This window comes from Typopeltis vanoorti, chromosome 7 (assembly GCF_054136105.1).
Source record: "Typopeltis vanoorti isolate ZY-2024b chromosome 7, IOZ_Tvanoo_1.0, whole genome shotgun sequence".
Classification (NCBI taxonomy): Eukaryota; Metazoa; Arthropoda; class Arachnida; order Uropygi; family Thelyphonidae; genus Typopeltis; species Typopeltis vanoorti.
This window is the reverse complement of record NC_143555.1, coordinates 18,543,146-18,687,324: the sequence shown is the minus strand read 5'-3', so window position 1 is coordinate 18,687,324 and position 144,179 is coordinate 18,543,146. Positions and strand designations below refer to the sequence as shown.

General features: G+C 35.6%; 1 protein-coding gene across 1 annotated transcript; it reads left to right on the top strand.

Moving 5' to 3' along the window:
• The first annotated feature begins 36,199 nt into the window (after positions 1-36,199).
• On the top strand, positions 36,200-122,823 carry LOC150104522 (potassium voltage-gated channel protein eag-like). Its single transcript, XM_090395572.1, has 12 exons — positions 36,200-36,278; positions 87,865-88,098; positions 96,308-96,436; positions 100,845-100,847; positions 101,452-101,576; positions 101,720-102,115; positions 103,097-103,099; positions 106,746-107,172; positions 114,071-114,270; positions 117,353-117,605; positions 119,597-119,793; positions 121,744-122,823. The coding sequence occupies exons 1-12, from the start codon at positions 36,200-36,202 to the stop codon at positions 122,821-122,823; spliced, it is 3,126 nt and encodes a 1,041-aa protein (XP_090251698.1).
• Positions 122,824-144,179: the final 21,356 nt, after the last annotated feature.

Sequence of the window (144,179 nt, the reverse complement as noted above, 5' to 3'; positions counted from 1 at the left end):
GATGACCTCTGGTTTTCCCCGATCTCCCACTATTTTCTGTAGAACTTCTCCAGCATCGATCCTATAACAACCACTTAAAAACTTGTAGGTCTCTATCATATCTCCCCCTCTTCCTCCTGTCCACCAAACTCTGCAAATTGCATCTTCTCAATCTTTCCTCATACTCGACCTCATACCCCAGAGGTCACAAACTACCTTAGTCACCTTTGGACCCTTTCCAACATCTCTTCATCTTTCTGAAAACCAGGTGACCAAATCTGGGCACAATAGTCCATGTGTTGCCTAATCAAAGTCTTATGCAATGGAACAAGAATCTCCATACTTCTACAAGTCAGTGTCCTCTGCATCATTCCCATAAGCCTTTGTGTTGTCTTCACAATTTTGGATATGTGTCCCCTAAATTTCAGATCCTTATCCACTATCACCCCTGGATCTCTCATTTCTTCCACCTCCAATAATATATCCTCACCAAGCATAAATTCTGCATCCCAATTTTGTTTTCCAAATTTTAAAACCTTACATTTTGCAGCATTGAACTCGCATTTCCATGCCCAATCACTCAATTTATTCAAGTCTTCTTGCAATCCCACAACATCTTTAGTACTCTTCATGGTTCATCCCGACTTTTCATCATCTGCAAACAACTGAATATCTCCATCCAAATCTTCACCTATATCATTAATATACAAGTTAAATAGTAATGGCCATAAAACAGACCCCTGAGGCACTCCACTAGTGACGTTCCTTTTCCTGGATATCGCTCCCCCATACACAACTTGTTGATACCTATCAGATAGCCAGTCTCCAATCCAATGCACTAATCTAATATCCAACCCCATCTGCTCTAATTTGACTATCAATTTATCATGAGGTACTCTATCAAAAGCCTTCGCAAAATCTAAGTATATCACTGTATATCCCTCTCCTCTGTACAAGGAAGCAGTCACTTTATTGTAATAAGTAAGTAGATTACTGAAACATGACCTCCCTTTAGCAAATCCAAGCTGGTCCATCAAAGATAATACCACTGTTGTTAACCCAATTCTGGATCCTAGTTTTCACAAGCTTCTCCAACAACTTAACCGCAACACCAGATACACAGATATGCATATAATTTGATGCTTGAGTTTGATCACCTCCTTTATGAAGTGGCACAATCTTGCCCTCCTTAGGAACTCAACCGAGTGCAAGACTCATATTAAAAATTATGTCATTGCAGGTGTCAACCATGGCACATTCCTTTAGAATATGTGGTGATATATTATCAAGTCCCACAGCCTTATTGGCATCTAGTTTACTCAACTCCCCATACACCTCTTGCTCACTTACAGTGAGTCTCTCCTCCCCATCATCTACTGCTCTCAATCTCTCCACGAAGTCACATTCACAAGATTGAAAGACCTTTATGAACTGTTCATTAAGTATCTGCACCACACATTCTGCAACAGCTGTCTTTATACCATTTTCTCCTTTCATTGTCATCCTTCCATCATCATTCATTCTTTTGCTGGCTACATATCAAAAGAACTCCTTAGGATTCTTTTTTGGCTTCATTACCCAACTGCTGTTCATACCTCTCTTTTTACGTACCCTCACCAACCAAGTCACCCTCCCTGGTTGGTGTTTGTAGACCCTCATGGAATTGGTTATTTCCACTTCTCTTATGCTGCCTCCACAATGTCCTTTTTCTCTGTATCACATGCTTAAGCTCTTTATTTATCCATCTCACACCTACTTTATTTAACTTTCTCACCCTTGGAATACATTTAGACATTGCATCTACTAGATAGTTTTTGAAAATCCCCCAGCTGCATTGATCTCTTGTCCAGCTAACTCCTCATTCCATGTCACACCCACAAGCTGTCTCCTGAGCTCTTCATAATCACCCCCTTGTAGTTCCACATATACCCCTTTCTCACAGAGGTCCTCACACTGCTGGCAACCACCTAGGTAATCACTTCATGGTCACTCTCACCAATTGGTGGATGATTTGACATCTCATTTATAATTACATCCTCTGATGAGATGATCAAATCCAAACCCTCAATCCTCGTGTGCCCTCTGTTACATACTGTCTGAGGTAGTTATCCCTGAAGAACTCAAGAAACTCATCTTTATTTCTAGTTGCTATCTCATCATTCCATTCTATATTGCCATAATTAAAATCACCCATATGATCACCATTTTCTTATTTGCTTGGCTATTTGATTATACATTTCATTATCACTGCCATCCACATTACCTGGTCTATAACAACATTTAACCAAGCATTTGATTCCATTGTCCTCTATATCACACCATACTGCCTCAAAACCACTGGCTTCAAAACAAATTTATGTTTACTTTTGATTCTTTGTTCTATGCTTGACTTCCATTAAATCAACATCCTGATATAAAGTAAACAGCAAAAAATTGCACATAAATTGCAATAAAAATTGTGCAGAAGGGCAGTAGCAGATTGGAAGTTTCTGATTATAGGCAAGTTTGTGTTTCGTCAGTAGTTGTTAAGATCTTGGAGAAATTAGTGAGGGACCATATACAGTGTTGGGCAGATGAGGGTAATGTTATCTGTTAGAGTCAACATGGATATGTTAAGGAGCGCTCTTGCTTTAGCAATATGATTGCCTTTTATAATAAAGTGACAAGGGAAGTTGATGAGGGAAAGGCATATACTGCTTTTTTTTGGATTTTGCATAGGCATTTGACAGGGTGCCATATGATAAGCTGATATTTAAGTAGAGTGAGAGTGGGTTTAGATGTTGAGTTAGTCAACTGGATACAGGATTGGCTCTGATAGGTATCAGAGAGTTGTGTATGGTGGGGCAATATCAAGGAGGCAGAAGGTTACAAGTGGGGTCCTACAAGTCTTAGTACTGGGACCTAATTGTTTAACTTTATATCAATGAAATTGTCAGTGGATTGCAGGGGGGATATTAGAGGATTTGAATAAACTGGACAGATGGGCAAATTAATGGGGATTTCACTTTAATGCAGCAAAATGTAAAGTCTACAAGTTTGGGATTCATAGATGGGAGGCTGCATACTCTGTTGGAAGAGCTGTACTGGAGAAAGTAGGGGAGGCATGAGATCTGTGATAATTGGGGTGACGATTGATAGAAACCTGAAATTCAGTGAACATATTGCAAAGGTGGATTGCTGCAATACTGAGAAGGATGCTGACCTGCAGAAATAAAAGAGTTCTCGTTACATCGTATAAAGCCTTGATCAGACAACACTTGGACTATTATTCTCAAATTTGGTCCCCAGGATTTGAAGGGGATAAATTAACTGTGGAAAGGTTACAGAGGTGGATAACAAAGATGATTTCAGGACTGTACAATCTTAGTTATGAGCACAGGCTGAGGGAATGTGGACTGCAGAGTTTGGTAGATAGGTAGTTATAGGGTTGACACGGGAGAGTTGGGAGTTCTTTCGCTTGGTGGAACAGGGGAAAGAAGCGAGTACAATGGGTCATCCATGGAAATCATGAAAGGAAGCTGTGAGCAAGGAGGTGAGTAATGGTTTCTTTGCATGGAGGGTGGTTGAACTGTGGAATGCATTGCCTGATAGAGTGGTGTGTGAGGAAGAACGGTCAATGAGTTCAAAGAGTGGTATGATAGACTTTGTATTTCCTAGAAAGGACTTCCCATGATGAGTCTTTTGACTACATGGAGGCCTGAATAATAATAATAATTGATTATTATTATTATTATTCAGGGTGGTTTGAGAAGTTCTCGGCCTCAACCATAGATGGCAACACTACGGCAAGAGATATTTTTTTTCAAGTTGATACATCTGTCATAAGCATCCATGTGAAATTGCAAGTCATTTTATCAAGTAATTTGTTTTATACAGCTCTCTGAAGCAAAAGTGTTGTCTGTATCCCTTGAAATGGATAAAATTGAGTATCGTGTGGTTATAAAATTCTTTGTAAAGAAGGTTTAACAGCAAAAGAAATAAATTTGAAATTCATAAAAATTTATGGGCAATCTTCTCCTTCGTTTTCAATAATTAAGAAATGTGCTGCCAAGTTTAAACGTGGCCATACCAGCCTTGAAGATGATCCATGTGAAGGATATTCAAAATGTGTAGCAACACCAGAAATCATTGATGAAGTGCACAATATGGTATTGGATGACCAGCGAGTCAAAGTGCATGGAATCACTAAGACTATACACAATTCAAAAGAATGTGTAGGATATATTTTGCATGAAGAATTGCATATGAAAAAGCTTTGCGCAAGATGCTGCGCTTGTTCACTGCAGATAAAAAATGCATTGACATGAAAATCTCTGAACAGTGCTTGGAGTGTTTTAACAAGAATAAAACAGATTTTGTCTGTCGATTTATTACTATGGATGAGACTTGGATTCACCATTGCACACCAGAATCCAAACAGCAGTCAAAACAGTAGACAGAAGCCAGTTGTTCAGTGCCAAAGAAGACAAAGTTCTGTTCCATCAGCAGGAAAGGTCATGGCATTGGTGTTTTGGGATGCTAAAGGCATTTTGTTTATTATCTTGAAAAGGGTAAAACAATAACCGGGGAATATTATTCCGATATTTTAACCAGACAAGACAAAAAAATTCGTGAGAAAAGACTCGGTTTGCAGAAGAAAAACATCATCTTTCATCAGGACAATGCACCTGTCCACAAAGGTGTTTTGGCTATGGGAAAATGAAGGGATCTGCACCATGAATTGTTGGAACATCCACCCTATTCCCCAGATTTGGTTCTCTCTGACTTCTATCTCTTCCCAAAACTAAAACTCTTCCTTGCTGGTCAGCATTTTTCTTTGAATCGAGTGGTGATTGCAGCTGTGGATGGGTATTTTGCAGATCTTACTGAGAACCACTACAGGGGTGGGATAATGGCACTGGAGCATCGCTGGAATAAATGTATTAGTCTTAATGGAGATTATGTTTGAAAAAAAAAAAAATTTTGAAATTATAAATTCGTTTTTTTATTCTTAGGCCGAGAACTTTTCAGACCACCCTCGTAGTTTGTTTATTGCTTTGTGTTGGGGAGTTACTGCTTTTTCTCTAATGCAAATTGATATATCATGAGAAGAGCTGTGGCAATCTGAATTGAAGTTAGCAATTCTACATGCCTAACTACTTGCATATTGAGTCATGTTCAGTATGTAAGTAGTTATGCATGAAGTTCATTCACTCTTATGATTTTATCATTTTCTTAGGCTAGAGTAAAATATTTATGAAAACACAAACATAATTTCTTGTCGAGTATAATGTACTGGTATAATTCTTTTAGTTTCTTGACATGATGTATTCATTAATATGTGTCATAATATCACTAATATAAATCCTGTAACTATTGAGTTTTAAACAAATCAAAACTTAACTAGATGAAAATTCTTTCTCTTTCCAGTTAAAAGCAAACAAAAGCCTGAATATAATAAACAAAGGATAAAAGGGAAAATTATCATATTGGAACCGAAAAGTCCATGTAAGCAAGTAATTTATTTTTAAAAATAGGACATGTTGTTAGCATTGCTGTTATTATTACAGTACACCTCCATAAAGTCTGAAGACTCAGCATCCTCTCTTATTATTATTATTAAGAGAGCATGCTGTGTAAGTAGACGAGTGAACACATGCTGATATCACTGCTCCTGCTTTTATAGTTTTAAATGTGGTTTTAATTTAGAAGTGTTGCAAGGTAATTCTGCATGTCATGCTGAAGACAGATGAATAATTCATTGAAATCGGCTAAGTAGAATCCAAATTTTGTATGCTTGAAAGTCTTAGACAAGAGGACTGTGATCACCAACAAGTGAAGAACAAAGGACGTCAGCATTTTAACACATGCTACAGTTTCTCAGGGAAGAAAAGTCCAAAGGTCACCGAGACATCGAAAGTCACTAATCAAAATGTCCTGTAACAAGCATATCAAGCCGTTAAGCGACAAAGGGGAGATCGCATTGCTCTGTCTGCAATCAAAGACCATGCTAACAGTGCTCTGGGATCTCGGAAACCATGTGCATGTGAAAGCACAGGGATCTGCGAAACATACCGAATGGAGCTATCCACATTGCCGTGAGAAAATGAAGTACAAAGAACAGACACCAAGCAAAAGCAACGGCTCACATCAGCGTAAGTCCCTTCCTATTCCTAAGATTACAGATAACTTAGATTCGTTCAAACTCATGGTTAAAGACTTGCTTAATACACACACATGGAACAAATTAATAAAAACTTAAAGGAGTATGAACATTACACACAGTACAATAATGAGATAATTGAAGAAATGCTAGAAACAGTGCCAGACAAAAACGAAATTAACAGTAGCGATAGAAGTACAAGAAAACCTCAAGTGCGAAAATGAAGAATTGAAGAAAGAAGTAAATGCCCTCAAATGCCAAAGTGAGCACATACTACAAAAAGAATGAAAAAAATAACTTCAAATAGAGGGAATACTAAAAGAAAACCCAGAAGATTTAAGTGAAGATTTTAGCACTATAGTGCAACTGATTGGCATTCGAATCACAACCACAGACATCACCTCTGTTAACTGAGGCTCACAAAAAAAAAAGAAAGACTGTCGCCAATCATCTCTCGTTTTACCAGCAGAAGTCTGAGAGATGACAGTATTCTAGCAGGAAGCAAGAAAGCCGACAACATCGTCCTAACTGACAAGAAACTCCCAACTCCAATCTATATATCTGAACACTGAACTCCATACTTTAAAAATCTTTTATACCAGACAAGGAAAACAAAAACAGAGAAAAACTGCAAGTTCCTGTGGATTAAGGATTCATAGATATTTATGAGACAGAATGAAAATGCTCGAGTTTATATAATTGCAAGAGAATCCACGTAACAATCACGTGTCTGTAGCTGGTATAAATTGGAGGAATATGCTCTCAAGTCAGTGCAGCTGTGTCCAGGTGAAACAGCTGCAAGAAGGGAACTGATGGAGTTTGAAAGAGGTGTAATAGGATGCCATGTTGCAGGCCTATCTCTGTGGCAAATTGTTGCAACTTGGACCATCCCAGGTCAATAATCAATTATTACATCATACTGAGATGGAACTATGATGTTATAAATAGTGGATGACTCACCACACTCACTGAACATCACTATAAGGTGCTACAAAGAATAATATGTAAGAACTTCTATTTGGCGGCCAGTATGTTGAATACAGAGTTCTGCAATGACTGGGACATGATTTTTCATGGTTGGACCATGGATATCATGGAAAATCATCAATAAATATGCAACCACCACATTACCTGAAGCAGCATGCTGCATCATCTTCAGTGGTGCAAAGAGTGTGTACAGTAGAATGTGGAAGCTTGGGAAGCTATGATATGGGGTGATGAATCACACTATACCCTCTACCAAGCAGATGGGTGTGACAGATGCTTGGTGAATGTCTTTTATCGGAGTGTGTAACCTCCAGCTACGAAATTCAGAGGTGGCAGTGTGATCCTGTTTTTCCTGATTTGACCTTGGACCTCTGTTTGCTGTGCCTCAATGCAGTGCTTCCTACTTTGTGCATTTCTATGGAACTGACCATTGTTTCTTTCAGCAAGACAATGCACTGTGTCATATGGCTACTGCTTAACCGTGTGGTGATGCCACTGATTTGTGACATCACCACACTTGACTGGCCTCCACAAAGCCCTGATCTCAACTCTGTTAAACATCTGTGAGATGAACTGGGGCATCAGGTGAGGTCAAAGGATGTCTGCCCCATAACAGTCCAGGACTTCATTACATGCCTACAAGAAGAACGTCCAGTGATTACTATTGTATACTTGTGGAAAATATGCCCCATAGAATTGCTGCAATTGTACCAGCAAAAGGAGGTCCTACATCTTATTAAGGTGGATGCCCTGCCTGTGTTTTCTCATATTATGGTGTCTGTTGATTTCTTTTCAAACAGTATATAGAAGATTTTGAACCTATTGGTAGAATTTTTAAGAAGTTGGGAGAGAGAGACATTATCATCTGAAAGTTGCATCATATATAAGGAATTGGAACTGCAGTTTATTGCCAGAATCCTTAGATATTGGGATTTAGGAGTTAATTATCTGTCAGATGATTGACTCCTATGTTCCAACACCCAAGAATTCTTCAACAGACCACAGGGTTCCATTCCGTTATATCTCTGAACTCATTGGTAGAATTTTGAAGGAGTTTCACCTTGCTCCCACATATTTTCCTTTCAACAAAATTTCTCATCTGTTACCATCTACTAAAGACAAAGCTGTTTTCCATGATCCCTTGTGAATGTAATTTGACATACAGTTCTTATTTATAGCAAATCTGCTAGGAAAACCATTTTGCATTGTTTGAGAAAACACTTTCTCACATAATAAAATACACTATAAAACCCAACATCAGACTGAAATAGAAGGAAAACTGAAGCTAGTGCTTGGGTCTGAGTTACAGAGAGAATATATGATTAAGAATAAGGAAGAAATCAAAAAAAGACGAAATATGTTTGTTAAAGGAAGTTATGAAAGTTGAGTGATAAAAGAAGCATCCTATGAAATCGCTTTAGCACTGGCCAAAAAATGGAAGTCTTTCTCTGATGGAGAAGAAATTGTTAAGCCTTGTCTCCAAATCTTTCAAAAGGAAAGTAGATGAAATTGCTCTGTCTAAGCAAACAGTTACAAGACACATTGAAGAACTCTCTCATGATGTATCTGTCATGTCATCTATCAATATATCATGTCTATATTAAAGGTTGGTCGATTGGTAGAGTCTCTGCTACTAATGGCTCATGCAAAAAGTTAAGCAAATTTGAGCGTGGTTAGTAGTTGGAAGAGGTTCAATCGTTTGATGCTGTTGGCACACTCTCCCTCAATGAGTCTTTGGACTCCCTGGAGGTGTCACATAATAATAATAATAATAATATGTCTATATTTTAACATTTTACAGTGCATTTTAAAGGGTACAACAGTTGTATAGCATATCTGAACTTGTACATGAAAAAATTAGTGCACAGAATGTAAAAGATTGGCCACCCCTTGGATAAGATAATATGGGTTCCCTGTGAGACCAAACCTAGTCCATTTACAAGCCATTTTGAGCATCCAATAAAGATTATTGTCTCACACTGGACAACAAAAATCATCTGCCATCTAAATACTTTCACAAACATCCATGTCACAGAGGAATTTGAATTCATACCACATTGGGTGGAGACAGAGATTCTATCTGCTTGCCTATCACACCAGCAATCACAGAGGAATTTGAATTCATATCACATTGGGTGATATAAATTCTCATGTACGCTCTGTTTTGCCATGCTCCTAAAAAAAAAAAACAACAGTAATTTCATTGTTATTGCTTCCAGCAATGTCTTTTATATTTTCAAAATACAAACATAATTATCACTAGTGATTTTGAAAATGCAGAAGACATTGTGTTGGAAGTAATAACAATGAAATTACTGTTTTTGTTGTTGTTTTGTTTTTTAGGAGCAGGGCATAACAGAGGGTACATGAAATCAAGAATCTTGGATTATATTATAACATCAAAGCATTTTATTGTAAATAGAAAATGAGGTGCCAAATCTGCTTCCAGCCGATGAAAGTGATCAAAAGGTACTTATTAAGTAGAGGGTACAAGTCAGCCATTGTGAAAACTGTTACTTTAGGAATAGTGAAGAAATAATTTAACCATAGCAGCATTTGAACATATACCATTGTTAGAAGGATAAAGATGCTAGATGTAAAATGGATGAATAGTGTGATTAAGCAAGCAATCTGGGGAAAAAAAATTATGGATGCCATATAAACTGCAAACAATAATCATTTGCATGAGAAGACATTTTGTAAGGACAGAAAAAGGCATAGAAAAAAGGCATAAGCATATCAAAGGCATAAGGCCTTTGATGTATTGCCTTGTGACAAGTTAGAATTTAAATAAGTAAAAATGATCACTATTTAGTATTCAGCAGATATCGGCAAGTTATGTTTTGTGTTTGAAAGTATTCCAGAAAATAATGTAACTGGTGGTATGCTACAGAATTATTTAAGCACCAGAGTTGGGTATTACATTATATTGTATTATTATGATAATGAAAGAAGATGATAGGGAGTATGTAATTGTTTGCAGATGATACAAAGTTAGAGAGTGCTGCAGGAAATGAAGCTGTTGTCTCTTTTCATAAGTTAAACAGAATGTCTCTAGCTAAAGAGTGGGCTGCTCTTTTAATGTTGCCATGCATAAGGTTTTACAATTTGTAGTTAATTGGTGAAATGCATTAAAGAAGTGGAAGAGATAAGAATCCCAAGAGAAATAGTGAACAGGGAGCTGAAATTCAGAGAGCTCCTTGCAGAATTGTAAGGACACCACAACAGATTGTGGTATAGATGAGGAGAATATTGTGAAACAAATACTGTAAAAATACAGTATTTGTTTCACTGTATAAGGCCATAATTGGGATGTTTATACCAGTGTATGCAGATTTAGATTTTTGATAATGAAGAGATTCTAGAAAGAGTCCTGTCATGACTCTGGAATGCTGCTTATGAGGATAAATTAAACAAATATCTGCAAAATCTGTTGTATAAAAAGAAGAAAAGTAATATAACAGAGATCTGTAAACTGGTGAGAGAATTTGTACTAGATTGATATAGAAGAGATTATTCATAGAGAGAAGAAAGAGAAAGAAAATCGGTTGCCATCTTATCATTTATGTAGAGGGAGTGAGCAGGTTTTTTTGCCTGAAGAATGGTTGTAATGCAGTGACAGTATATGGTGAGTGCAGAAATAGTGAATAAGTCTAGAGCATAGGTTCCCAAAGTGGGTGGTACCTCCCCCCCCCCCAGTGGGCGCTGAAGCCTTCTAGGGGCTATAGTGGGATCAGAAGCATTTGGGGGCATTCAGGTGGTCTAGGGGTCGGTGGCTCTTTATAGAGGAAATTATTATTATTATTATTATTCAGGCCTCCATGGAGTCAAAAGACTCATCCTGGGAGGTCCTTCCTAAGAACATAAAGTCTGTCAAGACTCATTGAGGGGAGGTCCCCCCCCCCAAGAAACACAAAGTCTATCATACCACTCTTTAAACTCATTGACCGTTCTCGCTCCCACCACTCCATCAGGCAATGCATTCCACGGTTCAACCACCCCCCACGCAAAGAAACCACTCCTCACCCTCTTGCTCACAGTTTCCTTTCGTAACTTCCAGGGATGGCCTCTTGTCATCACTCCTTCCCACTGTTCAACCAAGCGAAAGAACTCCCCAGTGTCAACCCTTTAACCACCTCTCAACAGTTTAAAAGTCTCAATCATATCACCTCTCCTTGTTCTATTCACCAAACTCTGCAGTCCACATTCCCTCAGCCGATTCTCATAACTATCCTTGTACAGTCCTGAAACCATCTTTGTTATCCATCTTTATATCCTTTCCACAGTTAATTTATCCCCTTCAAATCCTGGGGACCAAATCTGAGAACAATTGTCCAAGTGTGGTATGATCAGAGTCTTATACAACGGAATGATAACTGTTTTATCTCTGCAGGTCAGTAACCTTCTCATAATTGCAGCAATCCTCTGTGTTACCTTCACCACCTTTGCAATATGTCCCCTAAACTTCAGGTTTCTATCAATCATCGACTCCAGATCTCTTGTCTCCCCTACTTCGTCCAGTATCACTCCTCCCATAGAGTATGCAGCATCCCATCGATGATTCCCAAACCTCAAGACCTTACATTTTGCTGCATTAAACCGATACCCCCCTTCATTTGCCCATTATCTAGCTTATTTAAATCCTCTTGCAGGGCTACCACATCTGCACTATTACTAATAATCCTTCCCAGCTTTGCATCATCTGCAAACAACTGAATATCCCCTTGCAATCCACTGACAGTGTCACTGATATAAAGATTAAACAATATAGGTCCTAGTACTGAGCCCTGTGGGACCCCACTTATAACCCTCTACCTCCTTGAAACTGCTCCACCATACACAACTCTCTGATACCTATCAGACAGCCAATCCTGAATCCAGTTGACCAATCTGACATCCAGACCCATGTGCTGCAATTTAAATATCAGCTTATCATGTGGTACCCTGTCAAATGCCTTCGCTAAGTCTAAGAAAATTGCAGTATATGCCTTTCCCTCATCTAATGTTCTTGTAACTTTATTATAAAAGGCTAGCATATTGCTAAAACAAGAGCGCCTTTTCACAAATCCATGTTGACTCTCACAGAGAACATTACCCTTATCTGCCCAATGCTGTATATGGTCCTTCACTACTTTCTCCAAGATCTTAACAGCTACTGATGACACACAGACTGGCCTATAATTAGACACTTCCAGTCTGTTACCACCCTTATGCAATGGCACTATCTTACCTTCCTTCCATTCCCTGGGCACCTTTGCTGAAGCCAGACTTTCATTGAAAAGCCAGGTTAAAGGCACTGTCAGTTCCCTAGCACATTCTCTCAAAACTCGTGGTGAAATACCATCAAGTCCCAAAGCTTTACTGAGATCCAGAGTACTCAGTATCTGAAACACACTCTCCTCCTGTACCTCTAAACCTCGAACCAGCCTTATCCCTCTAGCATTAAAACTGACTCCTCTAGGATGAAATACTCCAATAAAGTGTTCATTGAACAATTCCACTATGTCCTCTGCATCAGTCACTCTATTCCCATTTTTATCCCACAATATCATTCTTTCATAGTCATTTCTCCTCCTACTGACCACATATCTAAAAAATTCCCTAGGATTTTCTTTGAATCTTAGGGCTAATCTTCTCTCACTTCCAGTCTCGTCTTCCTTACCATACTAGTCACTCTTCAGGCCTGTGTCTTATACTCTTCATGCATCTTCTCTTCACCTGTCTCCTTATATCTCTTCCACAGCCTCATTTTCGCATGCAATTCCTGTTTAATATTGTTTGTCATCCACTTTACTCCAGATTGTGTCCTCTTGTCCACTCGTGGTATACAACTTACCATTGCTGCTAACAAATATTCTTTCACAATTTCCCACACACTAATGATATTCTGGCCTTCCAATTCCTCCCTCCATGAAACCTCCCGAAGTTGACGTCTAAGACTATTATAATCACCTGCATTATAATTCCACATAAGTTATCGTCTCTTGGATACTCCTGCATATCTATTCATTTTCCAAGTCAAAACCATATGGTCACTCTCTCCAACTGGTGGGAGAGATGTCAACTCAGTTATTATCAACTCTTCTGATGCTATAACCAAATCCAAAACTCTTGAACCTCTTGTTCAAATTAATAATTAATATTTAAAAATTAATTATTTTCGTGATTTTGCGATTAGATAATCATTTAAAATTTAAATATTGAATTTTAATTCATCTTATGCCTGTCTTACATGATCAATTTTTTTATCAATTTTCTATTTCAATTATTTAATCATTTGAAAATTTACCATGTCAGATAGAAATAGATGTCAATTTTCTATGTCAATGAGAAAATTGAACATGTAACTTCTATTTTTTATATACTTAAAAAATGTATTCATTTTTTGCTATTGTAAAAATTGATCGATCGTGCCATACAAGCTTTAGTCTATCCATGCAGCAAATGAGTCTTAACTAGTAGTATGTTGGTTAACTATTACGTAGGTAATTCACTCAATTCAGCATGTTTTGACAAGAATATGGGTGCTTGCAGTGACTTGTTCACAGCACGAGTACGATGCTATCTCAAACAAGTCAATGCATGCAAGTCGATTTGGGCTAGATTTCAAATCTATAAATACCAGTGGTTTAGGAATTAGTTTCATTATTTTTTGTGTGCTTTGCCAACAATCATCAGTCGAAAGTGTGATAGATAAGTGGAGTCATACAAAGTGTAAATGAAATCTTTTATTTTGTGAATATTTTTGCTAATTTTATTACTTCATTATGTCTGAATATGAGAAGAAATATCGACAGTATTTGAAATATGGTTTTATTCAAACTGTTATAATGGGGGGGCATTACAAAATTTATGTCTTGCAAAGTGGGCGATGGCCTGAAAAAGTTTGGCAACCTATGGTCTAGAGCAGTGCTTCCCAAACTTCTGGATGTCAGGGCCCCCTTTATAAAAATTAAAATATTTCATGCTCCCCCTTCATAAAAAAATCTTAATTGAGACATATTATTATAATATTTATTGTATTTATATTCAGTACTAATTTATAATTTATATCCAAAAATATATGCAGCGAATATTGTAAAAATCAAATGCAAATATTACATTTTTAGCATCTTACATACACATTTGACATGGCACATTATCTCAGATTTTTATATAGATAGATATATTGTTATTGTATATTTGTATAAAGAAATGTATAAAGAAAGAATTAAAAACATAAAAGAAGTTTAATAACAATTTAATGTGATGGATGTGTTTCAATACTGCTACACACAAATAGTCAATATCAGGTGAAATATTTGAAATGGCTATTCTTAGATTTCTTTCCAATTCTTCCATTGATAAGCAGGACCTATGTTTATTTTTAATTATCAATAACGATGAAAATGCTGTTTCACAAAGATATGTAGATGCGAAAGGAATTAACATATTTAAGGCTGCTTTTGCTAATGAAGAACATTATTTTTGTCGTCAAATCCAAAATTCAGATAAATCACTGTTAAGAAATTCTGATTCAAGGGCTGAATCTGCTCTCATATCAATTAGTTCTTCTTGGGATGACCATGGAAGATTGCTAAATTGTAGAGAAGGAGCAAATGGTATTCTTATCCAATCATATTGTTTATCTTCATTCGAATTAGGAAAATATTTTTTGAAAAAAAAACATAGAATTTGTGAGGTGGTTAATTATTATCCTTTTATTTTCTGTTGATAGTAAAATATTATTTTCTTTAACATATTTATGAAGAGAAGTAAACATTTCCATTTTATTATCCTTAAAACTTTTAACCATGCAGAAAGTTTACTTTGAAATGCTTGCAATTTAATGTTTAGTATTAATATATTGGTGCTTTTTCCTTGTAGAGAAAGATTCAATTCATTAACTTTTTCGAAAAAATCCGAGATAAGAAATGAAACACAACCAATTTTGATCACAAAACTGAGATGCTAACATGGGATTCTTATCAAGAAGAAAAATTCGTAGTTCATCTTTCAATATTAAAACTCGTTTTAGAACTTTTCCATGGGACAACCACCTTACTTGTGTGTGATATAAAAGAGTGTCATAATTGGAATCCATCTCTTGGCATAAAATACGAAACAGTCTTGAATTAGTAGCATTACTTTTTATATAATTAACTACAGTAGAAACTTCTGATAACACTTTACTCAGCGATTCTTCCATTTGTCGAAATGCTAAGTTTTCTCTATGGATAAGTCAATGAACATGTCTTGCATTCGGATAAACTCTTTTTACTTTTGCTACAAAACCTAGAATTCTCCCTGTCATGGCTGCGCCACCATCAGTGCAAATCCCGATGCACTTTTGCCAATCAAGTTCATATTCTTTAAAAAAATTATTCACTTTTTCAAATATATCTTTTCCTTTGGTTTTACTGGAAAGATTTCTGCAAAACAGTAGATCTTCATGAATTTGAAAATTATAGAGGCATCTAACAAAAACCATTAAATTAGCATCCTTTGTATTATCCGTAGATTCATCAAGCTGAATGGCAAATGCATTACTAAGTTTGATTCGTGAAATTTATGTAGACATGATATTATCGGCAATGCAATCTATTCTTTAAAAGCTTTAAAAGCATCTAACAATAACCATTAAATTAGCATCTTTTGTATTATCCGTAGATTCATCAAGCTGAATGGCAAATGCATTACTTAGTTTGATTCGTGAAATTTATGTAGACATGATATTATCGGCAATGCAATCTATTCTTTTAATTGTGTTATTAGACACCGGAATTTTTTTTAAAGGTTCTGATATTTCGGAACCATAGATAGTTTTGCAAATTTTTATTGCTGCTGGTAAGACGAGGTCTTCACCAATTGTAAGAGGTTTCTTTGTTTTTGCAATTAACAAAGCAATTTCGAAAGATACTTTTACTAATTTGTCATTCAGTTTAGCATGCTTTGAAAAACATTTAGTTTGTCATTTTAATTCTTCAGCCTTTCTTTGAAAAAACTCAATTGTCTTACTCTTATATTCCCCACGAACAGTATCTAAACGGCGACAAAGTTTTCCGGGTTGCATGCAATCATTTGATAACTGTTTACAGCAGATTACACACATAGGTTTGTTTGGATTATTATATGATGGTACAAACCCATATTTCAAAAAAGAAGGATCGTATTTTCGAATTTTTTCATGCAACATTTTTTGCATCTTACCATTTGGTGCTGAAGACGACGCAGACTGTTCTGGTAAAATATGAAATACTGACATTTTTTTTGAGTCTGTTTCTGCTTTTTCTGATTGTTTGCTGGATTTTTTTTTTGATTTTTTTTTATCAGCCACTTATCCATCTCAGGGTTAAATTTTTAACGTAGAATAGATCAAATAATAGCACCACTTACCGATACTGGCACACCACAGCATGAAATTAGTGAATATTACCTGAATAAGGGAATCCCCAGACCAGGAACATTTTTCTCTTTTGTGACTTTTCTCCCTTTACAGTAATTAAGCTTAACGCGAAACAGATAGCAAAGGCAGGTTATTAAAACATGGATATAATTGGTGTGGTATTAACAAAAGATCGCGTGACCGAAAGATAAAATCATAGCTGACAATTCAGTTGAAATGCTAACTCTCTTCAACTGAATTCCGTATGTGAAACTGCCATAACATTCACTATATATATATATTTCTTAGTTTTAACACGTTCAGTTGAATTTTATTGCTGCCTTGCAAAATAGAACTCACACACATCTAATTAATAATAATAGTTTTTAGTTAGATATTGTGTTTGTCCATGCAACATATGATTTTGTTTCAGTCTATATAGCATAGTTTCTGTACGAGGGGACATATGATTCATTAATTAGTGTGTTTTTATCCCAGTTGTCTCTAATTGCACTATTTGTTGAGAAATATATTACACAGAGTCCTCATACCTTAATCACTGGCATAATAAAAGTACTTGTTTTTATTGCTTCTGCAGTATAGTGGCTGTTAGGGAGGGCTTGTTGTTTACCACTGCAAGCGAGTTACTATCTCCCCACATGAACTTGTTTAAGATTTTTTTCATGTGTGAAGTATATGCGAAACTTTTATTGGTAACAGAAAACTAGCTCGGATGACAGTGATAATATAAAACGAGTTTTGATATGTATATAAAGTCAACATCAACAGTCCCTGATTACGAACGCGTGATGAAAGGGACAGGAAGATTTGGAGCTTCCCTGGAGAGCATTCGAAGTAAATACAATTAACCACTGCTTTGAAATGAAACTTATATGAATAAGCATGCATTTACTAATATTCATTAAGCACTGAAATACGCAGGAAGCAAAGTTTGTGAACCACCACCAATGTGTGAATTTTTCTATTAAAATATAAAAAATAATAAAAGTTAAACATGTTTCTTTTAAGATAAGAAAAATCTACTTAGTCTTAAAACATTTTAAATTTGTTTTCATTATTTCACGGCCCCCAAGGGGGCCATGGCCCATAGTTTGGGAAGCACTGGTCTAGAGTATAGCTGGCCTTTTGTCAATGATATTTGATATAGATTGACAGGGTATATTCAGCTATTTGCTGAATATACCCTATCATATTGGTGCCAATATGAAGTCCCTTCAATTTAAATAGACTTTAATCTTGGATGAATAAGCAGAGGTGTCACTTGCATCCTTAAATTTGGCATCTGGGAGTGACAATTGATTGAAGCCTGGAGTTCAGACCTCTATAAATCATCATTCACCAGATTTCAAATTGCAAATGTTATGAAGACATTATATTATGATGAGGATGTTGAAATATTGTTAACATTATCAGAAGATTTTTATTATTGAAATCAATGCATTTATTTTGCTAAATATATTTTCATGTATCAGCACCATGGATTTTAATCAAGATTTCACTAAAATAACCCTAGAAAACTTAGCCTAAATTAAAGCAATCTGTGGAAACCTGACATAAAAGAATAAAGCTGAATCTTGCCTAATTTTTCCCAGAGTGATTCATTAAGAGTACCCTAACACAACATAAAGTAATAAAAAGCATAATAAAAAAAGTGGAGCTGACAGAAGAAACAGAGAAATACTAGGGTGACATGTTTGGTGTTAGTGAGACAAAGAACTAAAACAGGTGAGATCCAGCTAAATAATAAATATAGGAATTTATATCAGGCAATAGTAATCAGGAAAATGGGAAGAGCACAGAGATTAACTTCTTGATTGGCAGGCACTTTCAAGTAAATTTATGTGGGCAAATTTCAAAACAGGGAACTGGATAATGAAACTTATTTGTGCCTGTAGTCCCACAGAAGGAAGACAAATAGGAAGTTTTAGTCATTAGAAAAACCAGCTGACAAAAAAGTGGAAAAGCTGGTCCTTGTTGATCTAATAAAGAGTAGAGTAAGAAATGTTCTGAGAAATTTGTAGAGAAGGAAATGTATTAATAATAATAATATTGAGTGCCTGATGGATTTCTGTTCAGGACATGAACTAGTAATCATTAACACCATCTTTTAACATGAAGTGAAATTCACATGGTGAGAAGACATAAGAAGAAAGTCTCATTGCCTATAGTATTATTGATAGCAATATCATCACACTGATTCAGAATATAAGGATCAGGAGATTTTAAATTGAAAGTGATCATTTAATTACAAGAATGATAAAAATGACCTTCATATTGAACAGAAAAATATCTAAGGAATTTTTAAAAAGAATTAAAGTTGAGCATGTTTTACAGGTGAGCTTTAGAGGATTAGACTCAACTACATAAATATTATTCAAGAAAAAATGAATGTTCAAAAACAAGAACAAAACCTTGGAGTCTCAATGACAAAATCTTAACATTGATTGATTCAGCTCTGAAGGCATATGGCAAATGTGTCTGCATGAATAGAAAAATCAGAACTTGGTGGACACAATAAGTTAAAGAGGTAGTCCTGGAAAAGAAAGAATGCATGTGAAAAGTTTCTATCTAGTAAGTAGGCAATTGTCCTAAGAGAATACAGAGAAAATGTAAGAGTAGCTAAACAAAAGTCACGGAAAGACTTGTGGAAAAATATAGAAAATAAATATCAGGCAGGTGGTAAAATGTTCTGGAGGCTATTGAAAAAAGTTTTTCAATAGTTTTTCAATAGAAAAAAACTGAAACTAAATGTATTCCAGATATCTGGAGTAATTATTTGAAAAGACTATTAAATGAAACAAGAAGTGACAGAATAGTGGAATGCTATCTGAAGTATAGTACAGGTATCCCTTGATTAACTTGATTAATTAATCCCTTAATGTTATTGCGTATATCAAAATCACTTTAATCAAATATAATAATCAATGGTAAAAACAATTCGTCCATGATCGATTACTGTATTAATAATTCGTTTTATATGGTACTCATTTAGGAAAGATAAAAAAATGAATGCAGTGTAAATATTTACTAAATGCTTGTACTTACATTAGTTACTGCAATTTTTTATCAAAAAAAAGTTATCAAGAGTCGTTTGAACAGTTTTAGTTTTATTTCCTATCAGCATAAATTCTACGATAACAAGCAAAATTATTCTCTAGACCTTGGCAAACAAGCATTCTTCGATTAACATCTGGATCCATATCCATTACTGGCTGCTTAAGTGATTCTAAACTGTGAAATATTCCATGCAGTTTTTTGATTGTTATCTCCTTTGGAATGTCATCTTCACATTCCATTTTTCATTGTCTTCATATCTTCATAATTCAGAAGAAAGGTCAGAAGGCAATTTCAGGTGATTGGAGTAGAGTCTCTTAGTTGCCATATATATATATATATATGTCTTGCATCACTTGCAGGCGCAAACTTGACATATATATATATAAAGGGAAATCAAACTGAATACAAAAATTACAGAGGAATTTCTCTACTAATGAGAAATATAACTGCACTTAAATTTTGTAGATCTATTATTATTATTATTATTATTATCCAGGCTTCCATGGAGTCAGAAGACTCATCGTGGATCATTTTTAGGAGACACAAAGTTTATCATACCACTCCTTGAACTCATTGACCATTCTTGCTCTAACCACTCTCTCAGGCAATGCATTCCTTGATTCAACCACATTCCACGTGAAAAAACTACTCCTCACTCTCTTGCTCACCGCTTCCTTTCGTAACTTCCTGGGATGGCCCCTCGTCATCGCTCCTTCTTGCCATTCCACCAAGTGAAAGAATTCCCCGATGTCTACCCTGTAACTGCCACTCAACAGTTTAAAAGTCTCAATCATATCACCTCTTCTTCTTCTATCCACCAAACTCTGCAGTCCACATTCCCTCAGTCGATCCACGTAACTGACATTGCACAGTCCTGAAACCATCTTTGTTATCTGCCTCTGCACCCTTTTCACAGTTAATTTATTACCTTCAAATCCTGGGAACCAAATCTGAGAACAATAGTCTAATGTGGTCTGATCAGGGTCTTATACAACAGAATGATAACTATTTTATCTCTGCAGGTCAGTATCCCTCTCAGTATTACAGCAATCCTCTGGGTTACCTTCACCATCTTTGCAATATACTCCCTGAATTTCAGTTTTCTATCAATCATCATCTCCAGATCTCTTGTCTCCCCCTACTTCCTCCAGTATAGATCCTACAATCTAGTATGCATCCTCCCATCAATGGATCCCAAACTTCAGGACTTTACATTTTGCTGCATTAAATCGACACCCGAATTCATTTACCCATCTGTCTAGTTTATTCAAATTCTCTTGCAGGGCTGCCACATCCACACTATTACCGATAACCCTTCTCAGGTTCACATCATCTGCATATCCTCTTGCAATCCATTGACAATGTCATTTATATAAAGATTGAACAATACAGGTCCCAGTACTGAGCCCTGTGGAACCACACTTGTAACCTTCTGCTTCCTTGATATTTCCCCACCATATACAACTCTCTGATACCTCTCAGACAGCCAATCCTGAATCCATTTGACTAACCCGACATTTAAACTCATCTGCTGCAACTTAAATATCAGCTTATCATGTGGCACCCTGTCAAACGCCTTTGCAAAATCCAAAAAAAATGGCAGTATATGCCTTTCCCTCATCAACTGCTCTTGTCACTTTATTATAAAAGGCAATCATATTACTAAAGCAAGAGCACCCCTTAACAAATACATGTTGATTCTCACAGGTAACATTACCCTCAGCTGTATATAGTCCCTCACTAATTTCTCCAAGACCTCAACAACTGCTGATGACACACAAACTGGCCTATAATTAGACACTTCCAGTCTGCTACCGCCCTTGTGCAGCGGCACTATCTTACCTTTTTCCACTCCTTGGGTACCTTTTCCACAGCCAGCCTTTTATTGAAGAGCCAGGTCAATGGAGTTGTCAGTTCTTTAGAACATTCTCTCAAAACCTGTGGTGAAATACCATCTAGTTCCACAGCTTTACTGGTATCCAGAGTAATCAGTATTTGGATTACTCTCTCCTCTTGCACCTCTAAACCCTGAACCTGCCCTATCCCTCTAGTATTAAAACCTTCTTCTCCAGGATGAAATACTCCAATAAAGTGCTCATTGGTAAATTCCACTATGTCTTCTGCATCAGTCGCTCTGTTCCCATTTTTATCCTGCAGTGTCATTCTTTTACAATCATTTCTCCTCCTACTGGACATATAGCTAAAAAATTCCCTAGGATTTTCTTTGGATCTTAGTGCTAATCTCTTCTCATATTCCAGTTTTGTCTTCATCACCATACTGGTCACTCTCCTGGCCTGCATCTTATATTCTTCGTGTATCTGCCCTCCACCCCTCTCTTGATCTCTCTTCCATAATCTCTTTCAACTGCAGTTCCATGTTTGATATTGTTTGTCATCCACTTTACACCAAATTGTGTCCTCTTCTTCACTCGTGGAATACAGCTTACTATTGCTGCTAACAAATATTCCTTCAAAATTTCCCAAGCACTAGTGATATCCTGGCTTTCCAATTCTGCCCTCCATGGAACTGGCCCTAGTTGATACCTAAGACTATTATAATCACCTGGCTTATAATTCCACATACATTCCCTTTTCTTTGATACACCTGCATGTTTATTCATCTTCCAAGTCAAAACCACATGATCACTCTCTCTCTCTCCAACTGGTGGGAGAGATGTTATCTCACTAATTATCAGTTCTTCTGATAATTAGTGACCAATTAATGACCAAATCCAGAACTCTTGAACCTCTTGTTCTCTCTATTACATGTTGCCTAAGACATTTATCCCTCAAGAATTCTAGAAATTCCATCCCCTTATTACTGCATACATTTTCCTCTTCCCAGCTTATAATGCTGTAGTTAAAATTCTCATAACAATTATTCTTCAATTTGACTAATCAATTAAAGAATTATGTTTAAGTGATAAGTCAGAAGTTAAAATGGAAGGAAATACAGGAAGATGGTTTGATGTAAAATCAGGTGTAAGATGAGGTTGCACTCTATCTCCCCTCTTACTCGTCACTTATATAGGTCACATTATGAAAGTGGCTCTAAACATGATAACAGACTTGAAGATATCAAACTCAGCTCTTTGTTTTATCCAGATGATGTCATGCTCCTAAATAAATTCAGTACAGGTCTCCAGGATTCCTTAACTAAACTATATAACAGTGATAACACATTTAGTATGAAAATCAGTCAAGAAAAAGATCAAAACTATTAAAATAGACAGGAACATGTAAAACTTCATTTGCATTCTCAATGGGAAACTATAAAACAAGTAAAATATTTCAGCTATTTAGGCACTGTTGATAGTAAAGTAAATATAAAATCAACAATAGAAAATGCTTAAGCAGTTATAGTGGGGAGTAAGTGAATAAATTTATATGGAATAAGGGAGAAATTAGCCAAAACACTAAACTAGCAATATACAAGACAATGTTCAAACCAATTTTAACCTATGAATCTAAAAGTTGTGCTAGAAAGAAAACATTTGAATGAAGACTATTCACCATGGATATTAAAGTTTTGAGAAAAATTAATGGACTGAGCAGATGGCATCGGTAGCAGAATCATATAAAAAAAAGATATTAGGAAAGAAACTTGACATTGTAAACACCCAATGAATGCATGAGTAGAGCTAATTGAAGGTATGGCCACTTAGAATAGAAGATGGAGAGCTAACAAAATAAATATTTGATGCCAAGATGGCAGGGGAAAGACTCAGAGTAAGACCTATGTAGATTGATACAATCAGAAGTCCCTGGAAGACAGAAATGTAAGATCTGACAATACTGGAGTGCTGAGTGAATTAACTTGGAGGAAAGTTAGTTCACTCAAGTGATTGGTAGTAACATAAAGTTAATCATAATGTACTTTTATAGTATACTGTACACTCCTGGATATCAAGAAATAGATTATGATGATGTCTTTTATTTTTGCAGTGCTGATTTCACTAATCAACCAATTGAAACTTTTTTTTTTTTTTTGTAACCCAAATTTCTTTGTCTGAGATTAGGAGCACTTGCCAAGGGTATTTGCCACTGGGTGCAAACTTTTATCGGATGCCCCTAATACTGCATTTTTTGCATCCAAATTAGATATTAGCTACATAAAATGTCGCCCTATCAATGTTGCTGCCTGGGTGCGGTGCACCCCTTGCACCTTCCGGTTGGTAAGGCCCTGCCTGAGATGAATACATTTCAAGATACTGAATCCAAATTTCAATCTGAAAAATTCCACCACATTTAAGGATTTATTTTATAGATATGTAAATTTTTCAGATTGAAGGAAGCTGATGGAACAAAGAAAAAAGTTAAAGAACAAACCTGAATATAAATGCATGAATAAAGAAATAAAAATATAATTCAGGAAAGTCAAAGAGAAATGGATTAAGAATAAATGCCCAGACATACAAAACCTTAATAGAAAGATCTTTACATACAGAAGCAGAGAAATGTATGTAAAGATCAGAGAAGACAAGCAAGACAAATACAGTAAATCATGCAAGTGTCATTGGAGACTCAAGAGACCATATTCTAATGGATAAAAAAGAAATCATGGAAAGATGGATTGAATACACAAGGAAATTATATGAGCAACAAAGAAATAATATTCCTGAACAGACTGATTTAGAAGGACCACCCATTTTACTTTGTGAAGTTGAAAACTCCGTCAGAAAACTAAAACCACATAAAGCTGCAGGAATAGATAATATCTTGGCAGAATTGTTGAGGGATCTCAATGAAGTTGGACTGAAATTTGTAACATATTTATGCAATAAGATATACGAGACTGGATTTCTACCCAAAGATATTAATCACTCAATTTTCTTTCCAATTCCCAAGAAAACAAAAGCTACAAGATGTGAAGAGTTCAGGACAATTAGCCTCATCAATCAAGTATCATGTCTGAAAGTTGGACTTTCAAAAGTCCTCCTATATGTTATTCTTGAAAGAAATAAAAGAAAAATAAACATAGAAATAAATGATACACAAAGTGGCTTCAAGGAAAATATAGGTAAGTATTTTCAACGTCAGAACCATCATAGAACGATATCAAGAAAAACAAACAAAACGTGTACCCCTGCTTCATAGATTACAAAAAGGCATTTGACAATGTTCAACATGAGCAATTAATTGAAATCCTTTCAAAAATAAGCATGGATGGAAAAGACATTAGGCTAATAACTAATCTTTACTGGGAACAGATTGCATATTTGAGAATAAATAGAGAGACCTCAGAAAAATTCCTAGTTCAGAAAGGTGAGACAAGGCTGTGTCTTGTCTCCAATTCTCTTTAACCCTGTACAGAGAAGAAATATTTAATAAAATTAGTAATTTCAAAGGAATCACTGTAGGGGCAGAAATATTAATAACCTAAGATATGCAGATGATACTGTTCTTCTAGCTGAAAACAAATATGATCTCAAGACTCTTATAGAGGAAACCCTCAAGTACAGCGAATAGTATGGCCTCAATTTCAACTTTAGAAAGACAAAAATCATGATAATTTCAAGAGAAAAGAAAATACCAAAAATATGCATCGATATAAAAGGAAATAAATTAGAACAGGTGCAAAAATACATATACCTCGGACACTTGATCACAGAGAAAGGCAGGACAGAAGATGAAATTAGAAAAAGGATTGAAATTGCAAGGTCAACTTTCAACAATATGAAAAATCTACTGACATCTAGAGAATTAAATATGAAAACAAGACTAAGAATCTCCAAATGTTACATATGGTCCACATTATTATACGGAGTAGAGACATGGACACTCTCCAATCTGAGTGTGAAAAAACTGGAGGCCCTTTGAAATGTGGATGCTGCAAAGAATTATGAGGATATCATGGAAAGACAAAAAAGACAAATGAAGAGGTATTAGAGATGGTGGGCATAAACAGGAGCCTGATAAAAGGGCCTCCAGTTTTTTCACACTCAGATTGGAGAGTGTCCATGTCTCTACTCCGTATAATAATGTGGGCCATATGTAACATTTGGAGATTCTTAGTCTTGTTTTCATATGTATAAAATATATACATATTTTATACATACAGAATATGTATAAAATGTATTTTATACATATTCTGAGACATAACTGCCTACAAGTGTTGAAGAAAAGAGAACGAGAGGAAGACAAACACTGGAGTGGATGAAAAATATAGAAGACTCGACCTATCTCTCATATGAGGAATGCAGCAGAGAGGCACAGAATAGGACATGGTGGAGACATGGTAGTCAATCTCCTGGAGGGAGAAGACACCTGACAGGACATTTTTCAAATATAATGCAAATGCACAATATATATCATTGTGCATTTATTGGCCCATTTGTAGCCATTGTGCTGACATGTAGAACTTGTTTCAAGATGAATGAAAGCATACACTATCCTATGAAATAAAGTATCATTCAAGTTCAGGGAGAACGAACAGTAGATTAGTGCAACAAGGAATGAGGTTTGTTACAGTCAGCGTGTTGCATATAAGAGAGCACTGCCCTAGTGAAAAGAAACAAATCATTGATAACAGAAATTGATGCAAGTTCAACAACTTATCTCAGACATTTTAAGAATGTGCTACACAGTCTTCTAATCCATTTTTCAGACAGTATGCTGAATCAATTGCTGTGACAATATTGGGATGTCCTCATTTCTTTTTTTTTTTAATATCCCATTTATGTTCTTTCTGTTTTTTTCCTTGTTGCTAGCCTCATAATATGAGATGCATTGGTGTGCACTTGGGACCACTGTTCTGAATCATATCTTATAGGGCTTTGTGAAGAATGATTAAGGTAAAAGTTATACCCGAGGATAGGATTGTAGCTTTGTAGCTATCAAACCATAATCTTATGTTGAAATGAATCTCAGTGACATAAGAGTACTTCAATTATGTTTTTATCTTGAAGCGTTTCATATCACGTAAGTATTTTGTAGAAGTGTAGGGCACACCATTAAAGTTTCAAATAGATTGCTTTTTATACCTTAATATCTTCTTGCTCAGCATCGTGATCTTAACAACCAGATTATAAACCTGCAGAATTCTAGCCTATTAATCCTGATTTGGTGCAGACAGGACAATTAGGCTGTTATAATTCTTCACCATTAATGTTTATAGAGTGAACAGCAGAGTAGGTTATACTCAATCAGCATTGACAATCTCTTTGAATGGAAAAATTATTATTATTATTACCCCAAGACCTCATGAAGTCAAAGACTCATCTGGGAGGTCCTTTTATCACACACACATCTCATCATACCGTGTCTTAAACACACTCGAACTCCTTGCAGACACCACACTCTCAGGCAAGGCATTCCAATCATTTTCACAACTCTGCACAAAAAAACATGCCTCTCACTCCCCTACTCACACCTTCTTTATACAGTTTCCAGTGATGACCTCTGGTTCTCCCCTGATTTCCCACTATTCTCTGTAGAACTTCTCCACCATTGATCTTATAACAAGCCCTTACTAACTTGTAGGTCTCTATCATATCTCCCCTCTTCCTCCTCTCCACCAGACTCTACAAATTACATCTTCTCAATCTTTCCTCATAGTCAACATTCCAGAGGTTCAGAAACTACCTTAGTCAGTTGCCTTTGGACCCTTTCCAACATCTTTTCATCCTTCTGAAAACCCGGTGACCAAAACTGGGCACAATAGTCCATGTGTGGCCTAATCAAAGCCTTATACAATGGAACAAGAATCTCCCTACTTCTACACATCAGTGTCCTCCGCATCATTCACAATTTTAGCTATGTGTCCCCTAAATTTTAGATCCTTATCCACTATCATCCCCACCAGATCTCTTATTTCCTCCAACAATATATTCTCACCAAGCATAAATTCTGCATCCCATCTTTGTTTTCCAAATTTTAAAACCTTACATTTTGCAACATTGAACTCACATCCCCATTTCCATGCCCAATCACTCAATTTATTCAAGTCTACTTGCAAGGCCACAACATCTTCACTACTCTTTATGGTTCGTCCCAACTTTGCATCATCTACAAACAACTGAATATCTCCATCCAAATCTTCACCAGTATCATTAATATACAAGTTAAACAGTAATGGCCCTAAAACAGACCCCTGAGACACTCCACTAGTGATTTTCCTTTTCCTAGATATCGCACCCCCATACACAACTTGTTGATACCTGTCAGATAGCCAATCTCCATTCCAATGCACTAATCTAATATCCAACCCCATCTGCTCTAGTTTGACTGTCAACTTATCATGAGGTACTCTATCAAAAGCCTTTGCGAAATCCGAAGTATATTACTGTGTATCCTTCTTCTCTGTCCAAGGAAGCAGTCACTTTATTGTATAAGTAGATTACTAAAACATGACCTCCCTTTTCTTGTCAGACATACAAATCTTGTCAGTTCAATTCAAATCTTGTCAGGCATACAAAGAATCTTTATAAGTCAAATAAAAAAATATATATACAAATTGGAAGAATATGCAATTTACAGGACATTCACTGCCGTTTATTTACTATTTTAGAAAGCTTTTTTTTTCTGCATTATTTTTTTTAAAAAAAACATCAGATCACACTGTAAACTGCACTGCTTACAGCACACCAATGCTGTGTTGTGGCTAGGATCAAGAGAAAATTAACCTATTGATATTCTTTTTGAAGACCTCAAGAGCTTAGTGAACACTTTGTGGTTTTATAGGTTTTGAACCAAGTTTTTAGTGAACATTTCATGCAGAAACTTCTTTCGTAGAATACAGGTATATGGAAGGAAATATGAATAATTGCAGATTTAGTGAGTTAGCAATTCACTGCAAATGGATGCTGGAACAGCTTGTTGCTTATATTATTGTAATAATAGTAAAAATGGTGGTGGTGGGGGGAATGAATGATGCCAGTTCTGCTGAAGAACGCTAATGAAAATATTTACATACACATTGCCGAAACACTCCGTCTGTGAGCTCAGTTAGTGGAACTTCTCTTCTGTACAGCATCAAGAATTTTTAGGTTTGGGGCGGACCATCTCCAATGTGAGAGCAGTGTTCCAATTTTTTTTTTTTGAAGGGGGGGGGTATTTGGGATTTCTAAAGCTAGCATCTGCACAGATAAAAAGGAACATCTTGAGAAAAAAACAATGCCAAGGTTTTTGTTTCTTTTTTGAAGCCGAGGATGCATAGAAATTATGTCAGGAAAGGATCAGCTTCACTGTCAAGCTTAAGCATTATCAAAGTCAGTTTTTTAAGAAAAAAAGACAAAATTGTGGTTTTGAAGCATTAAAGATGACAAGGTTGTCATCACCCCTATTAAAGTTTTGTATGGATATCAGTTTTAGGGATACTAGATCTTGAAGCTTGAGACATTTGAGTACTTCAGGATTTGTCATATGAGTAGAAAGAATAGCGGGTGTTGTCATCAGCAAAACTAGATTGGGTTTCACAGTGAGAGAAGGTCATTTATCTCTATGAGGAAAAGGAATGGGTGAAATAACAGAACCTTGAGGAACGATTCACATCTGTTGATCTGGAAACCAGAAACAGTAGCCTGACCATGGAAAGTAGGGGTAAAAATCTCAGATAATTTCCCACTTGGCATTGTACTGCAAAAACATACGATTTTTAATGGTTTAGGGGAGGACATTTGCACCAAAGATAAAACGTGTATGAGATTATGATGAATTGCCAAGAGAAGTCACCTGAACAGTGCACCTGGAAGAAAAAGTGGTTAAGAAAAGATATAGAATGCTGGGTGAGAAGCAATGTAGATGAATTATTTGCTTTAGGTCGTTGCTTCCTTACAGCAAATGTCAACTGATTGGGTAAAAGGGAGCCAGTTGGATTTGCATACATTAAAACACCAAAGAAGATGACTTCAGTTACTGTGGTTAAATTTCAGGAAATATCGAGTTTCAAGAATAAGAGTTCAGTTATTCTGAATTGGCTATAATTCTTTTGCTGTCTTCTGCGATAGAAACAGCATACCAATGATCAGTGGCGCACCCAGAGGGGGTGCCCTTGGCCCCCCCCCCCCCAAAGAAAAGAAAAAAACACTAGAAAAATTTCCAGAAATCTTTTCCTAATTAAAATTCATTTTTTTTATATATGTTGTGTGCTACTTATGAATTAGCGATCACTGCAGATGCTCAGTTATAGGTTGTATGCGATGTGTAGTGTGTATTCGCAAAACGTCTACTCAACTTCGGCCCCCCCCCAAGGTTAAATCCTGAGCACTCAGCCCCCTCCAAGATTAAATCCTGAGTGCACCACTGCCAATGATAGGCAATGGAGCAAGGAAATTGTAGCCACAAAAGGTCTAAAAAGGTAATTCAAGATTTCGCATCTTCTCGTAAGGAGAATCAAACTAAAAAAAGGACATATACCACCCACCCTTTTGTGAGAGGAATCATATAGTGTAGCTTGGACAGTTAAAGTAGACTATGATTATTGTAATTAATTGGAATTTAGAATTTAGTTAAGAACAGATTTGGGTGTTGGTAAAGCATGTGTGGAAGAGATTTTTTATGAAGTGTTTTAAATTTTGAAGTGATCTTTTGATGAGGGTTTCTATTTATTTTAACCGCATCAACACTATATCTGTTTGAGTTTAATGTTATGGTAGTATTGTCAGGCTGGTTGGCCGAGTGGTTAGTGTATCTGCTCTCCAGCCAAAAGGCTGTGGGTTCGAATCCTGCCGTGGGCATGGATGTTTGTGATTGTCTGTGAAAGCACTAGTGGTGGTAGTCGGCAGTAGATGGCGCTGGTGTTACATGATGAAGGTTGATGGAGTAGTGAGACGAAGAGTTGTAGAGTTGATGCCCCCCCTCGATGAGCCTTTGGACTCCCTGGAGGTGTGATATAATAATTTCAGAGGTGATGAAGAGAAAAAGAGCAAAGGAGCATAAAGTGAAAAGAGATAGATGCTTAGATAAGGTCCGTGCAGAGAGAAAGAGAAAAAGTATCCTTTTTTCCTTGCTATTTACGTGGCCTCGACTGTGTGCCCTACTGGGATAGTGCGCCAGCTGATCGAAAAGCCTTCTGTACGCTATCCGGTAGTCCACCTACGGAACTGTTTTATTGCTGAACCCTCGAAGACGGCCCTGGATCGTCACAGTATACTTGAAGATTTGATAGAAATCATAGTCTTTGCTGCAGTGGCTAGAGCTTTATCCGCCTGGGGTAATCCCTGAGTTTGCCGCCCCTCTCAATACACACCAAAAATATTACAAAAAATCAAAACGACGTATAGGGAAATAAATTAAAACACATGTTCATTTTTGAAGTAAAACTTTAATTTCAACATTCTAAAATGTTATTTTTCTTGCTTTTCTGTAAGCAAAATCGTCGAGACATTTTCGAAGTCTATTTCATACTAATGTAGGTAATTCTTAATCAATTTTATTTAGATAAACTCCTCTCACAACTAGCAACACTTATAGCAATTGTGAGGAAAATTCGCTGTAGTATTACAGTAGTTGGAACTGAATTCTCGAGACTGTATTTTAGAATTAACTGCAAAAGTTCAAAAAATGTTCAAAGTGCCGCCCCCTTCGCTTCCCTCTAGCTACGCCTCTGATTTGGCGTTTTCCTCCTACTAGAAAGGTATCTTTTTATATGGAAATACTCACCAACCCCCCTTTTTTCCCAAAAAAGGGGGGTTGGTGAGTATTTCCACATCTGGAGAAGGCAGAATTTGACGACTTGGAAAGCTGCATTGCGCATCAACGGCCAATAATCAAGAGTCATTTTCTAAAACCATAAAGAAGCATGATATCCAATGATACAAAATCTGTTTATACACGAAATGAATACAACAATTTTCAGAAATGGTATGGAGTTTTTATCCTGCTCCTGTATGAAATAAAATACTGGGGAAAAAATATATTTAAAACGTGACTTTCGTGATTGGTTGAAGACTTCTTCCAAACATTTTCAGTGAATGCATAATATAAACAATGAAACAATTTTTGTAAGTGTAGAAACCTTTATTCGATATCCAGTTTAAATGCTCGTCCCCAATCTAATCCGTGGTTCTTCAAGATGTGTGCCAAGTGCAAACTAAAGCTTGAAATAGTTTCAGAAAATTATAAACAGATCCAGAACTGATTTTGAAAGCGCCGAAAGAATGAAAATGCATCATATTGTCCTTTGTCCTTTGCAAAGACTATTGGCCATAACTTCAGACCAACCCTCTTTCGCGATTTTTTAACTCGAATGATTCTACGTATCTTTACCACTGAAAATCTCCGCTGTCTCACTTCTAATTTGTCCACTTCTTACATTAATCTGTATTGGTCTCTTGTGCCATGCTATAATCACATCATTTAATACCGCCTTCAATTTTTCGCCAGAAAGACGGAAGATTCTTTTCCACTTTAGATATCCATGCCCTCTATTTCAAATCTTTCTAAAGTAGAAGAGAAATTTATTAATAGTGAACTGGTAGGCTTCTCAGACGATCGTTTATTAGCTGAAAAATTTCCCGGAAACTTCAGCTGATAAGCGAATCAGCATTATGGATTCCACCACTGCCGATCAAGAACAAATATCTGAGTTATGCCACCTTCCTTTAGGACATGTGTTGTAGAACTTGAAGACATTTATTCTTTTTTTTTTTCTCTCTCAAATAAATGTGAGCCAGTTTCATGCTTGTGCTTGAATTTTAATTTACAGACATAATATGACATGACATAACCTTAACTGCTTCCGTCGCATTTCCAAACGACTCACAACCAGTTGCCTATCTTTGAATAAATGCCTTATAAGAGTTTGGAGTAAATCGAGTGACTGCTCTTGATATATCAAAGACATTTGAACTGGTTTGGAATAAAGATATATTGAGTAAGCTCCCATCGTTTGAGTCCTCAGACTTCTGCAGCAAGAGAAAGCTGGTAACTTAGTTGAGTTGCCAGCTTTCTCTCCAGTCAGAGGTTACATGTGATAATGGATGGAAATAAAATTTATAACTAATACCACAAGACTTTGGCTTTCACCTGCTCTGTTCCTTCTGTACGTGAACAGTCCACTCCAATTGTTGCAGACACAGACCATCATTTTGCCATGACAGTGCATTGCACCCTTCTTTCTTATTTAAAAAATTCCGATTCTACATATCGACAAAACTGCTAAAATAACTACTTCTCAACTGATAACTTTGATTACCAAGGGTTTTTTTTTTTTTTTTTTTTTTTTTTTTTGAGACAGGGACACTTTATTTTATTCCAACTGTGGACATTAGTCAAAATTTATATATATAAGATGAGATTTCTCTTCTTTGGGTAACTCTATCTTCCAACCTTTCTTAGCTTGAAGGCATCACAGTTATCATCTCTAGCATCCAATAGCAGAAAACGAAAACCTAATCCCAGAAATTAAGTTCTTATCTTCAGCTCGTTACTTTACTTATGAGTAAGTGTTAGCTCTAATACAAATCATAAATCCATTCGACCATTGTATATTGTTCTTGATCAGTGTCCTTAAAATCTCCCAAAAAATACTTAGTTTGGTACAGATGTCAAAAATTAGATTCGCTTCTCTCCAACGCACTTTATTCTCTTTCACACATACGTTAAGGTTTTGTTGTTTATATTTGCTGAAGATATTTCTACAGTGATATCTTTTAAAATTAGGATCGGGAATTCGTCATACTTTCCACTAAATCTGCTCTCTCTCTCTGAAATAATACCCTTTTTATGTGTTTTATAAAAGTTACAATATGCAGGTTTTCAAATCCAATATTAACAACGTTATTCTTTCTCTTCAACTTCCTGGTCCAATCCACGGCAGTAGCCTATTATAAGTTGCACAATTTCCCGTGTGGAATTACTATTATAAACAGCAGCATACAGGAGCTGTGCTTTAGAATTTGGTAAAAATCACTTTTTCTGAATTTCATAAATTGGTTAGATTAATGCATATAACAAAGATCATAGTGTGTCTGTTAATTTTTTTCCCTTTCGAATTGCGTACGCTTTTAGTCTCTTTGCAAGAGGTAAAATACTACATCCTTCTACTGCATAGACGTTTTCTGTAATCTGACAGAAAAGGTCTCTCATTTTTTGTTGGAGAAGCTCGAGCATGCCCTATTTAATTTTATTACAATTAGTTAATTTACATATACAGATAAATAAATAAATACTAACGTAATCGGTGGAAATTACACAGGACCACACCTGTGACAAAACCCCCAACATACCTAATGGCTGAACAAAGCAAAGGAGTGCGTCCAAATGACCCATTGTCCCTTATAAATTTGCTGAGTACTAGTTCAATCTTTTCATACTTAGCAGTTGCCAGAGTTAAAACCTGTTGAAGCCCTATTCAAAATTATATTGAATGAGGTTTTAACACCATGCTGCTTTTCCGAACTTTGCGCGTTCACGCTGACTTACAGTTTTATGTGCACATGGAGTTTGGGATCTCGGTTCCAACTGAAAGTTCCAAAATAATGGACCTGCTTGTTTTGTCCCTGTGCAATTTTTTCAAGAATGTTCGTGCATTTCCATTTATTACATTACTAAAATACCTCATAAATGTATAACTACTTCTGGTTGAAAAAAATTGAGTTCGAATCCTGTCGTGGAAATTGACATTGTTAAACTTTTTCAGCGAAAGTTCGGTTATTTATATTCAGAGGTAGGTGGGACGACTTTTGTCTGGAAACTAGGATTCTTTACCTGGCGAACATATGCAATGATATAATACAATGGTCCAATCGCATTAGCTGTATCACTGTTAAGTAAAAACTCAACCCAATACTTCTATTTTTTCTACATTGAATATTTCGATACAGTTTTCAGATCGTGTTTAGTGAAAATATCGAATGGCTTCTGTCGCAGTCACCCTGCTTTCTTCCAGACATCATTTATAGGAAGAAGTAAATGTTGCATGCGAAGGATCCGATAAGCACAGTGTCTTGCAAAAAAACCTATTTTAACCAGTTTTGCTTTTCCTCGGTTTGCATTAAAGAAGATCTTTCAGTTGACTAGTGAGTGCTTCCTATAACAGTATTAAACTTTGGTCATGAGGCCGAGATAAAAATAAATAAATAAAGCTGTTAAGAAGAACCAGAATTTTTCGTTCTTGTAAAGTTGTAGTATAACAATAATAATGCTATGTATAGCTTGAGAAAGCTCTATGATTAATGGTATTAGTATACACGTATGTACAGAAATGTCTTTCAGTAATAATATTGCATATTATTTTCAGCAATAGCTGCACTATCCAGGTATTTGCTTACGCTTGGAATCGCCGAACTTTACATAGTTTCTATATTCGGCATGAAACTCTTTGAGTTTCTTATTCGGCTAAGAAACAATATGGGATAATATCCCTTAACTTAAATAGATGTTATGTTTATAGACATATTTTGGTGACTACCACCACCACCACCACCATCATCATCATCATAAACTGGCTCTTCTATGATGATATAGATTATTGCTAACTGCATAACTTAAACGAAAGCGAACTACGTAATCAGTTAATATGCCAACTCGGCGTGTGTGCGAGAGAGAGAGAGGCGCTTGCTACAAAAGAAGTGTAACAAACGTTTTCTTCGCAGTTGAACTTCAGACAAATGAAGCGCTCCAACTTTAGAGCCGTATGATAAATATACGTCCCTTCCGTTTTGCATAAACATAATTTGATTTGTTATTAATGTAACCACAAGTTCAATAAAACATAACCGCTCGTGATGGCAACAATCCATAGCTTTGTTGCTATGGATTGTTGATAAACCATAGCAAAATAATTGAGAACTACATTAAGCCCGTTTGTAAAAACAGTGAAGTTTTGATGGGCACAGAAGCTTAACGGTTTAGCGTGAAAAATTCGAACTCAGTGGTTGAAAGGCAGGTTATTGTTTTCACTGTTACGTTGTGTAATGAACAAACTTTTTTGATCTCGTGTCATATTTATGACAGACATTTACTTATGACTGCGCTTCACAGTTTTTAGTAATAATAATTTTATTTGTAATTCTAAGTGTGTGCGCGCGCGCTAGAGAGAGGGAGCGAATCCCCTCCCCCCCTCTTTTGTGAAGATTAGGAAACGTGATGTATTGGTTAGTAAAGAAGCTGTTTCACAGGGTGATTCGGATAAGAAGAAACCCTACAGGTGAGATTCATTGCCTAAAGAACTTGTATGAACTCTATTTGGTTAACACTATTCAGGGAGGTATCACATGACTACACTAACGGAAAACTAATGCTGTTAGAGACTGCGTCAGAGACAGCCAGAACTTGGTGAGGTTGCTATGGGAACGGGCATGCGCCTAGAAGGCATTTGTTGGAGCTAGCTGAGGCAGTAAGGTGCTTAATAGTGTGTCTGAATAGTTCTGAATAGTCTTTTTTGTTTCACCTGTTCGATAGGCAGTCTGTGTATTTGTGTACGTTTATTGTCTTTATTCAATTACTTACTCTGATTTTATGTTCGTGATATAAGGAAAGGTTTTCATTTGAGATGACAGTCGCCATCCGCTATCAAACTACCATAAGTGACAAACATGACGGAGAAATCCACATTTCTAGGATATATCGCCCTGGTGGTATTTTCACACCACTTGACCGAAGCTGCTTGGGGAAGGACTAAACCATTGTAGATGGAAGTCTTTCTCTTCCCGCCGTAAGTTTTCGGCGCAACTAAGCCGGGCTTACCTTGGAAACGGAATGAGAAGATGCCAGGCGGAAGACGGGGTCTCGTTGCTCCTCAAAATACTTTTTTAGAGAATATAATCCGACGTTACAACTCATTACGTGAGTACCACACCATTCTGATCTACTCTCTTGTTAATGCATTTCTCACTTTTTAAAACGACTACCTGAGGATAGCACTAAAAATCGTTCCGAACTTCCTCCCTGGAGGTAAAGTTTCTGATGAATTATAAACCATGCAGTGTGGCGAAAAACAACCTGTGTGTGTGAGAGAGAGAGAGGGAGAGAGAAAGATCTTTTTTTCTAAAATAAGGAAAATGCATTAATTTCTTCCTTCATTACACACACGCATACAAAGTATATCAAAATAAATATATTTTGCAATTCAGATTCAAAAGCATGACGGTTTTAATTTTAGAAATATCCTAACTAGTTACAAACATTTACTCTCATAGTTGAGCATTATATGATGATTGTGGCGAGAGAGGAAGACATCTCACATAATACCTGTTGATTTTTCCATATATTACAGAATAAAATATATTTCATTTCACAAACATCATTTTCTGAGCATTCGTATAATTATGGTGAACTACACAGCAGAAAAATGTAAACAAAATTACAAAACATAACGTTACTTGTTTTTAAGCAACTATTGAAGCAAGCCTAATAAAATTGCACGTCTAGTTATAAAATGCCTACCTTTTATACACAAGATGAATACTGGTAAAACTATTATCAACATTTTAATAGATTTCGTGAATTATTTCCGTTTGAGTGTAGCCCTGATTAGTTTCATTAGCTTCCATTTAATTTAGCACTTCATGTATAATTATTGATAATTGTATCGTAGTTGTAACAAAACGTTTTCAGAAGGAGAAAAAAAAAGGGGGGGGGGGATGCTATCTGTTTTTTACTTGAGAAAAGTGGAAAAGTTAATATTTCACAAAACGGGTAAAACAATATATTTTCTTTTGATTGTATTCATATTTGTACCTGCGTTGATGTGAATCGTGAAATCACCATAAATCATTAACTGTGTTAAGCCTACTTACTTTAGAGAAATAATAATTTGCTGAAATGGAGAGGAGAAAAGAAGTGAATACGTTTCTAAAGCAACAGTTGCGGACAATTTTGCTTCGCCCATTTTCTGTATAAACTCCCATATTACTAAATGGCGTATCTCGTTCTGATATCTACCATTCTGGAAGTACAATAAGAATTCACATGTTCTGATTCCAAAACACTGACTTGTTTGTTTAATTCGGAGTATTTTTATTGACAATATTTAACAGAATTTAATAACATTTCCTGTGGTCGGATGGCATTTAAAAATTTTGTGCCTTATTTGAAGGATGGCCTCTGAAATTTGTTCACCACATTAATTTTGGTTTCGATTGAGCTATTTTTATTGCAAAAATGCCATATGTTTCGAAAGGATAGTGATAATTCCACTCTCACTGCAGGGAATTTAATGAAAGTTGGTATGTAGATCTCTAATAAAATTTGTCGAGTTAAGTTTTTGTTGCAATGACCAGTTTAGTGACAAAAATTACGCAAGAGAAAACTATATGATGCAATGCATACATCAACAATGTATCTAGATTCGGTTGTGTGGTAATATGATGCTATTATTAAAATGCAATTACAGTGAAAAACAGAATCTTTTATAATGGTCTCTGTTCATTTTCTTACCTTTTTCTCCTGTAAGATTGTCAATAAGGGTAATATATTTTCTCATTTTTACTTATTATATTGTATTTTAATGAACATTACTATTTGCTACTAATACTAAAATCCAAGGGCGAGTGGGTGTGCTATCCAGTGGCCTGATTAGCCGATAGCTAATGTATCGCCTCTGTAACCAACAGGCTGTTTATTCGAATTCTTCTGTGGCCTATGCTACAGTTGAATGTCTGCGAATATCTTTAGATGGTAGACGATGTTTATCGCCATGTGTGAGACCATCACTCCGATCACTGGAACCAGCCAATGATACATTGGCTGATTCAGAAAGGAACAAAAATTAATTGGCATTTTTATGGCGTATTAATGTAAGCTGTCAGTAAGGTGCTGGAATTGTTTAATCAACTAGATATCGTCTTTGCTCTTGAACCAATAGGCTATATATCCTACTTCTGAATAAATATGAATGTCTTATAGGTAGCAGATGAATTTCATCTTCCAGTGTGAGACTAACATCAAGCTTACTAAAGCTTGAAGCAGTTTGAAAAACACACTCTTTTGGTCCTTGGAGAAGTATTTCCGATTTAAGTAATCCTTGGCCTACAGTATCATTACATTTCAGCCTTTCGTGGGTAGGATTCACGTATAAAATAAAAAAGTATTAAAATTTCTGGTAAGGATTTTTCAATCGTCTTTTTTTTTCTTTTTTTTTTTTAATTTATTCATGAATCTTCCCTGTCAAAACTGAAGTCTAGATGTACTATTGATTTCGGTCTGTTTCTATATCCGTAATATCTTTGAATATCAGAACCAATATTCATGTAACTCTTGTATAGATATCTTGCCGAACTCTTTTACAGTATATAAAAATCGGTAAGAAAAATAATAAAAACGAATTAAGTGTAACCAGCTCTTCGAGAGGAATTTTGAATGATCTAGCAGGAGTGTAGAAGACGTGCGAAATACTTATTAAAAGTATTTCGCGAGTGTAAGTACTGCGTGAGAAGCAAGTTTTATAAGGCGTAATGAGGCGGGAGAAGTTGATATCTTAAATGATTTGGAAATTAGTAAGGTTTGCGGTATCGATGATATATCTCCTTTGGTAGTTAATCGTTCCACTCTTGGTCATCTCAGGGAATCAGAGACATTGGTAATCTTATAGGAAATTTGCAAGATTATTGCAGTTCATTAGTATAATTCATCGCATGGAGAATTAAATTCCAGTTAGTCTAATTTATATTATAGACAAGGCAATGGAGCGATCATTGGGAATCTTATTTATGTCAATGTTGAATATTCTGGATAGGTATCACTTGTTGAGTAGGACAGAACATAGTTTCATCTGTTGGATTCATTAAGGAACGATATATTATATTATTTTTCTCTATTTTTTATGAAAAACTCATGAAATAAAATACACTGCTCGATAAATTTAACAGAAAATGTTTTTCATAAATATTTATTTTTAATAGTTTCTCCCTAGGCAAATATTTCAATAGACATTCTGACATGCAAAGTCAAAGCATCAATAGAAACTACAGAAATCTATAGCTCAACAGATCGCACAAATGCTGCACAGACCTTTACTTGCTTCTTTAAGAGCAGGACACCTAGCGATGTCCTGTCACCAACTGTCTCTATTGGACTACTCAAGGAATGTATCCCATTAACAAACCACTGCAGAGCGTGTCGAAACTGTTGCCATGAACATATGATTTGGAACCCTGAAAATGTGGTGTAGTTCTGTTCTCTGAAAAGTACTTTTAGCTACAAACGGATTCTAGACTTTATTTGATCTGGAAAGAACGAGGAATGTGGTACTATCCTTCCAACAAGTGCACCCTTCTTCATGTTTTAGATAGGTATACCATAACTGCATAGTGGTATCGACAACAGATCCTCAAGACCTATATACGATTTTGTACGGGTGCGGTTTGCGCAGACTTCTTTTCATTCCTGACAGTGACACCGCCCATAGATCTCAAGTGGTGGAGTATCTTTAGACTATTGGTGTCCGACGACTGCTGTGACCAGCACGATCATCAGGCTTAAATCCGATGGAACAAGTGTGGGACGCCCTTGGACGTCGCAATTCCTACCGACAGCCACCGCCTCTGTCACTTGGTGAGCTAGTCTGCACTTATGGAAGAATGGGATTGGTTGCCACAGAATCTTATAAACACTCTTATATATGGCTCGCTGCTTTCAGGCCTATTTAGCCGTTAGAGATGCCGTACTGATGTTATATGACCATAGAACCTCTGCTATTAATGGCTCACGCAAAAAAGTTAAGCAAGTTTGAGCGCGATTGGTAGTTGGAAGGGGAACAATCGTTCGATGCTGTTGGCACACGCTCCCTCGATGAGTCCTTGGACTCCCTGGAGGTGTCAAATAATAATATTGTGTCGACGTCTGTAATGTGATCTTTTTGATAATTCTTATACACAGCTGTGTAATGTCTCTTATACCTATCCAACTTTTCTCGCAGTCTCCTCAATTTAGTTATTCTGTTGTACACCAACATACCTAATTTTGTTCAGTAGTGTAAACTATGGTAGAGCTAAGATGTGCTTTATTCAGATTGCATGAATGCATTCCACGCAACTTGCTGGTTAAAATACGACAAATAGGTATTCATGTTTACGTAACTAACTGGAAAACTGTTTCACTGATAGACGACCTATCGTGCTTAAACTGGAGCCTTCTAAGAGCTAGTTGGTTTGGCGAGAGAATATCCCTGATTCGGTGTGAGATTGTTTGTTAGTTAATATATTCATAAATGGTTGAGGTGCAAATATTAAGAGTAAAATTTCTTTCTTTGCTGATGACATGAAGTTGGGGAAAAGTGATGATGTCAGTTCTTTACAAATGACATAAAAGACTGGAAGAGAACTTAAATTGCGAACAAATGTATGTATATGAGATTTGGTAAGAAAGTAGTATTAGTTGGATATTAGGTATTAGATGAACGGACAGGTTTTAAAAAGAGTTGATGAATACGGGGATTTGAGTATTTTGGTTGACAGGGAATTTTAAAATCAAGAATCATATCGGAAAGTCGACTAGTAAATCAGAGCAGATTGTATGACTGAAAGAAAAAATTATAATACAATGCATGTATACGATCAGCTAATATAGGATTATAGTTCACCGTCAGCTTTACTCACGCAGGATTTTAATGGTGTCAAGAAAATCGAAGGTGTTGAGGGAAGATTCGTTAAGTGCTAGGACAAATTGTATTGTGGCATTTATAAGAATCGGCTTAGTTAGGTGAAATTTGTTGGTGCTATCTTATAGGAGACAGCGATTTCAAATAAAGTTTAGTTATAACAGGAGTTGCACTTTTCTGAACCGGGATCTATTGGGGGCATAATAAGAAGAGAGAACAAATATACGAAGGTTTTTCTTCTTTTTTTTTTTTTTTCCAGTGAGAGTTGACGGTTAGCAATATTATTACGAAACGAAAGGCTTAGACCATAGCTATTGATGTTGTGTAGGTTAATGAGAAAGTGTGTATTAATTATTATCTAATTTAAAATTGAACATTTTGATGTTATATGCTTGTCTATAAATATCTGTGTATGAAATAAAATAAAATATAAAAGATATGCGAAAAATTGAAGGGGGGGAGGGGTGTAAGCTGTGAGCAGGAATTCGCACACCAGCTGATGTATGGGATGGTAACTTTGTTATACGCGTTGCTTTGGTCATAGTGTTAACTGCTCACTATATGATTCACAAACTGTTCATTTTTTTTTTTTTTTTTACAGCACTGAGTTGGTTGGACATACACTGTGGCTGAGAGCGTTGGTTTTTCGCCGAGTACTCTGGTCTGGTTTTTATCTTTACAAACATAACATTGACCATAAACACATTTATTAGTAATTACATGCTGTAAAAGCATCAAATATGAATTTGGATAATTAGTGAGTAGGCATACGCCGTTGCCATCTGTCTTTATTTGAGTTTCCTAGCGGAATGCCGATAATAACTTACATGAGAAATATAGTCTCAGCACATGATTATCATAAAATAATTACAATATTTGTAATTATTTTCAGGCCTATTTTCAAATAGCATTTTGTGTAGCATTTTCAAAACTTTTAAAGCGTCTTCTAGAAATTAGAGATCATTAGAAAATGTATTTGTATTCACTGTTTAATATAACTAGTCCTTGGAAATTAGCTTTAGTATAAGTCAAGCCTGTTTTTAAGGCCTAGCTATTATATTTGCCATTATCAATAATTGATAGATCAGTTTGGCCACAGTTGCATTTCCATATTAATGAATAATGTATTAACGTGAAATATCAACCACAGATACATTTTTATTACTCTAAGAAGACATACTAAATAATGTAATATATCGTTAAAGCTTAATTATAATAACAACCTCTTTAGTTGTTGAACCCACATTTTTTATATATTTTTTTAATTTACATAATACGACTAATATGTTATGTTCTTTTTTCCCAATAAGTTGATTTAAATTCAGCTATTCTATGGCATTTCAAAAGAAGTTACTTTTGAAGATTTACTTTTGAAGTTTTATATTGCAAACGTTATTGTGTCCATGTCGTTTAGCGTAGGGATTATTATTCTTACTTAAATAAATTTTGACCATATAAAATCAACAAGAATTTCGTAATCTTTATCTGGCCGATCTCTGAGAAAAATCTGCAGTTCGCAACAGCGCTCTCAGGCTAATCAAACCCCAGTAAAACCTATTAAGACCAAACATTTCACTTTTTCAAGTCAATTAAAGCCTCTAGTAAATGTCGTAATGACGGTCTTGAGAAACGCTTAACCGGACTGGTCTAGTTGACCGAGGCCTTCGAAAGGCTTGGCTAACTATTTTTCGAAACTTCTTGTTGAAGTGTTACAGAGAAAATTATCAGTTTGCCTATTTGGCTGTAAAATATGTATCATTTTCTTGTTTATTAAATAAGTTGCAATGTCAAATAAAGCATTTTTCATAAGAATAATCTCTCTGATAATCCTTTTACTGTTTTTACTGTTTTATGTTTTTCATAAATGTGTTGTATGCTCAGTACACAAAATATCAGACATTCTTATAATATAAATGGGATTTATCAATTACATATAACTAGTCACGTACCAAGCACCAGCAATAAAGAGGTAGTAGACCAGTTTGGTATAGGCAAAGCTTGTGATCTGAGTGACTTCGAACGGAGATAACTGGCAGCATACAGGTTGTTAATAGCAGCTCCGAAACTATTAACTAGGATGGCCGCGTGTAATAGTATCTTGTATACCGAGAATAGTGTGATAAAGAGAAAACACGAAGTTAACTGGAGCGCTTAAGGTGAAAGTCAAATAACTGAGATGAGGTCCCCGCATAGCATTTTAAGGAATACGCAGAACGATTGGAGCTTCTAAAGTAATATCGAATCCTCACCATCGTGTGATGTGCCTCGTAAGTAAACGAAATTAGGACTTAGCCGATCAAACTGCCATCTGTATTGGCCTAAACCATAAACAACAATGATGATACAATTCTATGCCGGCTGGGGTGTCCCGGTTAAACAAAGGGCTCTGCCGTTTTCTTAAGGGAACCAGGCGAACAGTGAAAAGCTAACTACTGGAGCAAGCACAACGTTAGAGGAATTGAAAATAGGAGCCATCACATTAATAAGAATTATCAACGGAAATGTGGTAGTATGGCAAAATTGCTAGAAATGTACCACATGGACATAACTGGTACTGAGAGGAAGAAGATCAGAACAAGCGAATACCGCTTGTTCTGATATTCTTCCTCTGTATATTCGAGCAATAGTAATCTGAGCAAGGAAGGAGTAGAGATAGCATTCAACACCAAACATGAAGATAAACTCTCGATTGGTATGCATTTTCAAGTAGAGTTATGTGGGCAAATTTCAATAGGGGGGAATTGGACAATGAAAGGTTCTCCTACGGAAGATGTGGAGGAATTTTTCAGTCATTAGAGAAAGTAGCTGATATAAAGAAAATAGAAAACCTGGTTCCTTGTTGGAGATTTAAACAGCAATGTAGGAAATGAATATACTATGCATGTAGAAATGTTTCGGGAAAATAACATAGTCTTATTGAGTATGTTATTGTTGATAGCGATATCTTTACACTAGTTAATACAAGTGTATACAGTCGATTTGAAATTGCAGCTGATCATGACTCACTTTTAAGCAGGATAAAATTAATATCGTATTGATAAGAAAAAAATAAATATATATAAGAAAGTTTTAAAAAAATAATTAAATTCCTTTACAGGTGAAGTGAATACTCAACTATAAAAATATTCCAGAAAAACAGTTTCAAAAACTTGTTTTTCAGACTCTCTGAGTCTGAAGAACTGAAGAAATCATTGATTCATATAGAGAGGAATGTGGTGAAGTTCTTTTCATCGGGATAAAAAATGAGAATTCAATGATGGACATCAGTTAGAGACAGTCCTGGAAAAAAAGAAAGCATATCGAAAGTTCTTTGCATATAAGCCAGAAGTTGTTGTCCTGCGAGAGGACAGAGCTAAGCTTTGTACAAAAGCAAATAAAAGTCATGGGCAAACTTTGGTAAGAATATGAAATACATAGATAAAGTGGCGAACTATTTTGAAGGCTATGGAAGAAGCTTCTTAATAGAGGAAAGAGTACTATAAAAAGATTAGAGATGATAAAGATATTCTGGATGTATGGAATAATTAATGTGAAAACTTATTTAAATTATTAGAGGGATAGAACTGTAGTGGGAAATATTCATGATGAATGCAGTCGTAAGTGCAGATCAATCCTTGAAGTAGAAAAGCCATCAAAAACGAGAAATGTGAAAGGGCAGTTGGAGTAGATAATATTTATCCATAAATGCCCAATAAGGATGTATAGGAATTTTACTGTAGCTGAACTGCATAATTCAGAAGGATTGGTCAGATTCGGATGATTGAAGTACGTGGGTGGTCTGAAAGGTTCTCGGTCCAACAATGAAAAAACCAATTTATAATTTCAAAATTATTATTTATTTTTCAACATATTCTTCCTTAAGACTAATACATTTATTCCAGCGCCATTATCCCGTCCCTGTAGTGTTCCCAGTAAGATCTGCAAAATACCCCTCTACAGCTGCAATCACCTCTTGATTCGAAGAAAAACGCTGACCAGCGAGGAAGATTTTTAGTTTTGGGAAAAGAAAAATTAAGATGGAGCCAAATCTAGGGAATAGGGTGGGTGTTCCAACAATTTATAGTGCAGATCCCTTAATTTTTCCAAAACACCTTTGTGGGTAGGTACATTGTCCTGATGAAAGATGATTTTTAACCGTCTAGTCTGGTTAAAAGATCGGAATACTATTCCCCGGTTATTATTTTACCCTTTTCAAGATAATTAATAAACAAAATGCCTTTAGCATCCCAAAACACCGATGCCATGACTTTGTCTTCTTTGGCGCTGAACAACTGGCTTCTGTCCACTGTTTTGACTGCTGTTTGGATTCTGGTGTGTAATGGTGAATCCAAGTCTCATCCATAGTAAATCGACACACAAAATCAGTTTTATTCTTGTTAAAACGCTCCAAGCACTGTTCAGAGATTTTCATGCAAGTGAGGCACCCATCTTGCTCAAAGCTTTTTCATTTGCAATTCTTCATGCAAAATATATCCTACACGTTCTTTTAAAATGCCTATAATCTCAGAAATTTCATGCACTTTGACTCGCCGGTCACCCAGCAGCATATCGTGCACTTGATCAATGATTTCTGGTGTTGTTACTTTTTGGACGTCCTTCACATGGATTATCTTCAGGACTGGTACGTCCACGTTTAGACTCGGCAGCCCATTTCTTAATTGCCAAAAATGAAGGAGAAGAGTGCCCATAAACTTTTATGGACAACGAATGAATTTCTGTTGGCGTTTTAAACCTTCTTTTACAAAGATTTTTATAATCGCACGATACTGAATTTTACCCATTTCAAGGGATACACACAACACTTTTGCTTCAGACTGCTGTATAAAAAAAACTACTTGAGTGACTTGCAATGTTACATGGATGCTTATGACAGATGTACCAACTTAGAAAAAAAAAATCTTGCAGATAATGTTGCTATCTATGGTGGAGGCCGAGAACTTTTCAGACCACCCATGTAGAGCGCCTATAGAGGAAAATAAAACAATGCGAGAATTACAGAGGAATTTCCCTACCGGTGTTCCAGGTAGAGAATCTCATTAGTGAAATTTCTCTGTAATTCAGATTTATAGAAGCATACTCCAGAAGAGGCTATGAAAGGGTGTGGAAGAAAAGTGAAGAAGAACAATCTATATTCAGGAAATTCGATCACATTTTCAGTTCGTGACAAATAGTTCAAAAATTCTTGGAATATAACAAGAATCTATATTTAAGTTTTGTAGATCTGGAAAACGCATACGACAAGGTGGCAAGAGGAAATCATTTCAAAACGCTACAGTTATATGAATTAAATGATCTTTATGCAGAACAATATATAATCTATATTTATCTAGTAAGTCAGCAGTTAGACTTGAAGACAGTTCAGGCAGAGAACATGGTTTCATGTAAAACCAGATATAAGACAAAGGTGCACGCGATCTGTACTATTATTCATCATCTATATGATATTAACATAATTCTAAAATCGGATATATCAAACTTAGATCTTTGCTTTATGCAGATAACGATGTACTCTTAAATAAATCCAGTACAAGTGTCCAAGATTCCTTAACTAAATTGTGTGACAGATTTGGCCTGAAAACAGACTGGAACATGGAAAACTTCAGATGCATTCTCAATGGAGAACCTATAGAACAAAATATTTCAGCTATTTAGACACAATTTTTAGTGAAGATGGAAAATTAAATATGGAAGTGAGAAATGGAATAATCACTGGTATGGGAAAAACCAGTTGAATAAATTTATATGGAATACGAAATTACCAAAATTATCCAAAATACTAAACTACGCAGTATACAAGATAGTGTTCAAACCAATTTTAATTTATCGATGTGAAAGTTGGGTTAGAAATAATACAGTCGATCGAGTTCTAACAACTACAGGTATAAGAATTCTGAGAAAAAATTAGAAGAGTAAGCACATGGCATAACTGACATAACCATATTAAAAATGAAAATAATAGGAAGGAACCTTGTATTTTTAGAATTCAAAATAAGCAGAGTTAATCAAATTTTCATAATCACTTAAACAGAATGGGGGAGGAAATGCTACAAAAGTATATGTTTGATTCCAGCATGACAGGAAAAAGACTCCAGAGGAAGATCAATATCTAGAGCAGTGGTTCTTAACCTTTTCAAAGTCACGGAACATTTTTGATTATAAGAAAAATTTGGGGAACACCAAAAGCATTAGGGTCATAAACCTAACAATAAAAATATGCATGGACTTGCCTTTTATAAAAATGAAACTTATTTTAATGCGACGCTTGAGCTTTTCGGCTTTTGCAGATTTCAGCAATATCAGGTCCAATATGTGATATAGCTACCCTCATTTCTTTGTCTATATTAGTAAGTCTTTCACGTTTTTTTAGTTTTTATATGGGTTAATATTGAGAAACAGAGCTCACACAAATATGATGTTGAAAACTGTAACAAAATTTTGTCATAATTGTGTGTATTTAAGGAAGGAAAGTAACTTGAAATATTTTCTTCCAATATTGTTAATTGTTCTGTTATAACGGAAATAATTCCATCGACATTTTTATTCAGTGTAGCCAATTACACTTAGAACTGTGTCATGTGACATTTTTCACCGGCGGAACACTTGTAACCAGTTCGCGGAACAAAATTGTTCCGGGAACACCGATTAAGAACCCCTGATCTAGATGGATTGATGCAGTCAGAGTACCCTATACGACAGAAATATATGACAAATTGGAGTGCAGATGAGTGATGGATTAATTTCGAAAAAAAATTTTGATAGATAATTAATAATAATGTAAACAATCATGCAATACTGTGACAGTATTCCCCCTCTTCTCATTTTCTGATATGTACTAATGGTGATGATGTTTGATGACCAACTTCTGATGTAATACAGAAATATCTAATAAATCTGAAAGGCGGATGAAGGATCGACATAATCATAGAAAGTCCTGTGAACGTGCTAATTGGTCAAAACAAAAAAACACCCAATGTTCCTGAAGGGATATCAGCATAGAAATTTTACATGAAATTCCACTTCGTTATTTCATGCGGTCGAAGGAACAAGGATATGTCGAAAACAACATGAAGCCACGGAACCATCAGGCATGATTTGGAAGAGCCATGTAAAGCGGAAAAATATGGTCAGCGTTTTATTGATACCAGTACGAAAAGTGCTAAATGGCCCCGTCTACCTTGAAACGTCATTTACCCCCTTCTACCTTGAAACGTCGTTCATATTTTAGTATTTACCTTGAGCGCAACTGATTGGGTTATCCTTCCAATAGGATAACGCGCTATGTCTCCGCGCGTCATCCGGGAATGGACACTGAAACATTACTGACTTTACCATAATGGATTGCCTCTCTCAGTGATAGTGACACCGCTAGGCTGGTAAATTCGATGATGCCATAAAAACTCATCATGCCTGTTTGGAGTATGTTATGGAATGCTTCGAGAACCTCGTGTAGCCACTGCTCAGTGTATCGCAGCACTGATCCAAGAAGTTCTTGTACACCGAGTTTATTCAGTGTATATTATTCATATTAATCTATGCTGTGTTCTAAATGATATAAAATGGTCACTGGCATACCATAAAAAAAAAAAAGCGATATATTTCCACAGCACATAATATGAGATTTTCCTCGGTTATATAAAATATTTGTGCTTTTGAAGATGGATTTTCTGGCATTGCCAACACATTAATAAGAATATCTGTACCGATCCATACATTTCTGATATGTTCAAAAGTAGGAAATTATTTGTAAAAAATCATCACATGTCCTTCCTAATTTTGGAGCTCCCCCCCCCTCCACACTTTACTGAAATTGCGAATCTACAGTAGAAGATCCCGTAGCGATATCAGACAGACAATATAAGTTGCTTAGAAAGAATTTTAGTACGCTACTTTTATTTCCGATTTTCTACACTTTAGAAACAATGCTGTTACTGAAATTTTAAAATAAAACTTACTGATGAAAGAACTCATTAAACAACACAAAATTCTATTATTTTCTACTAGTATATACTCTAGTGTGCAAATACAGCAGTAGGAAATAGTGACAAAACTGCCCTTGACAGTGTATCAGTGTAATTTATTTGTTAGTTACTGGCAGAAGGGCTCTGACATCAAAGGGATTCTTCCTCCCCTCTTCCAGCTAGAGGCCAAATCTCTAAAATATGTTAGGATGATTAGAAATTGATCTCGGTTTTGTGACTTCTTTTTCTTCATGGGCCGGTGCCGTAAATCGATACTTCTTATTCTGCTATCCGAAACCAGATGGCTAAGTAACTGGTAGTCAATTTCTTTGATAAGCAGCTGTGATTTTGTGCTAGTTTTTAGTTTATTTTATAGTGTAGTTTTCTATAGTAAACTTAGAGAATCTGTAGAGAATAGTAGGAATCTATACCGGAATAGTCTGCCAGAAACATGTACTTAATCTGAAATGTGCACAGCTGAAAAGAGAATGCATATGATTGTTGGCACTGTTCGTGAAGATCGCTTTTTACTAAGGAGAGGATATTGTTATTCGATAAACGAGTGGTCTCAGAATTTGAAGAAAAGATGACGTACAGAAGAGAAGATATTTTTAGAAAAAAAATGAATGATGGAAAATACTCAGTAAAATGGGATCGTGCTTTGGTTTGTATGCAGATCTTCAGACTAAGTATTCCGAAAAGAACACATGCTGTATGATACTCTCAGTTTTTATGAGAAGTCTATGAGAGGCCGCATGCTAAAAAATACAGCCATAAGTGGATCTCATTTCGGTAATATCTTCATTAACACAAGCGTTAATGAATATTACTCCAAAATAAAAATATTTTTACTGCTACAGTAATTAATCTGAATGTTATTGGAATAGAATTAGTATGGACTCGTTTCTTCATTGTCATGTCTTCTCAAAAAATCGACACATTATATCATTGGCAGTTAGAGGATTTACAGGTAGTACCATCAAACTCAACTCGTAGTCTTTTTTTTATTTTTTATTTTTTCATTTGGACTGTGCACGATGACGTACCGAAGGGATACGATACAAGCACGAGGAATCCTTGGTCATTCACTAAATTTGAAATAACAAAACTGAAAGCTATTCTGGCAAAGCTGTTCCTAAAAAGACGAAGTACATATGGTTCAGTGTTTTCCATCACACCATTCTTATTTCAAATCTAGAATTTCAAATTCAATTATATTCTAGAAAGAATATAATAAAAAAAATCGGGTTTCAGCGATGTGCTCTGTGTGAATTATCTTTCTGTCTTTCTTTTTTTTACAACATAACTGAAAGAGTTACTAATGGTAAAGTAGCGCTTGGTTTCTATCAAGGGGCGTAATGCAGTTGAGAATGGCTGAAGTTAGTGAGAGAGCAGGATCATAAATAATTTCAGCTTCTTGGGATAACACGTTTTTAAATTGTATAATCTGTTGACCATAATCATTAAAGCCTTTCTAATTTCTTAATAAAAATTCAAATTCCTGTTCAATCCAAGGTTTTTAAAACACTTGAAGTAATCCGCGAAGAGAAATTTAACTCTTAAAAAGCATCGAGGATTTTTTTTGCCTTTCCAGTCATCACGAGTTTCAGTTTCAGCTGCGTTGTTTTTTAACTCATCTTTGCTTAAATACTGTAATATTTCTAGAAAGAATACAATAAAAAAAATCGGGTTTCATCGCAGTCAGCGCAGTGCTCTGTGCGAGTTGTCTTTCTTTCTTTCTTTTTTTTTTTTTCTGCAACAGTCACTTTATAAACTGGAATATTCTCGCATGCAGTCCTGTAAACAGTGTAATTATGTAGCTTGAAGATGGCATGCTCATTCAATGCCTGCTCAAAATTCCGTCATTTATTTACCTAGATTTTTATTATATATATATTTTTAGAAATAGTCTAACATACTAGTATCTACCAAAATTAATAGGATTGAAAATTGAATTGAAAAGAAATCTTCGGGATTATCGCTACATTATACCTCTCTGTTCTACTAAGAATGAGAGTAGTCCAAAATGCTAAGAAAATTGATGGAAACAAAGTAAATAAGATAATGAACTTAATTTCGATAAGAAGAGTAAGAAATTACTTGTCACCACTGTGCATTCTAGGTTGCAGTGTACTAGAATGATCGGAATTTTAGACTAGAGAGTCATATCGTCTAGAAAGGTTTGGGAAAATATATTTTTACTATAGTTCGTAATTGGAATGGATGATCACACCTCAGTGAGCAGTTTGTAACGGTACTTCTGTATTTTTCCATAAAAACGTTTCAAAATTTCGGCTTATGTTTTTATATATATACTAGGGGGCTCCTCCCCCCTGATGCCCACGGCGCCCAACCCCCCCCCCCCCGAGTTCTGGACTGGTAGGCCGGTTCTCTTTGAATTCTGATGACTCGAATTTTGAAAACTTGAAAGGGGTACCGCCCCCCATGGCGCCTTCAGCACCCCCCCCCCCGAGTTCCGGACTGGTAGGCTGGTTCTCCTTGAATTCTGATGACTCAAATTTTGAAGACTCGACACTGAGGCTAGCCCATGAGTTTCAAAACGTGATACGAAAACGTTACAAAAAAAGGCTTATCATTTTATATTATAGAGTAGATATATACCAGTATATATATATTTTTTTCTCCGAGGGTTTTTGCGTATTATTTTTACTCCATAATACGCAGGTAAAGTAAGAACTTATTAATACTCAGTACGTAGATCGTCTCTGTTTGTTAGATAGTAGCTCGAAAACCAGTGTTGAGATATTACTTTAAAATTATGCAATCTACCAAGACCTGTCCATAGAATGCACTCTGTCTACAGTGATCGATGGAAGCAACTTTATCCCATAAGGCTGATTTTGGTCACGTGGTTTAGGTGTGTTGTGATGCTACTGAAAGTAAACCGACCAGTCCGATGCATCTGTGATAAGGTTTTCCTCCCAGAAACCATGGGCTGTTCTTCCAATAAACACATGCTTCCTCACACTTGCAATAAAGATGCCCTATAATAGATCGTTTGCTCGTTAAATAACGAGATAGACTTTTTACAGGCGTATTATAAATGCAGTTGGGCAAAATAATATATCATCCTAACCTAGAATGTGCTCTTTCCAGTGAAATGTGCGCGTTGCGATAGCTTCATTAGTACTCACGTAGACGCCATTTGAATGAGACTCTGTTAAGTGTCTCGTGTCAAAAATTCGAAAATGGAACAGTAAGAATGACCAAGATCATACCAATTTCGAGAGAATCGTGACTGATCACGAACCGTGGGGCTTCCGATATGACTCACAAACAAAATTGCAAAGCATGGAATGGAGATCACGATGTCTCAAAGACATCAAAAAGTTCGACTGCAAAAGAAGTCTCGTGAAAACAAGGCTCATTTTTTTCCGACATTCATGGAATTGTTTTCATAAGGAATTTATACCCGAGGATCAAATGGTTAACATTCATTACTATCTTAGAGTCGTGCATAAGGTAAGTAAGAAGGGAGCAGTACCGAACAAACAGGTGGCTGTTTCTGCATTACAATGTGCCTGCACATTATGCGTTAAACGTGAAAAAGTTTTTCCTCCACGTCCATCACAGTGTGCAAACCCCGAATTTTTTTTTTTTCCAAAACTGAAAACGAAATTCAAAGGACGCCGGTTTGAGTCAAAGGAGGTTACCCAGAAGAGTATGACTGCCGAAAAACTCTATACCTTTATACGCCTACCAGAGGTGTTTCAGAAATTTGTATGAATGATGTCTTAATAAATAATTCATTTTCTTGTATTTGCTCTTTTTATACGAATTTTGTCTCGGTAATTAACGACATATAGTGTATATAATACCTGCCACTGTCTTCTGGTGAGAGAGAGAGTGATCAAGATTAAGATTAGCCTACCCAAAATCATTGGAAAAAGACGAGCAAGTAGAGGAAGAGATTGGCACATGGAATCTTGAACGTCAAAAACCTATTTTAAGTAGTTCTGCTTTACTTGTCAAGACCCAGAATTATCATACTGCGCAGAAATTTGTATTATTTTATTCTGATTTCAGCTGACCGAACAGTTTATTGATAGTATGGAAGCAACGAATTAGATACACATATGAAAAGGAAGAAGTCAAAAGCTCGTAACTGGAATGGAGGGGCACACCTCAGCGAGCTCATAACGTTGTAACCGGTTGGTATTTCTGTATTTTTCCATTTAAGGTACGATTCACTAAGAGCACAAACATCATATGGATAATTAGCTGGTGATTTTGTTGCTTTCTTTCTTTAATAGGGAGCTATTATCGAGTTCGTGTAGCAGGAAATGAGAATATTATACGAATCTTATTCTACTGGACGCATGAGGAATTTAACGAAGAATACGAGCTGTTTTGTTCATCTTTTCCTTTCCAGATAATCAGGTTATTCAGAAATGGTAGACATTATGGTTTAAAATGTGAAGTTAATAGCACTAGGGATACTTGAGTAAGAGCAGAGATTAACGAAGCTGTGTCGCAGAATAGATCCGATTTAGCATTTGAATAAAGAATCTTGAATTTCAGCTGACGTTAGTTACTGCTGATGTTTGTGAAATCCTTGTTCATTTCGGCACTGCACAGTATAACTTGATAATTTCCTGGGTTGGAAGTTCACGATTCTCAGTGTAGTTGGCGTATGCTACGCTGTCTAATGTTCTCTCAATATCAAAAGTGTAATTGCGTATTGCTTCAATATCGAACAGCACTGCTTCCGAATGTGTAGCACATCTTGATACCAGCTATAGACATAGTTTACATATTCCAGATTTACAGCACTCATGAAAAAGTAACTGTGGAGCGGGAAATAATTTTTGTTCTAACGCGTGATAACGATGTTTGTCAAGTTCCCACAATATGAAATTTGAACATTACAATAACAAATATTGCTACAATAACCTGGTTATCAATGTTTTTTTTTTGAAGAATCTACTTTTTCCAGTTCAAAACATTACTGTAGTATTCGATCTGTTTCCCAGATTTTATCGCTCTAAACCCTTTCATTGAAAAATAGAATTTGCGAATCAGTTTCTCCTAAAATAACTTTCCTTTCCAGCATCCCATAAAGCAATATCCCCCGGCTCCTCCAAATTTTAAAGAATCGACGTGTCTTTTGATTGAAGAAACCAGAATTAGAATCCCATCTATGGAATCTTTACGAAGACTTTTCAACTAAAGATTAGTTAGCCAATCTCACTGAAGCGAAAGGTTTTCTTTACATAAAACCAACCGATGCAGACACTCAGTTTACATTATGGTGCGCCTATTATAATTATAATTATCTCCATTACGTCCGAAAACTCATCGCGAGAGGCCTACGCTAACGATTATTCACATAATATTTATCATATCTCTCCTTAAACTCATTCGATGAGAACGGATTCACGACTGCCTCTGGTCATCCATTCCACTCATTCCTAACTAAGCAAAAATCTATTCCTAGCATCCCTACTAACACATTTATTCATCTTCTTTGAATGAATCTTGGTTATTTCCCTTAGTGTAGAACTCCTTTAGCAACCTATATGTTTCTGTATACTTCTTAACCCACCCACACACACACACACACCCACACACCCACACCCACACCCACCCACCCACACACACACACACACACACACACACACACACACACACACACACACACACACACACACACACGTTCAATGTATCCTCATAGGAAGAATTCCACAGACCTGTTCACTATTTGCTCTCCAACCTCTAAATCCTAAGAAACTAAGGTAACCAAATCTGTGGTGATCAATGATCAATCCATTCCTAGCATCCCTACTAACACATTTATTCATCTTCTTTGAATGAATCTTGGTTATTTCCCTTAGTGTAGAACTCCTTTAGCAACCTATATGTTTCTGTATACTTCTTAACCCACACACACACACACACACACACACACACACACACACACACACACACACACACACACACACACACGTTCAATGTATCCTCATAGGAAGAATTCCACAGACCTGTTCACTATTTGCTCTCCAACCACTAAATCCTAAGAAACTAAGGTAACCAAATCTGTGGTGATAAATGTTGCCATACTTCAAATTTTCCCAAATAGTATTTATGATATAAAAATGACTGTGAGTATGCAGCATTTAAGTCTTATGTAGATCTATGTACATCTATCTATATCTTATGTAGATCTATATTTTATACTTTTTTTTAATCTGGAATAATGTGGAATGTTCGCCTTTCATTGATACTTTAATTACCATGTTCTGAAAAAAATTTTTGCATTATCTGTTAGTAGAGATTTCTAAAAAAGTATTTTTGTCAAAGCAGTTTTGGAACGGTTAATGAGCAATTATTTATTGGCTCCCTTTTATCTTATATAAAATCGGTCTGTGTATGCAAGTAAAAACGTTCTTAGAAATGATTTGATGGAATATCTGTGAAAGTATTTATGGCCTCTAAGAGCTGATTCAGTCTGTACTAAATAAAAATGATGTACGAATGTGGAACATTTTATCTTCTAATATCGTTCAGTAGTTTAATAATCCCACTGTAAAATATGAAACATAAAAATACTTAATTCTTTATTAAGAATGTCGGAATTTTTGTACGGTATCTAGCTGTTCTTTAAAGAATTTTTAGCAGTGATTCACAAGTGCTGACAATCACACAGTTCTTTACATCACGGATTTACATATTTGCAGCGTAGTTCGAATTATGTTTCTTCCTCAAAAGAAAAAGTGTCTATTGAATTCACTTGAATTGGTTACGTTGTTTGAAATTACGAACTAAGGCTATGAGGCTAGCGTATTTATGTTCGTTAATTGCCTACATTCTTCTGGATAGTCTGATGTTTTGAGGGATGAAAAACCCGCATTTCAGGGAGGAGACACCCTATAACCTTTGTATGACATTGACTAATATTCGTTCATGAATTATCTGCTAATTAAGAATTAATTAGAAAACAAATAATAACGCAATTGAAAAATGTGTTAAGGGTTTATTTTTCCCATTTTTAAACATTTAAATCGTATATATTTTATGTGCACTTGCTATTAGGAACAGAACAGACATAGATGTTTTACACGTCTTACATTGAAGGAAATGAAGTATGTTATTCTTCATTGCTCAGTTACTTCAGTGGCTACAATAATGAAAACTTATTACGATAAGAGGAAAGAAGCAAATACTGTAATATGAAGCGTGGTGAATCAGTGCTGGGATACTGTGGCCATGGCGCTTCAGAAGGAACGACTGAATGAATGAAAGAAGAAACAAGCTATCATTTTGGTCATGTATAGTGTGTGTGTGTGTGTGTGTGTGTGTGTGTGTGTGTGTGTGTGTGTGTGTGTGTGTGTGTGTGTGTAAAGAGAGAGAGAAAGAACGAGAAATTTGATGAAATTGACTAAATATTTACTCATGTTTTTCCTGTCAAAAATTAGTAGAGGTGAGGCATGCCATTAGTTTTACAAGTAACATACTTATGTTTCACTTACAATCAGTGGCGGCTCGTGGCTTGAAATCGTGGGGGTGCTGCAACTTTCGAAATATACATACACACTGTCAGTACAGTGTATACATGTTTGGATAAAATATCAAAATTATGGTAAAAATTCAAAAAAAAAATTAAACATGAAAAAATATTGTTTATTATCGATAAAATTATACAGTTTGGTATAATTCAAAATTACTGAAAAATAAAATTCATTCTTCTTGTTTTGTTTCGAGCGAAAAAGTCAATAACTTTTTCCTTGATGTTTGTGTGAATAGTGCTCCTCAGAAATGTTTTTATTCTCTTTAATGTTGAAAAACAGCGTTCAGGCTCTGATGTAGTCATAGGAATTGTCAAGAGAATTTTATCAATACAGTAATTTCACTAAGAACACAATCTAAATTATTTTCTGTTATAAATTTTAACAAGTCAATTAATTTACAATAATCATGCATGTCGGGTCTACTGTAGAATACTCGAAGTTCAGTTTCAAGTTTTTCGCCGTTGATAATGGGATATGCTTCAGTGGTCAATTTTATTTCTTCTGTAGGCAATTTATTCTTAAAATTAGCTAATTTATCTTTGTTAAATAATTTAGAAGCTACTAAATGTTTAGTGAAATTTCCTCTATATCAACACATATGCAGTCACATACTTCCTTTGATTCAGCAGTGAGCGTCTTTGAAGGATTCTCACAGTAGATTGAATTTCTTATTGCCAAAATAGCAGTTTTAAAATTTACTATATATTCGTGTACTTTGAATACATCAATTTCACGAGATTACATTTGATTGTAAATTACTTCAACATGAGGCATTTCTGAGGTCATAATTGTCAATAACCCCAATAATGTTCTAAAATAAAAACTATAACAAATGTTATGTCTTTAATTGTAATGTCCAAATATTTAAAGAGACGGAGCAAACACAATAAACACTACGAACACTCTACTACTGCCGCAAACTGCATATAAACAACAGTGGAACTGCGCGACGGACAGTGCGCATTACGCTAATTGCTCGCATCTCACCATGACGTGCATGTGCTTCCGCGCGTAGCAATATGACACTGGTAAACACAGTGCTGCTAGCGTCCTTCGTCCTCCTCAATGCGACAATGCCCTTTGCCATAGTGCGTTACCCTGTTGCAATTGTCCATCACATGTAAATGATAAAAATGTATGGATGTAACTTAGTTGGCAGAGGTGTTCAGGCAGGTCGCACCATCAGCCCTTGCTTTATTGTTATCAAAGGAACCAAGGCATACCAGAAAAACGTGCAGCAAACCGTTATTCTTCCGACTTGCATTGTTGTGACCAAACATGATCTATTCATAACTTTAGGCTGCTTTGTTCTTGCATCTTTGAGAAATAATAGGAAACGGGATTCTATTCCTCATTGGACAACCCTTTCCAGTGTGATATTCCTTCAACACGACAAGAAGTGATAGCAATAACCACGTTGTCTTTGGACAGCCATCATACCCTCCATGGTCGTCTTCTGTTAAGTATCCAAATACCCTCCCTTCCAGTCCAAAGTTTTATTAAACAGTCATTTGACTAATTGTACTCGTCAGTTAGACTTTAAGAACCTGTTAATCTATCTGTCTCTCCTATCGATCAGCTGTTTCCAGTCACACGTCCGGCGTTGACCTAATGTTTTTGATTTATCACACATTCTCCTGGTATTCTTAAATCCTTTGCTTATAGCCTTCTGTCAGCCAAATGAGCCAGTAACACTCATGACCTGTTAGGACAAGCTTCCCAGACCCTTACTGGCTCATATCATCATTTCTCCAGTAACATTCATGATATAAATGTTAATTTTGAGGTCACAGCGTTTCAATGATTATGTAATTTTTCATACATTAAGCATTAGATTAAGACGACAACAACATTAAATGAAATAATGTGACAAAATGCTTAGAATTTAATGGTCAGTGTATGAACAACAACAACAAAATTAATGAAACGCGCGCGTGTGTGTGTGTGAGAGAGAGAGAGAGAATCATCTCGCCTATCGCTGCTGTTCGCTTAACGTCGTCATTACCCCGTTTTTTTTTCACTCCACTTAAAAAAACATTATGAAATTGTTGTTGAAGTGGTCAAGTTAAAGATGGTGAAACATTATGCGGATATTTTTTTTTTTATATAGGCAGTTAACAAAGTCGTTTTTCATGTTTGACGTGATGACGAAACGGTCCGTCTCCTCTAAAATGAACTGACTTACCCTCATTCATTCCAAATTTTAAATGGTAAATTCCATCGGATAATGTACCGGATCTTATACACTAAGGTTGCCATAGTCCGAAAGAATGAAAATCGGAGCACTACTGATTTACGATTTATTACTACATATTAAAATTTCGTATCCTTGTTACTGTATGTATACAAATTAATTTCTGTTACATTAATGCCTTTATATCTCTCCACTCATCAAATATACCTCTATATGTAACCTTGAAGACTGACAAAACTATATATATATATTCACAATTCGAAATGGAAATAATTTTCCTGAAATATACTTGCGAAGATGCACATCTCTGTTCCTTGTGCGTTTTTCTTTCCAACAAACCTTTCAGGAAATAGAAATCGTGACAAACACACAATTACAGTTTTTATATAGGTATGTGCGGAGTACGGGGGTTGTTTTTCTTCGTGAGTTAGTTTTCACTTTGTTCGTTAAAGCATAGCTAACACTTTTACAGATTTTCCTGCAGTGCATTCCCTTAGTCGACTAGTCCTTTCTATTGATTAGTTTCATCCTTATTCACTCTTCTGATTGGAACACTGGACCTCTTCTGCACGATTCCTCCTTCCTGCATGTACTTTAAACGTGAAATGTCAAATATCCAAGGGCGACAAATGTTGGATGCATTTGGTTCCCAAATTAAGACACTTGAGATGCAGTCGTGATTAAAACACAGAGAACATTTTCACTGCTTGTTATTTCAAACTGCAGACGAATTCTCAATTATTGGTAATATTTGCATTTGCTAGCACGAACAAATCGTTTGTGTAATTCTCTTAACAATGGAAAGAAGTAATTATATCAACATTCAGCATTGTTGCTGTCCATTTATTTCATATTAACAGAAGAGAGAAGATTAAAATTTTTTCCCCACAGGATAATCCAATTTACAGCGTAGCTGCTCCCTCACTCTTTCAGAAAATCGATTACGGTAGCAACCTTTGTGAAAGCTCGTTAAATGCGGAAGGGTAAGCGAATCTCCGTAGCTTAATAAGTGTCGACGATGCCCTTTCATGGGAATGACTGAGTTCGAATCCCGTATAGAAGCGAACAACTTTTTCTAAGGATTTTTTCTATTTTTCGTCTGAAGGTGAGTTAGCCGGCCGCAGGGAGGAGGCAGAGATTTTTCTTCTGGAATCTCACGCAAAACAGGCGAAGTGGAAAAAACACAATCCAGTTTAAGAGTAATCATTTTACATACTATAAAAATGAAAAGAAAGAAACGAGCCAAAAGAGATTAATCTACTAAAAGCAGAATACATACATGAAAATGATTTCAGAAAATTTCCGCTTATTATTTTCCAATATTATAATTAATAACAATTCTCTCTTCAAGATACCAAGTAATTTTATATAAACTTGGTTTTTAATCCTATTTCCCAAGTGAGCAAACAGACAAGTAAGTCAAGTTTTCGCCTGCACGTAGTGCAACTCATGGTAGTGCCACTCTAGGCAACTCGTGGTAAAGGTGGATTAAGTTCTGATCACTTTCCTTAGTATTTTTCCCTTAATGTAAAGCACATCCCCTTACGGAGATGTATGATGCTATGCATTAAAGGCAATGGTCACTACTACCATGAGTTGCCTCAGACTTGCACTACGTGCAGACACAAAGTTGACTCACTTGGGAAATAGGATTAAAAACCAAGTTTATATAAAATTAGTTGGTATCTTGAATACCCAAGTTAAAAAACTTTCTACAACAATTCTCTCTGTCAATTGTTATATGTGAATTAGCCTTCTTATGGTTCGTGGCCTTATTTTTCTTCCATAAATTGGGATTTGAATACTGTAACATACGAACTAACGGAGAATAAATGCTTTGACAAACATAGCAGGTTTTTTTATTATTATTTGTCACCTCCTGGGAGTCCAAAGACTCATCGAGGGAGAGCATCCACTCTACAACTCTGCTTCCAACACTCACAACCCACCAACTGACCGAAACTACACCAACGCCATCTACCGCCGACCACCACCACCACTATTTCCACAGACAACCACAAGCATCCATGCCTACGGCGGGATTCTGACCCGCAGCCTCTTGACTGGAGAGCGGACACGCTAACCACTCGGCCAGCCAGGCTGGCTAACTAAGGTTGTTTCAGATGTGATTAACTTTCTTTTACGACATTGATTAGATTTATATATATATATTTCGAGTTGTTTCATAAAACTTCGGGATTACTTTATTTTATTACTGGTAGTGTAACACTGGTCACACAAACCGCCTTTTCCTGAAGTAGGTTGGTTGTTGTTTCTATAAGTTTAGGATAGGTTCAGAAATGTTTGAGACTTTTTCATGTATTCTTTTATTTTCGAAAGGTTGTAATGTTCTTGATTTTCCAGATAGACGTAGTATACTTAAGTTCAGTTAATTAAATTCCTTGTTCTTTTGCTTTCTTTTCCGGGAATATCAAACTCTACGGTACTTGCACTTTCTTCAGTATTAGGATGTTAAATATGTTCATTTCTGTACCAATTTGGTCTGTCACTTCGCATTCGTCGTATAGGTTGTCTTATGTTCTTTGAAGCGAGGAGAAAACAAAGTTTGTGTTATGTAGTGTTTTCCTTTTTCCTAGTCTAGTTTTGATTCCAAGAATATTGATGAATGCTCTCCAGTTAGAATAATGTCTGGAAAGGTAGGTATATCTGAAATGGCAAGTCTTTCATATTTCCCTCTCTTGTGAAGTGATAGGTATCTGTTTGCTTTTTAATGCCTATTATTTGTTTGTTTTTGTAATTCTTTCAGTTTCTTTTATTGCTCTGTTTACTATTTTTTTTTTCTGCCTGTCTGTATAGTTAGATAGAATTCTGTTGGGATCTTTGCTTTTTTTCCTGTGAGTTTTTGGGCAGTGAAGAATGTACACCCCTCATTAAGCCTCTACTGACGCATTGCATTGAGCGGTGCTGTCTTTCTAAGAGCGCAGTTGTTTTCGTGAATAGCATTTCTTAAAAGTTCTTGGAATGTTCAGACCTTATTGTTTTTACGCTAGCATGTTTTTATTTATCTTCGCATGTTTGATATCCTCTGCATGATATCCTCCTATTTGTTTCCCTTCAGCTTTGCTGATGGGGAAGGAACTGCATGATATTTGATTACAGTCATCATTTACTTTTGATTGTGTCTATTTTTCCAGTAGAAGTTACAGTTCCGGTTTGTCATGTTTCTTTTATGTGGACGATTTTTCCCAGATGACTGAAAGAAATTCGTCATAGACTCTTTGATGGGTGGTGAGTAGCAATGTGTTATCTCCTGTTACTCGATCGTTTTGATTCTGCTTCATTTATCTTGAATCTGTAATTCTATTGCTTTTGTGTACAAAAGTACAACTGAGGAGTGCGTTCAAGTTATGTTTATTGGTGATGATGCTAATGAGACCATCGGCATGAATCAGTCGTTTATTTCCTGATGTTGTTTTTACTGGTATTTCAAGGTTTTTGATATCTGGGTTCTCCACGATCATTTTTGTTGGTAGTTCTATTTGTTTCTGTTGTCATACAAGTTGTCATTTATTCCAGTTCAGCTGGTTATATTATTATAAAGGTAATTTATCATATCTGGAAAACAGTTACATATATTGTTTTCCATATAACGAACTGTTCTGGTTAAGAGAGACATATTGCATTTGTTTTTATTTTTTTATGTGAACGATATCATTGATCAGACTGGTTTATTGAAATATATCTTCCTAGAACAGTACAGATTTGATTTGGGAAAGCATTGAATTCAGTGTTGGGCAGATTTGATTTTTCATTATTTTGTAGTCTGTGTTAATATTTTTATTAAAACACGAGGCCTCAAGCAGCTTATGTGCAACGTGTTGTCAGTCTTTGTCTTAGGGATTAGGTTTATGATCCCTTGTTTCTGTGAGATTATGAGTTTACCCTCTTCTGTTGTTTTTGTGATTCAATATCGTAACTCAAATCTACACATTTACGCTGGGTAATAAGGTATTTTCTAGTGTTTTGCAAACAATGCATGCAGTCCATCGAAGTCTGGTGCTTGTTTACAGTGAGGCAGTTGCTTTCTTTACTTATTGTTCCTTTATGTCTGTTTCTAGGATGTCTATTTGGGTTATTAATTATCTCCCTGCATTTCTCTTTGTTCAGTTGCTTTGGAGTATGCTGCTTTTTTTTTTTATAATAGGAGATGAAAATTCGCTTATTTCCATGGTTTACTGTTGTTAGATCTCGGTGCTGTATTTCTTATTTCTTATTTTTCTTTATTTTGATTCTCATTTTCTTTTTAATATGATTTCAAATGGGCTTAAAAAATTTGTTTTTTCTGCAGGTAGTTAGTTAATCTGTTATTTTGCTTTATGGTGTTCTCTGTTTTTCTTTTATTCATTGTGTTCCTTTTTAAACATATCGTTTTTGATTAGGCCAATCATTCTTGTGATATTGTAGTTCTCCGAGTCTGTTTTTTGTTTCTTATATATACCTATCTTATATATATATAAGATATAATGTAGTTTCTGCAGAACTATGAGTTGATGAGCTTTTAATCAGAGCATGAAAATAACTGATGTGGCTTAATTATTGTAAACCTGTCCGAATTCGTTAATGGATCAGCGTATGCGAATATTCTGACGCCACGCTATTGGCCGTTCGCTATACTGAAAAGAAGCTGCTGTTCTTCCTTCCGTCTCTATTGTTTTACGTCTCCTTGAAGTCGTCTTTTCTCTCCATGCAGACAGTATTATCAATAAGATGATTTTTAGTTATCGACCTGAAAGCTCGTATGCTGCAAAGACAGCAGATGTAATGCATCATCTTTCTTATTAAACAGAATATAATTCTAAATACAGTCGCTCTTTAGTCGGTAATGACAATTCCTTTTGGTTATAAAATATAAGGAAATGTATATGACTGAAGGTGAGTTAGGCAGTTGCGCGCGCACGCACACACATACAGAACTGATATAGCAGATTGTGCAGCAGATGTAGATAAGCGTCCTGTCATAATTTAATAAGGTTGAAAGGAAACCAGTTATTTGGTAGTAACCAACCTTTGAGTCTGTCACGTTTTAGAGCGAAGCGTAGTAATGAAGCAATACCTTGGTCCGCCATCCATATGATCCAACCGGACTAAACATTCAAGCCAATGAAGGTTCCGTTTTGTTCTCGTGGAATGGTAAACGATGACATTCCGCGCTGATATTCAGTCGGGCTGTGATTAGAAACATGATCGCTCGATTCACTATCCCTGAACATTGAGAAGTTGAACTTGGCTGAAATTTCCTTAGAATTCCTCATACTCCGGACCGTTAATCACAATATTAAATTGTGTAACTACTTGAATGATTGTACCAAAGTTATAAAACAACTAACTTATATAATTCAGAAATGATATTATATAAGTATTTTGAGCTGAATATTGTATTTTGAAGATATAGAAGTATTTTGAGCTGATTGTTCGAAAATTTCATGAAAAAGTTTTGTCAAAACGGAAAGAAAAAGCAGTAATTACTACGTTATCACCTGCAAAGCAGTCTGATATCGGATCAATAGTAGTCCTGTATTCGCTATCTTTCCATTCCATTGGAAAACTTCCGATTACAGTTATTGATAATCTTTAACATTCCCGCTGTAAACTATTTAAAACTTTCTTAGAAACTATGATCAGATTAATTACAGAAAGTATTATTTCTAAAAAGTCTAGAAACCATTAATTTCATCGCAAATATTCCTTGAGAGTATTAAATCATGCTTAGCGATCTTATGTTCTTCTTGCAGCCAAATTCGTGCACTAAAGTTCCACCAAAACCTCGATGATTATTCTAGAACAAAGTAGATTTTTAAATATAATAAACGAGGCTGCTCTTTTATGACACGTTTCTAATACTTGTCAACAAATTAAAAGATTTTTTTTTTTTCAGATAGGCGATGTTCATAGGTTTTTGGAATTTTTTGCATCCTGAATTAGTAATATCCCTAAAATTTTAAACTGTTGACTAATCAGTTGTTAACATTGAATGAAGGTATATCGGTAATTTAAAATGAATAAAGCATGGTTTGAACATTTTCAATGTGAATAAATTGAAAGGTTTTAAACTTATCGTGTGTTGGTATTGTTGGTGGGCTAAGGGTTAGATACTCTGAAACTGTTCCATATATCAAACATTTAAGTACTTCATGCTTATATTAAGAAGATTGGGAATCACAACGAGGGACGAAATTCATCTGTAACCTAGATATTCACAAAAATCCATGTCCACAGTAGAATTCAAACCTAATGGTTAAAGACGGTATCAACTAGGCAAACTGGGCCTGTAACACATTTCAACAACTTCGAACTATCTTATACCAAGGATCATTGTAACATAAACTCAGGTTTCTAGAATTCCTCATGCTGTTGATTATCTTTAATTTATTTTGTCACATTTAAAAGCTGTAAAACAAGCACGGATCGATTTTGTTATTTGTGTGGTTTCTTTATAAATAATACGAAGCAGCGTTCATTCGCTTAAATGATGCAACACGGTCACGTACATTTTTACCGTGTTTCCTGAACGTCTTTTAAGGAACTTAAGTATAAAGAGCTAATAAGCTTCATTTCGGCAATGAAAACATTACTTAAATTAACGGGATATTAAATCCCACATAGTTTTAAAACCGAATAAGAAACTCAAAGATTAGAATCAGAAAGTTTCTTGCCGAATATAGTAAACTATAAAGTATCGGCGACACTAGCGTTAGCCAATGCAGGTGATCCTAGTACGTAGTACAATACCGGGCAACTCGTTGCAAAGGTGGGGTAAGTTCAGATCGCTATTCTTAGGTATTTTCCATAATGTAAAAACACATTTCCTAGAAAATGTATGCTGTTATTACATTATGGAGGGAGGTCACTACCCAGACCGGTTTCAGCCTTTTTTGAGGCTTCATCAGTGAGTAGCTAGACCTAATACCAAAGTGTATAGCGAAAAGAACTTATGTACTCTGCGAACGAGTTTTCCAAACAGGTGCAACCATTAAGTTACTTAAGTATAAAGAGCTAATAAGCTTCATTTCGGCAATGAAAACATTACTTAAATTAAGTAATGGTAATTAATTAATTAATTAAGTAATGGTAAAAAGTAATTAAAAATGGCCCGGTATTGTACTACGTACTAGGATCACTTGCATTGGCTAACGCTAGTGTCGCCGATACTTTATAGTTTACTATATTCGGCAAGAAACTCTCTGATTCCAATCTTTGAATTTCTTATTCGGTTTTAAAACTATGTGGGATTTAATATACCCTTAATTTAAGTAAGGTTTTCATTGCCGAAATGAAGCTTATTAGCTCTTTATACTTAAGTAACTTAATGGTTGCACCTGTTTGGAAACCTCGTTCGCAGAGTACATAAGTTCTTTTCGCTATACACTTGGGTATTAGGTCTAGCTACTCACTGATGAAGCCTCAAAAAAGGTTGAAACCGGTGGGGGTTATTATGAGTTCGCTCCCTTAGGGTTTTTGCCTTAAGGGAGCAATTTGAGTCACCGGGGAAAGTGTTCTCCGGCACGGCCCGCTGAAGGGCTTTGTCGGTGAATGATTTTCTTCGGAATTTGAGCGGTTCTGCTCGGTGGTGGCGTGTGGGTGGAAGGCCATCACTGACTGGAGACAACGCTGAGATGGACGGTCTTTCGCCCACAATTGAGTGGCCTAGGGATCGTCCGAATTTTTAGAGACGGCTTTACTTACTCATAAGGCTGAAACCGGTCTGGGTAGTGACCTCCCTCCATAATGTAATAACAGCATACATTTCCTAGAAATGTGTTTTTACATTATGGAAAATACCTAAGAATAGCGATCTGAACTTACCCCACCTTTGCAACGAGTTGCCCGGTATTGTACTACGTACTAGGATCACTTGCATTGGCTAACGCTAGTGTCGCCGATACTTTATAGTTTACTATATTCGGCAAGAAACTCTCTGATTCCAATCTTTGAGTTTCTTATTCGGTTTTAAAACTATGTGAGATTTAATATCCCCTTAATTTAAGTAATGTTTTCATTGCCGAAATGAAGCTTATTAGCTCTTTATGCTTAAGTAACTTAATGGTTGCACCTGTTTGGAAAACTCGTTCGCAGAGTACATAAGTTCTTTTCGCTATACACTTTGGTATTAGGTCTAGCTACTCACTGATCCAGCGAATCTGAAAGAGAGCTGCATGTTCCAGTCCTGCTGCCAGAAGCTTCCAGCCTTGGTGAGAATTTTTTTTTTAGTTATAGTTATATTTTTTGTCCTTTCTTTTTGCCTGGTGCCTGCTTGTAGTCTTCCGCCTCTACGTAGTGTAGCAGGAGATTTCTGTAAACCGGAACGCTTGGCCCTCGTTTAAAGGTCTATCCACTTTTCCGGAACTTAATTCATAGTGAGATATTTTTCTTTCTTCCAAATGACTTCATTTCTGCCGCGAGTGAAGACCCTCGGTATAGAGGCAGGTGTCAACGTACCGAAGAGGACTTTAGCGAGAGCTCTCGCCAACATAGTAGGGGCACAAAAGACATCTGGTTTTACACCTTATGGAGCAGGTAGATACCAGGTAGTTGTGAAAGATATAGAAACCAGGAATAAGTTAATGGCAGGTGTAGAATGTGAAGGGAAAATGATCTATCCCTTCGTAGTAAGAAGTCTACTGAAGACACTACGAATAGAAAGGTTCCCTGTAGAATATCTCGAGGAAGGGAGTGAGATAATAAAAAAGGTTTTCTCAAAATGGGGAGACGTACGGGACATCAAAATCACCAACGATACTGACTACCCCGACTGGAAGACTGGCGAGATGACCTTCCTTATGGAGATGAAGGCCGAAGTCCCCAACTTTGTATTTCTAGGCTCTGCCAGGGTAGTAGTCAACTACCCTGGTGTAAAAAAGCAATGTTTTCGGTGCGGATCACTCGAACACCTAGGTGCAGACTGCCCCAAGAACAAATGCAGGAACTGCATGGCGGCAGGACATGCCCTAGCCCAGTGTGAGGCACCTTGCCTGAAATGTGGAAATACAACCCACAAGGTAGACGTTTGTCCCAACAGGACACAAGCAGAACGAATAGGAGGTGCTATATCGCCAACCCCAGCAACCACTCCAGTAAATAAACCTGAACCCGAAAAAAAGGACGACATTCTAGTTATAGGCAAAACAGCAGAGGAGCCTAAAACAACGGAGCAGGAAGACTCTCCAGTCATTCAACCCACAGCTATCGTGACAGTAACAACAGGAAATCAAGCCGCCACCACGAAAAACTCAGAATGGAAAATAAAGAAAAAAAAAGAAACGTAACGCAAGGAAAACTCGCATCGAGACGGAAGAGACCACAGAAGTAGAAGAAATGGAAGCCAGCAACAACACAGAAAAAAGACCAATCAGCCCTGGAGAAGGAGAAACGAAGAGAACAAAACCAGATAACACATGCCCAGAAGAAGCATCTGACTCTGAGGAAGAGGAAGAAAGGGAGATCAGAATAGAAAATCAAGAAGAGACTGAAAAATCAAGAAAAGGCAATATTACCTCAGCCGAGGAATCGGAGGAAGAATCCGTCCCCGCCGTGGACGCCCAAAGGGTTCTAATGCGTTTAATCCCAGAAGACTCCGAGGTAATCCTCCAAAGGGCAATAGACAAAATAGGAGCACCTATACTCCTCCTCACAGGTCCCGAGACCATAAGCTTAGAATGGGGAGACCTCTATATAGAAAGATTAAGTGAACTAAATCCAGCACAACTAAAAGGAATCCCTGAATTAAACGAAGAAATGGAAAGGAGTCTGTATAAAGCTCTTCACCAAATAATAAATGGCCAGGAAAAAACAGTAGCTTCTCAAATCTTACAGAAAAATACAACAAAAAAGAGTTAAGGGCAAACTAAAAACTTGTCCTCCTTTCAGGACCAACTAAATACTTAATTCTATTGTACAACTTATTGGTTTCTCTAGCTCACTAAGGAGGGGGTAGACCTGAGAACCCGGGCTGCGAAGGCTTACGTCGAGGCGGTGCAGCTCCTTGTGGGCTGCATCACTCAAGCCAGGTTCTTCCCCCAACTCTCGGTTCTCTGGTTGATAAAGTCCACCTCAATACGGATCTCGCTATCGCAGTTTTTTTTCTCTTTTTTTTTTCTTTTTCAGTTGTAAGGCATAGTTTAAGAAGAATCTAAGTTCCAAATTTTAACAAACGTTTTTCTTTTTTTTAGGGGTTACGAGATGACGTCTCCAGATACCTGGATTAATGTAACCTAAAGTTATCTTTTTCGTATAAAGTGAAGTGTAAATTTTAAGTTTTTTTTTTTTTAGAACAGGTGTAAGGAGATTATGTTTTACAGACCTTTCAGCCACAACCTCTGGGTTACACAGCTAAACAGGTTGACTGAGGCCTCTTTTTATCTCCTACTATCCTACTCTACCTTTCTTTAACTTCCCCTATTACTACCTGCTGACCCTCAGCAATCTTTATACTCCAAAGGCCGATGATGAAAGACATGAACTCCCATTCTACTCACTGATGAAGCCTCAAAAAAGCTGAAACCGGTCTGGGTAGTGACCTCCCTCCATAATGTAATAACAGCATACATTTTCTAGGAAATGTGTTTTTACATTATGGAAAATACCTAAGAATAGCGATCTGAACTTCCCCCACCTTTGCAACGAGTTGCCCGGTATTGTACTACGTACTAGGATCACTTGCATTGGCTAACACTAGTGTCGCCGATACTTTATAGTTTACTATATTCGGCAAGAAACTCTCTGATTCCAATCTTTGAGTTTCTTATTCGGTTTTAAAACTATGTGGGATTTAATATCCCCTTAATTTAAGTAGTCTTTTAAGGAAATAATTATTTAATGCAAAATATCAGCTCAGAGATGTAGAACTGATTGAATAATATCACAAGCCTGTTTTAATTTATATAAGTCGCAAAACACGTTGATTAAAGAAAATAAATGTAATGCTCCTGTAGAGTTTTCTTGTTTTTGCCGAATTTATTTATTTAGCGTATGGCATAATAAAGACACATGACATCAGAATATATAAATACATATTTGTGCAGACAATAAAAATGAGATAAGGAATGCACATATACAAATATCAGATAAAAAAAAAAGTCTAAAATTTTAAGTCTAGTTCAGATAGCCAATCAAGAGCTGAAGGATCCGCTTCAAAAAAGTCTCTCAGGTCACCAGAGTAGGCTCTTATGCTGCAGTCCTCAACAATGTGCCGGATGGTTTGGTTTATGGCCCAACAGTCGCATTGAGGTGTAGATGATCTTCCCCACTTGTGTAAGCTACCTGCGTAGATACCATGTCCTGTGCGTATCCTATTTAGGCTTTTCCATAGATGACGTGGAAGCTCAATCCCTTTCGGATTTTGGTTGGGAAGGATATGCTTGTTTAAGTCTGGTGGCGATTTTTTTCTTTCCAAGTTTCTAGCCATTTTGAATTAACATTGAAATTGTTATTTACTAGTTCTTCAGCCAGTATTAGTGGTGGCCGTCGGGATTTAAGGCGATTCATATTTATATATGGGAAGTCTTTATGTATCGGCAACAGGGGATTGCTGTTTATTTTTTTGTATTCTTTTACTAGAGCATTTTGTCTGCGCAGATTCGGTGTGGTGCAATATTGCTCAAAGTTGGAAGCCAATGTTTTACTTGTTCCACAGGTTCTCCATTCACAACACAGTTGACAGAATCATTGAAAATGTCAACTGTGTTCTGAATGGAGAACCTGTGGAACAAGTAAAACATTTCAGCTACTTAGGCACGATTTTTACTGAAGATGGTAAATTAAATATGGAAATAGACAACAGAATCAGCAAAGCTGGTATGGTGGGAAGTCAGTTGAATAAATTCATATGGAATAAGAGAGAAATTAGTCGGAACACTAAATTAGCTGTATACAAGACAGTGTTCAAACCAGTTTTATGAGAAAGATTAGAGGCGTGAACAGATGGCATCAATGGCAATATCATATTAAAAATGAGGATATTAGGAAAGAACTTGACATTGTCTGCATCAAGGAATGCGTTAGCAGAGCTAATCTCAGGTGGTATGGTCACCTAAACAGAATGGGCAAGGAAAGATTAGCAAAACAAGTGTTCTCTGCCAGGTTGGCAGGAAAACGACCCAGAGGAAGACCAAGATATAGGTGGATTGATAAGGTACAAAGTGCCTTAGACGATAGAAATATAAGATCTGATAATGTTGGAGTCTTGAGAAGTAACAGACTGATTTGGAGGAAAATTGTAGATAGGAAGTTAGTAATGATATAATTTTTTCATGTAGTACTATCATATCCTGTACGCCCCTTGTGGGTACATGGCAGGAATTTGATGATGATGATGGTTGGAAGCCAGTAGAGGAGGAGTAGATTTGACAGAACCTGTTATTGTTCTCATCGCTGCATTTATTTGTGTGTCGATTTTCTTGATATGAGGACTGTTTAGCCATACTGGTGAACAATATTCTACCGCAGAGTAGATTAAGGCCAACGTGGAGTATCGCAGTGTATTTTTGCCGGGAAAAAAAAAATTGTGTTGGATGTAAAATGAGAATAAAGTAATTCTGTTTCATTTTTCAATAAATGAAGTTTCTGCTTTTAAAGTTTTCAGTCACTTCATTGCGGCCTCAAACCCTTCCAAATTGCCCGTACACAGTATTTTCCAGTTGAATGTTCAACAGTATCGCTGAAAGCTACCTTGTGGATGGATAAGTTGATTAAAGCTTCACTAAGAGACTTATCTTTGGTAAATACGATATCAAAATTAGGCAGCAGCGTTTTCGTTTTCTTTTCCAGCTTTAGGATTTTCTTCTTAAATAATTTCCTTCTTTGAAAAAAAAAAAATCAAAAATGATAAAATCCATCTGTTTATCTCCTATTCAAAACACTCTCTTTTTACTTGCTACTTAGATAAAAAAAATACAACAAAGAAGGCCTTTTGCGAGTTTTGAAATGCCTCCATCGTTTATAAGTTTTTACTGTTCATTTTATCCATCATTTTTCTTCTGTTGCTTACACTTAGCCTTTTATCTTAAACGGAGTCGTGCGCGCGCGTGTTTATCGATTGTCTTCTCTCTCTCTCAGGTTCGTCTATGGAAAGCATTTCCATTCAGAATGTTACCGTGCTGAGTCGCCGTGTGTCCTGTCTTCTTCGACTACATCTATTGATCTCCCCTCGTGATCATTCGACCTAGACTTCACATTTGCGAATACGATTAAGCGAGTTCTCAGAAGCTGTAGTGATCATATTTTGTACATGCCTAGTTTCTCTGCGACTTAAGGAAATCCTGAGCTCTCCGTAAAATATTCCACATTTTTTTTTTTTATCTTTCTTGCTTTCAAAGAACTCCTGACTATTTAGTTTATAACAATAATGCAATTATTAAAGTTCTTATAGATTTAGAAATTTATTATACTCTATTCGTACAAAAGATGTAGTGTAATAAGATTAAAAATAATATTTCGGTATATTCTACACATATCGCATCACACTGAAATGTAGCAGGCCGCAGGAACAGTTATACCATATAAAAAAAATTAGCACTTTATCGCATTAATTTAACTATAATTAAACGTGTGATAGCGTAAGTATGCTTTTAAAAAAATATTAGTAAGTACATAATGAGACTCCCTAAGTACTTTATTTACCATCAGTATTGATTCTGTATCAAACAGTTTATGGATTTTAAAAAAAATGTATTTCTCTCGCTGTCTGAGGTTTAATTGAGAAATGATAGCAAATGTAGCGGCTGATTGGCACAAAGTCAGAAGTGGTTTGGCATGATATGTTCCGGAATATTACTATCTTCTTTTCTTTCGTATTTATTTTTAAGTACATTTTTATCCGCTACTCTTTGTAGTTGGAAATTCATATTTTCTTGTTCTTCGGCGTTTATTTTATTATTTTTTTACGGAGACAAACATGAAAGAGGCAGGGCTCCTCCATATTCAGCGAAGAACAACTGGAAATCGATCAGCAAAAGGGACTTGGGCACTTTACGAACTTTGCCAACCATATAAATATTTTTGCCTTTCTTCATAGTATTAAAAAGAATGGATTATATTATACACGTAATAACTGTAATAACACAGGCCTGAGATGGAAAAGTTGTCTGAAAAGTAATAATTGATTCTTATAGATTTTTACGTGCTGAGTTCAGAAAAAAAAGTAAAAAAATTCCATCACCCACCAATTTTACCCAATTTCTAATTTTATCGTTGTTATTAGTGGTATTTGGATTTAAATTCAGCACTTTGGTATTTATTTTAATTCTCCTTTATTTACAGCTAACTAGTTGTATAAGTGCTTTTTTGAAGTTCCTTTTTCATTCTTAACATAGGAGAGGGAGGGAGGAATGCAGATAAAAGTGCAGGTGGCTACTTTGAATCTGATTCGCCGAGATAAAGGATGACTTTCCTGTTGTCACAGGCACTTACATTTTCTTGTGTGATTCTTTAGTTGAACTTTAGTCGTGACAGTGGCCCACCTGAACTTTTTTCACAGACTAATTTAAACGACTTGGTCAGAGATTTGGGTCTTCCTAAGGAATCTGCAGAACTGCTGGGCTCGAGACTAAACGAAAAGAATTTGTTAGTCCCTGCCACTTCTTTCTCATGGTTTAGATATAGAGAAAGAGATTTTCTTCCTTACTTTTCAGAGGAAGGTGATTTAGTTTACTGTAGCGATATTCCCGGACTGATAAGCAAATTCAACGTAAAATATGAAGTCATCGATTCCTCAAAAAGAAGCCTGAAAGCTGCGCTTCTCCATAATTACAATAAGTATGTCAGGCTACCAGTAGCACATTCCGTGCATTTGAAAGAACGATACGAAAATTTAGCCTTCATTCTCAGCAAACTTAAGTACAATGATCATGGATGGAACAGTTTGCCATGATCATAAAGTCATATATATGATTTTGGGACAACAAAGAGGATACACCAGATACTCGTGCTTTTTTGTGCGAGTGGGACAGCCGAGATCGAGAACAACATTGGATCAAGAAAGAATGGCCAGAAAGAGTCACATTAGAACATGGAAGTAAAAATATGTTACACAAAACTTTGGTTGTTTGGAAAAAAATCCTTTTATCCCCGCTTCACATAAAGCTGGGATTGATGAAGTAAGGCTTTGCCGAAAGAAGGAGAGTGTTTCAAGTACATCTGTGCAAAATTTCCGGGATTATCTACAGCAAAATTGAAAGGTATTTTTATCGATCCAGACATCAGGAAACTTATGAAGAATAAACTGTTTGAAGAAAAAAATGGCAACTGTTGAAAAAGAAGAGTGGAAAGCTTTGAAAGAGGAGGTGACCAAATTTTTAGGAAATAACAAGGAACACAACTATAAAATGGTTGTGAAGACATGCTACAGATATTCAAAGATTTGGGATGCTCCATGAGCTTAAAAGTACACTTTCTCAACTCTCATTTAGACTACTTTCCCGAGAATCTGGGAACTGTCAGCGAAGAGCAAGGAGAGCAATTCCACCAAGACATCAAGGAGATGGAAAGAAGGTATCAGGGCAGGTGGAATGTCAACATGATGGCGGACTATTGCTGGATGTTGCATAGAGACGACCCGGGAAAAGAATTTCACAGAAAAAATTCAAAACGAAGCTATGAAGGGGAAAAAAAGACACTGCAACGAAATATAAAGTATGCACTAAAGATCAATCTTTAATTACTTTAATTAAAAAAATTGTTTCCAATACTTTCATTCCAAAAATGTTTACAGAAATTTTAAATACTGTTATTTTACTTAATATAATGCGTTTTAAAGCTATTTTACTGTAATATTGAGATCAATTTTGTGAAAAATCCTTACGTGATAGAGACAAATGGAAGAGATATTTGAAATCAGCGGTCAAAAATAAATCAGAAACAGTTAATGGTTTCTAGACAACTTTTCATGACTCGAATGAATTTTGCAGGCCTGTGTATTAAATAAAACGTGCATTAGCAAATCTCAGTAAGCAATTTTCAAATCTATCACTTCTAAAAATACGTAGCTTACTTTTATGTTCTATATGTGATATATTTTTCATTTTAATGCATAGATAAGGAGAACAACCTTTGTAAGAATGGTTTCTGAAATTTACCTTTGCCACGAGTTACTTCTGTTCTGTTTCTTCTGTTTCCTTTAAAACATAAAGACATTTATTCAGCTTTACATATACAGGCATGCATATGTATACGCAAACCAATTTTTAAGTTTGCACTCTTTCATTTTACAAATGGATCATTTATACTTTTAAATGAAATAAAATATCACGTGTAAAAAAGTATATAACATCAAATGACATATTTTGTAATAATAATACAATTAGGAAACATCATTTTTCATTTAAAAAAACGTGTATAGTTGAACAATGCAACTGTTAACGAACTTTTGTTAGGAAAGTATTAATTACTAAAATGGTTATCTTAAAAAAAACCTTTGAAACTCAACAGCAGTTAAAAATCTAAAAGTTGCCTTCTTGGTTAGTTGTCTCCTCAGGTGGTCTTCATAAGTAGGAAAATTGAGACCTACGCTAACAAATCTTTATGAAAGTGCAAAATGGCCCGTACTACAGTATAAGAAAACGGGGTTGGCAGTTGATCAGTAGCAGGTATATTTGCTCTTCGTTGATCTTTCTGACCTGATCTCTTCCGAGGCCGGAGCAGACCATAATAGGATAATTATTGAAACGAATGATGATGATATATATCCCACTATTGAGACAAACTGAGTCCTGTTTCTGCTATTAGTTCACTTTGTCACACTAATGGTGTCCATTTCACAATCACATTTCAGAGAGAAATAACTTTAAACTTCGAAGCAGCTATTTTCTTAATTCTGTGGATATATGCATAATCCATAACACAAGAAATTACAGAGTTGGCAGTCTTATTGTTATAACTCATCATAACGTTGTATTGTAGATTGACCAATTGGGAAAGTCTGTCGCAATGGTTTAATGTAAGGAAACAGAACTCCGAGACTTTCATGTTAAGATCATTGCCGTTCATCGAAGGATACAGTTTACGTTAGAAATACAAGATAACAATCATATTGGTCATTATATTCATGATCATCATCATCATCATCATTCCTGTTGAGATTCTGGCACGACAGTAACTCTCATCCATCAAGTTCATTCCATCAACGTTTTGTTTGACGTTGATGGTATGAACGTCAAACCGACTTCGATGAAATACCATAAGCCGGAATATCTTCTCTTGTAGAACATGCTATCATCTCTCAACATAAGCTTCTTTGGACAAGACTAACATTTATTCCTTATATGGAACGGAATGATTATACAGAGAGCTGTCACATCGCCCTTTGTTTCCCATTTGTGGCAGATAGTGTTCTTTTGACACTGCTTGTCTCCATCAATTAATGTATTTTTCGCATGTGAAAGTCTCACTCAGTCTGTATTTCAGTTTATTCTTAGTGAAGATTATCTTGATAGTAGCAAAATGTTATACTAACATCACATAAGTTATCCGGTGATTATTCTTTTCATGAAAAACGCGCGTCATTACTGAGAAATAATTGGGAAATTTATTTACATAGCCCGAATAGCGTGAAGCGCTATTTGGGCTATATAAATAAATAGACGATAGATCATTTCTCTCTGCATATCTGTATAAGGTTTGAGAAATAGAAATGTGTGTTATGAACAGTAGTTCTAGGTTCGTAATATAGAGACCATTAATGGCGTGACGATGTGCAATTAAGTGAACTAACCCTTTTTTCTTGCAAGCGTCGTCTGCTTCCACAAACAGAACTTGGATAGCATTCACAAGCATTTCTGCCATAAAATCATACCAAATCCTAACTACAGTATATCCTATGGTGTAACCGATCTTCATCAGAGAAAGGCATTCACCATGCAGGTTTTTTTGGCACAAGACTCCAACATCCCTGTTCAAAAAAAAAAAAAAAAATCATAGGTTTCGTCTCTGTTCTTTAACTTCTTTCCAATACTTGGCACTATCTTGCTCACTCTCCTTTGAGGTATCATTACAAATAGCGTGTAGTAAAGTCAATAAGTAAAAATGATTTCGCTGCTAAAAAAATTAGTTTGGATGAAATGAATACATTAAAACATTTCTTCGCAATTATTCTATTTGGCAGTAGGGTAAAGCGAACAAAAAACACTAAAATATGAATAAATTCTTGAGTAAATTGCCCAAATATCTAGAATATAGCACCAAGGATATGTAGGAGTGTCATATGTATTCACAGAACAATTCAGTTCATTAGAAACAGTAAATAAAGTTTTAAGATATTATATGTGAAAAGCGACTAACTGAGATTAGATTGAAAACTTCATTTATTAGTTTATGAGCGGGATGATTCATGCTTCATTAATATTTCTTCTTTGGTCCCAAAGTTTAGAAGGTCATTTTGTGTGGAGGTGGCTACACATAAACCAACATGCGTGAAAATATACAGCGAACTTTCTCTTGGCACGATCTGGGAGTATCAACGGAAAGAATCCTCGTACATCTGACAACTGGAACGCAGTCATAAGGCTAGATCCAGACAGATTATTTAAAAATTCTAGACAGAAAAGAGAGAGAGAACCTCCGTAGCTCAGTTAGTACAGACGAGCACTTTGGTTGGAAAGACTGGGGTTCGAATCCCGTCTAGGAACCTTATTAGATGTTTTCGATCAAATAGTGAGTTAGCCAGGCTCGTAAGTGGTGGAGGGTTTTTCGTCCCTCAAATGTCAAATGTAGTTTCGAATATCTGTACAGTGAAGTACGGGTCCACGCGTAAGTCAGAAAGGAAGGAAGACAGATGATTCTTGTAGCTATTTCCATTATATCCTCGAAAAACCTCCTCATATAAACAACAATTATTATCCACATCAATAGAAATAGAAATAGTCTTTTTGTGTGTGTATTTGTATTTTCATCGGGTTTGAGCATTCACAAAAACTATGTTCCCTTGACTGTGTCTCCATACTGAAATGAAAATTAATAATCGAAATGCATCAAGATGTTACTGTACTTCTACTAATTCTGTTTGTAGGTTAAGGTATATTTTTACAATTTACAAAAGATCGACTTCATAGTTTTTGGCATAATCATACAATTTATAAATAACTATGAATCACCACGCAGATCTCTCTCTCTCTCTCTCTCTCTCTCTCTCTCTCTCTCTCTCTCTCTCTCTCTCTCTCTCTCTCTCTCTCTCTCTCTCTCCTTTCCAGTTCCGATAATGAATTTCAATTTCTATAAATATTTTGACCATAGTAATTATAAAAGTCATAGCAGATCTTAATGTTTAGATATATTAAATAATCTTATCTATTTGTGCAGTGTGGAAGCACACACACATACGCACGTATATAAGGAACCTGAACTTGACTGTTTTTGTCTGGGAGCTCGTTACCTTACAGAAGCATTAAAAAGGTAGATTTTAGCTTGTTTCCAAATTGAAACGACAACGATAATCGAATCATTTGGGAAGTTCACTGATATATGAAATTTAATATGATAAGAGTTCATAAAGAACTTTTATCATATTAAATGTAGAATTAATTATCATGTTAGAAAAGCAGTTATCAAGTATATTAAATTTGGGTTGCTATTAGATGTTCCATGATTGACCGAAATTGTCCCTTCCTTGAAATCACTAGTATGAAAATGCGATTCTTGTAATATCCTTCTTCTTAAATACTAAAAATGATGCATCTAGTCTACCCATTACGTACGATGCGAATGATTCCGAACGAATGCTTTGAATTACAGTACGATGTGTTGTAGAAAGGGCTGTTTACTCGGTATTCCGTTTCAACTATCATTAACAATTGCGCAAGGCCTCAAACCACTAAGTGTTGTGCATTTCCTTTGCTGTACAATCAAGTTTTCATTCAAAATCAGCCATATTACAAGAAAATTTTAAGAAATTCTGTTAATATTATTAAAATTATTTTATTTCACAAAAGCAAATGGTTATTTTCCTTTGTGAAGACATGATATCTTCAATATTATGGGATTAATAGTACACCCTCTGTCCAAAAAGAAACCGAACTTTTTGAAAATAGAAACTAGTGGTGCCACCTGTTATATCTTTTTGTTGTCGAAAGCAGCAACCTTCTTTAGTGTTGTATCAACTGCTTATGACATTTGTTTCATTACAAGCCGAGTGTGACAGTTTGTTTTTACGAACGGTCGGTCGTCACGAATTCTCGCTATTAATCACTTCAAAACTTCGAGATAAAACTCACCATTGACCGTTTGGCCAGGCGGAACGAATTCTTTGTGGATAATGCCCTTGGAATCGTAGAAACAAATCGGCATGGTCTTTACTTTTGACTTCTCCAAGCGACTTTTTTTTCGGATGCTCCCTCTTCTGGTGATATCCACTCAGCACTCTGGCGCTTTGTGTTGTGCTCATACTCAAAACACCACGTTTCGTCACCAGTAACGATCGTTTCAAGGAGGTTTGAGTCCTTACGAGTGGTTTTAATGAGATCCTTGCAGTGTTCAATTTGATCAACTTAGGAACAAATCGCGAATTTAATTTACGAAGGCCCAAACTCTCGGTCAAAATGTTGTGCACAGTTGATTTTGGAATCCCCAATTCATCTTCAATCATCAATCTCACGGACCATTTCGGGTTTTCTTTGATGAAATCACGCACTTTTTGGATGTTAACTTCGTCCAGTAAAGTTTTTGGACGGCCCGGCTTTTCGTCGTCCTCAAGCGCCTCACAACCACTTTAAAATCGCTTAAACCACTCGTAAAACTTGAGTAGGGGATAAGCATTCATCACCGTATGCTTTTTGAGGCATTTGATGCGTTTCGGTAAAACCTTTACCAAGTTTAACACAAACGTCAATTGTAGCTCTCTATTTGAAACTCATTTTCCGACCGTTCGTCAAAACACACTGTCACTCTTGGCACTATAACTCGGCTTCTAATGAAACAAATGTCATAAACAGTAGACACAACACTAATGAAGGTTGCTGCTTTCGACAAAAAAAAAAAAGATACAACAGGTAGCGCCACTAGTTTCTTCTATTTTTGAAAAGTTCGGTTTCTTTTTGGACAGAGGGTGTAGAAAGTGATTTTACGTATTTATAATATTGGCAGCAGTAAGCAGAATTGCTTATTGCTGCCAGTGTTATTTGGCCCCATTCCTGGGTTGAGTATTAAATACAAGTGATCGACAGATTGTCTCTAGACATCTTGTATGCCGAGCCATTATACAGCGAAAAAGGAGCTGGAGAATTTCTACAAGTAGTGTAGACTTAGATTTTCTAATGGATCACATTTCCTCTCACAAATGCCTTTTCTTTGTTTAAATAGTTATTGAAAACAGAGGACGAATATTTGGCATATATTTCCCATTCGCGCTCATTTTATTAGGTTTTTTGTGCATGATGTTTATTAGTGACTTCGAATCGTGTTCGCTGAAATAAATACGCTAGCCTATCCCAAAAGTTATGGCACGCGTGCAAATATAAACGCATTATGTCTTTATTTATAAAAATTAACTACGTATACGCCTTTGGTAGTAATAACTGCATCAGGGCATCCTTGAAGACTTCCACTGATTTCTAATAGTTGGTATCACTGAACTCCACTCCTATTGTAATTAAGATTAGCAAGTTTCCATTGAAGCAGGTCCTTGTCCGTGCCCTCATTCTTGCATTCCATTTACAGATGCACTATCGAGTTCATGCTGATGACTAAACTGTCTAGCTACGCCTGTGTTATTTTCTTCAATCACATGTCTACAATAATTGCTTCGCGACAAGAGCGCTACAGCGTGGACAGATAAAAGAGCCGGTTCATAAATTTACCACACTGTGGTATACTCAGAATAGATAGGGCATCAGTGCAGCACTTATGAGTAATGATTCCGTGCACTACGATCTATTTCTCTAATCCGTACCACGACAAGTCCCCCCCCCCTCCCACACACACTGACTTTATTACACTGTTACATGTAAATTTAAAGAATCGTCAAGGCACCCCCCCCCCCCCCAAACGCTTTCACTGGTCTGGGAAAAGTATGACTCCTGAACCCCAAAGAACGAATATCATTTCTTCACGGCGGGCAAGATTCAGTATGCCCCAAATGGTGGGTCACGAAAGCTAAATGCCGGGTCCCCTATCTCGAAAATCTAGGTGTTTCGTTTTTGGGTTTTCTTTTCTTTTTTTTTTTTTTAGAGTTCACGAACCTCTAAAATACAAGTAAATAGCGTTTAATCGGGACTAATGAATAAATAATTTAATTAATAGAGGCGAAAAACGCGCTCCGTCCTCGTCGCCATTCCACAGTCTCTTTGTCCGCGGTAAAGTAACTCTATGAATATTCAAATCTGTTTTTTTTTTTTACCTATTGGCCATAAAAAATTTAGTGGGTTAGAAGATGAAGTATTAAAATAACCGGGCCACGGAAAAAAAAAGTTTGGGAAACCTTGCCTTAGCTCATACCAATTGACACTGTGTATTAATTGTCATTGTTGTTGTCGGCAAAAGCTTGTGAGCTATAGCCTTTCCATGAAAATTCATAGCAGGCAGACCGGGGTTTGAATCCCGTGTAGGATGCAAAGCATCGTCTCATATTTTTATAAGTCATATTTTAAGACTATTTGATTGTATCTTAAGCTCAATATCATTTGCAGACTTCGATTTCTTCAGTCCTCTGTCAGATATGGACTTGGGAATGGTTAATTTCTGCACAACAGAACTTACAAACTTTTCTCCCGAATAGAAGACAAGCACCACTGTGATACCTCTTTTAGCATGAAAAATGAAAAGACCTCCGAGGATATCCGTTATTTGTTAAAACATTTAAATGCGCAGGTTTAGCAGACTCCATTGCCATGCAGCCTAAGTCTCAGATTGGGTTGATTGGAATTACGGCAGAAGCAACTAAGGCTGTTAATTGCTTGCTCTTTTCTGTCCGATTTGTTTTACAAATAGGCCTGTTTTGTAGGATAAAAAATCCCCACGTTTCCGGAGTAAAAACTCTTCCACTTACTCTCTGGCCAATCTTTTCAAATGTTCTTCGTGCCACAGACATGTTTCGAACCCACTCTGTTTCCAATAAAAAGTAAAAAGGGCATCGTCAATACAGACCGAGATACGGAGGCTGGCATAGCATCAGGTTGGTTTGTTAGATAATATTTTTGTCATAAATGCTGATGAGGGGAAAAATTACACAGTAAAATTCTGTATAATTTATTCCGATTTATATCTCCAACACTACTTATGTTTCCGAAATTCTGTTGTTTTTTTTTTTGACAACTTTTACGCATTTTATCTGAAAACTGCAACCTGTAAATGTCTAAGCCAGTGGTCTCCAAAGTGTGGTATGCGTACCCCAGGGGATACGCGAGTCGATAGGCGGGGGTACATCAAAAAAGTTTTATATTGATAGGAAAAAAAATTAAGTAATTAATTAAAGATAAATAATATTACTTTCTTTCATCAATTAAACATATATCTAATATAGACAAAGACGGTATAAAGATCTTGTAAACTTAAATTTGCGAGTAGCGAATTTAAGTTTACAAGGGCGACTTTGCACACATAATCGTCCGTGGCAGAGCTGTCATGTTTTTTAAACTAGGGAGTAGTAAATCTCTTGCTTCTTATCATTGCCATTGTTTGTAGAGCATCCTAGTGTTGACAAGCCCAACTAGAGAATGAAAATTGCTTAGTTATCCTGCTATCTACAGATGACACCACAGTTGTATTAATTATTTGACTATTAGTAGTAAGTTTAACGATTTTTTAATATATATTGTTTCTGTGCAATTCCAACACCTTTTTGTGCTTACTTTTACGTTTACACTAGAAATAGTGAATTAATATTATCAAAATTGCTTACATTTTTTAAAAGTGTTTGATATTATCAATAGTAAATGAATTATATTTAAATTTTACAAATTAATCCTCACAAAATGGATAAATGGTTAAAAATATTTCCTCCAAAGAAATCGCGAATTGAAGATAATTATGATAGTACTTCTACATCAGACGAACAACAAGGAAAAGATAGGATTAATTATTCTATTCAAACAAGTTCGTTATCAGTCAAATTAAGTGATAAAAACATTAATCTGAAAATTAACAAAACCTTGCCCAAGAAAGTTCGAAATTATCAAGAAGACTACTTGAAATGGGGATTTACATCGACGATTTATATTTACATAATACTTATTACAATAGATTTTTGCTCAGTCAATTAGGGGTACGCACTATTTATTTTTTCTGTGTTGGGGGTACGCGATCAAATAAATTTGGAGACCACTGGAAGCAGGATATTAATAAATCACTTTTATATTCCGTCCTCGTGTCATTAAATGTAATAAGGCAAATTGAGCCTAACTGCATGTCTGGGTTGGATAACCTTTCTGAGTAGTCGTAAAAAAACATCATACTTTTCCCACTTCCAAGAAAATCAAACAACAAAAAAAAGCACAGTCACAGTTTATGATAATTATCACGCACTTAGATTTTGTGATTTAGCTTTACACAAGTAAAAGATAAACATAATTTTATGCATGCGTTTTTTTCCCGGGTAATGTGATTGTGCGTGTTTGTACCTGTCTTGATAAATGTGTGCACGTTTGCCTGTAGCTGTTGATATGTATTTGAAAAGTACTTTATATATACACAATAATCAAATTGTTAGGGTTTCCTCTTAAAACTGGGTTGGTCTTCCATTTGCAGGAAATAGACGCCTTCGGTTGGTATCTTATGAACAACCTGGTGATTATTATGTCTGACGAGATTTTAATTCTTAAAATCATCTTGTTGGAGTAATAATATAAGTAGAGTTTATCAGGTCCGAGTTCACCATTCAAACCGAATCACAAAGTGTTAAATTTGACTCAACATTTGAGGACTGGTTTCCAGGTAAGATGATGATGGTCTGCACGGAGTTGCAGATAGAACAACATTTGAGGAAATTATGTAGATCATTTTGGCATATTTATTTTAATGTCGATCACCATTTCCCCTTTATCTGTTATTTGGCGTTATTTTCCAGCGAAGTTGATAGTTACAGGACGCTTATATAAATATAGGTGTTTCTTCTTCATGCCACGTTAAATTTTGATAAAATTCTTATAACTTTCTTACTGAAATATACCGTCCGGTTTCAATTTTCATCCCTTCTGGTTCAGTTGATCAACCATATTATGCAACCGTAATATATAATGAGACTTTTTAAAAATACAAGTTCTATCATTGGTTCCGCCACCTTTCTGCTAACACTGTGTAAAACACGAAATATACAAAGTGTGGAACATGCGGCAAACATTCTATTAGTAGCTACGGCTGCTATTTTAGAGTTAATTGGAGAATTCCCCCACCCCTTCTGCAAACTGTCCCAGCTTTTGTTTACTCGTGAATCATGCTGTTTGGGTTCCGATCTCTTTTTAAGTGAAGTGCTGCAAACACCTCTGTTTTATGTGGATTGTCTAATAAAGCAGGAACGTTTCGCAATGTACGTATTATTTTTAGTGAAAAAACACTTTGTTCTTAAACAATGGCAAATCTTGTGATATTAAACAATGGCAAATCTTGTGATATTAAACAATGGCAAATCTTGTCAGTCTAGCTCAGTTGAAGTCTGTGTACTCTGTGAACAGAGCAGTTATGGAAATTTTCAATCATGTGTATATCGGAAAGGATCAAATGCGAAAGATCATGACAGCAGGTAACCCAGCTATTAATCACGAAAATATAATTATCTTCCGGATACTATTTACTCAAATACGAGATCCGAAGTTGATCGACGTGTCAGAAACAAAAGCCCTTTAAGCTGACGTGGACGCTTATTATTTTCCCTCAATCTCCTAATCGACTGGTTTTTCGCCATCCACTAAACCATCGACGGTTATTTAAATTTACATTATATGAATTTGCCCAACAGATTCACAATTAGTGTACGTTTATCGTGCACGGAGAAATATTTTCCGCGTGCACGGAAAAAAAAATTACGTGATTTTTTTTTTTTTCAATTAGGCTATTTGCAAGAGCATGAAAGGGCAAAAATCGTATCGAAATTATATTTTGCAACAACCTTTTTCAAAATGCCTAATCTTGCTCCCATTGGTCAGGTGAATTTTGGTTTCGTCATATTTATTACATCTGTTATCATAACACTTTTATATATAAATGGTTACTGTATCTGTGTGACTATTCGTTTGAATAAAATTTTCAGATTTAGATGATTCATTTTATGTTTGTACTGGACTGACTGTGATCATTCGAAATGATTTACTATTTTCTTGCTATCTGAATTAAAGAAGTTCTTGAAACACCTCAAGAAACACAAATACGCAGAAGCTGGTAAAATACAATAAAGGCAGAAACTAAAAGTGTATTTGCATTCATTGAAAAAACACACACAAAAAAAGGAAAATCCACGTCTTCTACGAATACATCTAGAGATATATTGGTAATCGATTGTCCGATTACTGCAGACTAAGTTCACCTGTCCTGCCGACACGTTTCTCATGAGCGGGTTGTTATATTATATCCACGGACATCCTTAACTAAGCGGAAACGAAAGGAGTTTTTCGATTACTTACAGGTGATTGCATTACTGATACTATGATATGCTTGGAATATTTTCCAAAACGCTTTGTTTATAGGTAAAGGTTCTATGCACGTGCGCGCGCGCGCGCGCGAGTTAGTATGACAAACATTCAGGTCCATAGTTCGTAAAACCGAATGTATATAATCGCGGCCAAATCTCACCTTTGGCTGCAATTGCAGGTGCTCCCCTATACAAAGTTCCCACTAAATGTGAATAGTTGAACACACGTAATTTGGTCCATTCTTCCACCAATGATACTCAGCTGTTATAGTAACGTTTGATATGGTGCATATTTGCTTTAAACTGGTGTAGCTTTCTGAAGATAAAGGTGCTATCTAAGGGCTCTTTGCTAGTCCCTATATAGCATCTTCTTGGGACTCTGCTAGCCCATTAGCATGTGCACTTCCATTTCCTCCAAGTATTTCATCACATTTCTCCCAGTATGACACTGTGCCTTTATCATTCCGACATTCGGTTTACATGTTCCCATGAACTACAAAAGGTTACTAATCCAAATTAGAAGAAGAATCTCTGCATCAAAGTAGCACTGCTACTGCACTAGTAAATAACAATCTCCTTACAGCCACCATAACAGAATATGCCCATCTTATCTGCGTATATTGTGATTCGCCATTCGACACTCCGGATCTGGTTTATTCACTGAAGTTTTTCCATAAAAATTGAGGCTGTGGGAATTCAATCTGTAATGCTGGTTCAACCTCAATGATTCTGGACGCTGAAACAATTTATTGAGAGAACTTACTGATGCATGAAGACACGTACAGCCCTTTTTTTGGCACTCTTCCTATCCTTTTCAGCCAGAAATAGTCAAACAGACAACACAGTTTATGTTGTATGCTTGACTGTTTCTATGATTTATTTTCAATCATTTTCCCTCTTTCAGTGACGCCTGACATATTTGATTTCGGATGTTCAAATTGTGCTGCAATTGCACGACCCAACTGACATCTAATATGATCTCCTGTAATAACACTTCCCTTCGTTTGCAGTCAGCTAATCTTATACCGATCTTATACCTAATCCTGGATGTTGAGATCTGATGTTAAATTGAATCAGAGAAGTGAAAAAGAAAGTTGTATTTTTCTGAAAATTAAAATTTCTTAAAGAAATTTGCATCGTTTTTTCTCCTTGCTCAGAGTCTATTAAACATTTTAGTAGGATTAGATTAAAGGATTTACTGCTATAGCATGAAGGCGAGTATACAGTTACTGGCGGCCGCGAAAATATTTTCTGCCAATCAGACTGATATTTTATTAACCCTGCCCTAAATACCTCATTTAGTGTGTGCACACATAAAGTTAATATACACTCTTGCAATTATTGTTTGCTTTCAGATGGGATTTATCTCTACTACGCAGCATTGGGGAAAACTTGGGGGTGACCGCATAATTTTGCAACACATCACAGTATAATACACTAATGGTTTAATATACTGTTGTTATTATTATTACCAGTAGTAGTAGATTATTTTAAATAATAATAATTTTATTATAAAACATTCTAATAATAAAATTAAAATAATTTTTAATTTTATTATTAAAGGCGAGGTTATTTTAATATTTAAAGTAACCTCGCCGGTTATTTTAAAACAATTTGTAAATTATTGTTAGAATGACTAAATCATTATTTTAATGAAATCCGGTTCATTTTTCTTGCAAGAAATTATATTACCTTGTTAAAATCAGTATCGTATTTTCCCTTCAGCCTTGTGGGGTAGCAATATGCTACTCTACCAGGGAGATGATTATGAAGCAAGGTGGGTTCCCGTTGCCTTCCTCGCCGTAAGTATTTTTTATGACTTAGCCGTGTATGTTCTCGGGACCGATTTGCCTCTTTTGAGGGATGAAAAATCCCAGTTACCGGATAAAAAATCCCGTATGAGACCGGTTAACTCACCTTTACTCGAAAGAGACCAGATAAAGGTTCCTCACGTCATGGACGGGAATCGAACCCAAGTCTTTCCAACCAAAGGGCTTCGTCTATGCCGACTGAACTAGAGGCCCCTTAAAATCGGCACACTGTTATATTCCAGGAATAGAAACAACAGCAGTTTATTGTGATCTGCAAAGCAGAAATTTTATCGCACACCAATCGCTTTTATAATGTTCTTAGAAATATCTCTGCAATTATGCGAAAAAAAAATTGTTTCGACGAAAGCTAATCTTCATATAGTGAATCAAAATTGTACATTTTTCATATATATGTATATATTTTAAACCTATTTATTTACATGAGTAGCAGAATCGAAGAAACATTGATCGTGGGTGGGTAACGAGCAGGAAGTAGAGTAGTCAAATTTGTGATAATAACCTCCTAATATAATCTCTTGCGATAGCATTTTATAAAAATATTTTTATTAGACTGAGTTATTACACTGCACAAGATGATATTATTGAAACTTATAGTACAAGAATTTGAATATATAGTTATAGTTAAATAAATATTAACTTTTAAAATTGTTCTTAGATTCAGCTATGTTGGATTTTTGTTTCACTTGTTATGCTTGAACATAAAATACTTATTAACTAATTAAATTAATTTTGCGTAAGTTGCTCTTTCATTTTTTCATTGCAGCTGACTGCAGTTTTCTATTAGCAAATGCCCAAATCGTGGACTATCCCATAGTCTACTGCTCTGAATCTTTCTGTAAAATATCGGGTTACAACAGAGCAGAGGTGATGCAAAAAAGCTGTTGTTGTAGTTTTATGTATGGGGAACTGACGGATAAAGCTACTATCGCTAAGGTAGAGCAATGCTTAGAAAATCAAGTCCAAGACCAGTTCGAAATTTTGTTGTACAAGAAAACAAGTAAGTAATGAAATTGTATAATGTTTTATAAAACAATGAGTTATGAACGGTTTTTATGAATTATTTATTAATGGGAACCCAAGAATGTTATTAATATTCACTAATAAATGCTCAATATTAATGGTCAGTGATGGCATTAACCATTTACCATTAAATAATAGTGATTTCAGTGGTGCTTCAATTAATAAAACTTTGTTATTTACGATTTTATGAACAAATGATTCATTCTCATATAATAAAATAATTAACAGCATAGCTCGGTCGGTGCCTTAATATGCTTACCCCTTAAACTCTCCCTGTAACGTATTAATATCTGTTATGCTAGTAGGTTATTATCAATTCATGATCGCAGTATATCTTTTACATTTCTGTCATCATTAAATGTGTATACTAAGGAATGTGTAATTTCCCGAGACTTCACTGAATTAATTCATTACTAATTGTAAAGTACGTTGGTATTTAACTGTAGAATGCATGTCAAGACATTTTCTTGTAGAGGACTGCTTTCAGTCTAGAAAATATCTGAGTTTGAATCCTGTCTAGGACGCGAAGAATCTGTATAAGTTTTCCAGGTGAAAGCAAATGACCACATAGTTACTATGACCTCCATGTCCTTAGTTACTTCAACCGTAATTACAAAACAGAAACAACGACGACAACATCAGTCTGAAAATTATTTTTGCAACCTACTCAGATTTTAACCTTTAGGGAGTTGCTTAGCCTACGAAGTACGATAGTCCCATATTTTATTCAGAATTTTTGTAATCATCAAAATGCAATACTTAATTGTTTAAATATTCTTTAAATAAAAGAAAGCTGCGTTTATGTGGTTTAAATGAGGTAGGGTTTCTTCCTTAATGTCCATTATTTCGTTTTAACGCCATTCAAAGTTATCATGAATACAATTCACGAATCTTAGAAAGAAGGAAGTCTGGGGAATATTATCAACTATAGCAAAGATAAGAAACAATTTAAATACGTCACAAAAATTAAAAAGAGGCAATCAAAACTGAAAGTCCAAACTCATTAAACAAGCTTTTATTATTTGAAAATTTTGATATAGATGTGTGTTTACGAGTTTTGTTTATACATTTTGTAATCAGTTATTCATTTTTCAGCCACTTTCTGGTTAGAAAAGCGATCCAAAAATAAGTCCCAAATCTAAAAGATAAGTTCATGAATAAAAAAAAAACATGATACCCAGAGAAACTTACAATGACCAATTGTGTGTGTTCTAATGTATTTATATAATTTATTATTCCATAAATTATGATATTTGCCCATAAAATAAATAGATTACTAGTTTCTTTTTTTAATTCATTTCGTTTGACCATGTGAAGCTGAAGCAAAATATCGAAAACAGTTGATATTGGGTTTCGTTGTAAAGATGTCTTAATGTGAGGATTTTTATTATCGCGGCCCTGATTCATACTTGTCCTTTAAATAAGATTGTCACAGACTGAAAATTATTAATAATAATAATAATTTGTGGCTTATATCTTGAGAGCTATTAGTTTTAGCTTAACAAATTGGACACACTTATCTACTGGACTGCAAAAACACCGTGAACAGTATCTTTGCTCAAAATTTTAATTTCTTTGGATATGCGACCTAACAATTTCCTCTCCCATCCTCTGCTGTACTGGCTGCTCATAGCCTTAGTTGCTTCGGCCGTAATTCTAACCAAACAAAAGTCTCCATTTTAAGTGGTGTTTATGCTTATATCACGAGAATTGGTCACGAAAGTTCACATACTTTTTGTTTGTTTGTTTTCTTTTTTTTTTCTTCCTTTCTTTGGCGATTTTTTTTCAAATGGTAAAGAATATCAGTATGAAAAAAAGTTACTGAATGTAATAGTATCATTGTAAAAACTGTAGTTTATATTTTTTCGTATAACTCGAAAATGAATACTGAAATCGGCTGATGTAGATAATTTTAACAGAAAAATATCTCTTTTAAACGCGGCATGTGGAATTTAAGAAATAAGATTACGAAAAGAACTAATTCTTAATAAAAACTTTCAATTGTAATGATAAATTGTAATTTATCATTACAATTTAATTACTATATTAAAAGAAAGAATTGGTTCACATTACTTTTATAGTCGCACGTGATTTCTGGAAGTGTTACGGGAAAGACGGTATCAAGAAGTTTTTCAACTCCTGACTTAAGATATTGCACAAATTCTATTGACATATGAAATGAAAGCTTCGTATTATTATATGCCATGAAAGAGAGGACACGCATGCATAATAGTAATGATGCTTTTGCGATAATTATGTAGTAAGTTCAGTTGCCGTGATAATGGACGACATCCACTATACAAGAACGCTGTTGCGAAACCCAGCTTTTATATGATGTCTCGGAGAGTTTCTTGACTTGATTTCTTTACAGCAATATAAGGCTATTTTCAGTTTATTTTCAGCAGCATTTGACAATCATATTGAAACCTCCACAAATGAATTTCAGATGGAAATTCAGACCTAAGAAATAGACTTCGCGACGTTGATCTGTATTTTCTCAACTGTGTACGTGGTAATGTGTTACACTGCTTGATAACGAATGTGCCCTATCGAAAACACATATCATCATTTCTACTATCAAAGACAGAAGATGGCAAGATAAAACTAGGAAGTAATTCAACACTGACAGACTTCGAACCTGCCTATGAACAGCTGCTTCTCAAAACAGAAGCAATACCGAGTTTCTCTTTGACATTTTTATATCAGTCATGTTAAGCAAGCTTCCTAATAATATAAACTTTTATATTTTTAATTTTAATGTTTTAAATCAGAGCCACGTGTCCATGTAGGAGAGATTTACGCCAGTGGCCTGAATTATTATGGTGCCAATGCCATTAAATTTCGTACTGCCAAATAAAAAGATGTAATTTCTAATTGCATAAAGGAAAGCATAAGGGTAAGGTCGATCTGCTTTGATCTTTGTTGCTCTTATAAATAACTTGTTTCCAGAGTCATTATTAGTGGAAAGGATCAAGGAAAGAGAAAACAAAGAAACAGGATTAAAAGAAGTGGAAATAGGGTAAAGGCTAAGAAAATTGAGGAACAAAAATGAACGATAAAAGTTATTAGTGACGGAAATCCCAGTAACTTCTTCGGAGTGAGGTCGGTAGAGGGGAGGAAAAAAGGGATTGAGAAAATTAAGCCTTTTTTAAGAAAGTTGGACAACAGAGAGAGAGAAATAGAACACACACACACACACACACACACACACACACACACACACACACACACACACACACACACACACAAATCCACAAACCTTAAACAAAAAAAAACACGAAATTTAAGTAAATAGTAAGAGGCAAGTAAATAAATGAAATCAAATCTTAATTAAGTTTGGAAGGCCTTGTAAATGTGTCTTAATGTTTTCCCTCCGTAATGTAAGGGGGAAGAGAAATATGACCTCCTTAAGTTTATGGAAAAGTGAGCGTTCTATGCGGCGTCTGCGACACATATTTTTACCAGGGATATTGATAATTAGCTTATTTCTTCTAGATTGAGAAGGGAATTTTCTGATTGATATTTTAAGGAGAGGGTGCGATCACTCTCGACTGGGCTCGTGAATCTAAAAAATGAGTACTTTAAGGTCTATCTTTTGTATACGACTTTGTAAGTGTTTACGTTGTGTGTGTGTGTGTGTGTGTGTGTGTGTGAGAGAGAGAGAGAGAGAGAGAGAGAGAGAGAGAATTCGTGTGCGCATAGTATATTTTATTTCGGTGTTTATGAAATGCTTTAAACTCGCAATTTTGGTAAGAAGTCAGTTAATTTTAAAATCAATTAGGCTAGTCGGAATTCTGCTGTGTATGTTTTTGATGAATGGAAGGCATAATATTATGTTATTATCATACATCTCCTAGACGTCAGTTTAGGGAAGATTGTCTGTTTATGGTGTTCTGAATAAAGGTGAAAAGGGAATTTGCGGGATTTTTAACGCAGATTTTCCTTTCACTTTAATTTTGTTGTAAACCTGTAGGGTGTATAGATATAGGGAGTATCTCCAAAAGTACAATTTGTAGACGTTCATGAATTGATTGCGAAACTTTTATGCACAGATGATAGTAATTGAAACGAAGGCAGTTGTCAGTCTTTGTTTATTTTGGATGTTAGGGAATAATGTTGAATCATAATTGTTGATTGCTAATTCTTTTTTAAGTTCAAGAGTAAACTTCCTGGTAAAGAAGTTGTTCAACTTAGTGAATAGTCCACTGATAGCGTGTGATTCCTAAAACAAAGGATATCATAAACGTATCTGTGATAGGAGATGATAATTCCAGGTATTGGATATATTAAGGACTATTCGTGATGCAACATATAGAGCTTGACCAACAGAAGACACCAACGACATGTTAACAACCATCGACGGACCGAAAATGTGTGTTTATAGATTTGCCCTCTGAAGGTGGTATCGTTACTATTATCTGGCAAGCGTTTCATCTTACAGTATTGTATCAAGAGTGTGATATCATTGATGGGGGAGGAGAATTCTTTCTCTTAGGATGATGCCTTAAAAAGTTTTCAGTGATCTCCACCTTAGTGTATGGCGACGCCACATCACTACTCACTAATGTGGAACTGAATAAGAGAAACATTTATGTTTCTTATTTATGCGTTCTGCTTCCGATTTGTTTGTTTTGCGGGAATGAAAAACCCGAGTTTTATTGAGAAAGATTCCCCACCACTGAATGAGACCATCTAGGTCTCCTTCACACGCACGCACGCACGCACGCACGCACGCACGCACGCACGCACACACACACACACACACACACACACACACACACAAAATGCTCTTAGAAATGTTCCTTTCTTCTTAAACACGAATATTTTGATCACAGGACCTTTGAAGGAGCCTATGAATGCATTGGTTTCTAGAATGCTGCTGTGTCATTGCAGAGTTGTTACAATTATTTTACATCCTACCACAGGAGTCTGAACCTTTTTTCTCCCTAGGACAGTGTTTCTCAAACTTCAGATATCCGCATGCCCCTTCTTAAGTTTTCATTATTACCAAGTACCCCCTTATCAAAATAATAAATAAATAAAGTATATATCATTGTAAATGTGCATTTTATTTGAATTTATATGTTCATGTAAACAGAAATATGATTTATTTTTAACAGAAAATAAAATTTATAAAGATACTATAAATTTTTACTTAATTTAAATAATTTTTCATCAATGAGAGAAGTGAAATTTCTTATGGTGGGATAAATTTTCAGCAAACTTTTGCTCTGTAGTTGTTAATTTCAATCTCAGATGGGGTTCGACATCTATAATGCGGTTCCTCTTCTTCTTCGTCTTAATATCTACAAGGGCCGAAAATCCAACTTCGCACAGATATGAATTTGGAAATGGAAAAATGAACCTTGGAGTTTTATCCGTTAATTCTGGAAATTCTTTTGTATTTGTAGCCAAATTATATAATTCCATAATATCTGAAACACATTCACTATATATTTCTTAGTTTTAACACGCTGACGACGGGGTGGTGTCAAGCAAAACAATATGTTTCTGGTACAGCATATGGTTTTGCTTGAGTCTATACAGCAGTTTCTGTTGGAGGGGAGATGTGATTCATTAGTTAGTGCCGTTTTTATCCCAGTTGTCTCTAATTGCACTATTTGTTCAGAAATATATTACACAGACTGCAAATGTCTCTGTACGTTATTCAGTGATACAATAAAACTATTTGTTTTTCTTGCATCTTCAGTATAATGACGCTGTTGGGTAGGACGTGTTGTTTACCGTAGGGAGCGACTTACTCTCGCCATGACGTGAACTTCGTGGCGATAGTAACTCGCAATTTGAGTAGGAGAATTCATACATAATATGTAATTTATTGAGAAATATGTACGTTTAAAATAATTCTGTTTTTCTTAATAATGATTCCATGCGTTAATGATGCATAGCCAAAAATTGCCACGTACCCCCTGAAGACCTTTCGCGTACCCCTAGGGGTACGTGTACCACACTTTGAGAAACACTGCCCCAGGAGGTCATCTATAAGCTCATAGGTGTTGACACCAGTACGGTCAGATGACCGTACTTGGCGCTACTTTTTTTCTGAGTCCGATGGGAATATCTCGATTATTTTTTTACACTTATTTGTAGTCATCAATGTGTTAAGTTGGAATTTAGGATTATTTCGATGTTTATTGATTTTTTAAGTTATTTTAAAGATTACTTCGAATGATTTTTTTTTTTCAGTTCAGAAATAACGTCTTGCATGGGAATGTTTCGGGGCGACAGCAAAGACCAATTCTTATTTTTAGGTGTTTATTTCTTCTTGTGATAGTTTTATAGGTTAGCTATTTCAACAGCAAAGCTGTAAATTTATGTCGGCTTTTGAGTTTTTCCAGTGAGATGCTGCAGTCTCTTAGCAGCTTTTCTCAATGTTTTTCTATGTATTTATACACCACAGAACGGTTAATTACAAACATTTTACATTTGATGGGTTCACACTAAAACTAATTACATTTCGACAACCCATCTCCCTCGCTTTTCACATTTGTTTTAAATCGTATTCAAGCATTCTTTGTTCACCGGGGGGGGGGGAATAAATACCTTTATTATCATAGTTTGTTCCTGTAGAACAGGAATGTCCAAACCCACGGCTAGCGAGCACTTTCGGACTGGGCTGCCAATTTTTATCGAATATCAATTGAGAAATCAATTGAGGAAAAAAAAGTGAAACAAAAAGCACAACGCAATATAACTGTTAACAAATGACGCAAAAATTTCGCGAATGAGAAAAAATACGATCATACCTTTTCTCTCCTTGAATTCCTGTCCATGTCTATTTTGCTTTTCAGTGTACAATTCTTTATATAATAATTGAATGTATAAATATAAGATATATTATTTTTATTATTATTATAGCGGAATATGTAATTACATAATATTCTACTGCCTTGAAAATAAGGAAAATAGAAACAAAAAGAACCCAGATCAAAGTGAACAACATAATAGTCCGTAAAGGTAATCGAGAGGAACATTGCTCAAAATAGAAAAGCATAAATAATACAAAACATTTTGCAAACCCATTTCATAAATTTAAGGGGTATACATTTTGTTCTCCATACAAGGAACATCCAAAATGATTTACAAAGAGATTCGTGTGTCTTCCTAGTCTTCGTTTCTTCACATTTTATCTATTTGCTTTTTCTTGACCCGCTTCATCCTATACTTCCTCAGTCCGAATCTATTACTACACAACAATATGATTCACTTTTGTTGAGTTTTTTTTCTATCATCACCAATAACCTATTCATCCTTTTTCTACCTTTCTTAACCTCTCGCTACGCTACTTATTTTTACCCCCCCCTCTCTCTCTCTCTCTCTCTCTCTCTCTCTCTCTCTCTCGCCTCTTTCATTGACTCTTCCCACTAACAATTACCGACCCTAGCAAAAGGTTCCTCCCTCATCTACTAAGATAAGAGCTACAGTTGAGTGACCTTTCTTGAATGTAATTCAAAGTTAAACCATATGTGATGGCACTGCTCTGAAATAGCTTCGCTATTATAATATTTAATATTTTTGCTTTTTTTTTCAAAACTTAAAATAAAAATGTAGTCAGTGAAATATAAACCATGTAGGTATATATGGAATATAGTCTGTGCAGTTTTGAACGTTTAAAATTGGCCTGGTGAGGCCTCTCAAGGCGATGAGTGCAGGTTATTAGGAAAAAGAAAGATTGCGCATCACTCCTATCAACAATTATGCGTTATTTTTCATGAAGACAGTTTATATTACCAGTAACATAAACTGTTTTCATGAATGTTCAGTCTATTGCGTATCGATCTTAGGAAAACATTTTACAGTAATTCTGTCCAAATTCCCATCAGACCTGATTATCGGAGGCCTGAGTGGGCTTGAGAAAAAGTAAAATGTTTAATGGTCAGAGTAGGGTTTTTGGATTATCTGACTTTAGTCTACCCGCGTTGCTAAACGTACAATTGGTTTATATCTTTGGTGAGTCACATAAAAAGGCTGTTTTAGAATTGTGAAAGGCAGATGACCGAACTAGTTATTTCGTTGAGGGAAGAATAGGACAACGTCCCTGAAGAGAGTATATATAGTATATACCCTCTTCTTGCAGTATTGAAAACGAAAGGCAAGAGATAAACAAAATTCTGCTTTCGATATCGTATATCAAAATCGATTACAGAATTGTCTTTTATTTTAAGGAACTCCTTTGTGGCTGCTTTTGCACGTGGCTTCCATTAAGAACGAAAAAGACATGGTCGTCTTATTCTTGCTAACGTTTAGAGATATTACGGCACTAAAACAGCCCTTGGAGGATGAAGCTTCAAAAGGTAAGTAAAAGCTAATTCAAGAAACATATTTTGTTACGTATTTCATAACAATAAAAACAGTTTATTGCTGTGGTTGTATTAAAATACAGGTGGTATAAATATGATTATTAGGACAAGTTTTATTCTCTACACAATTAATCAAAAATTATTAGCTCCCGACAACGTTTTCAGGTCTGAATAAAGTGGATTGCAACATAATTGATACAATATGAAAATATGCCACTTGAACTATTTTTTGAACATAGTCGCCAAATTCGGGCATTTTTCCTACGTTTAATGACTGCCCATGCACTGTTCCAAGAGTTCTGATTCTCTAGGAATTAAACACGCAGGATGAACCCTTTTTTGCACTGGTATCAGAGTAAACTAACGTCTTTCGGCTTAATCATATCCCACCTAAAGACGATCACAAACATTCATGTCCACAGCAGGATTCGAACCTGTAGCCTGTTAACTGGAGAGCGAAAATGTTAGCTACTCGTCCTATATGGCTGATAAATTATCTTCTTATAATTTTCTTTTGTTATAATAACAGAACCTTATTTTAAAGCAAGTCTTGAAATGAGAAACATGGGGTATCCAGTAATGGATCCTTTCACTTAGAGAATTTCATCCCCTCTAAAAGACGTTACCATGAAACTTAGTCCGGTAACTCGGGAGAAATGTTCTTTCTCTTCGTGATGGCCAACATAATTCTGGCCGTTTCATTTCTCTGGCTAGCCAAGTGGTGGTACACTGAACTAAAATTATTTACTTGGTAGTAGACGATTTATTATTATTATTATTATTATTATTATTATTATTATTATTATTAAGAGAGACTTCCAAGGAGTCAGAGACTCATCGAGGGAGGCCATATACTATATATATGCACACACACACACACCAGCTATCATACTTATTCTTGAATTCATTCACACTGCTTGCACTCACAACCTCCAATGGCAATCCATTCCAATCACGCACCACCCTCTGAGAGAAAAAATCTAGCCCTCACACCCTTCTTGGCGGCCTTCATTCTCAACTTCCAAGGATGCCCTCTCGTCCTTTCCCCACCCTCCAAAAATTGAAAAATTCCATCAATTGAAATCCTGTATGACCCTTTCAGAAGTAAGTCTCAACCATATCACTCCTGTTTGCTAGTGTCTGCAGTCTATAAATTCTCAGTCTGTCTTCATAAACAGTATTCAACAATCCTGATATCATTTTTAACACTCTCCTTTGTACTCTCTCCGATATATCAGAATCACAACGGAAACCAGGAGACCAGACCTTCGCAGTCCAAGTGAGGTCTTTTCAAGGCCTGGTAAAGAGGCAAAATAACATCCTTATCTTTACTTGTAAACGTTCATTTGAGCATTGCAATTATCTTTTGAGTTTATTTGCAATCTTTGCCACATGGCTCATAAACTTCAACTTCCTATCTGTTAACACTCCAAGATCCCTAGCCGCATCAGTTTCTTCTAGCCTAATCCCACCAATATAATACGACATTGGATATCTAATCATGCCGAAGTAAATGACTTTACATTTACTGATATTGAACTATCACCCATGCCCACAATTCCAGCCTATTCAAATCATTCTGCAAAGACTGCATATCAGCAGCATTCCTGATTACCCTACCTATCCTTGCATCATCAGCAAATAACTGTATGTCACTGTCACTTGTCAAATCCTTCCCAATATCATTAATGTACAGATTAAAAATTAAACTTGTGGTACACCACTTGTTACCTTAAACCTTGCTGACTCAGATCCCCCATGTACCACACGTTTTGATATCTGTCAGTCAGCCATCCTCTTATTCATGCTAATATTGTATAACTCAAACCCATTTTCTCCAATTTATGCAGCAGTCTGCCATGCTGTATTCTTTCAAAGCCTTAGGAAAATCTAAAAGTATCATGGTGTATCCATTCCCCTTGTCTAGTTCAATGGTAACATTGTTATAGAATGTGAGCAAATTGCTAAAACATGATCTTCTCTTAGTAAAAATTTGCAAAGTAGATATTCACTGTCAATCCATTTCTGAATGCGGGCCCTAACCAATTTTTCCAAAATCTTCACCACCACTCCTGAGATACTAATTGGTCGATAGTTGGATACATTGGCCTTTGCAACACCCTTGTGCAATGGAATTACCATACATTCCTGCGGAACCTTCCCTGTTCTGAGACTCATATTAAACATGCTGGTCAAAGGAATGGTCAGTTCAGCTGAACACTCTTTTAGCACACGTGCTGATATCCCATCAGTCCCTCTTAATGAATTCTTATTCAGTTTGTCAAACAGCTCTAATACCTCGGCCTCATACACCTGTGTTTCTTCATCTAGTGAAGAGGTAACAGTGAGCTCAACGTTGCGTTCACCAGGTTGATAGCTTTTAACGAAATGGGCACTCATTAACTGAACAACCTCTTCTGCATCTGTAGTCCTCACGCCATCTGAATTTATAACTGTTATTCTTTCATATTCATTCTTTCATTTCTTTTTATACTCATACTTTGTTTTCTGTACAACAATTGTGACTGCTCTAACCTGCTGCTTATAACGGTCATAACCGACGTCATCCTTATGTAAACGGTATTCCTTCCACATCGTCCTTTTCTTACGAATCTCTTGCTTAATAAGATTACACATCCATTTGACTCCTACTCTATTTATTCTTCGAACTCTCGGAACACATTCTGATATCGCATCATTTAAGTATTGTTTAAATGCTTCCCATGCACTGTCGATATTCTTTCCATCCAGCAACCGATTCGATTCCACTGAACTTAGTATACTCCTCAGTTGGTCATAATATCCTGCTTTGTAGTCCAGCATGTAACCTTTTCTGAATGGAACATTCATAAACTTTGTCACTTCCCAAGTGAGTACCGCATAATCACTGTCACCAACTGGAGGCAGAATAGTTACGTCTTTAACTGAAACGCCCTCTGACACTATAATCAAATCTAACACTCTTTGACCTCGAGTTCCTCCTGTCACATGCTGCTTGAGGAAGTTGTCCCGCAATAGCTCAATAAATGCATTTTCATTCTTCTCATGAGATTCTACTGCTACCCAATCAATATTTGGATAATTAGAGTCTCCCATTATGATTACTCTTTTCGCGCTCACCTTTTCTATTTGGTGATGCATTTTTTCATCACCAGCATCCGATCCACCAGGTATGTAACAACACCCCACTATGTAATTTGTCTTGCTAGATTCCACCTCACACGATATGGTTTCAAACTCACTGCCACATGAAATATTGTTAGTAGTATTACTACATTCATAGGTCTCAACTCTAACCGGATTTAAGTCATCCAATATCATTAACAGCACGCCCTTCCTCTCCTATCCACTCTATCCTTCCTAAAAATACTGTACCCATGACACTCGATACCAGTTAGTAGGAATGATTCTGATAACCAGGTCTCACTAATTCCTACAATCTGAGGTCGCAACATATTGACTAAGGCAACAAACTCTACCAGAGTTTGTTACCTTAGTCAATAATAATCTACCTGCGTGTTTTTTTGTATACTCTTGTTTGCAGTCTGCCTGACACAATTGGACATCTTGCAGATCTCTATTCTTCTCTAATGCCTCACACGTAGACATCTTTGCGCACATTTGATGGGTCCATGACAAAGCCCATTCTCGTATTAACACAGTTATATACCACTGTTGCTCTTACACCCACATTTTGATTGCTGCCCAAAGGTATCACAGGGTGATGCCTAGTATAATGGTATGAATGTTCTGTTTTTATTCTTGCTTACGTTGGCTTACGCCTATATATTTTCTTCTAATGGATATAGAATTATGTCTGTTGTTTGAAGTATTTAAGTCTACTAACTGGTCTCACCAACGTAGTTATATAAGCAGAGAATTTGTTGCTTCAAACTAATCTGACGTTATCGGAATTCAGCATACGCATAGAATGTTATGGCTTGAATGTCAGTTGTGATAGCCTATTAATTATTACTAAATATTACCAGAATGTACTTATATTTTAAGTATTAAATAAAAAGAAGTCAAAGTTTTGCTTCATAAATTCTGCTTCGCAATCGATGTACGCATGCGAATTTTTCGATCTACTTTTTAAGTATCATGCTTCAGAACACAGGGCATTCAAAAATATAAATTTAAAAGAATTATTCCATTACTCATATAACTGAGTTACTATTTTAGATCCGTTCAAATTGCACTCAACAGACTGTGAGTTCGAATCCCGCTTAGGAACGGATGTTTGCGATGCTCTGTTAGGTAGGAAAACTGTTTCATCTCAGGCGTGTGTGGGTGCCACCATCTTACTTTTTGGAGGCCTGGCGCATTCCATTTTGTCTAAAGCAGAGATCCCGGATAACCACCGTAGGAGAGCTGAGAGTCTCCGCACCACTGAAAATTTAAGCGGGTATATCGAGCCTTTCTTGGTTGAGATTCACATAAAATAAATCGCCGTTTAAAACTCTGTTAGTCATATGGATTTGGATGCTTGTGCAGAGTGGTATGTTTTTAAATTCCTTAATAAAAATGGTGGCACGTGAACAGATTCATTGCTTAATATTTATTCTTTCTTTCTTAATCCTCCCGTCTTCTTCTTTTTACAGCGAGGTACTGATTCTTGCAACCCCAACCATATTCGAGGATAAGATGGTTAAGCTTATGCCTCCCGGTGTGTCCCATTTCTGTAGATGCGTGAGGGACGAAAAAACCGAATTTCCAGGTGAAAAAATCCTCTACTTCCTTATGAGACTGGCTAACTCACCTTTAGTCGAAAGAGACCAAATAAAGCTTCCTCACGTCACTGACGGGAATCGAGCCGAGGTCTTTCCGACCAAAGGGATTCGTTCATACCGACTGAGCTACGGAGGCTCGGCATGATATTTATTTATATCATATTATTTTATTAATACTGAGAACTTATTAGTACTCATATCTTAATATTGCAGTATTATGCGAATGATTCACTGGCTATAACGTGATGAACTGACATGCAGTTTGTTCATTTACTCCAGGGTTAAGCAAGTTCGCTCGGCTAGCTCGATCTGTCACCAGAAGTCGCTCCGTATTAGCACAACAGTTTTCTATCCATTTGCCGGCTATAAAATCGGAAACTGCCAAACAGTCACAGATTGCCCATGTAAGTATTTGTGTCTCATATTCATAAAACAATGTAATATATATATATATATAAAATAACTGTAATGGCTTCATTTAAATCTATATCCCTTTATTTCAGAATATCATGTTGAACTCCTAAAAAGTGTTTGTTTGCTATTACAGATGATGAGCCTAAATTCCGAGGTGCTACCGCAATATCAGCAGGAAGCCCCAAAGACTCCGCCACACATATTGCTTCATTATTGCGCCTTTAAAGCCATTTGGGACTGGATTATATTGTGTCTGACTTTCTATACGGCCATCATGGTGCCGTATAATGTAGCATTCAAAAACAAAACAAGTGAAGATGTAAGCCTTTTAGTTCTAGATAGTATTGTAGATGTTATATTCTTCATAGATATTGTGCTCAACTTCCACACCACTTTCGTTGGACCTGGAGGTGAGGTAGTATCCGATCCAAAAATTATACGTGTGAATTATTTGAAGAGCTGGTTTATTATTGATCTTCTCTCGTGCTTACCGTACGACGTTTTTAATGCCTTCGATCATGAAGAAGATGTGAGTTAATTTAAATACTTGTCTGTAGTAAACCGTTTACATTTTGAATTAAACATTCAAAGTGATAGAGAAGCTATATTAAATCGAAGTGGTCTCCTACTGTGAATTCATATCTTTATCTAAAAAACACGGAGTATCCAAAAAATAGAAACGAAATATAAAATGTCATATAAGGAGGAATATAAAATTATTTTTGCATCATTTAATGACATGTCGCTCTACTCGAAAGGAATTTTCCATCGCTACTCACTTCTTACTGAATGAAGATTTGTTGAATCTCTCAAAATCTTAGATAGGCCACTCTGATTTCGTGTAGCTTGGCTACCACATCAGTAACAATCTCCAAACAGTTTGATCCAAATAAGCACATTCTCCATTAATTATTTGGAATTTTTCAAATAAAATACATTTCTTGCCAGTGTTCTTAATATTATGCAGGACTGAAAAAGAAAGTGCTCAACTCATGAATTAGTGTTATCAGCTGGCAATATGTTTTCCAATATACTTTATGTGATCGTTCTAGTAGATGTTAATTATTTACTGTTCAGGAACGAATTTTAACTTATTTCCCAACATATTAACTACAAACATAAATATTAAGGGTACTAATATTAAATGTTAATGCTGTAAGTTGCCGTTTTCATAATAAAATATTCTAAAGAATCATCGAAGTAAAGAGATGATAAAGGAAGAGGAAACTGTACAATGGTCGTGATAATACTAATAACACTTGGTAATAATTTTGTAAATTGTTGTCTTTTCTAAAAGAAGTTCGCTGTTTTCCAATATAGTCTCATTTCTGGTGCGGAAGTGTTTATTATTTAATATTATTAAAATTATTCATTCACGGATTATTATCTGTGCATATTCTTCGTTTAATAACCGTGAGTTTTATTTATAAAATCACATATTAATAAATACGTGCACAGAATATTTGGTTCGTAAAAGCAAAAACATCTCTGTGTGACTCATACATCATAGCAAGTATACAGGGAATGGGAAGTTTGTTTGTTTGTGCGTGCGTGTGTGTTGTAGAGTATATAGTAAGTCAGTGTCCCACCTGACTTACTATGTACTACTGGGAAATACACAAGTATTTCCCAGTGCCGGAGATGTATTTAATGACGTAATTTCATGTCACACGTAATTTTTTCAGAGTGCTAACTCCGGGAAAATGTCTGAAAATGGAAGCAAGTTGTGCTTATTACAAAAGAAAAGGTGCATTTAATTAAAAAATTTGAAAAGGGAAAAATTTACAGCAAAAGCTTGCAGAAAAATATGGCATCGGGATTCGATACATAAACAAAACTATGTCGAAGGAATTTGAAGTAGGGCTAAATCCAAGCCTTCGTACGATGACTTAATGCTCCTTCCAAATGAAAGCGCATAAAAAAGTCATCGTGTGAAGACTTGGATTTAAACATACTTCAGCGGTTCAATGAAAAATGAATGGAAAAAATACTCATCTCTAGTGTGATGTGTTGAGTACACATAAACCATGGTATTTCGTACTGGAATTAGGAGACATTTTAAGAATTCTCGAAAACAATCAAAAATTGCTGATTATGTCATTAAATAATGTGTATGAATATACAGTAACAGCTAATATAATTAAAAAATGAGTTGTTATATTTGTAAAGAACAATAAGATTAATGTTAGGATTATGTTTTTTCATTTATTTATTACTTTTATCCCTTGTCTCCCTCTTGATAATAAGAAATATAACTTTATAGTTTTTATAATACCCAAATATTTTAAGAAATACATAAATCAATGCATATACTAAGTATATTTAGATCAATGGTTCTCAAAGACTGTGCGGCGAATTTTGCTAAGTGTCTCGCGAAAACTGCAATTGATTTGATCCCACTTTTATCACTGTTAACGTTTTTGTCACAGATTTCTAATTCACCTTTTTCTGTTTCATCAAAAACTAATCCATATTAAAGTAACTTTTAAGTTTAACTGGAAAAAAGAAGCAAAATAAAAACAAAAGACATCGGACCTCGAACTTGCAAACGCAACAAAAACAACTGATGTTATTGAAGGGAACTGCTCATACGCGAGACTCCCTGTGCCGTAGTGTTCTTCTTCAACCCATCCATCCCTTAGGAGGGTAGAGTTCCCTGATTAGTGCTCACGACGATTTAATGCAGCACTCGCATCACTCCTCTACTGCATCCCGCAAGGACAAGTATTTTGGCTGTAGATCTGTATGTTCGGGCGCCGATTTGCCTGTTCTGAGGGACGAATTTCCGGGAGGGGAACCCTCTACTTCCGTTTGAGAACGGCTAACTCACCAGTTGAAAAGACCTGGTAAACGTTCCTCACATCATAGACGGGATTCGAATCCGGGTCTTTCTCAATCAAAGGACTCGTCTATACCAACTGAGCTACGGAGCCCCCCCCCCCTTAAAAAAAGTTCAGTGTGTTACGATTCCTCATTGCAAAGGATACTGTGAACCACTGAATTAGATAATCACCCATTTTGCACATATCTGAAACTCTTTTGTTCATTGAATGGCGTTTGTCACTGTCTGGCTTCTTATGTCATCAACTATCAGTAGTAGTCTGTTAATATATTCGCATTCTATTTTTTTTTGTTAATGTTATTCTTTTGTTCAAATGCCTTTAAATTCATAGCCTAAAGTTAGTTGGGAAGAAATCTAGTAGTAATAAAGTACGAAATTTATATTTGTCACTTATATTTCGCACTTTGCCTCCAATGCATAACTGATCATTGTAAATGCCCTTCCCTCCCCTCCCCCAACCATTCCACATGCATAATAATCAAATACCTCCTCTGTTCTTTCACCAGCAAGAGATTAGAAGAAGAAGCTATCAGGACCAGGAGACTCTTAGTGTCTCCTGGTCCTGATAGCATTTCGCCAACTGTCCTGAAACATTTTGCACCAGAACTGACTTCTGTCCCATATCGTCTGTTTATGATCTCTTACTCCACTGATATCTACCCCCACAGCCTGGAAATTGGCCTATGTTCAACCCATTCCCAAGATGGATAAGAAATCACCACCATCAGACTATCCCCTATCTCACTCGCCTCAGTTCTGTCTAAAGTAATGAAGAAAACCACCAATACACAACTCCTATGTTACCTTGTGATTTTTGTAGTAAGGTTTGTCAAATGAAAGGCACTTAGGAAATAAATGGATTTTTTATTATTATTATTTTTTATTCTACTGCTGGCTCTCGACAGATGTATTCACATATGTCACCCAGCTCAGGAAAAATACCATGGAAAAATACCTCGTATCGTTTGGTCTTTCCCACGACTTCTGCAACTGGATTGTCAGCTTTCTGACTGGACGCATATATTTTGTGATGGTTCCTTATCTTCTCACTATTCAGCTAATGCTGCAATTCCAAAAGGTTCTGTTCTCTCACCAACCCTCTTCTGTATATCAACCACCTACTTCAGTTGACCATGAGCCCAGAACAGATTTTCGCAGTGACAACACACTGCACTCCTTCCTTTCATTTGACTTATTCTACTTCACAAATCATCTCGACTTACAGAACATCAACTGCCACTGTCCCATTTATAATTTTCAAGCCATCCTCCAATAGGATTTGGTTAGGAAAAGCCAATTCTGCCTTATTTCCCACAAATAGAAGCATTTTCGTCCAGTATTATCTTTGACAACGCTCAAATTTCTAAACAAGAAGATATTTCTTTTCTTAGAATTACCCTGACATCAAGCCTCTGCGTTAATCACCCTGACATCAAGCCTCTACTGGCATAAACACATCACAACATTTGCCTTCTCAGCTTCCAAAAGACTAGAATTTCTCTTTCGCTCAGCGCGTTACGTCACCAGCTCCGAACAACTGTTAACCTTATATAAGTCGGTCGCAAATTCCCCCAGCTATTAAATACTGCTCTCACATTTCGGGTGGAGCCTCTAAGTGCTCTCTAAAAATAGTTAACTCAATACAGGAGGGCACTCAGACTGATCAATAACCATCTCTTACAACTCACTCCACCCAATTTCAGACAGACGTTTGGTTTCTGCAATATGTATAATAGCATGATAAACTGCAGAATACATCTTCTATAATGTTATTGTTATGTTACCAATATGTATCTTAATTAAATATTTCTATGGCAAATGTTCATATGAAATAGCATCGATAATTACTCTACTCTCTACTAGATCCCTTGAAACACGTTCAACTGCCATCCAACATCCACGGTACAACTCCAAAACCATAGAACAAGTTTCTGTTCCTCCTCCTCCATCCCTGCAACTGCTGTACTGTGGAAAGTCTTCACAAGGAATACAATATATACAGGCCATCAAATCCTACGTACAAAAAAAAAAAAAAACTTCTTTCACAAACCATACACGATATTATATGTTGATCAACTAATCTTTCGTGTTTGGACTCAGCATAAAAAAAATTGATGATGTTATTTGAATTATTAATAGAATATAATATGTAATATTAAAATATGCTGCTGATATCTCTAAATAAATTTAAAATTTAAAGGGTTAAAATATATTCATTAGTTAATACGTATCGATTTATTTTTAATCACGCGATATATATGCATTTTATTGTGTGCTTTGAACACAATTTTAATAAAGAATATTGTTTTTATTAAAGCAAGGTATTGGAAGCCTCTTCAGCGCTCTCAAAGTTGTCCGACTTCTACGATTAGGCAGAGTGGTAAGGAAATTAGATCGCTATTTGGAGTACGGAGCAGCTATGTTAATTCTCTTACTCTGTTTTTACATGCTAGTGGCCCACTGGTTAGCATGCATCTTCTATAGTATCGGCCGGAGCGACGCTGAAAATGGATATACCTACAGTTGGCTGTGGAAACTGGCTAATGTAACTCAAAGTCAGTTCAACTTCAGGGTGTCCAATGACTCATTTAAAATGGAACTGATTGGAGGTCCTCCAAGAGCCACAATGTACGTTACAGCCCTGTACTTTACTATGACTTGCATGACTAGTGTGGGCTTTGGTAATGTGGCAGCGGACACGGACAATGAAAAAGTGTTCACCATTTTTATGATGATAATAGGAGGTAAGTTAAACTTTATATGTACTTTATAAGATATTATTTAGAAGTGATTAATTCAATTAAAAAGAATTGTGTGTATGTGTGTGAATTATTTGATAAACTATAGTATACATCTGTAATATTATTGTTACAATTAATATTTTTATCAATGAACCATTATTCGTAGCCATGGACAAGATTACGATATATTATTTCAGAGAACTGAATGAGTAACTAACTAGCCTTTGGAACAGTTATCCAAATAGGAGTAAAATCAATTGATTGACTACACCAGCGATTCCCAAACTGGGGGCCGTAGGTTTTGTTGAGGGGGGGCCGTGAAATAATGAAAAGAAACTGAAAATATTTTAAGACTAAGTAGATTTTTTATCTTAAAAGAAACGTATTTAATTTTTATTATTTATTATTTCTTTTTTGTTATTTTTTATATTTTAAATTAAAAAAACACACATTGGTGCCGGGTCACAAATGTTACTTTCTGCGTATTTCGTAAATATATGCTTATTCATATAAGTTTCATTTCGAAGCAGAAATCTAAGAATTGCAGTTTCAAATATTTCACCTGATATTGATGTAGCAGTATTGAAAACGCATCCATCACATTAAATTGTTATTAAACTTCTTTTATGTTTTTAATTCTTTCTTTATTACTAATCGTTTTACGTTTCATGTGCTTGTACTACAAATGTACAATAACAATATATCTATCTATATAAAAATATGAGATAATGTGCCATGTCAAATATGTATGTAAGATGCTAAAAATGTAATATTTGCATTTGATTTTTGCAATATTCGCTGCGTATATTTTGTATTGAATATAAATACAATAAATATTATAATAATATATGTCTATATTACGAATTTTGTTTGAGGGGGGCCGTGAAATATTTTAATTTTTCCCTGGCATCCAGAAGTTTGGGAAGTACTGGACTACACAACAATACCGTCTACCAGGAAAGACTGGAAAATAAATTAAAAAAAAATAGTAATGTGAAGTGCTATTGATTATGTTAATTAATTCTGAAGCTCGACCACAAAAATTAAAATAAGCAAACCGTCTCAATAATTCAAGATATACCAATTCACAAGAATGAATTTTAGCAGACGAAAAAAGTTTCGATACTATTCACTCGACTATTTAATTAAAAAAGTTTCGATACTATTCACGTAAAAAAAATGAATGAATGAATGAAGCGTGGAAGAAAGAAACGTGCTCAAGCACAGGTTTCGCTGTCCTTGATTTACAATCGCCTATACTTCAAGTTCAATAATAATGAAAAATAATATTTGCTTTTTGGTTCACTCTCAGCTTTACTTCTAGAAAGGAATGTTATCCTAAATACACTGCCCTGCCAAAAGGTATCTTGACACCCCTAGATATAATGTACTGGCCTCTGTTCTGCAGGTGTGGAGCCCACATGTGATGTGGGCACGAGATTCATTGCCTCTAGGTACCAGGACGTGTGGCTAACCATCTTCCTGGAGCGATGAAGGAGTTCTATGGGAATGCAAGCTATTGTTGCTACCACCAGGATAATGCGCCATGCCATGCTGCGCGTACAACACAAAAGTGGTTCACAGAGGTTGACATTAATTGCCTTGGCCGGCCCAGAGTCCCGATTTGAACTCGATTTAAGTGATGTGGGATATTCACTAACGACCATTAATTGTTGGAGCTTTTACAGGCCGAATGGCAATGTATCATACCAGAACAGTGTCAGCAACTTGTAGACAGCCTTCCATGTGTTGGAGCGGTTATTGCTGCAATGGGTAACCCAACTTGTTATTGACAGCATCCATAATGTTTAGCCTTCCAGACAAGTGGTGTCCGGATACTTTTATCAGGGCAATATATTTCAAATCCACTCTACGTATGTCATAGAACAGCTTTGCCACATTCCTGGAGTTATTCTTAAAAGATTGCTTTAGGAAGCATAAGGTTAATTGGTTCTAAACTTGTACTTTTATCGAGAAATCCTTGTGTTGGAACGAAGTAATCTTGTCGGACCTCAACATTAAGAAACAAGCTTAGCTGATAAATAGGTTTTCAAACAGTCGACACCGAAACAACCCTCCAATACATGGAAGTGAACCAAAATATACAATTACTTAGAAACTTGTTGATAAGCCACCTGTACAGGTAAAGACTGTAATCTGTAATGTTGTATTCGGTGAAATTGATCATTAGGCAGCGGAAGAACTGAATTTAAGATGACTAGATCCGTTAACTGATTAGGTTTTTTAATTGAAATCTAAATGTGCATTGTCGTATGATTCCGTATTAATTTTGCATCTCTTCCTACAACGATTGTTCAGTCAGCAAACTTTCTAATATTCATAATGTTTATGGAAGTTTTTTCACTTGGCTATGCTACTAATTATATATTTGGTTTTATCCTTTATCCAAGTGTAAGCAAACAAAGGTTGCGTTTTGATCCCAGTACTTTCAGGACTGGGGCAACTCGTCTTAAAGGTGGTATGAGTTCTCATCACTTGCCTTAGTATCCCATAATGCAAAACACATCTCCTTGCGAACATGTATAATGCTATGCATTAAGGGAAGGGTCGCTAACCAGACCGGTTTCGACCTTTATTGAGGTCTCATCAGTGGGACCAGACCCAGAGATGGTGATACTAAGGTGGAAGTAATGGAGAAGTCATATTTACCTATGACTTCCTAAGGCTGAGAACTTATACCACCTTTACCATGAGTTTCCCCAGTCCTGAAAGTATTACAGGGGAAAACTTTGCTTACACTTTGATAAATAATAAAACCAAATGTACAATTAGTAGCATAGCCAAATGGAAAAACTTCCATAAACTTATCTCTAATCCAGAGAATTTTAATAATAGTGTGTGACACCCTTTGGCAACTCGCATAGGTAAATATGACTTCTCCATTACTTCCACATTAGTATCACCACCTCTGGGTCTGGCTCCCACTGATGCCCTTTTGCGCGGAAGTGGTGGTAGCAATGCTGAAGCCAATGAGGTTTTAACTGAGGCTTGGCGTTGCTGCCGGGAGGGGGGGGGGGGGATAACAGATGGCAAGGCTATAGCCCATGAAATTAACTGAGGTTTGGCTATTGCTGTTACCTCTCAGATGACTTATGAGCGGTTCTTCTCGGTGGTGGAGTGAGCCTGCCACTGGGTAGAGCCAACGCTGAGAGTTCTTGGTGACAGGATGAGCCTGTTACTGAGGGGAACAACGCTGAGTTTTGATCCTGCGGGTCCCTCATTATTGGGGAATCTCACGAGTTTTTGGAGACTCTCTGTACGTTAACAATAAAGTGCAGAAGGGGTTGTAGCAATGCTGACGCCAATGAAGTTTTAACCGAGGCTTGGCGTTGCCGCTGCACCTGGGGGGGGGTAAGTATAACGGATGGCAAGGCTGTAGCCCATGAAGTTTACTGAGGCTCGGCTATTGCTCTTACCCCTCAGATGACATATGAGCGGAGCCTGCCACTGGTAGAGCCAACGCTGAGAGTTTTTCTCGGTGACAGGCTCACCCCGTCACCGAGCGGAACAACGCTGAGTTAAAAGCTCCTTCGGGTCACTCACTGTTGGGTCGCCTGGGGGGATCTGATGAGTTCTTGGAGATAACCCCGCACTTAAACAGAGAAGTGGTTGCTTTCTCTGGGAGGGATATGAACTTTGCTCTCTCAGGTTTCTTTCGAATCCAGCTCCCTGTGAGGGGAGCTTAGATTTCTGGGGGTTTGCTCTGAGAGAGCATTTTGAGTCTCCAGGAAAGGTGTTTTCTGGCGTGGCCCATGAGGGGCCTTGTCGGTGGATGCTTTTCCCTCGAATATGAGCGGTTCTGCTTGGTGGTGGGGGGTGAGCACGTCACCGAGTGGAGCCAACGCTGAGTTGGATGATCTCTCATTCACTTGTAGGGAGTGATCTGGGGATCACCTAATTTTTAGAGACCGCTTTACTTATGCATTGCGCAGAAGTGGTTGCTTTCCCTGAGATGTGAGAGGTTCTGCTTGGGGATAGGTTTTTGCCTATCTCTGAGTGGGGCCACCGTTGAGATTATGGCTCCGCTTAGTGAGTAGGTTTTACAGATGAATGCATTTCCCATTGTCAACCAGGAATATAGATGATAAGAAAATAATTCGCTGTAACTGCGGCTAAACATTGTATCTCGAGAAACAAGGAATGTTTAACAAAAATTATGAATTAATTATTATATATTTGGTTTTATCCTTTATCCAAGTGTAAGCAAACAAAGTTTCCGCCTGAAGTACTTTCAGGACTGAGGCAACTCGTGGTAAAGGTGGTATAAGTTCTCATCACTTGCCTTAGTATCCCATAATGCAAAGCACATCTCCTTGCGGACATGTATAATGCTATGCATTAAGGAAAGGGTCACTACTCAGACCGGTTTCGACATTTATTGAGGTCTCATCAGTGGGAACCAGAGGTGGTGATTTATTGAGGTGCTGTTTAAGTAAAAACCTCTCTCTACTTAAACAGCACCTCAATAAATCACCACCTCTGGTTCCCACTGATGAGACCTCAATAAATGTCGAAAGCGGTCTGGGTAGTGACCCTTTCCTTAATGCATAGCATTATACATGTCCGCAAGGAGATGTGCTTTGCATTATGGGAGACACTAAGGCAAGTGATGAGAACTTATACCACCTTTACCACGAGTTGCCCCAGTCCTGAAATACTTAAGGCGCAAACTTTGTTTGCTTACACTTGGATAAAGGATAAAACCAAATATACGTGGGCTGTTCAATAAGTAATAAGACTAATTTTACTGTGGCGAAACCACTCATCACAATATTAATTTCTGTGGAATAAAGAAATGTTGCTGTCTGTATTAACAAAAGAGGTTGATAGATGGCGTATACGGGCTGATGTGCCAGAGTGTCACGTGACTAAACGCAAGTGCTCATCGGCGCGCCTACGAGGTGCGACCAGTCTTCGAAATGGAAGCGTCCTTGGAACAGCATTATGCGATTAAATTTTGTGTGCGTTTGCAAAAATCGGCATCGGTCACTTTTAACATGATATGCGAAGCTTTCCACGATAAAACAATGTCGAGGGCAAGTGTTTTTCGCTGGCATAAAACTTTTAAGGAAGGAAGGCAAAATGTGGAAGATCTTGAACGTGAGGGAAGACCATAAACGTCCATCACAGAGACAATGATCAACACAGGCAGCGATTATCACAAGCACACGTCAAAAGGAAGCGTCCATTGCTGAAGAATGGCTTCTTATTGCACCACAATAATGCAAGACCACATATTGCTAGTTGTGTAGTGGACGTTTTGCAGAAGAACAACACAGATATCCTACCACACCCTCCATACAGTCCTGATCTCGCACCGTACGATTTCTGGCTGTTTCCTCAGCTCAAGAAACCACTAAGAGGCCGCCATTTCGAAAGCAACAAAGCATGTGTAAAAGCTGCGGAGGCGGTTTTGAAAGAACTCTCAAAAAACGGACTCTCACATGTGTTTAAGAAGTGGACGCAACGTTGGGACAAATGCATCGAGTCTCACGGTACTTACTTCGAAAAAGACCATGTAAATGATGACGATTAAAGGTAATCTGTTTTCTGTATAAATATAGTCTTATGAACAGCCTACGTATAATTATTAATTCATAATTTTTGTTAAACATTCCTTGCTGTTTCTCGAGATACAATGTTTAGCCGCAGTTACAGCGAATTATTTTCTTATCATCTATATCCCTGGTTGACAATGGGAAATGCTTTCATCTGTAAAACTTACTCGCTATATATAACTGTGAATAGTAGTGTATTAGAGGCGCGCTAAGTAGTACTCCATAAATGAGGCGCAGCAAATTTACGGAACTGCTCTATGTGCATGGGGTGCTCCACATACTGCGAATAAGGAAGTAAGTAGGTAATGCTACAAAAGGACGAACTGATATATTGGGAACACTGTGAACACAGTGCAGAAGCAGGAAATGAGAAGAGGTGTTGAAGAGAAGTGTACGGGCCCCTTGTCAAGGGAGCAGTGGAAATACAGAAGGGAAACGGAGAGGAAAGGTGGTCCTGTTTATTAAGCAGGATTGTCGAGACGAATTTTGGTATTGGCATTGTCTTCATGATTTAAGTATTTAGCTCTAAAATGCTTAAATTGTGAAGCTTGGGAGATTTCTATAGTCAATCTTCGAAGATAGTCTAGCAGAGAGAGAGAGAGAGAGAGAGAGAGAGAGGTTAAAAAACTTATGTGAACTGGGTTTGTTGACTTACGACCAAATTGCCTGATAGATGACGAGCATCTGGCGTAATCTGAAAGGTCGCTAGTAGTCGAACGAACTCGAGCGAGGGATGATTCTAATGCCATTTTATGATAACAGTCTTCAATTGTTTGGTAAAGTAAATTGAAAGAAACGATAAAGAAATTAAGTTAAGTAACATATATGAGTAGATACAGAGCGGGCATTTCTTTGTCACCGATTAGTTTCGGTATTCTGGTATCATCGTTCATTCTTATTTTATATACAACAACAGCAATAACCGGTTATGTTATTGTGTGACTCAGACGGGTTACTCTTTAATTGAAGGTTCGAAATATTAGCTCTTAAGCCAGTGATACCATTAAATTATCAGTAATAAAAGAAATATTCACTATCAAGTTCGCGTTTATCAAGGAGAGAGAGAGAGAGAGAGAGAGAATCAATATCCGTATTAACATTATCTTTGAATGTGAACATTTTCAGATGTTATTATGCATTTTTGCACGATCATTTGCACAGTTTTATGGTGAGCACTTTATATTTAAAAATTTACTGGAGGACAAACTAGGTAGGATGATTCAAATATAATATATATTTCAGCTGTTATTTTACACCATTAGAAAATACACCACAATTTTACACCATTAGAAAATAGCACCGTTTCGTTTTTTTCTTCGCAGCTCTGCTATATGCTACAATATTTGGACACGTGACGACCATTATCCAGCAGATGACATCCGCCACTGCAAGGTACCATGAGATGTTGAACAATGTGCGAGAGTTCATGAAGCTTCACGAGGTGCCTAAGGCTCTGAGCGAAAGAGTTATGGACTATGTGGTATCGACTTGGGCGATGAGTAAGGGCATTGACATAAAGAAGGTTAGACTACTCTGAGAATTTTGAATATAAAAAAATAATTGAGATATTATTCAAAAGAAAATAATATAAGTTATTACGATAATTTAATTAAAAACATTTCAGATGTACTATTTTCTTTCACTGGGTTCTTAAGTGTTTTGAGTTGGTAGTGAGGTGTATCTGCCTGCTGACACAGTGTTGCACACTTTATTTCTCCCTATGTATAAAGGGAAAAAAAATATGAGTTAGCTTGGTGTTAGTTTCTTAACATTACGGTGAAATTTCTTTCACAAAAGTTCCGATGGAGAATCCCCAAAAAATAAAATAAACCAAAGTACTTTACCGAAGGCGTAAGCCCTTTTTTTTATGGCACCTAAACAATGCCAACAAGAATACTCCTGGAATGCGATTTTGATATCACGTGTAATGCTTACAACAACTATTAATGTTTACTAGCGGTTATAAAACAAATGATATTTTACTGAACCGACAAAAGTAGTAACTCATAAACAAAATACGAAAGTCAACAAAATTAGAGTATGAAGGAATGCATTAAGATCTGATTTTAGATGTCCTGAGTGAAGAGTTTAACTAGAGATTTTAATGTTTAGAGAGATCTTCAAGATGAGTAGGCTTTTAAACAGCATCCTGAAATGTGTTTAAAATGAATAGCATCGTCTTAAAGACGGTGTTCGTAATATTCGTCTTAAATTCGGTAAATTAAATCAGTAATTTAAATTCTTGCGTGCAGAGTTAGTAGTAAAAATTCAAACACTATGTGCGTAGCATAATTTTAAACTAATTTATCTATAAAGTTCACTGGTAGCATGAAACAGAAAATGTGGGTATCTTTAGAAAACTACTAAACTCTCTAATAAGCAATTTTACTGTCACGAAAGACCGACTGAATAGAATCTACCTTCCGTGAACAGTAACTTAATGTTGTGTCTATTCGTACTTCCAACTTAGGCTTTTCTACAGCCGTCTAAACATTTGCATTGCCTGACTAGATCCCATTACTAATTTCACTTTGCTATCTTTCCTTCCCCTTCCCTCCGTCCTTCCCTGTTTAAAGAACTTGATGTCTCTAAGTATATATAAAATAACTCTTACTTAACTTAAGTTCTTTAATTATTTGTTCATTAGCACGTTTCATTCCCGCTTTTTACTGTTATATACACTCTGTTAAAATAAGTATTGGGACACCACCGATTTAGAATGAAACATCACTGATAGGCAGATTACCTCCATCGCACGTGACCTATCTGCCTACTCATCACTGTTTTGATACGTTGACATTTTAGAACGCAGAAATGCTTCGAGCTTCATTTATGCTCGTTAACTCTACAAAAAAAAAAAAAAAAAAACTAATCTTTCACTACTGATTCCTTTTAAAAGAAGATTTTAAATTCATAGTCGTGGTGGGTTTCGCTTAATTTACTCGCAATATCTTCTTAATTCTTTCTAATTGACGAAAAGCATGAAATGGACATTACTTTTATTTTTTGATTCTAAAAATCGTTGCAAACTATTTTTAGAATATTATAAAAACCGACGTAAAAGCTGCGTGTGATCCATTACAAACGTCGCGACCTTCATATATTCGTAAAATATGACAACGAATTTATTAAAATAGAATTTGATCTTTTAACGAGCTCAGGTGGTTAGCCATACAACCCCAATCAGGTGATGCTTTCACAGGTTAATTTGTCAGTTCTGAGTGAGAAATATTCTGCTGGCTCATTTCGGCCGACTTAACCACTTCCTTCTAAAAACAAAACCTAATCAAGTTTCCTTCATCACAGATGGGATTTTACTTCAGGTTTCTTACCTACGCTAATGATGCTTGTCAAAACCACTCAGTCGTGGAGACGTCCTGGAAAAATGCTTAATCAATTACATGTCGCATCACGGTGTCACTATAATTAAACTGTTTAGAATTAATGCCGAGGCATCTAAGGCCCTGAAACGAGTTTTATGTCTGTCAATTGCTTGTGTCGGTTTGCATTTTCTCTTGTGCGCATACCATAGAGTCTGCTAGTCGACAGAAGTTTAATTAATACTTCCAAATCATGGAAAGCATTCACTGTGATGAAACTGTCGTTTAGATTAAAAACTGCTGGGTATATTCGACGTGCACATCATTTACACATATTGCTATAATTGCAAATATGGTTTTATCTTCGGAATATTTGGTTGAAGTTTAACTTTTTTTTTTCACCGTATATATTTTAAATAAATTTGAATTCGTTTAATTTTAAATTGTTTAGTTTAATGGAAAAAATAAATTGAATTATGATAATTCGTTTATATGAAGAGCTGGATATTTAAATAAAATGCGTACAATACCACACAGTATTGGATATGTTTTGGAAAAAGCATTTTGCTATAGGCAAATCGCAGTGCGATGTTTATGTTCACTTGCAGCCATAGCTTGGTATACCACACTTTTTTCAGTGTTACAGATATTTCTATCTTAACGCCAAAAAAAGTCACAAATACAGCCTATGCATGTCAGAATTTAGTGTACTCATAGATTTTACTAAGTTTATCAGAAAACAAAACTCAGGCACTGCATCATACAAATATTACATGTTTAATAATGAAAGAAATGGCATGTGATTTTTTTGCATATTTATTTCTTCTAGTTTCTTCTTTCGAATAAAAATGTCTTGATTTTGTTGATATATTTCAGGTTAACTATTTTCAATACTTAACTGAAATTCAGTTTCTTCTTCAAGTAAGAAATGGAACAATATGCGCGAAAGAAACAACAAACATCAAAATGAATAATGGTAGTGTGTCACTTTAATGACGAATGACTGCCTGGGAAACTCGGTCACGTCAGAAACATTCTGTTATGTAAATTGATAAAAAAAAATGCATTAATCACATGAATATGACCATGACCAGAAATACTGCTCCAGTACTGCACATTCTAATAGCATTCGCTCTCGGATTTCCAGTATTATTGATAAAGATTTACACATTTGACCTCGAGTAAGAAAATTAAAAAACCCACATCGATTGGATTTTTTTCCCATTTGTATTCGATTTCAGATAAGACTCCATGCATGTTACTAATAAAAGATTTCCCTTTCAGGTCCTTAGCTACTGCCCTAAGGATATGACTGCGGATATCTGTGTTCATTTGAATCGAAAGGTTTTTAATGAACATCCGGCATTCCGCCTAGCAAGCGATGGATGTCTCAGGGCCTTAGCCATGTACTTCAGTATGGAACACAGCGCTCCAGGAGATCTCCTTTACCACACGGGTGAAAGCATAGATACCTTGTGCTTTGTGGTGACAGGATCGCTAGAGGTCATCCAAGATGAAGAAGTTGTCGCTATTTTAGGTAAGATTGGAGCAGCTTCCTGAAGAAACCAACTTAAGTTGTTGTTTTTATTTATTTATTCACTTTATGCCATCCACATAAAATCTTAAATATATCAGTATCTACTGAATTTCAAAACTTTACTATTTACACTTTTAAAAAAATACTCTTTTGCTTCTTTTAACTTTTTTCTTTCTTATTGCTTTAAAAGAGAGATCAGCTAGCGCATTAATTTGAAATTAATATTACAGATGAATCTGATTTTAATGTACTGCAAAATTTAGCCCTCAAAAAAAAAAAGATCTTGTATTTTGATAACGAATTAACGAACGAAATTGCCTTTTATATATTTTCAAACCATCAGAAGATCTGAAAAATTATTAATTTTTATTAAATATCTTTATTCGATTCTTCTTTAAAGACGAGTTTAATATAAACTTTTATATAAAGTTTAATATAAACCTTCTAAAATGAACAGTGATAGTTAATTTTACTATCTAGAAAGAGACTTTGGAAGGATAATCTTAAATATGCATTACCTTTAACATATTAAACATCCTGGTTCAATATCTTAAGACAACGGTACGAAACTAATTACTACTTAGTTTCAGGACAATCCAGATAGAACAAGTTAATCTAGAAACCTAGTTGTGACGACTAACGTTGAGCTTTTTCAAGCCGTTCATGCTTCCTGCAAACAAGCGGTAGTCTCACATCGAGTGATTAAATTCTTAGATCGGACTCACAGGCCGGTGCCAGAAGAGCGACGATGCTGTCCATTAATCCAACCAGGCCAGCAAACAGTTTTACCGGATCTCGTCTTTTACATTTTGACCTGATCTCTTTTCTTTGTTTCAGTAAAAACGGTCAAATACAAAATCGACCCAGATTACTCGACACATAGTAGGAACTCATCACCCATGCAATTAGAACACGGTAATTATTAATCGTTTTTTAAAGCACCCTTAGTTTAAAAATCAATTACCGTATTTCTATCAAATTCCTTTTATTATTTATTGTCTTCCTTAATTACGTACGCTGTGAAACATATACTAACTAAGATAAGGTTAAATTGCCTGTGCTGTTTCAAACTTGACAGCCAACTTGTCCCCGTGATGAAATTGTTCATATTTTGGCATCCCTTTCAGAATCTGTCGTAGGATTCTTTCCTTGAATATGTGAAAGTACGTTATTTTATAACTGAAATAAGTACAAAGTCTGGCCTTAATTTCAAGATTTCTGCTTGAGATTAAGGACAGACTCTGAAGATAAAATCTTTGCCAGTAAGACAATGAATTCCTGGTGTTGATTAAAGCGCAAATAATAATGAACAGCATTTTAAGCTGGCTAAGCAAATATTAAGTAATAGAGAACACGCAATATTCACCAGTGCATATTCAATATTCAACATTTAACATTGCTTTTCAATATGCCCCTTTTCTTCGTTGTCTATTCTTCCTGAACGGCTATGTAAATACTCGCATAGTCGGTTAAAAGTTTAGTATTGCGTAGATATTTCTGAAAGGCATTCGATGACAGATGCTTTTCATTCCCAGTGAGAAGCGGTTCTTATTAGTGAAACCGAAGAACTAGACGCACTCTATAAAGAATCATGCACTATAGATTTTTAACTTCCATGGATGCGACTCTCATAAAAAGATATGGCTTAATCACTAACTTGCATTATTTTTAATCTAGCACCCAGAATTCTAGACTATTATAACATATTAGATATTTTCGCCAGTTCGTCTTATGTGTATCTTAAGCATAGTAACATCGCCAGTCTATTAGTCTTTTCACAGAATCCAGTATTTCTTCTTAGAAGAATGGCATTTGCTTCTCAATCTGAATTTATCTTTTTTTTTTTTTTTCATTTATTGGCTAGAGATAACTATGCTTCATATAGCACATATATTTACTCGCTATGCAATAGTGAGAATTTCTGATTATTAAACTATTTATAAAATAAATATCTATATAACAAAGCTCAAAGTATATAATACTATTCCTAGGTAAAGGAGATGTCTTTGGAGATGCTTTTTGGAAAGAACCCACTATCGGTCAGTCGTGTGCGAACGTTAGAGCCTTAACTTACTGCGACCTTCATGCAATCAAACGAGAGAAGCTTTTGGAGGTCCTCAACTTTTATCACGCCTTTGCCAACTCCTTCTCCCGCAATCTCATCTTGACGTATAATCTTAGGCATCGGGTATGTATAAAAGGATTTTTTTTATTGTTGTATCAACAAAATACTACTTTCTCTTATTATACACAGTGTAACATTGTTCTACTGCTACTTCTGTGCTCCTTGATAGACGATATAACAAAATTTCAAATTTTGTATATTTCAATTTTTAACTTTAAGATCAAAACAGAGATCAATGTAATTTTTTTAAAAAAAAATTACTATTTTATCATTATTCTATAAACATTTATCACTATTTTCTTAAATAGTAATATATAATGTGACTCTAAGCTAACCAATTTTTTTTTTTTTGAATTGAAGTACATGGATAGATATTCCAATTCTTTGAAATTCAACTCCCACCTAAAGATAAGGTTAAATTCATAGTCCGACGTGAGGCCATCGCTGCATTTATTTAAAGCCTAAGTGATTTGAAAAAGTCACATGTTTGGTCTAGAAAAGTGTGTGTGGAGTGGGGGAGGGTGCGCGCGTGTGTGTATATATGTATAATAGAAAATTAATAAAAATAGAAAGAATCCTTATCTCCCTCCTCCCTTCTCCTACTAACAAGTATAGGTTTACAACCTATCGTCGGCAAGAATCACAGTAAAAAAATTATGAATGGACCCCAAGCATAAGAACAGTTCCGTCTGTTTTATTTTTTTCCTTCGGCTTCAGCCATTTCCCTCTGATAGACCGCTTTTTTTCCTTTCCCACTAGTGACAATGTTAGAGAAAAGCAAATGATTAATTTTTAAAACATTAGTGTTTTATAAATAATTTTAATGATAAATTTATATTGTTATAATATAATTTAAAAATATTAATAATATTTTTAAATTTTTCCCATACCAAATAATTTTGGCCAGGTAAAATCGATATGAAGCTTATTAAAAAGAAAAGCGCGAATAAATGGACCCTAACAATATCTGTAATTTATATATACATTGGTCACTTTTTACGGCAGCGGAAGTACTACTGGATGAAGTAAAGATAAGCATTGCGAAATTACAAGTGAAATGCTGTCTTCATAGAAAAGTCATATTTTCGGTCATAGAAGTTTCATATTTTCATAGAAGTCATTATTGAAGTGATTTTTTATGACATTTTATTAAAAGCGGTGCTGTCAAGGCACTACAAACGCGAATGAGGAAAATGTGAATCAAAATAGATCGTTTGTTAAGTTCCTTTCTGAAGCGAGGGAGCTTTGTGTTGTCTTTTTAAATTAATTGGTTTTACTATTATTTACCAGTATATTATCAACTAGCAACAAAAATTCAGTACAATAACGAAATTGACTCAGAAAGATAAATCATCCCTGCAAAGGTCAATCATTACCAAGATATTCAAGGTTTCTAAACTATTATAAATATCGAATACTATTTCTAGACTAGTCTACAGAAAGACGGAAATATTCACTGGTAGCAAAATTTACCTTTTAAATACGATTGAATGATCACTAAACTTTCGAAAATGAACCAGGATATCGATTTTGGGTCCCTTAATGTACTGCTGAACACTCTTTTAAATATTAAATAACTTATCAAAATATTTTTGCATTATCTTTGATAAGTGAAAAATAAGATTTACAGAGAGTATTACGCATGACGGACCAAAGTAGTAAACACAATCACACTTATAATATCATAAGTTATTCTAATTAGACCTTTTAATTTAAAATTAACCCTTTGTAGTAACCACGTTATCAGAATGAAATATTCAAGTACTTTAAATGCTTTCTTTCTAGTGTGTGTGTGTGTGTGTGTGTGTGTGTGTGTGTGTGTGTGTGTGTGTGTTTTGTTCCTGATGATAATATTATCTAATAAAGCTAACAAAACATCGGTTTGATTAATTTAATTTAATAATTACCTAAAGTGTAGTTATTTCCAAATATTGTTTGATATGAGAGTTTCCATAAATAAAATGAAATAAAACAATACACTGATTAATTCTTACTTTTTTTTTTTGTTATCAGCTAATATTCCGTAAAGTGACAGATCTGAAACGTGAAAGAGAATTAGCAGAAAGGAGAAAAAATGAACCATTGCAGGAATTATCCCAGGACCACCTAGTTCGCAAGATATTTTCTAAATTTAGAAGAAATGGCCATGATCGGACAGGAAGTGGAAGTCAAACGACTTCTTCGCCAACACCAGATGTTGAAAAAGGAGAGCGACCGTCGTCTGGTGTAACAGACACGGAAATTACGAAGAACGTTAGTAAGTTTTTGCAAGTATCCGAGATCAGTGAGAAACGAAATGGACCAACGGGAAAGTTAATCAAGTGGGCATCGGCAGACGATCCAACAAGCGACAATAAAGAAAACCACGTCAATCTGGACAATCTTTTAGTAAAAAAGACAGATTCCCTAATTAAGAAGGAACCTAAATATCCAGGCATTGGCGGTCGAGGTGTGTCAAAGTGGTCCAAGTTGTTAGGAAAACAAGATACTATAGAAGAAAGTACCGAAGCTGGAAACAATACGCCACCAAGCAGCGGAAAAGTAGAACAAAAGACAAATAAGGAAAGTACTTCTGATAGCTCTAATGTAATGGATACAGTGCCCTTTAAAACTGCTTCTAACAATCAGTACCAGAAAATTGTTGCCAATTTAATGGATATGAGAATAGATTTAAAAGCAGAACTTCAGCGAATTAACAGCAAAGTTAGCAAAATTGATGAGCAGATTTCCGAAATTTTATCGCGTCTTTTAAATTCAGCAAGTGATAGCGGACCCCCTCCTCTTGTACTGCGTAGTGATTCGATCACTCACTCGGATTCCAATAAAGCATCAAAGTTCGATCACACTAAGCATGTCAGAAGTAAGAGTGGCAGCAAGAAAGATGCTCCAACAAGTAGCTGGACTAATGATAAATCATCTCATTGTCCTGCTCGAAGAAAAAGTACACACAGCAAAAAAACAAGAAACAACCAACATCAGACATCCCCGACGGAATGTGCTGTGAGAGCGATGCTCGAAAACGAAATCGAAGAACAAGACAAAGATGCAAACGGTACTACTAGAGACTATTCAGATAATGAAAAAGAGCAATAAGCCAAATCTTTTTGAATAAGGCCGTTTCTAATGTACAGTTGCTACTGTTAGTTCTATGCAGGGCACTTTATGTATAGACGGAAACCTAGCACTTTACCTTAATTTTTTATTGTGCCTATCTTCTTGAGCAGTGTGTTTATATAGCTCATGCTGTGCCTTACGCCATATGGAATTACAAACAGAAATATACTTTCGACCTCTAATAAGAAAATAAACTGTCTCAAAGAGATGCTTCTACTCATAGTAAGAATATTTAGTTAAAATATTTTGAAGCAGATGGCCAAAGAAATGTGCTATTAAGTTATCATTTTCATATGATACGAAAACGATAAAGGTGGTAAGACATGGCTGTAAGATTTCTTTTGGGCTGCACGTAAGTGGAATTGCACTAAACGTCAATCGCAGTAAATTATGCATTTGCAGTTCTGTTCTTGCAAACGATCGGAAATATTTGTACAAAAACGTAAAGTCACACGATAAAATAATGTAGCGATAGTCACTTGTTTCTAATAGTATTTAATGGAAAATCTATTTAGGAAATCCACTGGAAGGACGAGTACGATTTTGGTGATGTAGGAAACGAAAGAAGTACTTTATTTCAGTTGATACTTTTGGTAATACTGAACCGACTTCTAGTCCCTGTATGCACATGTGCGCAGACACGGTACTGTTTTTCTACAATTATAAGTAAAGGTTTTGCACTTTGTAAAAACTATGAGGTATACGAATAGTATTTTTGTACAAGATGAGTTCAGGATATGAACAGAAGGGACGAAACTAAACGGAAATAAGTAAATGTGAATGCCTTGCACATGAATGAATAATATAGCATATAAAATACGAGTGCGGAACCGATTTCGATTATTCCAACTTATATATATATATGCATAAAAAAACGCGAATTTATTTATGAATGCTTCACTTAATTTGAGGGGTTTCGGCAAAATCATTGTTTACTATATTGCTAAAAAAACAATTGCACATCAATTTAGAAATGGAAATCGTATCTACGGAAAATTTGTTATTTATTATATTTGTAATTAGTGTATCTCAGTACGTTCAATACATCTATTACACTTACAATAAATAAAGATACATTAATTAGCCGAATATGAACTTTTTTTTAAATTCTATAAATGTACTAATAATTTGACGGTCATAATTGATTTTTTTCTGAAAATGCCTTTTAAAGTTCGACAGCTGTATTCTAACAAATAAGTAATAGCTGTTTGCTCGATTTGAAATGCATTATAATCATTCATTATCATCATCAATTATCCTCGTCTTAAAATGTTTTAGTTTTTTGTTTTGTTAAATGTTTCAGGCGCAATTTTGTGGTTATTTAATATACAGTGATTCGTCTGAAGGTTGTTATTATGGTTTTCTCTTGGCACCCTACACACTCTTTATAAAATCATCTATTTTTGTGCTTCAGGAGAATAAAAAAACTTGTCTTTAAAATTTTCTGTCATTTCAGAGACGACAGATGAAAAAGTGCCATTACCTATGCTATTCCGTCGTTTGTCTTGTCATTTTCAATCGGCTTCTGTCATGTCTTCCGATACTCGTAACGCTTCGAACTTCCATAGAGATGTATTGTTAATTCTGAATCTTACTTTTGGAGAAAATGTTTTGAAAATATTATGGTCTCGTCACAGCTGTCCAAATCACATGACCTGATTCTTCGCTCTCACTTCAGTGAATCCATATTGCAGCTGGAAAAACGGACGTGCCGCTTTTGGTTGAAAAGACCTGAATCTCGTCTAAGATGCGAGTAGTTTAATTGCATTCAATTGTAGGTTTCTTTCTCTCTAAGGTGGACTTTACGTTCCATAAAACAGACAACTCGGCCGGAGAACATGCGCAGTTGACAGGATAATCTGTATGAATCATGACCTTACTGCTCTTTGTAATATTTAAGACATAAAACAATCTCATCCTCCCTACATGACTTCATTTCTCTAAAAATGAAAACATTTCCAAGAAACTGTTGATAATTTATTCTTATTATTATGAGTACTGCTCTACTTCGTGCAGTGATTTTATTTTTTTTTTCTTTTTCTTGGGGGGAGTTAAGTTGCATTTCATAAAATATTTCCACTATACTCTAATATTAATTATTAGAACATTTTCATGAACCTAGAAAATATCAGTAGAAGAGTGGATGACGTATTCACTACATCCTCACTTGTGATGGAATGACTACAAGAAATACACTAAAGATGGAACATCACATGGAAATAGTTTATTTTTTATGAATAACAGTATTTTTTTCTAATTCATTTTAGATGATTTTCACAAACTATTCCAAAGTGTTTTTTTTTTTTTTTTTTTTTTGACATCAAATATTTTTCGATTACGGTCACCATTTAACTCACTTTCAGTTGAAATATTTTTGTAAAAGTTCTTCGCGTCAGGATCTTAACCTTGTTCTCTCTAACCTTTTAAAGAGATCAGAGTTACCGACTGAGCTATACCAGGATACTCGTTTCCCCATATAATTGTGGGTTTCACAACGCAAAATAACGTATTATTACGATAAAACGGTCACTGCGTTTCATCGAAGATTTATTTACCTTTTACTTGGAAAACGCAAAGAGAATTAATCCCTGCTGAAACGGTAACGCTCATTAAAACATCTTTTTCTTTGAGTGCCATCTCCTATCGGAGGTCGGCGACCACCTTGGCAAATTTTGAGCGATTCTCAGCTATTCTGAGCAGTCAGTCTCTCAGAGTTCATACCAGTCCACTGTCTGATATCTGCCAGCCAAGATTTTCTTCGTCTTCCTTGTCCTCTTCTTCCATTTATCTTCCCTTTTATAATCAATTGAAGTATCTTATATTTTCCATTACGAAGTAGGTGACCAAGATATGCAGTTTTCCTTCTTTTTATGGTATCTAAAAGTTCACGTGATTTCCCCATTTGTTTCAGTACTTCCTGATTGGACGTTTTTGCTGTCCATGGGATTTTTAACATTCGTCTGTATAACCACATCTCAAAGGCTTCAAGTCTTTTTATTGATGTTGTCTTCAAGGTCCAAGTTTCTGCACCGTACAGCAGTACAGACCATACATAGCATTTAACCATGCGTACTCAAAGCGCTCTAAGTTTAAACTGCGGTTACACAGTGTTGATTTCATCAAGAGAAAATTTTTTCTTGCCATTTCAATTCTAACTTTTATTTCCATTTCTGGATTGCAATCTTCATTTAACCAGCATCCGAGATATTTAAACTTTGCCACTCTTTCTATTTGTTTCCTATTTAAGGAAAGTGCTAAATTAAGAATTGGTTTCTTACTTATGACCAGGAATTTAGTTTTGGTGATATTTATTTTCAATCCCATTTTTTCACTCTCTGCATTTATTAGCTCCAAAAGATTTTGAAGATCCTGAATATTGTCAGCCAGAAGAGCTGCATCATCGGCATATCGGATGTTACTGATGATTTCACCATTTACACTAATCCCTTCCTTTCTTCCTTCCAAGACTTTTTTAAATATGGCTTCTGAGTAGATGTTAAAAAGAAGAGGTGACAGCACACATCCTTGCCTTACTCCTCGTTTGATGTTAATGGAGTCTGTAATAATGTCACCAACTTGAACAGATGCCTTTTGGTTCCAATATAAGTTTTCAATGATCCTGATGTCTTTACCATCTAATCCAATTCTTTTTAATAGTACAATCATTTTAGCATGTTGGACTTTGTCAAATGCTTTCTCGAAGTCGATGAAGCAAATGAATATTACCTTGTTTTGGTCAATACATTTTTGAAATAAGATCTGAGAACAGAAAAGGGCCTCTCTTGTTCCCAAGCCGTTTCTAAAGCCGAATTGGGTATCACTGATGGTGTCTTCACATTTTCTGTATATTCTTTTTTGAATTATTTTCAGAAACATTTTGAGAACGTGACTCATTAGGCTGATCATTCTATAGTCATTACAAGTTTTCGCATTTACTTTTTTAGGTAGCATGATGAAGGTCGACTGTAACCAGTCTTGAGGGATTATGCCTGTATCGTAGATCTTATTAAATAGCTTTACTAATATGTTAATGTTGTCACCTTCTAATAACTTTACTATTTCTGCCGGTATTCTATCTGGTCCTAGGGCTTTACCATTTTTAGCTGAGTTCAATGCACATTCTACCTCTGATTTTAGAATGCATGGACCTTCCATATGTTCATAAGTATTTTCTGGGTTCTGTCTGTCATCAGTAAAGAGTTCTTCTATATATTTCACCCATTCTTTATTTTGTCATCCTTTTTGGATATAATTTCTCCCTTTTTGTTTCGAAGGATACAGAATTGTTTTTTCTTATATATACCTGAGGTCTCTTTCATCTTTTTGTGTAGATTAAAATTGTCATGTTTTTCCCATTAAAACATACAGGCGCTAAACAACTTGTAAATTAACCATATTGCCTTTTAACAGGCACAATCAAGACCAAATACGAAAACTTTTTTCTAGTTTTATTAACATTATATATCGTATCGTCCAACACCATTCACTTTATTGATAACAGGAGTGTGAATCAGAGGGGTGTGTAGCTTACATTTGTAACTAAGGTTAATGTAGGATTTAATACAACCGATATATTAGTTTAGCATATCAGTTATTAAAGCATTATAATTATTTCTAAACTAATTCATTTGCGAGGCAATGCCACAATCAAGTAATTTATTTTCGTCTTTTTTTTTCCAGTTACTGGTTGATATGATTAAACTTATTTCCCTAAACTTTTCCTGTGAATTAATTTTTGATTTTTAATATCTTATTTATTTCGAAAACAATATCACTACTTGAAAAAATATTTTTCACTTCTTGGTCTCTTCATTTTTAAAGACGTGTGTTTTATTTAATAGTTTCGTCTGTGTGTAGACGCGAATCATATTTATTATTATTGATCTACTTACCCAATATCCCTCCTCACACACACACACACAAGAAACATTTATTTGATTTATAGTCTCTTATAATTGAATCTAATCGCTCTGAGTAAGTTTATTGTAGACAAGGAAAACTACTTTTTCTTGTTTTCAGGGAAGTCCACTAAACATCGGGTTTTAAGTGTTTTCGCTAGCACACTTAGAACATACAGCCCTGATTCATTTCACATTGCACACAGTGAAAAACAGTTTTCATTTGAAAGGTGTTTTTCATTTTTAATGAAATGTTTGTAATATGCTTTTCAATTCCCCCCCCCCTGCAAATGATGACACCTCACTAGCTGTTATGGAATGTCTTCTCTTCTGTTCATTCTGAAAGACCATAGAAGTGTTGTGCCATTTTTGCGATCCTATGCCACCTTAAATACCATACATCATCAGATAAGCCCTGTTTAAGGAGGAGAAAATGGACTTCCTGTCCACAGACTACTAAGATCTATTTCCACCAGATCGGCTGTGGGGGGGGGGGACTCTATTATCACGAATAAGATCATTTCAGAGTGTCAGACTGCAGCAAATTTTGACATTTCGCTTGGATGACAGCACACAAATATTGCTGCATGTCGCGATATCATTCAGCACTGACAGTACTGCCCCCAGGCAGGAAATTGGTCACGTGATTTTTTGTTGTCCCAGAAACCATCAGTATCAACTGCAACCTGAAGTTCTCGGCCAACTAGACATTTCCGCATAGGTTGGCATTGGTCCGCCCATGTTTGACTTGCTCGCATCATCAGTTTATCCTCTGACATGGCAAACGTTTTTATTCTTATACAGAATCAGTCTGCTGATAAATGTCATTCAGTGTGATATTCTGGGATTATGAAAATCATACAGCCATTCAATGCTGTTCTTCTAGTCTGAACATGGATAAGAGAGACAATACGTTTTTAATGCCGTATACATAGTGAACAACTTTTCGGCAATGTCAAAAAAAAAAAAAAAAAGACAAATAAATCAGAAATACTAGTGTTAGTTTTCTTTCATTACTCTAACGAAACTAAAACGAGTCTCGTTGTTGTAAATTACGTGTGTGAGGGTCAGTTTTTCTCGGGGGGGGGGGGAGAAATCTAGTGAGGATTCATATTAAGGGTTCATCCTTTTTTATACGTTATGAAATGTTTATAAGCACTGCAACTTTTCAAATAAAACAACCTTTATTATTATTTACATGATTCGGTTCCCGAGAACTAAATTTTTAAAACGTATTAGTGATGTGATCTGTTTATCTTCTTAAAGTGTAAAGATCAGTTTTCTATTGCTTTTCTTTAACAAATTGACAACTGGATCTAGAGGACTAATTGCAGCTGTTCACATGAGGATTCATCATATATTAGTCACGAATCGAGAGTGCAGTTTCTGAACTACGGTCATCACTCGCATAATATTTGAATGCAACAAAATATTTTTTGGAGTATAAAGGATATTTTTGGAGTATAAAGTATTTTCTTTGAAATTTCGGTTGACTTAGGTATAACTTCTTATGATGTTGAAAAACAAAAGTGTTCTATTCACTGTACCAAAACTAACTTCATTATTTATTCGCAAACGCCTAATAGACTTACTGTATTTAATTTTTCCTTCACAAATATTTTTATACCGAACTGATATGTGAAGCAGAACTCCCTTTATCACTCTCGAGTTTATATACGCGGTTCTTCTATTTACTCTTGAACTGTGTTCAAGTATTATTTTCTTTTTATATGAGGCCACACTTTTGCTGTCTAACTGTTTGATTTGGCAACGTATAAACGTTATAAACTTTCTATTTTTCATCGAAAAACGGAAGAAATGCAAAGTTAACATTTCATTCTCATTGGTATTTGGATTCGAAATTCTAATGAATTTTTTAATATAGTTGTAATATTTTGCTTTGAGAGTTGTGTTTCGGCGATCTCTCCTTTCGATTCTGTTCTTTAATTTCACGCCCTTACTTTTGTTGTTATCTTTCTATAATCAGTTCTCCAACCTAGGCTTTATCATTATTGTGGTTCTTATTTCTCATAGTGTTAAATTTGAACTTTGAATTGTATTTTACAAGTCATGTAAAGTTACCCAACTCCCAACGTGTTGAACTCATCTGTCAGTAAACTCAACTTTGTCAACAATGCGTTTAAACAACAAAAAAAAAACAGTCCACTAGATAATTACATTAGATTTCCGCAATGCTAATGTCAGCTAATGTCAGTCACCTAAGTCAGCTAATGTCAGTCACCGTAATGTTTTATCAACATAAAAATCTCAAATTATTGCGATATTTTCTCCTGTGGATTCATCGCTCATCGTTTTATAGACATATGCTCGTCCCATGGAGTTTTATTATCTATCATAAAATAAAAATAAAAGAAGTATATTCAGATCCCAGGGTCTAACCAGAGGGTTTCATTTCTTTCTCTTTCACATGTCACTATAACAAATGTCTGTATGCTCTTTAAAGAACTTCCTGTGTAGAGAAAGCTACCCTGCGTTTCCTTCACGGAACATAGTGTAGGGAGTAGATCCCTTTAACGAAAAAAAAAAAAAAGCCCTTTTAGTTCCCACGTAGTTTGTGGTTAGGAAGTGGGGAGGGGGGGGGGGGTAATAGAATCTCCTATAATATCGCACCAGCTCCAGTAGTCGCATCGCCGTCCATTTCCAGTCACCGGAAAATCCTGGTGTAGTTGTCGTACGTCGACTTGCCTTAAAGTAATTGTGATGCTAATTTCAGCGGTAGTCTGCACGAGCACAACTTGCGTCTAAGTTGCTTATTTCTTTTAGCAGCAGTTCCTTTGTGTAATGTTCGAAAAGCATTTGCTAAGTTGGTAAATATACATTCCTATAACCTTCCACTGCCAACAAGTATTTGATATGGCAGCTACGTATTGCTTTGAATCGCCAAGTTGTAGCACTTTAATTATCCTTCAGATGTGTTTCGGGTTATATTGTTGATGCTTGGCTATGTGAGTCACAAAGATATTAGTAATTACTGTTAGTGAAAGTACTTCTAGTTGAGTTAAATATTAATTTATGGGATATAAAGTATGGCTAAAGCAACAAATATTTTAATGAAACGATTAAAAAATGAATAAATCGTCACCACGAGAACTTTATAACTAATGTAAATTTAGTGTACTTTATTGGTATCGCAAATGAAATTCAGATAATTCTGACTTTTTTCTCTCAACAAGTCTAAATATTAAACAGAAATATTAAATAGTTAAAAATCACATCATACCGTGTATGATTAAGACGCTGTTGTTTCTTTTTCCCAATGCCTGTGTATGTTAAGCTTATCTCAAAAACAGTGACGTTCGCTCACTTCCCGCTTATTACCGGAAAAAAACTGGCAGTTTGCCATTAAGCAGTTCCCAGTCTGGAAATAAATGCTTATCAGAGTAGAAAATGGTAAACAGTTATGACTTTTTTATATCTTGCTGTGATGCACAATGAACAGCATTTACGTTAATGTTTTCGGTTTGCATTTATTCCAAGTCTCAACGCTATCACAGGTTTCCGTCTATGTAGATCTTTTACTATCATCTTTCAGCTGGTTAATGTAATCGATTGAAGCAAATTTATCCTACAAATATAAAACATATACAAAGAAAAACTGTTCTTTGAACGACCTTATATAAAACATATACAAAGAAAAACTGTTCTTTGAACGACCTTATATAAAACATATACAAAGAAAAACTGTTCTTTGAACGACCTTATGACCAGAGTAATGGCTGAACCAACTCTCGATAATGGTAATAAGATGGTGAAAAACCCGACAGTTTCACTGCTGCTTAAACTACGAGAATCTCTCATGCCATAGTCCGAGAATCAGTGAAGAAGCGTCAGAATATTAGTCTTATTAGCTCAACCCAAAAATCCAGGTGGATTATTTTTATATGCAGTACAGTACTTGAAAGGCCGTGTAGTATTAGAATGTTAAGATGGAAATATTTTTAGATGAGCATTTTTGTAAAACAAAAGAAAAATGGCCTAAATCAGTAAACATAGAGTATATTTTAGTAAACAAATAAAGTCATAATAAAGAATAAATTTAAAAGATATTTTCATAAACTAATAAAACTTATGCTAATTATCATTTTTTTCAAAAGTATTTTTGGAAAAGCATAAACATATGAACTGAATATAATATATAACAGGTCATAATAAGGTCATCATAAAGGGATGACAGTAGTAATATCATGCAAAACATAGAATAATTTGAAAAGAGAGAGAGAGAGGTCTAAAAAAAAAAAAAAAAGCTTTCATACATCGCCGGATAAAATATTTGAGCAGAATAAGGCAAGGGTGGTTTTCACAATGACTGACAGCTTCCGTTGTAAATATTTGCAAAGAACGTGGTTCTATTCAGATATTGGTTCTAGAGGTTCCGGAAAGGTTCGTCAACGATCACTAAGAGACCATAAATTGTTCTCATTATTTGGGAAAAAGAATGATCGATTGCCCAAACTCGCGCGCGTATGTGTGCGTACGTGCGCGCGCAGGAGAAAAAACATTGAAGACAAAATTCGAAAAGAAAGCCTACAGTGCTTTTCTGCTTGGAAGAATCATACATTTCACATTGTAGCATAAATATTATTAAAGAAAATTTCTTAGCAAATTTCCATGTAGTATCAGTAATTCTGAATGCCAATTATTTATTTTTCTTTGTATGCTGTAATATATATCGAGAGCATTACTACGTGTTTGCTGCTCATTGTGCCCATACAAAGTATTTTATTTATTTATTTATCAATTTATCATTGTGTGTGTGTGTGTGTGTGTGTCATTTCCGCACTCTGATCAATTATTTCAGCTGATAAACTTTCAAAGTATTTTGAATTGAAGTCGTTGTTATGCAATAAGCTTTAAATCAGAATGAAATGAAATCTCCTTTTCGAACCATATATATATATATATATATATATATATATATATATATTCGTGATGTATTGAAAAAACTGCTTGACGTAATTAATGAAATATTTAATTAGTTATAGACGGTGGTAAGGAAATGGATTTCTGTAGCCGTTATTAACATTAAAATACAATGTTGGTGAACGTTTTGTGTAAACGACGAATCTGCATGAAGATGAGCCCACAAGTAGAGTAATAACTCTGCTCTGAATGAGGTCCCGTATGATGATGTCATCATCCAAAACTTCTACTGCAAATCTGGTAGGAACAAGATATTTGTCAGGAATTTCTGAACAGTTTTTTTTTAAAAAAAGGGTTGTAATAATAACTAATTAAATTGTTCTCATGTAACTATTGTTGAAACCAGGTGTTGTTCTCTAGGCCATATAACTATTAGGTGCTATTAGTATTTAGGTGTCACTAACCAACACTATGAACTGACCCAATGCATTTTATGATAAGTTTGTATCATAAATAACTTCTATGACGGAACTGTACTCCAACGTTATTTGTAAGTCCACACATGCATTATATATGATAGTCAATTCACGGGGTGTAGAAAAAAGGGGAAACTATTTTTTTCCAGCCCACACCTACCCAGACACAATAGTTGAAATAATGCAGTGCACCTTATGTAATATATTATACAAGCATATATTGTTAAAGGAATTTACTGTGGCAATAGCTTCTGATTGTTGGGATGGAATATTCTTCATATCGTATTGAATATTTTTAGTAAAGAAGCTGAGATATCTGCTACTTCCTATATTGTACAATACCTAGAAGAAATTTCTAGATACTACGCCAGTGTTCTCACTAACATTTGTATAAAGACTGTAACTATAGTTACAGGTGTTGAAATGGTAAACTCTGTAAATATACTGTAAACGATCTTTATATGAAAAATAAAAAAGCATTGCTTCTCTGTCTGTCTGTCTTCTATATGCTTTAATAAATGAGGTGATATTAGAAATTACCAAGGTGATATACAAATACCAAATATAGCATATATATACTTCCAAAAAAATACTTTGAAGCAAGTACATGACTATTATCGGAGGAAGTTTACGTAATTCAGCCAGGAAATCTTCGGCTAATGCATTCCATCAATGCATTTTAGTAAGGTATAAATATATAAAGTTAAAATTGCGTAATATGAACTTACCCGATATGCGACAGTTCATAAGGGAGATATTCTTTAGGAATTTAAGACGTAAAAGCCAAGATGCAAGCTTAGTAATAGATAATATAATTTGGTATATCCTGCATAAACAAATCAGCAATGGGCAAAAGAAGATAAGCAATCTTCTCAGCTGGCCTTTCTCAGTACTAAATCTACATCTTTGGTTTTATATTTCCAATTGCTTAATACAACTAAGGATTATGAGCTTTGGCTTTTAAAATATTGTTCATTTGTTTGCAATTTTAATCTTCAAATCATTATTGTCTGTAGTTTATGCCTTACTATAATTTATGGCACTGTTCATTCTGAAATATCCTTTGTTGACTGTCTCTTCGTACTGGTATTCCCACTATCATTGACCAACCACATGCACAATTCTCTAAGAACGATCACACAAGGCTGTGGTGCTATACTTCGATACTCTTAAATGAAACTAAGTGATTAACCACAAAATATTGCTTGCGTGTTTAGCCGCTGCTTCTTTAATAATTCAATTTTCATTAGACGTTTGTTCCTGCGTAGCCTCGTAATAACTTTCATGAGGCTAGATCTGTTAAGAAAGATCGTTATTGCTTAAGTTCTAGTCACAAATCGCAGGAACGTTTTCTAAGCTTTCCTTTAGCAAATTCCGGAGTTAGTGGACCTTTGATACAAGTAAGGGAGGGTTTTACTTCTAGAAGGTCAGATTTTTCACAACTTAACTCAGCGTAATCGAATTGGAATTACAGAAAAATATAATCAGATATTTCGTAATTGTAATTAGGAAACATCGCTTCCCATCTAGCATTCTGCAAAAATACACTGATCCACAAAGATGACAAAAGGTGGACACCCGTAATCATCTTCGCGCTGCTCATTTACCAATTTCCACATTGAAAAGGGCTAAACAAGCGTCACATGCTCATTTAAAAAATAAACATTAGAGGATTTGTTTTTATACTATTACTAAAATAAAGAGTTTTATTTTTTAGTTTAAAATAATATGATTATATATGAAATTGTACCCGGGTATATATTTTATTATTATTATTATTTATATAAAATTATGTACGGGATTCGATTTGGCTGAAATAAAAGTAAACAACTTGTGCATTTTGTATATGTAAAAAAAAGTCATATAGGAAAGCGACGCAAATAATTATGGTGAGTAAAACAGAAATGAGAACAGAATGAGAAGAGCTGGTAGTTTGAGAATAGAGAGGGGGGAGGTTCTCTAATTTTACCATTAGAGAATATTGTGCAGAGAAATTTAATCCGAGGTAAAGTGAGAAAAAAAATTAAAATAAATAAATAACACGAGAAAACAGTGAAAAAGACGATGTTATATAATACCGATGGCGAAGAAATGAAAAATATGAAAGAGGGTCTGTTGCGTATCAAAATATCCTTATGGAAAGAATATATAGAAATGAGCACCTCAGAAAGATTCTCAATGGTTATTCTCATCAACAAAGGATGAGAACAACCATTGAGAAAGCTGAAGGAAATCTATTCAAATGACTAAAGATGGAGATTATCAGAAAATCAACAATCAGTAAATCAGTAGGATCGCGGAAATTATGGAAGTAGGAGAAAGGACAGAAAAGAATAAGAAGACTCCTACAAAATAGAATAAAAAATAGTACCAAACTATATCGAGAATCTGGATTGAAACTTTAAAAGGAAACTATGATCAAGACTATTTCTTAGTCGAAAAAGCCTGAAAGGAAAAAGTGATATCCCAGTACAACATTTGACATGAAAATAGTGGCTCGATGAGATATGTATGTATATTTTACTAAATAAACAGACAGAAAATCTCACTATAAAGTAGTCACACACATGACTTCGCTGATCGCTAATGTTCCATGGACAGTAATTACAAAGACGAGCCCTGGACGTGTTCTATCATGTTTCAATTTGTATCCAAAAAGGTCGAGTATTAATTGCTATCCATAATAAAAATACCAATATTATATAGTTGTTGTAAAGATGCGTGACAGTTATTTATAATTAAATATTATATTTTCTGTAAATCTGGGAAAGAAAATTCTTCAAGAGCAACACTTTACACGTTTTCAAACAACCTATCAGGATCAAGTGAGGTCACAAGCAACAATTTTAACAAGCTGAGTATAAAATCACATTGAAGATGGAAGACGAGGTCGTCGAATTACTCCTGACCGAAGACATGAAATATCAATCCATAAAATAAGGATAAAAGTGCAGGGTTAAAGTCTAACAACAGTGGCAGTTAATGGATTTTTTTAAGCAGCCTTCAAGGATACTTAAGAAATTTACAAGGACATTTAGGAATTTCACACACCCGGAAGCTAATGTTAATACCAAAGGTGGAACTGATAAGCATATAACACAAAGATCAACAAAAGCAAATAATGCTTTCGGATATTTGAATAATATATAGAAATCGTCCAAATATTATAATAAAACTAAAATAAAGATCATTGGCAAAGCAGTATTATTACATCGATCAGAGATATAGAAATTGATTAAAAATAGAAGCTAAATTAACTATTTCTCAAGCAAAGTGCTTGTGTAAAATATTAAAAATATTTCGCCCAACTTACAACAAAGATGAATTATATAAATTAATCATTACTATACGACTCGTATTATTAAGCAAACAACAAAGTATTACAAGCAATATTCCTTGTCATTTTTGCCAGTCCAAGTGCGCATAGAAGACATGCGGAAGTTTCCAGTTTCGGACACATCGAGTCCGAGACTAGAAACTTGTGGGCGGTAAATGGAAAAATGCGTGCGGTAGCCTATGCTCAATATAGCGAGTATCAAGCCGCAAGCCCTTTATTTGATGTGCCTAAAATTGGCGACAGCATCGCTGTTAAAAGATCTTGTACGTTGCATGCTAAATATTTCTATAACAGCAATTTAAATGCTTACTCCTTCAGTTGCTTAAATACTGCATATACATGCAGCTTATAAGCAAATTATGAGACATTTGTCCAGCCACTCAAATTTAAATGAACTTGCAGTTCTTTTCCGCTTTAATTTTGACAGCGACATTTTGTGGATTTAAAGCACTAAAACTGCAAAGTAGTACAAGAATATTTGGAAGGAAATGAAATTGTAAGAGAATCACAATAGTATTCTTAGGTAATTCATGTTAATACTGCATAATTATTATAATACTGTTAGAAAGCAGTTAAAGGACTGAAATAATTTCGACATCAAATATTTCAGAAAAGCATTCTCCACTATGCTACTTCCCGACAGAGCCTACAAAGCTCAGTCGGTGTGGACGATGTCCTTTGTTGGGACACCTAGGTTCGAATTCGATCCAGAAGGCGAAGAATCTTTATAAGTGCTTTTCAACCCAAGGAAAATTAGCTGGTGCCAAATGGAGGCTGGAAGTTTGTTTTTTTTAATTCCAGCGATAGACAAATCGGTCAGAAGAACGGAAGCAATTAATAGCCAACACACTGCTCTCACAGACTTAGTTAAATCGGCTGTAACTGCAAACAACAACCACACGATTATCATGCTTATATTGTTTTTACAAATAAGGAAAATATGGCATTAAGAACAAGCTACATCAACGCCTGCATAGTGAAGTCGAACACGAATAACACGACATTGGAAGAACACATGCTCGAGTATTGTTAGTGACGTAATAAAACAGTTTTCGTTTCATTCTTTCAACTGACGGGTGATGAATTAGTCCTTCATACGATTGCGACAGGATTTCCCTGCCAAACAGCTGGGATTTTTTATTCCGTAAACAAACAAACCGATCTGATAATATACAGTGAAGTCAGGCAAAAACGCTAGGAACGTACAATGCGTCAAGTTACAGGTGGGTTGAATGCAGGCTGTTGAATAAAAGAAATCTAAGAGCCCTATATATGTGCTGGATCTGCCAAGTAGAAATTAAGAATTAGAATATCTGAACCCAGATATAGAAGACAGCAAAATCTGGTTTAGGGATTAAAAATAGGAATGTGAGATATGAAGTTGCTCGGTAAATCCATTGGGTGTGTGTGTGGGGGGGGGGGGGGGTCCGAGGACTAGTGCCACTAACTTGTTCCCGTAAAATTGTACGGAGACAAGTAAGTAAGTAAATAACCCACCAGTGATAAAGCACTAAGGTGGTTAGAGTGTGTGATTGAAAATATACACAAAAACATCCTGGAATTACGTTTTTGTCTATGAGCTATACAATATAGTAAATGGATTTCATTTCCAGTAACGTTTAGACTCACTGTCTAAGAAAGAATATTGACATCTTGGAGAAAGAGTCGACGAGAGAAGCTTTAGTATTCGGTACGAGTAGCAGCTACCTTGTAAGACAACATTTCAGGTTTGCAAGTTACAAAAGCCTGGGGATAATAAGAAGTCATGACATAAAACAAAAAGGAATGAATAAATTGAATTATATGGAAGTTTTGGTATTTGTCCAGGCATCGTTGTGTATTAGGGAACATTGGTTTACATTAATCAAAGGTTGTATTGTATTGGTTTACATTAATCAATTATTGGTATATAATGAGGAGAGCAATCTTCATATGGGCTTTTTCCACTGAAGGTGTGTTAGTCTGTCTTACACATGGACAACAGGACTTGTTTCAGTCAGAAACTTGGGCTTTTCATCGCAAAAGAGACAAATCGGCCAGTAGAACACACACAGTTAACAGAACATTGTGGGTGATTTTAGAGATAAGGAATCTTGACGTTATGTGTTTGGAAATTTCTGGGGAACATATGTCTCTGTGACATAATGGGGAGATTTGGTTTGCCTATGGAATTGTGGGCGATATTTTTGAGATAAGATATCTTGGAATTTTCCCAGGGTGACAAATATCCATCATTGTCATCAACTTTTCTCTTTGAATGTCTATAAATCATATAACTAATTTTCCAATATAGTTTGAGGTATTTCTTTCCTGTTGAAGGACTATGGGAATTCATAGAGTAGAGTAGAGTAGAGACTAGATGGTTGAAACGTTTAGGCTTTTCTGAATAATTTAATTATATGCTGGTGTCCCTCAAACACACACACTTTTTTGTCATCTGAATATTTTGATTTCTCTACATTAAGATCTAAACCTTCATTACTTTTGCTAATTAAAGTTATCTTTTTTTATAAAATGTTTTGACTATTGGTATTTTTAGTGTACAGTCAAGAGAAAAACCAAATGGTATTTCAAAAAAATAAATTAAAATAAACGTTGACTTAAATGGATTACAACAACCTTTGTATGTAGTCTAGAAATTCTAATGATAATTTAAATTACTACAGTCTTTCCAGAATGGCTCTTCTAAATGCGAATATTCCAAAAACGATATTCCAAAATAGTTGAATTTTATATCCACAGCACATCACACACTCACACGTGAGTTGAAAGAACAATATTTCTGTAAATAACCAGAAAATCTAGTTGACTACATCCTTTAGATTTATTTCCCACGGTGCTCATATTTTCCCAAGCTATCTGTTCCCAATGACATCATAGTATTGAGGCTACTGTGACTTCCTGTTTTTGGAATTCTAGTAGATTTGTTATTAGGACTCATAATTTTTTTCTCTATTTTACTTTAAAAATCAGTTAGCTACATTTTTCTAGCCAGAATAACTGAGCAATAAATAAATAAATAAATAAATAAATGATTGTGTGTGAATTCCTCCCGCTCCCACACACACACACACACTGCTTATATTTTCATTAGTCTTTCTTGAAGATTACGCATTAATTTCAGGTCTTAGTTTACGGTCCTCTTTCAGTTTCCCATAGTGATTAAGTGATTTTAGCATTCACGTGAGCGAAACTATGGTTTTTACAGTAGAGGCAACAATTTTCCATTAACTCAACATGTCTTTTCCTGACTAATATCTGCCAGTGACCAACAAATTCGTATCTCTAGTAGCGTAGAGATGCGATTTTATTTTTTACAATAATTAAACAGAATTGCATTAAGGTATAATATTATGAATTTATATATAAATTTGTAATCAGAATAACTGAGTAAAGTTTCACCGTGGAAAACGCAACAACAGCACACATCTCCGAATTCATTAGGGACTGAAAGGATCACAGAGTTTCTTGCACTCTGTGGGAGCTGACACACAGCTGTCTCCACTACTTAATCTTCCAACTACACTGAACCACTACTAACATCATAATATTATGAATTTATATATCAATTTGTAATCAACATAACTGAGTAAAGTTTTACTGTGGAAAACGCAACAACAGCACACATTTTTTTCATTAATTTACAAATGCATATTTATATTTTATATTGCTCAAATATTAAATCACCAAATGCTGAAAGTCGCACTTTAATTCCAAAGCTCTGAACTTACTTATGTAACTGAAATTTATTTATTTTTCTTTCTTTAGCATTAGTAAGTTAAGTAACGAAAATGAGACAAACAAGGTTTTTTCACATTCCTAACTAAACAAAAATTAAGACATTAAACTTAACATGCGTCTGAAAGCAGGATTACCATATTTCTTGAAAACAATATGCAGCAATGTCAACCATCAAAAGAAAGAAAGAAAGAAAAATTGTAAAGAAAAATAAAATGTTTACCTTCAAATAACTATTTATGATCACAGTCCTCTTCTCCCCCCCCTCCTCCATAAGGGGGAAGAGGGGGACGTGGGAGGTGGGTTAAGGGATGGGGGAGCATTGCCCGGAAGACCCCTGTCACCGGCTTGGCTACCCTTTCACTTCCACCATCTAATGCTATTTTTTTTCCATCCCAACAATTTCGGATATATGAGTGAGAGAACTAATCACATGGACTAACATCAAAAACGCTGTTTGAGGATAAAATACTTAACATAATAAGGACAAATAATATAGAATACCCTTCAGGCCACAGAGATAAAGTTTTCCCAATGATGTCTCAAAGTAGGATAATCTCACGTCAACATCATATTCAACAGCATGTAGAAACATGTCCATTAATCATCTGCACGTAAGTTTCATTTTGGAAGGAATGGTCCGGTAAACAGTACTATAAGGAAAAACAAATGAGTCAAGTGTCTTTGCAGTAACTGCAATTCGTTCATCCAGTGCAGCTATCGTATTGTGTTGTGGTGTTTTGTGTCCAGTAAAGTAAAGTAAAATAATGGGTGAGCCACAGAAGTCATTGAAGTTTTTTTTCTTCAGAAAAATAACACGAGACAAAACTCTTCACTCTAAAAGCATGCAAACCGATTATTATTTTAGAAGACACGTACATTGTGATGTATTTATCAAAGACCACTTGGGAAAAGTTATTCAGGAAGTGGTCTGATATCCTCAACTACCTGCAAAGAAGAGTTGACTATGAAATGGACCTCGGTGAGTGTTATATTCTAAAATGCCAAGATGGGGAACTAATACTCGATGATACAGGAGCTGATGGAAGTAAAGTTTTCTCTATTAGTTGTGAAGAAGCTTAGAGATTTTCACCAAAAATGAATGACATTGATAATCATTTACTATTTTTGGAAAGTGAATTACCAGCTATGCGTATCATGGGGAAAATTATCGCTAATAATTTAAATTCATCAATGGTGAAATTAGACTTTCAAGATTTTATCCAATTCGATAAAGATTCTTTATTTTGAGATATTTGCGAACATTTTATGAAACTGTTTGTGTATATTTGGTGACAAAAGAATACACAGAAAGTTTAGGAAGGCTTGGTGCCATTTCCAGACTGACACAATATCAAATGAATGGAGCTGTGCTTGCCATGTTATCGGTTCTAAAAACTCTTTTGCATGACCAGCTATTTTGATGTAATGTAACCAAGAAACAGTGAGTAATGAAAATTTCTTTATTGAACTCTGGAAAATCTTAAGAGTGTAAACTAAACATTGTGAAATATTTTAGGTAATTAGATGTTTAAAATTTTTCTCTGTGAATATACTTGTAAATAGTATTTCAGCAAAATGAAATATGCATTTGTAAACTTAAATGAACAAAGATGTGTGCTTTTGTTGCTGTGTTTTTTCACAGTGAAGTTTTTACTCAGTTATTCTGATTAGAATTTGATATTTAAATCCATAACTTTATACCTTAATGCAATTCTGTTTAATTATTGTAAACAAATCACTACTGTGAAATTAATGCCAGGACAGGGGGAAAAAGTGGTGGAAACTGATATCCATGTAATTAATTATTTTAGAAATTGTCTAATGACATTGACATTGTTTGAGTTGTCTGTAAAAATCTCGTTCATATAATCGAAAATCCGAACTGTTAGAATTTGGTGGTTTTAGAGAAAGCAGATAATTTAACCCAAAAACATGACTTAAACTCTTAAAGTTTGGTATAGAAAAAAGGTTTGTATTCTCCAGATAACACAAATACAAATTTTACCTTTCCCCACACAATGTAAGGCAAAACACATCAACAGTATATCCAGCAGCATGTGAAAACATTTCGTTGACTCATCTGCACGAAAGGTTCATTTTGAAAGAACGTTTAGGATAGGGTTGGGTAAGGTAAACAGTACTATAAGGAAAAACAATCAAGTTGAGTGACTTTGGACTTAAGGTAATCGTTCATCTACTTCAGCTGCTCTATTGTGTTGTGGTGTTTTGTGTCTGGTAATGTAAAATAATGGATCAGCCACAAAATTCTTTGAAAGTTTCTTTGTGAAAATTTCTAATTGTTTAGAATTTTTTAACAGAAAGTTAACATAAAATATAAGATCAGAGCTAATAATCAGTGAAATCATCATAATAATAAATAACTATTTATTTGTGGTGCCATATGAATGTAAGAAGAATGAAGGAAAACGAATATGAAAAATCGACAGCGGGTGAAAAATACGAATTTTCAGTTATCATTAGTATAATTAATTGTCAATTTCTTTTGAATAGGACTTCAAATTTATTTCCTAAAGAAATTTGTATTTCTGATAGAATTATTTTAAGATGTGCATTGCCATAATCACCTCGTAGCTGGAATGAATTATCTGAAAGAGTTAAAACACAGAATTCTTGGTTAATAAAATATAACCATCAGCTGAAGTGGGAAATTGGTTCACTATCTCTGGACGAACTAAGAAATTGGATGATAGAATCAACATGCAAATATCAAATATTGCTCGCCAAAGGAAGAGAAAAATCAAAAACATTAACGAAGTTAATAGGGAGACCTGTTCTTGATTTAAATGAAATTGGTTGCCCAAAACGTGAAAACATAACGTGTACTTTTAAATGCTTTTGGAAACATAATGAAAGATTCTGTGCTTTTAATAATGCTCAGAAATATATGTGTTGGTTTACAAAAATAAATATGCAACCCTTAATTTTACTACAGTAATAAATTCCCAATGATCACCAAATGAAAATTAACTTTCAGATGAGAGTCACATTGTCAAAAACCACATGATAGCAATTCCACAAGCATGGGAAGAACCACTGAACAACAGTGCAAATTTAACAATAAGAAGAATAAGGAACAAGAAAATAGATTGTATTTTTCACTTTATTTATTTTCTGTATGTTAGATTCAGTAAATACAATTTATGAATAATATTTCACTCAAATAAAATGTGTAAATTTAAATGAACAAACTGGGTGTCGTTGATGTGTTATACAAACTTGAGTATGACCATTTTTTTCATTGTGAAATTTCATGCCACAAAGTAACCAGACTTTTTTGAAAATCCACTCAGTGAATTAAAAGTCTTATTTGTTCATACAAGCCCTCAAATATTTTAAGAGACTATGTCAACTCTTGGAATCAGATATTAAATTAATAGTCAGAATTTTAGTGGAGAATATTTCACCTGAAAATACCTCTGTAGATACTGTAGATACTTCCAACAAACTAGAAAAAACAGTCGTACATAAAGTACGAGTGTTTGAATTTCGTTATTTTACAGAGAGATAGTAGATATTTTAACCCAACGTTGATGTGTTATACAAACTTAAGTATGACCATTTTTTTCCTTGTGAAATTTCATGCCACAAAGTAACCAGAGACTTTTTTTTGAAAATCCACTCAGTGAATTAAGTCTTATTTGTTCATACAAGCCCTCAAATATTTTAAGAGACTATGTCAACTCTTGGAATCGGATATTAAATTAATAGTCAGAAATTTAGTGGAGAATATTTCACCTGAAAATACCTCTGTAGATACTGTAGATACTTCCAACAAACTAGAAAAAACAGTCGTACGTAAAGTATGAGTTTGAATTTCGTTATTTTACAGAGAGATAGTAGATATTTTAACCCAACACGTTACTAAAACACTTAAAAAGATTGCTAGAAAACAGGTATTGTAGTGTACAGATAAAATCGAGCGACTTGAGTGCGAGTCAAAACTTATTTCACAACATCACCACCCATACCATTCTAGTGTTG

Excerpts from the sequence above, each read along its gene's own strand:
- LOC150104522 (XM_090395572.1), top strand. The coding sequence starts at position 36,200 with ATGCCAGGCGGAAGACGGGGTCTCGTTGCTCCTCAAAATACTTTTTTA. Across the intron at positions 36,279-87,864 it reads CCGACGTTACAACTCATTAC|CTGACTGCAGTTTTCTATTA; the intron begins GTGAGTACCACA and ends TTTTCATTGCAG. Across the intron at positions 101,577-101,719 it reads AACAGTCACAGATTGCCCAT|ATGATGAGCCTAAATTCCGA; the intron begins GTAAGTATTTGT and ends TTGCTATTACAG.